Source organism: Anguilla rostrata, chromosome 8, assembly GCF_018555375.3.
Source record: "Anguilla rostrata isolate EN2019 chromosome 8, ASM1855537v3, whole genome shotgun sequence".
Taxonomy (NCBI): domain Eukaryota; kingdom Metazoa; phylum Chordata; class Actinopteri; order Anguilliformes; family Anguillidae; genus Anguilla; species Anguilla rostrata.
The window spans coordinates 30,407,692-30,551,870 of NC_057940.1; the positions used below are offsets into that span (position 1 = coordinate 30,407,692).

A 144,179-nucleotide genomic window follows, 5' to 3' on the forward strand; every position below is an offset into this window, starting at 1 on the left:
CTCCTAGTGGACAGCGTCGGCCCTGCATGCAGGCGGGGTAGCAGCTGAAGCTCATTCCAGTTAGCTCAGCTGCTACCCATTGCCTAATCATTGGGCCTCATAAAAAGGCCATGCTCCCAGGCCGAAGAGCTTTTTCCTCAGAACTGCTGTGTTTTGTGGCTTTTTTGTTGTGGACTTTCTACTTTGTTTGGACTGTGGCATTTTTGTTTCTTGGTTTCTCACTCATTACACAAGAGTATTTTTGCTATTTTTGTTCTGGTTTAATAAACAGCAATCAGCCAATTAATATATATTTTTTGCATTGCTTCTGGTCATCGCCTTCCCCCATATATACAGCATATGCAGCAGGGTAGAAGACACTGTGTCCATTCTTCATTTTAACTGACAGCATACTCCATAGTTCATTCACACCTGGACTGTGGGATTGTGCCCCACACCACATCAGGGACCTGAACCTGTGACCACCTTCCCATACAAGGCTTTGAGGATGTGCCTCTGTATCCGCTCTGTGATGGGTTGGAAACAGCTGTGCAGGGATTGGTTTCTGTGAGGAAGACATTCACACAGCCACTGGAAACCAGGTGGGACGGCAGAAAGGATGTATGGGGTGGAGGGGAGTGGCAATGGAGGTGGTATACACAAGTAGGGTCACTTTAGGCCCCACTGGGGTTTCAGGCAGGTCAATGAAGGACAAACAATCCCTGAATAGGGCAGTAAGGTCACAAGGTAAAACAACTAAACTGCAAAGCCATAAAGTGACACACTGCTGTGGTGTAAATGGCGTCAAAATCACTGCTGCAGCGTAAATGGTTTAAATTTGCTTGGGAACAAGCCTGGGCAAAGTGTAAACAGCTTGAACTGAGTACAGAAAGGAGATATTTGAGGTTTATATCATGTCATTCTTAACAGTTGACTTGTTGACGGTTGACATGGAAGCAGGTGTGTTGATCTTGTAGGTTTTGTACAGTTTTGCCCCCAGCACCAAAGAACATGTTGAAAGGTGACCGTATGACAGATTTATCTCAAGTGGTTTTTACAGGTTTACTTCCATTTGATTTTCCTAGTGTGAAATGAATTTAATCACATTAGCAACTTTTTCTGTCTTAGAACTAATTAAATAATAAAAAATTATAAAATATTAGCTTTCCTAAATGTAACCATATACTGAGACAAAGTGTATAGATTAGTATCCATTTATAAGTATTGGGATTGTTTTTTTTCCTGATTGTTAGGAATGTTGGTTTGTGCTTCCCATGCAAAAGCTTGTTTCTGTGTGTGGGGAATGCAAGTTTTTTTTATTCTTTCTTTTTCAGTGTGCACTGCATGCTTTTTTAAATTATGCATATTTATTCAGTACAAAGAAAGTCTTAGTTTTCGCCTCCTAAAAAATGGGTTTCTGTAAGTTTTACCATTTTTAGTCTATGAGCAGACCTGGGATTGTGCCTTATTTGCCATATTAGAAATGTTATGTCCTTGCCATTTCTGGCTTTTTATTTATTTTATTTTTTTCTCTCACTTTAATCTAACAACTGTTTGGGTTTCAGGTTTTGTCGTTGCCCCTGCTGTCAAGGAAATTGCCCTCTTGCTTGTTAGTTTTGAAACGGAAACCAATTATGGAAAAGATACACAAAACTACACAAAAAATCCCCTCTCTTTTCCCCTTCCCACTTGCTTTCTAAATCACCTTTTCCTTTGTTTTTTTTTGTTTGTTTTTTTTTAAGTAGGACAAGCTCTGTCAAAAAAGGGGTTAATTCCTCCAGTTTTATCGTTTCAACATAATAAACAGTAAAAGGACCCTTATCAGGCTTGTGCAGCCATTTTTGTGAACGATAGCCTGCTGGAAAAATTTATAGGTAGACAGGTTATTTTCTTAGCGAAACAATTGAGCATGACTCGGCGGTTATTGGTCATCAAGCCTCAACAGAACTTTCTGTTTACGGTGGGCCAGTTGAGAGCTGGGAGGGAGATGCATAGCACCGAAAGTAGAGATAATGGAAGCTGTCAATACACTGCACTCACTTTCTCTCCTGCTCCCTCCCCTTCTCTCCGTGCAATGAATATTATGTGATGTACGTACAATACAGCCCCTAGTTTATTTACCCCTTCTGTTTCTGTGTGTTTATTTTATTTCATCTGTAGAAATCTGTTTCCCCTCTGATCGCCCAGAACAAGTCCCGATTTGGAATCCACATGGAGAATGGAGACCGATACTGTATGCCACCTTCTGGAAACAATTACGATGTAATAATCTCCACATTCTTTCATCCCTCCATTTTGGCTGATTAAAATTGTGCTGGTACACAAAGCCACCAGCCCTCTCTCTTTTTTACCCCACTTAAAAAAAAAAATTTAGTAGTGGATTCATAGTTAGTGGTAACGCTGTAGTTATGGTCAAGACCATTTGACAGAATTATTCCATATTGCAGACAAGACCTACATTTTTAGGTTATAGTGAGTTGCCAAAACCATTAAAGGAGAGAAATTCTTTTTAAATTCTTTTTTTTATCTTTTTTTATCCCCCCCCCCCCCCCTTAACAAACTTATTACATATTTGGTGGCACTACTATGCATGAGACATTATTATAGTGTTATTTCAGGATTTTAAATACATTTTCTACATATGATGCTTTGATCATCAATATATTGTTGATAGGGAAGTAAATGTTAATTTTCAGCATAACCAATGTACAATGCCAAACCTTTTCCAACTTCACATTAAAGTACAGTCAAGTTTCTGTAGTCAATCATTTCCTGTCTTTTTTCTTCTTTTTTTCCAACGGAACCAGCCACCTGAAAGCCATGCATACCACTCATAGTTTGGAGCTGGGGATCTCATAGTGTATCCTTTTCTCTCTCAAGTCTGTTCTGGGATATATCTCAGCCCTTTCACAATTCCCTCCATTTCCCTTCAAGTTTTCCTACAAATTGTGTGCTTGCTTTTATTGTTTATTTTTTTCATTATGTGTTAAAATGTTATTTTTCTGTTCTCTCCTTTCTGTCTGCTTTGGTACTACAGGGAGGTGTAATCAGCCAAACAAAAGTTAAATTTATCTTTGTCTCCTTATCTAAATTGGACAATATACCCTGGAGAAAGTGCTATTTACTTTTTTTTATTGATTTGGTCAATGTAATAATTACCTCCAAAACAGGGGCAGAAGTACAACATGGTTCAGAGAGGCCAAGAGATCAGGCCAGAGCTTCACTCTCTCCCTGCTCAGTCATGCCAGTGACACCCTTGGCAGGTCCCCCATGCTTGCAGAAAGGAATTTGTTCTCTGAAATTTTATATCAATTTCACTAGCTGCCCAGAGTTTACCATGCGTCCCCCTCCCCTACATCCCCCGCCCAAACAACGCCCCCTGTACACATGCCAGACATTCCTGTGTAAGGTTGCAGCAGACTAGAGAAAAGAGATGTGCTAGATCACCTGAATAAAGCAGTCTATTGAAGGCCAAACAGAGAGAGGAGAACTGCAGAGAGAGAGAGAGCAGAGCTCAGTGAGAAACACCTGTCCTCAAATGACCCTTGACCTCCAAGCTCTACCCCTCTTTCATTCAACCAGACATTGCAGATGGCTTATGCTACATCTATTCACAATCCAAGGTGCCAGTCACAATACTGCCCAGAAAACTTACTTCTGCTGAACAGACGATCCCATGGGAGAAAGTGAAGTGTGTGTGAGAGAGTGAGGACAGAGTGAGAGTGAGAACAAGATGCTCATCCACCTCACTCCTGCAGAAAGGGAGGCAGTTAACATACGAGCGTGAAGATTTGACAGAATGTGTGAATCGCTACAGTGGGCTTTAGCATTTTGGACTGAGAGTGCCTCTAGTGGCCTGGCAGAATTTGGGAACACTTTCATCTCTCCCTTTCTGGGGCTGGGACAGTCCCTTTTTACACTGTTCCAACAGTGGCACATGTACAAAGCACAAGGGCTCTTTATCCCAGTTCTGCTGTTGCCATGGGGACAGGGTGGGGTGCCACATGCTGCAGGTGTCCCAGCCTATTTTCAGCATTCTACACGTATGAAGAAAAAATAAATAAGTTGGGTGTAATGCAGTGACAAACTGTCAGTTTATAAGCTGCTGTTGTTTATTTATATATTTGCTCACGTTGCCGTTATAAGTCGGCGGACATGGAACCAGACGTTTTCGAAGGCGTGTGAAAAACCTGTTTCACCCAATTAAAAAAAAAGTTGGAATAAGAGTGGATGTGTGGAAGAAAAAGGTGGCAGGGTCTAGAGAGCCTCGCCCCCTGGAGACAAATGGCCTTTGAAAGAGACCTATTGGAACACCCTTCCTGTGCTGACAACGTACTTCATTTCGTTGAAAACCACGGAAACACTCTGGTTCTGCCCAGATTGTCAACGGGAGGCATGATTCATGAGCAACACCCTGGAACCCTGTTGATGACATAATCAGCCCTGGCGACACTCCTCCACCCTTAATGTTGTAAATGAATGAATGAATTTAGTACATTCGAAAACACACTATAGCTGGTAAAGGAATGTTTGTTTTTCCTTCCATAGGTGAATTTCAATTCATAATTCATCAATCCATGATGATTGTAGCTAACTTAAAGAAATAAACAATATGTAGACAGTCTATGTACAAACCCTAGATAATAGTCTATCAAACTCACACAGATAAATCCTCCCTTATTTGAACTATAATTAGGTTTATTTTGTGCTCTGCTGCCCCCCCTCCCCCCCAAGAGAAAGTAACGACCAAATTGTGTACCATTGGGAGTTTCAGTGTCTTAAAATATATTTAAATTTGATTAAACTACATGACCTATTACGTGAGGTGTGAGCTATAAAGGTTCTTTTTATTCAGAAGTAGGGTTACCAATGGCCTAAATGTTTTAAGTTTTATAAATGCAGATAATTGCATGCATTAATTTTGGAGTACAAAACATGTTTTTCTCTTCTTTCTAATGAAGTCCACCAAGGACCAGGCATCTTTGTAATAAACTGCTTTTAAATACATAACAGTTTAAATTTATTTTTGCCTCTTGCTATTGGATTTTTATATATTTTTATATTTATCATCATAAAATGGAATAAATCAACACTACAGGATTGCACATATACATGGATACCAAGTCCATGTTGCTACCATCACTATGCCCGAGTGTCATGCCTATGAAAAAATGCACAGAACTATGCCATTATATGCTTTACCACATTGTCCTTTAAATCTGGGTCTGTTTTGCTTTTCCTTTACCTTTAAATTATGTTCATATCAACTGGCAATCTCTGTGATGCTGGTCTGAAGGAGAAGAGTGCCAGGTCAGATTAAAATGGTAGAAGAAACATACATTTAAAAATCCCTTTAAATGCTAACCTGATGATGTTTTTTTCAAAGACCTAGGCCCATGGCAAAAAGTAGTCTTTACTGAGACACACCTTCACAATGGAACAGTCCACTTTGGCATGAAACAGATGAAAAGTTTAGTTTGACGCTAGTTTTTAATCACAGTAAATCGATGACAGCCTTTTTATTTTTCTGAATAAATGGGTCTGGATTTCAGAAACAAAAAAGCAAAATGGTTTGTTAAAAGGAATGGGAGAGATGATGGGGACATACTAAACTATTGAACATGATTGGATTAAACAAGTCCCTCCCCCAACTCCACTCTTTGCCCGTAAGAAACCAATCATAATTTCAAATAGTTTTGTTTTCCATTCCCCCTCCCTCTCTGTTCAAAATCTAACTGGCAATTAATCAGATCTACAAATCTGCCAGGTTTGCATCCCTATAGATCTGGTCGTGCTAGTAGGGCTTTTCTTTCTTTGGTCTGAGACAAGGCTATTTTATGGTCTAATAGCTGACCACAGGGGCACATAAACATTGCTGCAGTCCCTCTCAGTAAGATTGCCCCAATACGCACACTAAAATTAGTCAGATAAGACGATATTAGCTTGAGTTAGAGCCATGTGTATGGACTAGATTGAAAACCAGACTGCACTAGGGCTTCCATACACAGTAGGCTACTTTGCTTAGCATTGAACTTCCAGACTTATTTGGTTGAATGTGTGGTAAATTGTGCATGAAGGTGGGGGTTGGTGGTGGTGGTGCAGCTCTCAACTTGGTCTATTTTTAGGATGAGGGTTAGGGACTGTACAGTATATCAGATTTTAAGATTGCATCCCCCTCCCCCTCCTGCACAGCTCATTACCCAAAGTAGTGACAGTATTTAATGACTCGATAAAGGCTTTCGATTCCAAATGTCTCCCTCTTTGTTTGAGTCCTTGACAATGATAATGTACAGGGAATTTAGGAAGCATCGTGGCAGCCTTTTACACTGGCATTTGCAGGTTGCTGATGTCAGGTAATGTCAGCAGTATGTGAAGGGCATGAGATTTCATGAACATGTGACCTGGGAAACATTTGACCTGTACTTCAGTCCTTATCTTCAAGGCCTCACTGTAGGGACAGCAGAAATGAGTAGTAAACAGTCAAAGGAACACAACCAATTATACAACTGATGACTGACAGAAGGGTTTGCTGATGTGCATATCAACATCACATTTTTCCTTTTAACACTGAGGTGACCTATATAGGGGTTTGAGGACTTTTAGTACAAGTTCTGCAGTGATACAGACCAGAGTGGTATCTGTTGTCACCTGTATATCTCATGCAACTGTAAAATGAAAATGCTATAAAACCATGGATCACACATTCTGCAGTGATAAAAACTGGTAGAATTCAGATAACTGTAATATAAACAGAGATTCGGATTACCTTGAGGAGATGGCCATCTGCATTATTCCTAGAAGTAAGGATTAGGAAAGAGCAAATAACTCAAACTACTGAGGTATCTCATTGGACCACAATTGACTCCCCCTGATGTAGTACAAAAAGAAAGTAGAATGTGGAATTCCAGCCCTTAGTACAAAGAGATGTGCCATTGTGTGTGTGTGTGTGTGTGTGTGTATGCATGTGCACTGAACATATTATTGAAAATGCCAGATGAGGAATTCTCAGGAAAAGTTAAATCTGCAAGATATTAGCCAACAGTCTTCATGTTTTTCAGGCTCCAGGTTTCTAGGAAAGATTTGTGTGTGTCGTTGTTGTTGTTGTTGTTGTTGTTGTAGGGTGTTGGGAGGTGGGGGCAATCGGGGGTGCAAACAAGAGAAACTTTTAGTAGCCTCCCTTGCTCCCCACCCCAAGCTCCACGCCTCCTCCTACCTAATTCACCATTCCTGGATACACTCGGCTTTTGTTATAAGGGAACCTAAGAAACAATCCTGTCTTGGAACTCATTCAAAAAAGGAGAGCAAGTGAGAGAGGGAGCGGGTGAAAGTGGGGGGGATTAGACCTCAGAGGTGTTTGGCCCCCTGTAAAACCCCCTGTAAAAGAGCCTCTCTCCCACTGGATACCACACATTTGCAGCTCAGCCAAGCTCAGCACCCTGTCTCTCAGACTTTCTCTCTCTCCCTCTCTCTCCCTCTTGCTCTCTGTTTCCCTCTCCCTCTCTCTCCCTCCTACTTTCTGCCTGTGAGTGAGAGAGCTGAGGGATTCAGAAGGTGCGTCTCAAATCTACTTGTAGTCCGCTTGAAGACAGCACTAAAGAACTTATCCCTGCTCAGCAAGAAAAAAAAGAAAAAGCACATGGACTACATTTTAATCCGAGACAAACACAAACAAGCAATGAGCCTTAGTCAGCCCTGAAAAAGAATTAGAACTTTACTTTTCCTTATCCAGATATTGTTTTATTTCTTCTAAATTACAAGGCATTTTTCCTTCTTCTCTGACTGTTTAATTTCTGGAGACATGAAAATCTGAAGGGGAGGAAACAGCGTGGAAGAAACCTGCCTGACAATAATATATATTTCTCCATATATATATATAATATATATATATATATATATATATTATTACATTCATCCTCATTCTGCAGGAGAAGGTAAGAAGTCTGTCAGACTCCTTTTCATTCCTCGCAATGTTCTTTTATTCGTATTCATGCCATTTATATTTTTCCTAATATCACATGTTGCTCTAAGCCAGCAAATACAAGCCAAAGGCAACAGAGACGGGGAAGGAAAAAACAGACGCATTTATATCTCGGTCATGAGACCTGCATAATTCTTGCTGGCATGGTCATTCTAGGTAGGGAATAATTCTTTGGAGATTAAAAACAAAATGCAGCCATTTTGCAGCACTGTTTCTGTCAATCTTTTGTTTTATTTCTTTGAACCGACTGCGGTTCTGTTTCTCGGTCCGTTTGCATCTCGGAGTCTGGTTTGGGGCTTAGCCCCTCGGCTTGTCTCTCCAAGTGGATTCTCTGTCAGCAGAAAGATGGTATTGATTATGCGGCGACGGGTTTGATGCTGCTTTCTGTGCTGGATTCATCGTTTGTTTTATTTTTACGTATAAAGTTCAATTTTAGCAGGTTCTCCGTCTTGCAATGTGGCAAATTCAGCTTGTTCAGGGGCCAACCGAGGTTTGCTTTTAGCTTACGGATCGGGTACAGAGGAGGAAGACACAGAGCTCTTTTGGAGGATAAGGACAAGTGAATTCCTCAGGATAGTTACATAACTCCAGTTACCTATTAGGCAAGTGGGGGATCGCATCTCTAGATCTTTCGGCTGCAGCCAAAACTCTCCTGTCTCTCTCCCCTGAGAGAGCTGTGTTTTAAGCATCCAGCAGGTGCAATCGTCTCTCTATCGTTTGCGAAAAACACATGGTTACTCTTAAGATATCACATCAGGACCTTTTGTCCTCAAGTGCGCTGTCTTCAGAACACAGGGACAATAATACTGCCCCCTTTGCCTGTCCCCTCACCCATTCCTGCAGTTTCAGTTTTTTTTTCTGTTTTTCTGTCTGTGCACAGTCGGGCACATCCATGTATTTATGGCTTTGTCACGAAATGTCATTTCAGAATGTAGCAAGGAGCTAAGAAGCAATAAGTCTCCATGTCAGTGGCGCCTCACACGTGGAGTCACATTTGTTTACTGGGAAAAGGGGAAACATCTGACTGACTGGAAGGACACCGAGAACTTGTTCACTTTGGCCCCCTTTCCCCCCTTCTACAGGCTAGTCATCTACATCCCGTCTCCACAACTGGAGTAACCTACACCCCCCCCACGCACACGAGTGCACATATACACACACAAGCCCCACTCCCACCCAAAGCTAGGCAATGTTGTTGTTCCCTTCATTTTCATATTCCAAGTGGTAAACTAACAATTTTCACCTCATATTGTGTTCCTGAAAGGCAGGATAGGCTTTGCATCGGACAGAGATTTTTTGTGTGGATAACAGCATTCTTGAATACGAGGGTCGCGGAGCAGAATTCAATAATACATTTTTTCTTGTCTGGCCTGAGCGGCAGCCCTCGGCTTCCACAGTCATGAAACAGAGCTCGCCAGGGAAAGAGTAGACTTTCAAAAACATTTGGCACCTGGACACAATTGCTTTGCGGGTAGGGTTTGCGCAAGAATGATCTTGTGTATGGATTTTCACTATGACCTCATTATGCAAGTACCTGAAAATGATTCCGATAATCTAAGATACGCACACACACAGAGGCCAGGGGGAAAACGGTGAGCGCCAAAGAGAGTCAACTCCTCACACGTCTGGGAGGGACACACACAATGTTTGGAAGGGGTCCAGGACACGGGGCGGGATTCTCATGTCGCCACTTAGCTACTTGCCTTAATATCAGCGGAGGGAAAACTGCTGCTGGGAATGTCTGAGACGTCTCTCTCTCTCTCTCTCTCTCTCTCTCTCTCTCTCTCTCTCTCTCTCTCTCCCTCAGCCTCTGTCTCTCTTTGCCTCTCCCTCTGCCGCCCTTTCTCTCCCTCGCTCTCACAGCCCCCCCTCTCTCTCTCTCTCTCTCTCTTTCTCTCAGCCTCTCTCGCTCTCGCTCACAACTCATATCTACTAATTTAGGAAGTCCTGTCACCCAATTATACCCTCTCAAACACACACACTCACACACACTTGCATGCACTCGCCAACCGTTCAAGCTGCGCGCAGAGCCTGCTTCTCTGGCGAGGGGAGATGATAATTGCAAGACCATGCCGTAACCGTCGTTGCTCGCCTCTTCAATGTGTCGTTACCGCGCAGCCTGTTTTTATGGCGCTGGTTGGCCCAGTCCTGCCGCTTCACTTTTTATTGTGTTCTGCTCTGGGCTCCCGGCCGCCGGGGCGACGCTGTTCCCATCCCGACGCAGATCACAGCCCACGTGTGCGCACTCTGGTCATGCCTACTGAGAAACCCCAGAACACCGTGGCTGTTGATTTTGGGAGTGGATTTTCTACCACAGAATCTGGGTTAAAAGCCATAAAGTGCTAGAAAACAGGATTTTTTTTTCTTTTGCCAAGGAGAGAAACCAAGTTTTTGGGCCTGAAGCATGTTGACGTTTGGTCAGACGTGCACACTTGTTAGTGTATCTATTTACTTCAGAGAAGCTGAGATACTGATGTAATGATATCAGACCAGGTCTGTTTACAATAATTCCCTTCTAAAAATTCTAAGACAAAATCTATGATGCTCAATCAGTCAGAGGTCGGACATTTAGAGGTATATCCTCTTTCAGACATTTTAGGAGATAACTGGTGACTTTTCCTGTTGATGAAGGACCCTGCCATCTTCCTCTATGATATCTTCAGTGGTTACAAATCCTGTTGCCATGGGCAACACTCATGTAATCCACAGAAAAATACCATGCACCTAAAACCTTCACTGTAATCTGAAAGAATATTATCACACCAAGCAATGTATCATTCTCTTTCCCATAACTCAATTGTTGCCACAGGTGTACCTGAAAATATGTTCCATTTGTTTGTCTGGCATAGGAGTTTACTTGCTGGGGATAACAGGTCTTAGACAGATGTAGCTTTTTATGGAAATTGCACAATCATTGCACACCTGTCAAACCCCAAGAATGTTTTCACAGGTATTTCTGTCTAAATAAGACATTGCTGTAGTTAAGGTTGTAGGGAACATGCAGCCCTTACATCATGACAGTGGGACTGGACTCCACTGGACTGCTCAGGCATCACCACTTCAGTCCACCAGGGGTCAGAGTTTCAAATGTTGTTAGGTAGCTTAGTTGTCTTTTAAGGCCACACAACAGGCATTGAGTTGCAAGCAGGGTTTAACGTTGAATTGTGGTGATGCATATTGTCAAGTTCAGTTTCACCCCCCACAAATGCTTATTTACTTAATTTCCTCGTTTACTTAATGATTTTTACAAATCATTCTTATCATTTCTGAGGGCAGTTTTCCTCTCATAAAAATGATAGTGAGCCTATACATCTGCGTGTGTGTGTGTATGTGTATGTGTGTGTGTGTGTGTGTGTGTGTGTGTGTGTGTGTGGGAAAGTGTGTGTGTGTGTGTGTGCATTTGTATGTGGATTATTACACTGGTGTGTGTGCCGGTGTCAAGGTGTGTGCACGTGTGTGGGGTGTTTGTCTGTGTTTTCCCTCATAATCTTTTTCAAATAGTGCCTGTACTCGCTAACTGTGGATCTGTTGTTCCTCCGCCTTTTGGTAGCCTACATAATTCTTACATTTGGTGTGTGGCTGAAACAGGAAATGAACAAGAATGCCACTCATTCCCAAGGAAAAGCAAACGCCCCAACTGGCTTACCTTCCAGGAACAGACGCCCTGATCCATAACGCTTTGTTCCTGTTTTTTTTTTTTCATGCAGAGGAAAAATAAATCCAGGAACTTGGTGCTATGAGGCAAAAACATTCAGCGCTGTTGTGCCTGGCCGTCCATCTTGGCTCACACCCACTGTCTGTACCGGCTCTAGCAGCCTTTGGAAAAATAATGCCACAAAATACTTTAGTTGTGTCTATCGGAAACAGCGCATTGGCCCGTGCCGTCATCGCAATCAGCACGCTGCGTTGTTGATGTTGCCGATTAGAATGCGTGTGCCGCACAAAGTTCAGAGAGGGAACATGTTGCCAGGTCTGAATGGCAGCCTGCCCTGCCACATTACAGTCTGGGATGTGCACATTTCTCCACATGGTGACCAGTCCGTGACCAAGAGCTTAGCCCTGTTGAGAAACACGAATGGTGGCTGTGTGAATGGGTGTGGGTTTGTGGGCATGTGTGTGTGGGAGGAGGGGGGAGGGGTTAAGTGTTTGCATGGGTTTGTGTTTGCCTTTTGAATTGGTAGATGTTTGTGTTTGTGTGGCTTTGTTAAGAAGCTCCAGTATTTTGGGTGGTAGAAGGAACCAAGCCAATCTAAAATTACACCACAAACTGACTTCTGTTCTTTTACTGGTCTTAGCAGAGGGGAGGGAAAGAGGAGGGACAGTGAGTATGGTGTCTAAACTAATTGATTGAGCATCTGTCTGGCTGGGCAAATGACCACCTCCATGTTGTTGTTCATCATTACGTCACTAGAGGCACAAGAGGGCAGACATTTTATTTTCACAACCAATGGGAGCTGTGCCTGCTCACAGCTATTTTCCCATACCACCCCCTATATAGTAGCATGTCTGCAGACTGCGGCCAGGCACCTGTGGGAGGAGACAGAAGGGTTTAGGCGGCCAGCACCCGGATGCTCTACAGAGAGATGAAAGGCAGGTGGGTGTGCCTGGCAGAGTGGGCAGGTGTGCTGGACTCCGCTCAGCTGCTTACCACGACCAATGAGGACCAGGTGTTCTTCTGAACGCACACGTGCACACGCACATGCGCGGACCTTTGACCAGGCACACGCACGGACACGTGCGTGCCAGGGTCTGGCCCAGAAACGTTGAGTAAAAATAGCCTTTGAATCCGCAAAGTCACATGGCCCCCGTCAGGGCCGATATCAGGAACATCAAGAGCCGCTTTCTCTCTCTCCAAACACATGTGACCCGGTCGTCTGTGTCTCGTTACGCCGCCGCACACATCTGCCCGTCTCCTCCTTTTTTCTCGCTCTCTCCCCACTCCCTTTCTCATTTTCTTCTTTTTTTTTCAATTTTCCTCCTTCGGCATCTGCAATCTCATTTCGCACATTCTATTCTTTACGCTTCCCATCTCCATGCTCCCTTTCTCTTTCTCTTTCTCCCTCTCTTTCTTCACAGGCATGATTGGATGCCGAAATGTTTTTCAGTTTTTTGGCAGCAGAGACTGAGGGAGGGAGAAACAGAGAGAGAGAGAGGAAGAGAGAGAGAGTTGGGGGGAGAGAAGGAGAGAGAGAGAGAATGGGGAACTTGGCAGCCGACCCTTATTATTTTTCCTTTCGCTCACCATCGAACCTGTCAGCAGCCACTCTATCATCTCCGGAGCTTTTAAACGCCTTGGCCACTGTAATCAAAGCACCTTATCAGCTGTGCACTTCCTGGAGATGGGGAGGGGGGCAGGTGGGGCAGGTGGTGTGCTGGCTCTCGTGTGTCACATCCTGCAGGTGGCAATGTAGAGGACCTGGTTGGATGAGACTGACTGAAACGCAACCTGTTCCACCTCCATATTATTTTCTGGTACCAAATCTCACTTGTGTGTTGTCTCACTGAAATTGCAGTTGGAAACCCACTGGAACAGCTGAAGCTGAATGGTTAGGTATACCAGGTAAACAGTCACAGCCTTACTTATTTACAACTGCCTCCTTCTCGCTGTTGCAGACATAAACAGGAACATGTACCATGTCTATGTTCAGTTCTATGCACCTGCATGCACAATCTTTCCTTTTAACACAAACAGGGAAGCGTGCTCAGAAACCACAGACTCTTATGAATGAACATAAGCACTTGTAGACTCAGAAACACACAAATACAAATACAATAACATGTACATGCGCATACACTGAATACTTATGTTTTTATTGGACATCCAAAAGCAATGAACACTTCACAAACCACATCTGACTCAAACCATATGCAAATAAAGTTTTACTCTGAGAGTACAACAACCCAGACTGAGTCTTGAGTAAGTAAATGTTCTGAAAATGCAAGTAAAATATCACAGTTGAACTATCATACTCAGATTCAAACTCAAAAAATGTTTTTCCCTGAACATAGATGTTCTAGAATTTGTCCAGTTTCTTTTGTGTCCTTCAAATATTATCTGTGTCACAAGGAACAATGCAGGACTGGTCATACTGTTATGCAGTTATTAAAAATTGACTTGTGGATTGTTCTTCAGGGTAATTTTATCAGGAATGTTAGCAGTGTCCAATGAATCTGTCATTTCAAAAGGTTATTAACACAAGTCCTTCATGATTTTTTATTTCACATAAACACAAGTTTGATGATCTTTTTTTCTTATAAAAGATCTCACAGCCAAATGGGAATCTAAGTGGAATGTTCCCCAGTGTTCTTGAAACATTCCGTATTAGCTGGGTAAACACTCCATGTGTCCAACCAAAGCCATTCTACTGGGTTTTGGGCCAATGCTGGCCTTTTAACTGGCTCAACACAATTGCTCCATATTGTGAAGACCTAAAGAGGAGTTGAAAATAGCAAACCAAGGAGTGGGAAGTATGTCAGCAAGTGCTGGCCTTTACGATTAAGTGGAGGTTCATTTGGCTTGAGTAGAGTATGAATACAAACCTGATCCCAAAAGAAATGAGGCTGTCTTGGGAATAGGAAAAAGGCCAGTGCAATGGCCAAAGGAGATGCACATACACAGTGCACAATGTAATTGCATGGGACGTTGAGGATTCTTCAGGAGAAAGGGAGCATCCAAAGCTTTAATCTGGGATGTGATAGAGCGTATCTGCTGGTATGGATTTTACAGGATTAGGGAAAATCTTTGTGTGCTCAATTTTTGGGATGGGGGGAAGGGGTATTGTTGTTGGAGAGAACAAGAGAACAATGCAGCACAATGGCGACATGTTATAATGAAACCTTAAAAGCAGATGGAGACACTTAGTGTTCCTTTTGCTCTACCTGTACAACAGAAAGTCAAACAAAAGACCCCATTTAATGGGGGGGTGGGGATGTTTTGGGGTCTGTGATTTGCCAATTGCCTCTGCCTCCCTTCACTACCTCTGGAAGTGAATTCAAGCTTAAGATCCAATACTGGATCAAAACCTTGAACACTGCCAGGTCCTGCTGGGGTCAAGTCTATTTCATGCAGTATTTCCTCCCAACAACAGAAATTTTAAAGGCGCTCTAGTACAAAGTGAGCTGCCTGTAGAACGTCGTACACAGGTCACAGGGGATGATTGGAAACATAAAATATTTATTGATTTATTTCATTTTCTGAATGTCCCTCATATTGCTTGTGCACAGCAGTGTGTATACACTCTAACAGGCAAGAGGGAAAATGAAAAAAGAGCATCTACTGCACCAGAGGGGCACTCAAATGCCCATGGGGGCACCCTAGTAGCACAACAGACCATCACTTTTTTCATTTGAAGGGGCATCATAATGGGACACTTGCATGCTTAATTTTTGCCCTATAAGGTGCCCTAGAGGTACCACTTTGGTCCCTCTAGGGTAAAGAAAACACACTTTGTTTTTGCCCCAAGTTCCTTGTGAAGCATAGCAATGTCCTAGGATTATAATAACTAGCCTATGCCATGCAAGTGCTTGACGATGTGGAACAGGTTTTCCTGATTGAAATTCCCTGTAGTTTGTGCTTTGCTTTTGAATGTGGGGTGCTAGCATTTGGATCCGACTTCCACAACAGACATACAGATCATTTTAGTTTCAATTCGTGAATAAGCCGATGGCATTCACTGTACACCCTTCTGTTTCCAAAATTTGTTGGATACAGTAATGTTTTCTTACTCTGATTTTGCAAAAACTTTTGGTAATTTTTTTTGACAATTGCAAATTTGTCTTCCTTGGAACTCTCTGTGATCTGTGCCTGGGGAAAAGGGTGCAGTTAAAAAGATTTGTTTGTGTTTTTTGGATCACGGACCCCTTTCACGCAAAATCAGATGCATTTTCCGTTATCCAATGTATTGTAAAAATGCATCCGATTCGGTGTGCAAAGGCCTTTAAGCCTCATGTTTTCCCTCCCCTCCCTCCAGACGTATCCTGAATTGATTTTTCCAACTGCCCTCTTGTCCCGTGAGTCAGCTTTGTTTTGTCTGAAGTGTTTTGTAATGTTTTCAATAGAAGAGATGACCCAGTGCACAGGGTTAAGTCTCAGAAGGAGGTTTAATCCCATCTGCTGCAGGGAAAAGGGGTTCACAAGGAGATGCAGTGTATGGAAGTGGTTTCAAGGCTTTCCACCTGTGCTTCCTGTTTCTGGTGCAGCCTGAAATATGAATGACCCGAATCCGAATATTCTTTTTATTAAAGGCCTGTTATCCGTCCCAAATCTGGAACATAGAGTGCAGTAAACAGAGCTGTTCTGAGTTTTAGTCAATGCAGTTATCCAGCTAAGTCTGCTTTAATTTCCAGTAATTCAGCTTTGTGATACAGTCCCCAGGACATGGGTCAAGGCTTGGAACTGTGCAATGGTCTGTTTATAGGTTTGGTTTGGATAGTGTCCATCCCTTTATGTGTTTGTGTGTGTGTGTGTGTGTGTGTTTGCTTGTATGAATTTCCTATAATAATAATAATAATAATAATTATTATTATTATTATTATTATTTTCACATGAAACTGACATGTTATATTGTTCTCAGAAAAGAAGAATATTTAAAAAATAAATAAATTCACAGATTGCAGTTTAATTATCTGGACAAATCCTCTAGCCCAATGTGAACCTTTCTATTCACTTTGAGCATCATGTACATCACTTGTATGCTATAATATGTAACAAACATGTTACAGTGTGTAATAAGCCACAATGTGAAGTTTCTCATTACAGATATTAGTTGGGCTCAGCCTGTTGTTAAATGTGCCACAGTTGCCACCAGAAGCACAGAGCATCCTATAATCCAGAAAAGCAAATAAATACACTTGATTGACTGGTGGTGAAATTTCACCCAGAATACATGAGAATTGGGCAGAATTGGGTTTGGTCTTTGAGCTTTATATCTTAGTAGCTTTTAAATATTTATAACAGGTTTTTTTTATACGGATAAAATCAATCCATAATTACCCATTTGCAACATTCTGGAAATAATTATTGATGTTAGTTTAGTTTTTTGTATTTTAGATCTTCTCGGTAGATGCTGGTACATTCCGAGGCTTTAATCACCTGCACACAAATAAACTGGGCCTTTGTGAAATAAAACCATTATGGTTTGTTGTGACTCCTGAGCTCACATTAATACAAAACAATCAATTTTTGAATAAATTAAAGCATATGTACTTCAACGGATGAAAAGACCCTGAGAACGAAAAGGAGAAAATCCACTGCGTCGACCTATACCTGAACCATAATCTGGTTCGGGGTTCTGTATGTTTGCCTGTGTATTGAGCAATGCGTGTTTCGCAACATTTGGTTGATGGGCATAATGCACAAAATGAGGGCCCTGGGGCCATTTTTACTAATTGTGTCCATTTCCTGTAATCAGGCAGAACAAAGAGATTGATGGTCTTTCCATCTCCGTGTTTTGCTTTTACAGCTCCTTCCCAGCCAAAATAGGTGTAAGTGCGACAGAAAGGCATGTGAGGGTCTAACAGTTTCCCAATTCTGGGTTAAAAATGTGGGCGGCTCCGTCCATCAGTGATCCACATAATGTATGTGGTGTGAAAGGGGAGACAGAGACAGGGGGCCCCGCTTTCGTCTGGTTTTTCACGGCGTTGCAAGTTAGGGTTGCAAAAGCACTGTGGTGACATGCCCTTCTTCAGACCAGTGAAGTCAAAATGCATATGGCAGAATGACACACCCAATGCTTTTCCTGTCACATGATTCCTACACGTTAAAGTACTGGCACAGATCCACGGTGCCCTTTTCCATGACAGCTGACAGTAACAACTACATTTTATGTAATGATATGGAAAGAGTAGCAAAATGGCTTTCCCAGACATTAGTGCACACACAAAAATGTATTTATTTATTTATTTTGCAATCTTGGGTATAATCCCCACTTCATAAGTTTAATATCTAATTCTCTAATTTGCACGAAGCTACTGCATTCATATATGCTACAATCTTTTAGCTCATAGATTCTGAATGATTCAACCTCCAATACTTCAGTACCTTTTCTTCACCTCAACCACATGAATTAAGGATAAAGCTCTCTACACGTATGTTTACAAAACCCCTAGCACATTTAGTTTGAACATGGTTCGTAACAATTGTTACATATCATGCACACCAGAAAAATGTTTATTTGAAAGTTTTGACTGTTCAATGAACCGGTTGAAATAACAGGAAATTGGAAAGCTCTGTATATCCAATCAGCTATAATCCCGAATAGGCAAAAGGAGGTAATTAATTAGATTTCCCTTCATTCTGATTGGCTGAAAAACTGTCAGGAGCCCTACAAAAGAGGAAAGATGCCAAGGACAACAGGCATTAATTAGTATGAGTTTCAAGTCCATTACCAAAGTCTTTCATGTGGTTTACAGATGTAACATACTTCCCTCCTTTCCCTTTCTGTCCTTTGAAACAACTAATAATTATATTGTTTTGTTTTCTGTGGCCTTAATGCAAACCAGAGTGTTGAGGTAGAGTGATTTTCAACATGCCAATTTTTTAACAGAGTGTTTAATGCATAACCAAGGAGGCTGAGACTTCCTTCCAACGAGAGAGAGAGAGATACTTTTCTTTTTGCCTATGTGGTGGTAATTGTCAACATATTCTTCTGTGAGCACCACTGCTGCTGCACTAATTTGGGCCAGCATGTGGTTGCTTTGATTCAGCCAAGGTTTGAAATGGTGTCAGAAAGATCCGTTCCGAGTTGTCCTTGTTAGCTTGTTTGAGGAGCTTGCAATTTTATTGAGGAACCGCCTTTTTACATCCCTTGTTTCCTGTAATTAATTTCTTCTGTTTGAAACATTCCTTGTGCTTCTCATATGCTATGGTTGAGGCACAGTTGCAGTCTGTTCTTGAATGAGGTAATCTTCCTCCTGGTCCATCTTTTATTACTGCCATCCAGTATCTGGAATGTGTATGAGCTGGGTAGCCGGTGCTGTCATTTGCGTGTGTTTTCGGAAACCCCGCTATCACATGTTGGAAAGCTCCCAGACTTCCACAAAAACTAGACACTATAATGGGGCAAAATTCAAACAATCCTCGTATCTTAAACTCTTGTAAAAAAAAGAAAAAAAAAAAAGAAGGCAATGCGTGCCAGGTAATCACAGAATGCTGTTTTCGTGCCATGCCTTTTTTTTGCTTTGGAAGGAACGGGGGGACAGTGGGAGGGGGAAATTGCATTCCCGAAACAGAATATGCGAGAGGTAAATGCCGGTGCTTTGATCACATTCCAGCTGCAGATCCAAACAACAACAGCATGATCCGGTCCTTCAACCGAAATTGTGTGCGTCTACCCAGTCATCGCTGTCTACTGAGGCCTTCTCCTGAGCTCTTAACCATATGGACTATAGTATGCAAAAGTTATCTGAGGATAAGTATTAAGCCTAAGACACTGATAGGAAGGAGGGGCTAAACAATAAGTTGTTTTAAAAGAGCAAATAAAGCATGCAGTGTTACAAGCTAAAAATCTATTATTTTCCTTGTTAATTTGATGCAATTTGTCCCAAAGACTTCTCTCCCCTCAGAATTTCTCTTTTTCAGTTTTTCCCTTTGATGGAAAAATGTAGACATTCAAATAGAGATCTAATCAGTTCAGCCTTATCCTTCGCCCCAGCAACTTTCTTTGAGAGGCTGAACTGGGACAGCTCCTTGCCTCAGCCCAGATTTACTACACCCTCTGTGGTACTACATTGGCCACAATGGGTCTTGTGTAGCAGTGTCCACCTTGCTTTGGGCATGGTGTTTGATCCTGGGCTGGCTGAATTTGATCCCACCAATATATTATTTTAATATTGTTAAATTGATGACAAATCCAAACTGAGTGTGCCTGAGGTTCAAAGTGACCTGTAACATGATTCCCTACTGCTCCCTACAGGAGCACAAAGGTGTGATTGTTCCCCCCTCCTGTTCCCTAACTGAAACACTGCCTCTTTCAACCTAGTGGCCTACTTGCCACCCACCCGCCTCCCCCTCTCTCCCTTCTCCTGCACCTCTAATTCCCCCCAACCATCTCACATTTTTTCTATTGTTTTATAACTTGAAAAGTTAAATGAATTGGGTGAATTTAGAGGATTCAAAGACTTACAGATTCTCCCAAGTCAATACTCACCCTCTGAACCTTTCAGCGGTATGTGTCAGAATGCACTAAGGCCCTCTTCCCTGGAGGGGGGATTGTATAATCATTACACCAGGTGTTGTGCGAGTTGTGTCTGAGTGTTGGCCTGCCGTTGTTCCCCTGCTCCCTCCTGGTGCTTCCAGGGGCGTGTGTGGCCATTTTCTTGTCAGGGAGAGAAAGTGATGACTGTTTAATTGTGGTTTGAAGTTCATACCTGCTGCTCGGCACAGCATGGTGGTCCTCAGGTTCGGCCTTTTGGAGGGCAGCATGTAAAGCAGAAGTAACATCGTTATATCAGAAGGACAGAATACATTATCCATTGAAAAATGTCCTGTATGCCAGTAAATCTGAAAGGACTTTGATGTGAGGAATAGGAATTTTGCATTTGCTGCCATATAGATCGTAATTCTCACTCTTCAAAATCAGAATGACAGTGTAGAAGAGGTCTGTCTTCGATTATAATTGGTGGAGCATCCTCTGTTGAGGGTCATATAGAAATTACCACATGCTGACCACATGTGTTGCTGTTAATCAGCCTGCATTCCAATGTGACTCAGTACGTATCAACTCCATAGGATTCAATACTGTGCAGACAGTGCCAAGCGTATTGGCATCCATCCTCCCACGGCCAGTTAACTCACATAAAATGGTAGCATATACCAGATGAACAGAAATAAGCAGCTGAAATGCATTTGGGCTAAATTGCATTACAAGCACTGCTGTTCCCAGAACCTCTGTGTAATGGTCACCTGACACCAAAGATGGAAAAAAAGAAAACTCTGACAGGTATTTATGAAATCCAGATGTTATTAGAGTCAATCTGTGCAGATTTCTGAAGTTGGTAGCAATCAGGTTTGTGACTTGTGGATGTTCACTGATCACCACAGTGGAGGTCAAGACGACGCATTGCAGGGAACAACAATGTAAATCTGAGAGTGCTTTGAGAATAAATAATAAAGGAATAAATAAATAAGTATGGGAAATGTGGCACCTGTTGGGTGCCAGATAACATAAAGAAGTTGCCATACTTTGAGAAGCTGTCACATTATTTTTTCCACGTATTAAAAATGTGTTTGCCAGAAGAAACAGGGAAGCATTTTGTTTTCAGCTGGGGGATATACTGTATGTCAGGAGCTGGAACTGAGGCCAGCGATGCTTACAGCCTGTAAGGACACAGCGTCCCCACAGGCGGGTGCAAAAGCATGTGTTGAGACACGCTTAGGGAAGAGATGCACTGGCAGTTTCACGATATGCACATAATTGCTGTGTGTGATATAGAGGTGGCAAAAGGCTACAGGTTTGAATTATAGCTGAAGCACTGGGTTCAGTAAATTATTGCGCTGTAGAAAAGGATATTGGGGTGCATTAAACACACACACATAAACACACACACACACACACACACATACACAAACGCACATGCAGACATGCTGAGGTTGCTGAAAATGAGTGGCTTGATTGAACTGACCTCAGTCCAGACACTGTGCAGATTGCAGATTTCTGTCACAGGACCTGCAGGCGAAAGCCAGGTGGCCCCTCTCTCACAGGGCTATTGTGGGAAATAAAGTCACAACCCATTAGTTGAAAACTGACAGACGTCATCCGTGCTGCCAGTGACCTCAGATACACTGCTGTTCACTCTGTCCAGCCCCCGCCCCTCCAGAGCTGTCTCGGAATGTTTCTGTAATTGCTTTCAGTCTGTTTGTCTACCGAAAAGCAGCAGTGTGTCACAATACACCATTTTGTTCTCCGTCAAATCTGAGAAGCAATTGTCAACAGTGATGGTAATGCATCTATTTTCTTGCCGTTTAGATCCGTCTCCTCATTCATGGAGTGATTTGTCAGTTGAGATCCAATCACCACCATGCTCATGAGGTCTGTGCACATTCTGATCTATAATAGCAACTTCAGTAAGCAACATCCATTCCTTATGATTGGAACAGTTACTCTTAAGTGACTGAAAAGGAAACTGCAAATGGTGCTGTTGTATGCCCTTTAAAAGGATAACAAGTAAAATAACTTCTGAATAAACTGAGTAAAATACGAGGGAGACACAGTGGGAGGCTAACAAGGACATTGGCAACCTACATGGAAATGTGTGTGCAGCACACAAGCACGCATAGTCATACACGCACACACACACACATCATGCACATGCACACACACGCAGTCATTCAGACAGCAGTTTAAAGGCCGTTTATGTAATTCCAATAAAAACCACAGTCTCCCTATTACAGAGATTGAGACAGCGAAATAAATAAGTTGGGGGAGTTTGGAGGGGGCGTGTAAAGAGAGAGCTCTTTGGAAAGCAGGGGGAAAAGTAAAAGTCAGACATTGTTTGTTTTCTTGTCTCTCCTTTGTATCTCACTCCCTCGTTTTTCTTGGGGTTCTGAGCAGCGTTGTCTCGGTCCAAGATTTAGTGTGTGTGGGAAGGGTGCTAAGAGTTCATGGTTCCACTGTTCCTAACTATAATAATTTCAGTTAATATTCTCCCTGGGGACCATAAATATGTGTTGATATGTTCCTAATGGTCTGTGGACTTGTTTCTATGTTTTTGTTCCAGGGGCAGTAAGGGTGCATTCTGCAGAAAGGTCTACTAATGGAGTCCATAATCACTGGTGAACACTCATTATCTATCTGATTCATCTTAACCTGACAGCCACACTATCCACCCTGCCTGTCTGTTAAGCAGCATTATGTTACCAAGCCTCCTAGAGAGACATGAGTCTGGATAAAATTAGAAATTTGTCTGCAATGCAGAATCATTCCCTTCATAGCCAAGACTGTCCATCTGCAAGTTGAACAGTCTTGCCTGAGTTACTGAAACCAGAATTTTAGAATGCTGTAATACCATCATCATTAGCAATCCATGGAGATGAATTAATCAGCTGTACTGGTATACTTATCATTGCTTCACTAAACGGTTGTATCCACATATCCTAAGGGTTGCTAAGTCAGACTTAAGTTAGTTTATGTAGCTTATAGTTCCAGACAGGATGACTTTGAACCTGAAGGATTTACATTTCAGAGATCCATTGGGTTAGAGCTATAGACCTCCTGTCTGGACCACAGAGTTTATTGCCGTTCGGGATTACAGTCTCAGCAAGATGGATGGCCAAGATCTACCTCCTTGGCTTGGAGGCAGGAGAATAGGCGTGTGCATGCGCTGGGGGTGGGGCCAAGGGGGAGGGCATGTCCGCCGCTCCACTGAACCCACTCAGCCTTTTCTAAAGAGCGGCGAAGAATGGGGGCGGCCCTCCGATTCGCCCCTCAATGTTCCCTGGTGCCCGTCCAAATGTCTCCCCTTGTTCCACCATCTCCATCGTGGTCGCAGTCATTTTATTATAATTCCACGTCTCTGCCTTAAGTGAAGTTCCTCCAAGGGGGGCGCGGGTCTGCGTCCAGCTGGCACCTGGCGTGAGCGCTGGCACTTTCCTTCACCCACCCTCTGAAGCAGACAGAGGAAGCTATTGTCATCCGGATTCGGCGGGGGTTACAGCGTCCTGCTGCCACGTCGTCAGAAGGCGCACAGCGGATGCTGCGGCACCCGAGTGCCATAACATAGCGACTAACCGGGCTAGCTAAGAGGCACGGCGTAGACCTAATTGTCAAGGCAGAAGTGGGTGTTGTTTAGCTGCAAATCCCATTAAAATAAAAGAAAGCCTTTCTTGAGTTATTGCATTAAAACAGTCGTTGCTTAACCAGTTTGGACAAGGAACTGTATACATTATATCAGCAATGTAAGTTGAATCCTGACTATGCCAGTAACTGGCTTGTAACCTTGCAGGGTGATGCAACTTGCTGTAAACTGGCCAGGGCATTTCGGTCTCATTGAGTCAAAATGATGCCTGCAGGTTGCTTGAATGAGCTGCATATGAAATGTACTCCTCTGTCAAAAACACTGTGGAGCTCAACTCCACAGTGAGTGAGTGAGAAGAGACAGAATGTGCTTCAGAGGAGCACATGCTCTACTCAAAAGATTAAAGATGAGGCAGTAACCAGACAGGCATATCATGATCCATATTTTAAGGGTAAAAATTGATTAAAAATGCATGAGTGGCAACAGCACAAGGAGAAATTTTTGGAAAGGGATACAATATGCGTCTTATGGAAGGGGATGGGAAAGTGCTCCATGAAAAATGCCGGTCTATGAATACTGGTTCCTTTACTTTCAAATCTAATTAAATGCGGTCTATTCCAAACCATAATGAATCCGAGTATTCCGCATAAAAAAGCAAGTGCTTTTACAGCAGTGGTGAATGATATGAGAAGCGGAAAGAAATGTATGGCCAAAATGAATGTGTAGAAATGTCAGTTCCATTATAAGATTGTTTATTGATTGCCCCATTTCACTGCTAGATAATTATTATTTTGGTTCAGTGTCCTGTCAAGTGTCCTTCAGGTTTGAAGGGCTGGCAGTGCTTGTTTTACTTATGATGTGGTCTGAAAAGCCTCCAAGTGCCCGTTCAGTAGAAATCTGTTTGTTTCTGGGTACTGGCTGGGTTTTCTCAAGCTTGGGGCTGGGCAAGGTTTGGCTTGCATGTGGCGCTCCCTGCTTTTTGCTCTTTCTGAGTAACCATAGTTTTGTTGCTCCATTGGAGAACAACGGGTGCACTATTTGATGTGGCTTCGGTTCAAGTCCCATGCTCCCGTGCTTCGCTCATTGGAGGGGGCTGCGGAGAACTTGGTAACGCGGTCTAATCAACGAGCGTGCCAGGGTGTCAGTCAAGCTGCGGAAACCTGCGGCAGCACCGCTGGCACCACGCTATATTTGCATTGCGACCATGTTCCGCTTAATCCTGCAGAAAGCCCGAAGGTAAAAGTAGGTCTTTTGTAATTATTCTTCCACCTTTTACAGAGCTGGCAGGGAGATACAGGCACTCGCTGGGCCAAAGGAAGGGAGGCAGCTCCGTTAGAGCAGGGTGGTACAGGAACAGTGCACTCTGAGATATTATTCCCAGGGGTGTCCAGTCTTCTGAGGGAAAGCCCATTGAGGGTGCAAGCTTTTTCATGGCGGCACTTAAACACCTGAATAAACTATTCAAAGTCTTGAATGATGATGACGACTGGTTAATTTGTTGAATGAGCTGTTTTAGCGCTTGGCTAGAATGAAAGCCTGATGCATCTCAGATAAGATTGGACAGCCCTGGTTCAAAATGTCAGGCTTCTGATATCAAGTGGTATCATAGTAACAGAGAATATGCAGTAAAAAATACAGTAGAAACTTTATGTGACATTTGATTTAAACACCTGTATAAATATTGCCATGTCCATTTAAGGGGTAGCAATGCTCATACCAAGAGGCTGGCGTATTGTTTGGCACTAGGCACAAATTTCCAATAAACACAAGATTTTAAAGAACAAGGTAATTGCTCTTTCAGAACTTATCCCTGGCCAGCTCACCAAACACCCCCACACCCCACCCAACACGCCCCCACACCCCTGTCGTGCCACTTTTGTTGTTATTCTGTCCAGACGAGACAGATGTGAGGGAGATACGATCTCGTGTTCATTTGGGTTTTTCTTTTCTCCCCTCTAGAGAAAATATGGACTTTCTGAAGCTGTGCTCTCCAGACATACAGACAAGTTCACAACATTACTGGCTCTGTGTCATGTCTTTCCTGCACATAATATTTCAGAAGCCCATTGCTCTTCTCCAGACTCTTAAACTCAACCCAGAGGGAATATATTTTTTACATGTAAGATGATGCTAAAACAGGCTTAGGATAGTAGGATTTCTGCAGCAGTTTTCTTTATAAATCTACTGTTCTACATTTTGGTTTGAGGTCTGACAAAGTTTGACCAATTTATTTATTTTATCCACTCTTTTTTCAAGAGAATGGGTGCAAAGTCTACAAGTCTACACTATCTTGTGATTAGACATGGTTTTTCCATTAACATTCAGTTCATTCTCTATGGCACCCTATCTTTTGGGATATGAATTTGAAATTGAATATTCTTTATTATATCATTGTGCATTGTTAAGGGAGTTTGTTTTATTTAAAACTAATCTCATGATATCATGTTAGCATCTAAAACAGACCACTGGCTTAACCTCGAATCTGGTCTAAATTTCAGAGCCTTTGTGTAGTGAAGTTTAATGCAACGCTCGTTGCGATGGTTTTTATTTATTGTTGGCATATTGTTGGCGTTTCCATGCAAGTCATACCAGGTCCCTTAGAAATTTAATTTTTGGTCATGTAATGAAGATGAAAAGCTTCCATGAAATCATTAAAGGTCCATTCAGTGAAATTGCCATTGCCCAGACATGGTCCACCCATTGCACCCTAATTACATTAAATGAAAATAATGATGATCGTAATCGTGCTGATGGTGATTGACCCACCAGACCGGCACAATTTTATGTGTGTTTCCCCTAGACAGAGTTGGCTGTGTCTCCCCACTCACAAGCTGACTTCATTTAGACATGTATATATATATATAAACTGAGACCACAGTTGGAATTAGAGTTGAAACTTTCTCTTTCCAATCACTTATTTTACCTCCTTGCATCATTGCACCATTTGCTTCCTTAGCTCCACCAGTTGTAGGACGTGAGGAAAGGACACAAGGACGGAGGAATCGAGCAAATGTATATTAAGCGAATGAAACATACATGTTCAGTCAAGCCTAAATTTGTAGCCACATCAATTACAGACTTGGCAGATGAGGAGAGGTGGAGCATTACATGCGTTCCAAAAAAATACTTCTGCAAAGGATGCACTTGTGTTTCCTCCCTCAAGCATCCTTCGGGAGCCTCCTAGATCCTTGCACCAAGCTCCTTCATGGAGAATTTAACGATGGGCTGGAATGTCCTTAAAGATGGCTGACCTCAAACAATTTCTGGGCCAGTCGAGGACCGAGGATCGAATAGATTGACTGAAGGGCGGATAAAGTAAGCAATTGGGAAGAGCCCTTAATCTCAGTTGCAGTTCGATTGATGATCCTTATATGAACCATGACAGCACCCTCTGCAGGAAGTGATAGCATGGTGTGTAGCAACAAATGTTTCCAACTCTTATAGATGTTTGCTTGTATCATAAAGGTGAGGTGCTTCATATCAAATGACATTAACTACTCTTATTATTGTAATTTTTTTCCAGAGCTTCTCTAAATAAAAAGCTTGGTATTGGTTACCACTTACAGCTGCAACTTGCCAATATTAAAAGCCGCCTGAGTAAAAGTGCTTCAGTTCCCAAATCTAAATGAACTTAAACATTTTCAGGCTTGGCTCTTTTGTTATCTATGGAAACTTCGGATTAGAAAGCTTTAAATGGCTGCCTGTATAAAATAAAAAAACTGAATAGAAACCAATTAAACCAAAATAAGAATGGACACAGACAGACAGACTTAAAATGACACAAAAAAATTCTGAATCAAGCTTCAGCATCCACCGGCTAGATTTGACCCTGTGACCTCTAGAAGTGTATTATAATTGGTCACATTTCCCGGGTCACCACATGTCACAGTGTGCCTGGTGGGAAATGAAGGCGTGTGATGGTCTAGTGCCCTTGACTGACAAGTGTTAGGGTCACCAGTGTCTTCTGACAGATGTGAGATGATAAAGCTAACCAAGAAACAGAGGCCTGGGAGCTGAAATGCATTCAAATAATCACAATGATGGAAATTAGACACCTTTCAGCTACAGAAGTGCATAAAGTGGTATAAAGAGAGAGTCTACATCTTCAATACGCTGTTTATTTAGGAAAACATGTACCCTCAAATTTTAGCTTTTTGCACATGCAATTGCAAATGCATCTGGCATCATTCAGAAACTATCAAGGGACTGTGAAATATCACATTATTTGGCTAAGGGCTATCTAGAACTGGTATTCACTATTTTTAGAGTTACACCCATATTAATCACTGTTACAGATCTCTAGAAAAAAATGATAGGTGATTCAAATACTAATGGTCTTCTTGTTTGGTTTGATTTTCTTATGTAATCGATCTGTGAAGCATGTCTCTTATTTTCACAACAAAAACGCAATGAAAAGAAAAACTTTCAAGACGTTCCCGGCTTTTTTCATTGAACAGGGCGCCAGGGCCGACCAACATCTATGCACCTGGCAAGCAATATCCTAGAGAAATTTCAACAGGCCAGTCTGGAATTCACAGAAGGAGTTATAAATCAAAGAAAGAATTTTGAAACAAGGGGCGGGCTGGTAGGGGGGGGATTCAAGACGTTCAAGGAGTTGGGAGAAGTACTTAAGTCTGGAGATCAAAAAAATTTTTCCAAGTCTCAGCCGGCAATTGTTGAGGGGCTTAGATTTCCTGAATGGGTCTGTGCAGTATCGTCATCGGTCTTTTGATGAACTCCCAGCTCTCCCATTCAGAGGCTTGGGGGGGAAGGGGAAAGGCCCATATGTTGGCATGCGTTACACTTCCAGTACAGTTATCCTCCATTACTCTGTCAAGAGTCTGCAAAAGAGTAAATCTTCATTATTGGACTGCCAACTGTCATGGAGCAGTGAAACGGCCATGCCGTAACGTCTTCCACTTACTCAGACCACAGAGAATGTGCATGTCGAATGGTCCTGCAATGGGTTTCCCCATCTTCCCAGTAGAAGTCAGAGACCGTGGGTTTCTTTGGTGTGTGGAATTAGCCTCTGGAGAATTGTAACCTTCTTCTTTGAAATGGGAGCTGGTATTCTACTTTCTGTCACTGACAAGTTGTGAGATGACAGTTGAATAATGAACACAGCCATGTGTCTAAAGACTCAGGGTTAGCCGCCTGATAGGTATTCCCTGGGTTGTGCTGCAGGTTTGAGTGATCAGGTCATACAGTAGTGTTTGTTTTAGACTCTCCTATGACACAATGTATCTGGGCGGGTGGCATGTATGGCAGTCACGGATGAGAGACCTACCGTCTCGCGTCATTCTCCCTCCTGGTTTGCCTCAAGCCAACACCTATTTCATTAATACCGCCTACTCAATAAATCAAGTGAGCATGAGGCTTGCCATTTTTCTCTGCCAACGGGCCACCTCATTAAAATAAGATAGATTTTTAATACCCCCAGAAGGTAGCCTGCCCTGGAGATGTCATGTGGAAGGAATGACGCCAGCAAAAGGGATTTTTTTCAGAGTTAATCAACAACAACAACTGTAGAAAAAAGTTTTTTTTAATTATTATTTCAATTTTTTTTTCAGTTAATATTCTGAGGTTAGAATATGTGCCACACCAATAGAAAATGAAATGGGCCCTGTACAAAATCTCTCTGTAGAATATTGGCCCAGCATTTTACAAAAAATATTCCTTTCATGTCTTTGCGGTTGTGTTTAAATCCCAGGCATTAATTTACTGTGGTAAAATTTCTGTATGAGTTCTGTATGCTTTCTTTTTGGGGGCTTGTTAGAAACTTTTTGCTATGACAGCAATACCTGCTCCTTGCCCCCTTTGTCTCCACTAAAATGTCTTCCAAATCCTGGTGAAGTAGTTGCTCCAGTTGATAATTGGGCCCATCGATCAAAGACAAGAAGGCTCCTAATTTACAGTTTATCTGGGCCACTGTCCAAGTAACTCAACCTTCCAGGGCCAATGAAGCATTTATTCTGCTGAAGGTTCCTGGGTGCAGGGGGGTATGAGGCTATTAATGACAGAAAATGCTGACATCTTCTGACAGCAGGGGTGCTGGGACTGCATAAGACGGGGTTTGGATTTTGTTGTGGAGATGGGATGGAAGAAACAGAAGAAAGTTGGTTCCAGTCTCAAGAGTGACATACAGGTACTCTGCAGTAGAGTCTGAACCTGTGACTGTATCCTGCTCACCTTACAAGACTCTGTGGTCATTTTCATCAGAACAGAAATGCACCTATTCCCACCTTCTTTGACCAGAAACACTATCAGCACAGAGTGCTCCAAGGAAACCTCTGTATTGTCTAATTATCATCAGTAGAAGAAGGGGCCCCAAGAACAAAAGGAATCAAATGTTGATTAGTTTTAGCTGATTATAAATTCCAGGAGCGCAACGGGAGGTGCCTGTTGGTGGCTGATTTCACTTTTTGTTGGGGCTTTTGCAGCAGTTTACATAATAGGCCGTGTGGAAATGGGCGCAATTATCTCAGCGTGGTTTTTTGACCATGCTTAAATTCAGACAGCATAGAATCTGATAGAACCCCAGGTATATTTAAGAGCCTATTACCCATAAAATAGCTTTAATTTCTTTGTGTTTATGAAAAGGTCCCACTTGCACAATGAAAAATTCAGTTTCATTCATTAACTGTTGCTCTGTATCTGGTACTTTAACAATGCTCCCACCTCCCATATAAACAAGGGGGAAAAAACCTGAATGGTGAATGTTTCATTCAAAAAAATGCCAAATGTATACGAGTGTTCAGTAGTCACATTTGTATGGCAAACATAATATCGACAGTGAACTAAATGGTACCTATGCAGTGTTGATGACGGTAACCAGTTGTGTCAAATGACACAAACAGCATGTAAAAACAGGGGTCTTCAACCCTTGTCCCAGCTGATATGACGTCTTTTGTTTTCACCTTAAAATCAGAAAAGATTTCAGAGGTGAGTTAACTGCTTTAAAAGGTTATTTAAGTGTTAAGTACCAACAGAGATTAAAGATTAGCACACCATATGAGAGAGAGAGAGAGAGAGAGAGAGAGAGAGAAATGCAGTGTGCCATAAAGCTGGGCTGTGCCGAGATTTATGCCCCATATCCCCAGCGGCCCACTTCTGTCTTGTCTCTTCCACACTTGCAGCTCAATCTTCCCTGACCACCCTCCCTCCAGACAATGATAAGAACCTCCTCTAACCACATGGAGCCAATAGAAAAATACCCCATTGTCCATGAGCTCAGTCATATACTGTACAGACGTGAAGCATCTAGTCCAAAGCAAGGAGTGCTAACACTCTGATTGCTGATAATTGTGCTGCTGCCATGGTTCAGCTACAATGCACAACCTCCTGTTCAGCAGTGTGTTTGCTTTTGCTACTGAAATGTGTAGGGTTTGATTATTCACTTGAGGACAGGGGCTCTTGGCAAAGGAAACATTTCCTTCTTGTTCTTGGGAGGGTTTTTGCACAGATGAATAAGGCGCTGTTTTAAGAATGGAACTTATGATGGCCATTGCTGTGTCCAAAATTATTACAGTTGGCAGTTTTCACATACAATGCAGGTACAGTTGTGTGTGTGTGTATGTGTGTGTGTATAACAGATCAGATCTGAAACCATAGCTCCCTGCTGTCTGCATGACACAACATGATATACAGTTAACTAGCTGAGCTAAGGACCAAAGGTCCACAGCCAAGGGAACTAATCACACTCTTATTCAAACTCTAAAGGTTATATCTGCTTCTCTATAGGTATTCACATGCTCACTGATGTGCTTGAACTCTATGTGTGTGTGTGTGCTTGAGAGAGTTGTGCTGCTTCCATCCCGGTAGTGTTTTAGCATCTACAGCCTGGACTAAGTTTGAGGCTTGTTGATGAAGCACATCCACCACAGTATGGTCCACCAGACAGGAAAGGACATGGTTAAAGGGCTCCAATGACAATGCTGCTGATGTCTGTCTTCTCTCAGACGGACAATTAACTGCATTGTGCAGGCATTAAGAGTTCTCTGGATGGTTTGTTATATGTCTTTCCCAGAAGACTGTTAGGCTATTGATGCAAACCCACCTCAACACCAGTTCCCGGGCTGGTTGCCCTTTAGCTCATCTTCATTTAGATGGTACCACTGAAGCTTACTTCCTGTGTTATATACAAGCTAACATCCCTTTGATTACTTTGCAAAACTTGGAGAGACATAATCCGTTAGCACACAGACACAAGCAGAAAAACACACACGTGTGCACTCACGCATTCATGCACTCACTCACAGTTTTCCATTCCCCCTCACGCCACCGTGTCCAGGCTGTCGGCAGAAGTTAATCACCCTCGCTCTGTCCTGTCAAAGGGTTCCCTCGCACAGTGAAACACCGGGGATCTCAGAGAGCTCAAAGTGGGCAGAACCCCTCCCCGTGCTGTTTACATTAGGGCTTTACGGCCTTTTTAGTGCCGGGTGAGGGTGAGGCTACCGGTTTTATTTTACAGGTCTTGAGTCAGAGTGGCGACAAAACGCAGCAGCGTGTGTGTGCACGATGGGAGTCGCTCTAGGAAGCTTGTGAGGCGTGCGCAGGAAAGCTCAACACAACTCATGTACCACGAGCCAACCCTGAAGTGGAGTGTGTAAAATCCCTCATGCCCTGCGCCACTGAGTCTGTCTCCAAGGCCAGTCAAATTTATGGAGGACTCTTGCATTAATCACGGTGGCTTGATAAATGCAAGCCACCATTGGAGATTGATTTGCTCTACCGGGTGAAGCAAAGTTTAAATTTAGGCTCTAATTTGATCCAAAGTCCAAGGCCATGGGTTTAATAAGTGCTGCACTCATCAGGCGTGGAGGAGGGTGGGGGCATGTGGACTCCGCCTGCAAACTGCCTGTTTTGACCTCTTGGGAACTATTATGGATGTGAAATGTGTGAACACAACTTTCTTATTATGTAAGAAACAACAATCAATCAGAAACTCTCTGTGAGCTGAAATCTTGAATTCAAAGGAAGATGAATATGAAAGGTCCAGAATTAAGAACAGATTTTCGGTTTGTTCTGGACCAAGACAAGAGACTTAGAAAGCAAGATATTTCTGTGGGTGAAAAATCTCCATCTCAGAAACTCTGATGTCTGATTGTAGGACAGAGGCCCCAGCAGAAGGCCAGACACCCTAAAATCAAATTTGGGTGACTGGAAAAGAATTTAGAACAGTTACACAAACTCCTGTACAATTAACACAAAAAAAGAAGCAAAAAGAAATAACTTTTCTCAGGCAAACAGCAAAGATCTCCCCCAACGGCAACTATTTAGCATGAAATCCATCACTGCAGACATCACAGGCCTTCCAGTGGGCTCTGAGAGCGCGGAGGCGACGGGGGAGCTGAGGCCGCGGCAGCGACGTGTCGGCGCGCCTCCTCTCTGTTGAAAAGTGGCCCTCTCAGTTTGGTGCCATAGTTCACAGCACATTCATCGTAGGGGCACAGGGGGAGAGATTTCTCCGACAGGCAGATGACCTACTGAACCCCGTTCAGGCCCCGGCATGGATCTGCTGGCACAGAAAGGTCAGCAGAGCAACAGTGAGGCCTAGCGTGTATGCATTCGGGTAGATCTGATGGGGGCCAACAGTAGAGTTGAGGTACGGAGGGAGACGTAATTAGATTATGTGTGGTTGCGACTGTGTGAAAACGGTGCCTGTTCGGTGTGCAGTTCAGAATTTAGGATCGCTTTCTCATCTGCCGTCTAGCTACTGGGCTGCTTACCTCAATTTGCAGTGCATGAGTAATATACAGAGAACTGGAGGAACTGAATGAAACACAACAAGTAGGGTTAGATGCCCTGGGCTGGCCCTGCAGCCACAGGCAAGCTATGTTTGTACTTCCTTGTATACTGTAAATCAACACAAATACTGTACCATTGACCACACATGGTTTAGCTCACCATATCACCTGTTCCAGTGTGCAGAACTGTTTTTCTCACTCTCTGCTGCAGGCCATGCTGGCCTCACGTCTAAAACGAAGGCGGTAAACTGGGGGGTTCATTTCACCTCTCGGAACAGGGCGGCATCTCTTCTCATCTCGTCTCATCTCGTTCAGGGGATTTGACCAAGATTTCCTGGCCCTTATTAAAATATAATCCAGGCTCTCCCTCTGTTTTCCACCAGACGGGCTTGCACTTGCAGCCAGCTTGGCTGACGGGAGATTGAGGAGGGATTACCGCGCGTCTCAGCCCACCCGCGGCCGGGGAGAGAGAGCGGTGAGTGGCGTACCGCACATCAGAAAGGGCTGCCCAGGAAGGCTGCCTCGAGACCGTCTCATCGCAGCCTGTTGCTCATGAAGTGCATTATCTCAGAGTATGGAACCCTGGATAAATTCAGCCCCGGAATATGACCTCAGAAAGCTATTGTCGGCCGCATGCGGGTCAGGATTTCCAAGCCTTTGACTAGTGGGATTAGGACCACTGCTGGTGCCCTTTAAAGGGGCAAAGATTTACGTTCATAAATTACCTGAATCCAGAAAGCCATACTCCCTGTACAAATAGTGATTTTCTTATGCAAGCAATGCATGAGTTCCACCTATTGCAGATCATTATCATGAATGTGTTTCATCTTTAAATATTTCAGAGCTGAGACTGAAATCCTTGGAAGACTAGGAAAACCGATTCAACTGATATAAATACCTGAAAATCACAGTTCAAATGGTGTGAGGACAGCAGTGTAAATTGACACTATTAATTATCCATCACATGATATAACAAAATTTCCACTTTCATGCACACCATTTTGTTATATTGATACATGCTAGTTGGAAAATGGCCAGTGACTGCACTCAGTGATAGTGGGAGTTGTGTGTTTTCACATTGAAGTCACAATACATAAATTCTGTGTAGGATGTTTTAAAGTGTGCCCCTTATCAGACCCCCAAAGGAAAACAGACTGTGTTTACTGTGTTGACAGCATAGTTTGTGTGTTTGATGGTGTGGTAGGGTGCACACTCACTAAAGAACTACATTCAAAACTGTTTATGAGTCAGCAGCCAGCTACAAAGGTTAACCTGGTGTGATAAGCTTACAGAAATAATGCAAGCAGGATCATTGCTGCACTGTCTTGTTATGATTGTGTCTTTATTTGATGACTTGGGGTTTTTCTTTCATCGTTGGATATCTAAGGGGAAACATGCATCATATGCGTATAGCCGTTCCACTACACATTTATGAACACACATTATTGACTCTTACTGTTGCACACCAACCAGTTGTAAGGTCCTAACATAACATACACAACTCAGGATATCTGCACCCTGTAGTCACTAGACTGTACTAGTGTCGTAGCAAGGTACACAATTGTATTTATGTAGGCTACACACACCAGAGACACGTCCACACCTACCAAAATAGATGACGATTCGTATAGAGCCACACTACTGGTGGATCATTTGTAGTCTCCTTCTATGTAGAACTGTTAGCACAGAGGAAAGGTTAAAACATTACTTTGGAGTCAGATAACTGAGACATCATTAAATCAAACCTGTTCCAGTAGCACCAGCTAAGACGCATTTCATCACCACTCAGATACTTCCACTGGTTAGTGTATCTGAGGGGATTCTTACATCTGGGTTTCAGATTCCAACACAGAGATACACAGCATATAACTATTTTGAAGAGGTTTTGGCAAATATCGCTGACTGTTGCTGTTTATCCAGAGGCCAGAGCTGCAGTGTAGTGGGTAGTGCAGTGTGACGTAGCACTCTGAGTTTCTCCTGGAGATGACGTGGCTGTTTAAGTTACAGTCTGTCAACCCGGGCTTTGAGTGGAGGAAAACTCCTATACGTTCATCAATCTATTCCGAGACACAAAACATCAATCAGGAGACCTTACTGTCTACCTGTCAACAACCTGTCCAACCGCTGGCCCACACCCCTCTCTCAGTGCAGTCCACCCATAAAACCACCTCCACATCCTTCCATCCCGTCATCATTTTCCTTACCTTGTGGTAAAAAAGGAGTGCTCTGTCCCTCTTGCCAGACACATACCTCTGAGCAGAGAAAACATGCAGGGAAAGGTCTCACGACGTCAGGTTCTGGCAGCTCACAATAAAAGTATTCACACCAGTAATGCACTGCATGGAGAAAAAGGCAGAGAGAGACGGAGTAGGGAGAAAGAGAAAGGGGGAAAGCGAGGGAGAGGGAGAGAGAGCGGTGCCGACGCTGCCAGAGCCTGAGACTTGAGAACGGTGCATGAGGAGAGAGAGAGGAGGTAAGAGAAAAAGCAGAACTCTGTGAACAAGGGAGGGAGAAGGAGAGATGGATCAGGTTGTGTCTGCGGCTTTGGGGGAGATGGGTTACAGAGGAATCATGGTGGGAGCAACAGTACACCAGCGTTTAAGAACAGAGTTTTCTAGGCACCAATGAATTTTGATTTGAAGTTCCATAGGTACAAACACATTTGTATGGGTCCTGTTTTTAAAGTTTCTCAAATCTGCATTTTCCAGAGACAATAGCTATCATTGCCAAGGGGACTGAAGTGGGATATAGAGGATTCCACAGAGGGCCCACAATCAGAGGGTTATTAGTTTATATCCCATTTTGGATACCGCTCTTTTCTCCAGGTTATGCTTGAGGACGGAGTGTAGCACAGTGGGTAAGGAACTGGACTTGTAACCGAAAGGTCGCAGGTTCGATTCCCGGATAGGACACTGCCATTGTACCCTTGAGCAAGGTACTTAACCGAAATTGCTTCAGTATATATCCAGCTGTATAAATGGATACAATGTAAAATGCTATGTAAAAAAGTTGTATAAGTCGCTCTGGATAAGAGCGTCTGCTAAATGCCTGTAATGTAATGTAATGTAATGTCTTAGCTTGGAAAAATGGTCAATAACTGTTAGTAGCTTCAGCGAGCGTGTAGTTCTCCACAGCAAGCTTTGGATGAAAGCACCTGTTGAGTCCTGATGTAATGTAATATTCTGCTGTTTGGAAAGGTGATGTCTACATTACCGCACACACACACGCACACACACACAAACACAGCTGTGGAATCACAGAAAGCAGTTTAATCTTTCACCATCACCCACGTTAAGCATCTCTCGTAATTACATAAATTTGCAATATTGAATTTACAAACACTAGCAGTCCCGGTGCATAATGTATAGCGCTCTCCGCTGGCCAATTATCTGATTTGCGTTTGCAGATGTGGTGAGCTGAGGAATGAGACTCTGGGACTGCCAAGACGGGCTGAGAGGGAATTCAGAAGGCAGGTTTATGACTGTCTGTTTCCCAGGTCCACATTGAGGTCTCCTGGGAGACCGGTAGGGGAAGAAAGCATGGCATAGGGGATGGTGACTCCGCTAAATTCAATTGACAATAGTAGCAAGAGAAAATCCAAGTGGCAACAGAAGGTTTCATATAACAGCTAAGACAGTGGATCCTTTCGCCCAATGATGCATCTCTCAAGCTGGCCGCTCGTCAGCATTCGGCTTTGTGTTTTGATGGTCGGTGATTACGTGGGAAGGGAGGCCGACATCTTGCACATCTGTTACTGTCCAAGTGACGCCGCCAACCCCCTCCGGTTTCGCTACCTGCAAACGTCAGCTGGCGCGCAAGCTCGACTGTCCCACGTCTGGTTCTACACTTACCAATGTGCTCCAATGAGGTCATTTAATCCCTCTGCTCCTCTTGGGCCATTAAGAAAACATTGCATTTTCTCCATCTATGAGTTCCTAATATTTCTCTTCCTTTATTCTCCTTTGGTGCATTTTTTAAAAGGAGCGTGCTTCCTTCACTCTCCAACCGTTGTTGGTTTCCATTGCTGAGGTTGCATGTGGAATCATGTTTATTTGTTTGGTTTTTAAAAAATGGAAACTGCATCTAGCCTTCTTCTCCTCTTTCTGTTTGTGTGGTGGATTTTTTTTTTTCATTGTGAACAATCATAAATTGAGCTTCTTGCTTGTGGTAAATTTAGGAACAAGCCACGCCTGCTTCCTTTCTCCAGCTTGTCAATTCTGTTGTTGATCTGAAGCGAAGTTTGGTCTCAAAGTCATTGATATTATTGAAATAAAATAGTGCTTTGTACAGCTTCAGCTTCTGCCAGCTGCCTGGAGACACATAGTGCTGACCACAGCACATCCCATCTGGCCAGGCGAACACCGCCAGCCGCACACAGCCATCCACATAATTGCTGAGAATAAATGATTGGGGTTAGCATTGCTGAAAGATGGATGGAAACAAAATGTCCACTTCTCATCCTGGCATCGCTATTCAAGTCAGCTTGGTCTTTATTCCAGTTCCTATTAGTACCCCTGCGGTCAAGAGCACATGTGTGCGTCTCCTGAGTGTCCAGGCAGTGGACTACTATTGGGGACGGGGAGTGTTATTGGTGGTTAAGTGTGCCCTGCCAATTGGACAATGGAAGATGTTTCTTAAATGAGGATGTATGTTACGGAATGTATGGAATGGTTACGGTGGCCATTTTGGAAAAGGGGATTCTGGGATGTGAGTAATTCAGTCTGGTGGAGAGGGATGGGCTTGAATCTATGTCTCCACACAAGGAAACGTTACAATAACACTTGACCCACAGGGCTGAGGTGCTGCGGCCTGATCACGTCCACTATGCGTCGAGAAGAATGAGGTCGACCGTTGCTTCTGATTGGAAAAGGAAGTCAAATGTCACCCTGTAACTTACATTACACTGCATGTTCTGTTCTACATCACTACCTGGGTGATACCTGATCTTACCAGCTCAGGTATTCCATCTAGCTGGTGCGTGGTGAGAACAGATATCACCCAAACTTAGCTAGTGTATAACACATAACATTGTCAGAACATTTATGTAAACCATGAAGCAGTGCTCTCATACCTCTCACAATGATTTCCAATTAATTTGACAAGCATTTTTTTTCTTCTTAAAACGACCTCATATAATACCCCCCCCCCCACACACACACACACACACACACACACACACACCTGGAACAGGGGTTTGGAAAATTTAAGGAGAGGGGAGCGGTCAAAGTGGAAAGTGTAAACAGCTTGCGTCATGACCCGGCAGGCAGCCGACAGCATTAAACGGATAATTTATTACTTATGATTCTGTTTAATGTGGGGCTGAGGGGGGGGGGCAGAGAATAGGCCACCTTTGTAGACCTTCAGCGGACAAACATTCTCAGGGAAGAGAGTCAGCAAAACCCTTGGCTTAGCCTTCCGCAGAGGGGCTGTAGTAGCAGGTGATATGTCAAACCCTTCCGATGAAACGCTGACCCGGAGTAGAGTTACGCTGTGCCTTCGGTACCTTACTCCTAAAACGTGTGGCCGAACATCCTGCGGTTTTACCGTGTTTATTTACCCTAGGCGGTCGTGTTCAAAGAGTTCGCGGACGGTTCGCGGAATATGAGTAACGCGTGCGGAGAGAGGGGCGAGGAGGGAGCTGTGACTGAAACGCCACTCAGTTATAGACTTATAGTCTTACCTCATGCAGAAAAAAGGTGATTCTGAAAATAAAGCCTCATATGCGTTTCCCCCCATCGCCTAGACTCAACAAGCAGCATGTCCATCACAGGAGCAGGTGCTGGGGGCTTTTTTGGGAAACACAGCCAGACACACTCATGCACACGCACGCACCTGCAGAAGCCTGAACACACACACATATCAGCACGTATTACACTACATTCATTTATCACTTGCACTTATTCACAAAATGAACCGCACCTAAGCAAATAAATTAACTGTTAAATAAGAGCAGCAGTATAACAGAAAAGGATAACCCACAAATACACACAAACACACACACCAGCAAAAAGACAACCACAAATGGTCACATTACATACACCAAAGTACATTATAACTTCCATTTCCCATTGCCTCATCTCCTCCTTATAGTCACTCTGTTTCACCCTTTCCATCATCACGGGCGTGATTCCGGTGATGGTGGTTGGGGGTTGAGAGCCGTAAGCCAAGTGCTCACACCCCGGAATGGAAATATCACAGACTATGTGTGTGGTGAAGAGGATGGGATGCTGGGGAAGTAGAAAAGTGCTCCTTGTTTCAGTTAATGTGGAAACATTTAATAATGCTGTGGGGGGCCAGTGTTCTCCATGCAGTTTATAAGCACGCTTTAAGGAATATCTGCGGCCTTCTGTTTGTTTTTCTACGCCCCCTGTGTGAACACTGCAGTCCAGTTCCAGGGGGCGGGGTGGTCAAAATGCTCAATCATTTCCTCGGCTCACCGGCGGGGAGTAGGCCGCGACACGGCCACAGCTAAGAGAAAAAATCACACTTTTTTATCATCCCCACTTACGGATACATGCCTTACAAGATCCAGAGGTTTGCGGTCTTCCAGTTACCACTTTGTTTGCGTGGTTTCACAAGTCTGTCTCTCTCTTGGCTCCCTTTCTTTTCATTTTTTTTTCTGTCTTTTGGACCATATTTTTAATTAAAGAAAAAAAGCAGTCATCCATCATCTAGTACATAGCAAAGATTTTGCTGTTTTGTCTGTCTGGTCATGCATTTTTTATACTGAGACTGTTAAGATTATTTAGTTTCATAAGATGGGTAGAGATGAAATGATGAAAATCTGTTTCTAGTTTCTCTGTCTCTTTCTCATTCTCTCTCTCTCTTCCTGTGATATTTTTTTTGGTTTGAAGGCCACCTAAATTTGGCAAAGGCCATAATGTTTGCAGTTTCTTGCTCAATAGAATGACTAATGCATGACATTTTATTCATTTTTTGGAAGCAGGCTGTAATTTATATGGATATGCATGTTTCAGTACATGTGGGTATTGACTCATTTGTGTTTCTGTGTATGATTGTGTGTGTGTGTGTGCTTGTGTTTCCGTGTGTGTGCGCATATGCATGTGTTTGTGTGTGTGTGGTTATTTGGCCATTTCTTTATTTGCTTTACTGTATTTTTTTCTTTTTTATCTGCTAGTCATTCTGTGTATACATGTGTGTGTGGTTATGCGTGTCCCTTTGTCTGCCCTTCTGAGCGTGCCCACATGTGACTGCGTGCATGTGCATATGCGTGTGTGCGGTTTTCCAGACATACTGCGTGAGACGATAACTGCTACTTTATGTCTTCCATGCAAAGCTGAATAGAAGCCCTTGGTAAACAGATTGTGTTGGGCATGTGGAATGGGAGAAATGTCTGCCTCTGATCATGCCGAGAGCACAGACGCCTGCTCGATGGTGGTTACATGTTTCTCCACAAAACCACAACGCCCCCCCCCCTCAGGAATGGTTAACTCTGGTCTGAACAGGAGCCAATCAGCACTGAGCTACTGACTGATTGCTTTTTTCTCTGCTTGGCCGCATGGTTTTCGTCTCACTTTTTGCTTTTTTTCGTGGTCTGCCCCATGATTGTGTTGTTTCTGGACCGGGGGGGCAGAGGAAGGGTGCAGAGATTTTACATGAGATGCAAACTCGGTTGGATGTGAACATTTTATTCAAGCGCTATCTCATACTCCACTCAGATTCCTGGTATACATCTCACCCAAGCTTTCCCTGTCCAACATCCTTACATGGAGTGAATGATTTGGTCAGGGGAGCGAAAGTAAGAGGGGCGGAGAGAAAACACAGGAAGCGGTTATACGGCGAAAGCTGCACCGGACCGGGCTTCGTTCCTGAGCCCGGCTGCACCAACAACACTTACTCCAGCAATAACAATAATAAAGATGAAAATAATTTGAGAGGGGGAAAAGCTGGCGAACTGCAGAGCCAGCACAGGCAGACAGCCGGACCGCAGCCCCGCGTGAGGGAGGGGTGGAGGGGGGGGGCAGCTGGAGACTGCAGTGGGAGTGTCCTTTTCCATATCTGCTTGCTCTGTCATTCCTGTGCAGGACACACCACTGGGACTGGGGAAATGAAGCTTATTGGTCGGAGTTGGAGGCCGGAGCTGACTTTGCCCGGGTTATCACTCGTGCATGTGGCTGGGAGAGCAGGGCTGGACCAGGGGCTGCTTTATCCGGTGCCCCTCAGATCACACACAAACCAGCTAGTGATGCCCATGTCGATGGTAGCTGGAAAATGCACACAGCATCTATATCTGTGTCCTTCTGACTTATAGTCTTGATTCATGTAGTGGTGTAGCAGAGGTATTGTGCACATCTTTCAATATACTCTCCTAACTCACAGAAGTGCTCAGCATGGCAAATCATGTTCTTCTGGGTCCTTGAACTTCAGCTTTAGTTCATTTGGTCCTGGAGGGCACCTCTGGTTTTCCTATTCAAAAAGATCTCAGCTGATTCAATTATAATCATGTTCCCCTACAACATCAATGATAAAATCAATCATTGCAACTTTATTTCACTCAAATCTCAAAGGGAGGGAATCATGAGTATCACCTCCAGGGACTTGAAATAAATGTGTTGTGCGGTTAAAGCAGAGTGTTGTATGCTGTGTATACTGCTCTGAAGCCAGCCTTTGATTGAAATTTTATGTGAGTGATCCAAGCAAATTCCTGGGACCCATATTTATAGCGATGGCATTCCAAGGGGTGAGGACAGCTGACTAACCCATTGGTTCAGGTTGGAAGTGGAAGAGACAGATTCTGCTGGCATCAACACTTTCTGCTTCCGCCCTCCCTTCCCCCAATACATCTCTCAGTTCCTGCTCCTCATTAGAAGATGTGTAGGGCAATCACTTTGGGAGCTCCTTCCAAAACCAGTGTTTCAGCCGTGCACCTGATCAGGGCTGTGTAAATATCTAGTGCGAACAACATGAGGATGAAATTATCATTCCTTTCTGGAGTAAATGAAAGCAAACAGGCCCAGCTGTCACACAGAATGACAGGTTAAACAAACTGGGGAGCCAAGAACATGCAGCACCACCTCGGTTTGGCACCCCAGTCCTGTGCTGGGTGGGTTTAATTACAGAGGCTCCCATGTCTGCCAGTTGTGGAGGACAGCCCCTCTACCTATCGTTTTAAGAGCCTCGGTTTGTACTGGAGTGTGTGTGTGTGTGTGTGTGTGTGCGCATGTTTGTTCCTCTGTGTGTGTGGGTTCCATATACTATCACTAATTGAGTTACAATAATGGCACTTGCTGGTCTTTCCTCTGTTACAAGGAGCTGGACACCTTGTTTAGGCCACATCAGGGTGATCCTCTCTGCTGAATGTGCACATGTGTATGGTTGACATGAAGCTCACGAGATCTGGCTGCTTAGACGTGCACCACTGAAGTCTCGCGCTCACAGGCGGACTGAGGCAAGCGCACATTTCATTAGCAGATCTCCTGCAGGGAACGCAGCATGCGCTCTGCGGTGTCATTGGATATTACCTCTTTGTCTAAGTGCTTTTATATCTGAGAAACTGTCAGATTTGTCAGTTAGCCTGCAGCAGCAGTTATTAGCTGTGATATTTTATCATGAAACCATTTGGCCAACACATTTGTATTATTTTGTTTTCATTTTTGAGACATTTCCAGTTCCACGAAGGTGCTGCTGCTACAGTTTATGATGAATACTTTTAAAGCATTCCAAGACTAATTTTTCTGAATATAAATAATAATCAAAAAACAATAATATTGTAATCTGTCTGTTTTCAAGTCTAATATAAATTAAGCCCTCAGGGGCAAAGTTATCAGTAATATTCAAGTTGAAACCAAAGAATGAGAGAAGTTTAAACAACTAAAATACCAGCACCACAATGTTTTATAACTAACCAGATATTTTATCATCGTCATGGGGATGATCATTTATTTGGTTTTCAAGCAAATAAATCAAAACACATTCCATGACTTCCCTGGCCCAAATCACTGAGAATTTTAGGTTTTAAAATTTTTGAGATTACCAACTTTTGATAAAAATGTTTCAAGTTGGATTGCCCTTTGTCTTTGACACTCCAGCAATGGTCCAGTTGAAGACGACGATGGCATCATTTGGAAAAGAATATAACATTTTATAGGCGCTAGTATACGTTTTATGCCAGTTTCTGTAAATAATGAGGAAAATGATATATCACTGTCTAATCCTTTTTTATATTTTTATTTTTATATCCTGTTATATCATTTTGTCTGACATACACTGTACAATTCCCTTACCAACTATGGAAAGAATATTCTCTGATGAGGACAATAAATTTTAAACAAATGAAACAAATGCAAAATCCCATGTGCACACATGTTTTAGCCTATATTTCACATGTTAAATTTACGTGAATCAGAGCTACAGGCTGTTTCCACTTCATTCGTTCATATTGATGACCTTCCCTTCCTCCCTGCCCATCCCCTTTTCCTCGACCAAGCCAGGACTGCAGGCTGTCACTCCGGGAGGCCGATGACCATGCTGCTGCTGGAGCTGTGCATGTTGCTGCTCCTGGGGGGGCGTGTCCTGGGAGGAGGTTACCCCCCCATGCCTCAGATGAAGTACATTCAGCCAATGATGAAGGGGCCTGTGGGCCCCCCCTTCAGAGAAGGCAAAGGCCAGTACTTCGGTGAGTTCGCCAATCGTCCCCGCCTACCCTGTTCTTCCACTTCAAACATGTCCCCATTGCGATGAGTAGCCACATACTAACGTAATCATGACAGTGGCTGCACTCAGAGATCTGACAAAAGGTAACCAATGGCATGGCCTATTCTAACTGCTGAGTTCACAGTCAATCGAAGCAGGTTAAGTGGATCGCTCGAGCAGCATCCTTTGTGAGATTTACCCATAATCCTCTAGTTCAGAGCTACTGACTGAATTGCAGACAGGAGGAACCCCAGGGGTATCAGCCGGACAATGAACAATGAGAGGAGTGAAAAATGGGTTGCTATTCCCTGTCTCTTGCTCAGGACAGATTTATTGTGAGCATTGTGAATGTGTCAGAGAAAGCAGGAGAAGAAGGAGCAGGAGGAGGAAGAGGGTGGATCGGTGCTCACCCTCCACAGGGGCCATACATCATAGCCCCACATATTCAGTGCTCAGAGCTGGCCGGTGGACAAGTCTGCTTATTGGCGATGGGACAGCGGGGTCGAGATGAAGCCAAATCAGTGATGAGAAAGCCAGCGAGGACGAGGCAATGAGAGAGCATTCCTACACACAGGAGCTCGTGCGTGTGTGTTTTCTCCTGAAACAAAAGGACAGTAGAGAAAATAACTTTTTTTTTAAACTTATCGGTCAGGTTGTTGCTTTTCCTTCATCATTACCTCAAATTTGTCCGTCGCGCGCTTGATTTCTCCGTTGTGTGTTTGATTCAGTCACCGGAATGAGACCCTGGTTGATATGGAGCCAGAGCTAGCTTATCTGAAATCACCTCACCTACAGTTGATGAACTGAATGTGCCTGCATACTGGATATAATGGCTCTGCTATGGCAGAAAGGATCTGAGCAGAGCTCTCATTGGCCCTGCCATCTCATATTAACTGTTTGACTGGGAACAGCTGTTGCTTTGGCTAATTACGCCCAGATTTTGCACTGACAGCAAAGACAGACCTCCTTCTGTTTGCATCAGCCTTGCACGGATGAATCATACACATCAAGGAAGTTGTGCTTCACTAAATATGTTAATTCTCAAGGTGCAAATCTCAAAACAATTATGTTCATGAAGGAACGAGAAATCCCTCAGACTCGCTGGAGATTTAAATCCCTCCTACACTGGAACAGACAGTTCATATATTTTCACTGCCTCACTTTTTGTGTAACTGCCTTTAGATATACTGTATCTCCCAGCCTGCCAGCACCACTCAGTAAAATAATGAATGTCAAACATTACTTTGACCTTCATATGACAGCCTTGTGCCGATTGATAAATGCAAGGCTAAATCCAACACTAGCTTGCAGGCTGTACTCACACAGTAAATTTTACAGGGTCCAGAGTTGTGTTTATTTAACCCCTTCACACGGATGCTAGATTGGGCCAATCCTTGCCCATTTAAGGGGTGCCCCATTAAAAGCTGTATAACTCCAGGTGTGAGCATCACAGAGACTTCATAAATGGATTAAATGAAGCAGGACATTAGTACCATTTACAATACTAACTACTAGATTAATTTATTTTAATAATTTCATTAAAAGTATTGCTAAAAAATGCAATTATTTTAGCAAAAATGCAAAAATGAAGTTTTTCTTTTTTAGTTTGTAATGAAATACTGAGATATCCATACATTAAACAGGTAAAGTTATACATGTTCTGGATCATAAACTTGGGGTCTAAGATATTTAGGGGTCAAAACATATCCAGAATCTTTCCAAAAAAGAATATGCTTTTAGTCTATTATAAAGCATATACATTTGCCCCTTATAATGGTTTAAGATTAAACATTAATATCACATTGAAAAGCATTGTGACACACTGTGGTACTCATACCTAAATGTGAAATCATTCACTCTTGTATGCTTTTTCTCTACTATGTAATGTGTTGTTGCATGGGGATGGGACAACATTAATATTATATTCCACCATCAGAGATGTTTTGCCAATGGTCCCGCTTCACGTCAAATGGGTGCATGAAACATAAATATGACTGAGCCACCAACGAACAATTACCACAATGGAAATGCCATTAGAAAATAGTGCTAACCTATTCAATAACATATCAAAATAGCCAAAATATTTTTTAGTAGTTATTCTTACATATCAATGAATCAAGGATGGAATCTTATCGGTGTTCATCAGCATCCTCCTCCTCCAGAGAATCAATGCTGTGGCTTTACTCTTCTGACTTACTCCAAAAAAAGCTAGGCCTATCAGCGACATAAGCCTTAGCCATACTCAGAAGCTTTCAAGAATAATAATATTTTCCAAATGATGGAAAACAACAATTAGGTGCATGTCGTTTACTGCCTATCGCAGAGGCTGACTGTGTAGCACAGCGATGATGAGACAAAACTTTCCCGTGAGACCATTTTGACCTAAAGCTAAATTATAATATTGGCTAGGTGACAAGTGATGGCGAACCATCATAAAGCTATCTGGCATTCAAATCCGGTTTCAGATGGTCTTAGAAAGAAGCTATGTCTACACTGTATGACCACAAAATTTAAAAAAGCAAGACATGGCTAGGGAGATGAATTTGATTGAGTTATGATTTCCTGCAATCTTCTTAAATAATGTAATGACATAAATAACCAAAATTAGTGCTAATTGTATGGTATAAAAATGAGAAGGAACTATTTTTCCCAATAGAATCATTGTTTTCATAGAATTAAGGACCAGAGGTTTTTGCTTAAAGTAATAATCTTGAAGATTTTCATTAAAATAAATGTCTGTTAAGTCACTATCTATCACCGAATTAGGTAACACAATGGTGATTGAGCCTATTATTATATTAATTTATATTATTATTATTATTATTATTATTTATGATTAAAGAACTGGGTGTCTGTGGCGACATTCCCGGGAAAAAATCACAAGCGGCGCATAGTTAGTGACGCGTTTTCCATCACCCATTAGTGGTTGATCCGCCAGAGAGGGTAAACGGAGCTAATGCAACAGGCTCGCTCTTCAACTCACTTGTGTGTGAGTGGCGTACTGTTAATTCCGCCGTCTGCTAGCGTTACAATAACAGAGAAGGGGGGGGGGGGGGGGGTTATGGAACCCAAAAAGGTTTTTGTGTAACATGAGAGGTCATATTATTTGTTTATGTAGATTTCGTATTACATTTGATGACAATATAACGTTACTAAATTACATAGCCAAGCTATTTTCACAGCTAACGCTAGCTACCTGACCATGTCAAGAAAGGCAACATAAGTTTAAGTTGCGCACAGTAGCCGTCTCCCATATCAGGTAACGTTGCGTTAGCTAGCTAGCTAATGTAATTAACACAATCTAATGTCAGCTGACAATTAGAAAAAACGAATGCAATGCTACCATGTTGCAATGTAGCGAACTAAAGGCCAGTTCAGATCAATGATTCGCAACGAGATTGGATGCAACTTGCAAAATTCCAAGACGTCTGATTGTAAACGTTCTAACTGCACTTGGCGATTTGACAAGGTGGGTCTTTTGAAACCCCAGGAAACGGCTTCAGGCGCTCTGCAGATAACCAGTTCACACCGCTGCAATTTTCTCTGCAACATTCTAAAACCGTTTTGTCTCGTTGCGAATCATTGATCTGAACTGGCCTTAACGTTACTGTTATTTACATTGCCATCAAGTTCATCAATATATTATAATGATCGGAAAAAAGCCGTCTTTACACAGAGCATTTACCCCAGGGTATAGGTGGAGCAGAGCCGGTCTGATTTCAGTGTAAAGATGTCAAGCCAGAGAAAACTAAATTAAAAATACGGCAGTATGGATTCGCGTTGTTATTATTTTATTACGCTTCTTCATATGTTCCTTCAACCTTGATGCGCTTTTTTGATGAAATCTCCTTTGTTTTTGTTTTATTCTTCTTGTTATGATTGCTAATTTAACACCCAGTTCAGCTTTATTCTTGAACAGTTTAGCTAGCAAAACCAGAAACACCAGGGGTAACATTTTGCAAGGCAGGGTTTCAAAAATATCACACAACAATCATTCACGAGAACGACAGTGTTTATTGTGCACGAGATACATAATTGCACGAGCCACAGCGAATCCCGCGGATTCGTCTCTGTAGTGTAACGATGTTCATACCGGGAAAAAGGTGGATAAAGAACATCTGTGGAAATTGATCATCACTAATTCTACCCCAGGTCTGCTACAGCATTTTAACCCGGCTCGGCAGTGTAAAGACAGCTTAAGTTAGCCTAATGTTAGACAATGAATGAGTATGTACATAACGTTACTGTTATAACAACCATTTTTTATTCAGTAACTAGTAAGTATTATAGTTGGCGTGGCCCAGGTGCCAACTGACTGATGTCACACAGGCGACACTGGTTGGATCCGGTTGGATCTCTGGGAAGTGAGGTCCAAAAACACACCTGCAATTACTGCTTTTCGCCATTGGTACCGCCGAAGAGAACAAAACGGAAATCTTTGAGATTGTAACTTTATTTATTTATTTATTTATTGTGCAAATAAACTACCAAACAGAGTTTTGCATAACAACAGTCTAAATAGAACTATCAATGACAGTTTTGCTTGAAAACAGTAAAACAATACGCCTAAAGTGCCGCTGAAATATATTTAAATTTCAGCTGATTAAGTTGATAAAAATCAATAAATATAAAAGTAACTATATATAGTTATTGTTGTATAAGTGAGACAGAAATACATAAAAGGTCACCTTTACAGTGATACAGTGATTCAGTGTAGCTGCAGCTGTTCCAGTAAGTGTTATACCATCAACGTCAGGAGAGAGTCCGTTATAAAATTTTATACAACTATGTATTAGGGAGAGTCAGTTAACTTACTAGTGGTAACTTGCCTCATTGTTGGCAACCGCTGTATAAGGTAATTAGTTGTGCAACAAGTGGGATAATCCGCTCCGAGGTGGTCAGCTATGTAAGGAATAAACTATGACAGGCTGTCCTGTTATTGGAAAATAATGTATGATGGGAGTAGTAATGCGGCTGAAGTGAAGCCATGGTCGCTTAACCACCCCAGAAGTACACTATTTTCCAATAACGGGACAGCTGGGAGGGGTTTATTCCACTTTACATTACATTACATTACATTCATTTAGCAGACGCTTTTATCCAAAGCGACGTACAAAAGTGCATTTTCATGATCGTAGACAACTGCTGAACACGGGTTCAGTAAGGTACAATTACTTATTTTGTAAAGCTATTTCTAGCCGAGAACAAAGAACACTATCCTGGTCTAACATCTGCAAAGCCGAACTAGGCAGAAGAATAAGCTAGAGTATTAGGACAAATACAATTTACCAAGAAGTGCAGGGATGGGGCAACATGTAACAAGTGACAACTTATACAACGGGTTACCAACAATGAATATATATAGTTACTTTTATTTTTATTTTTTTTAATCGACTTTATCAGCATTCAGGCCCAGAACTATCTATTTAATAAGAAATCATAAAGCACCTCACCAGATTATATCTCTGGTGCTGTACTAGGCTCTTCTTAAACTGGCTCCTAGGATGTTTACTGAAAAGGAATGATTTAACACAGAGGAAAATGTTGAAATTTATTTGGTAGTGCTTGCAATACTTGACTCTTTTCTAACATTCACTAAAAATAATGATTGGATTACTGCCGCACAGAAATATTCAGTCACTTTTCTTATTTATAATTTGTTGCTAAGGATAATTGTAAAGGCCATGTCATTACATGAATTATGGAATTTGTTTTACGGTTCAAGTAGTCTACATTAACTGTAGTTGGGAGCTGCATGTTTACAAATGACCCATGTCACTGTATTCATCCTCAACATTCATGCAAACTTTTACAACAAACTTGAACATCATTTGCTTCATCTCTGATTCAGACTCAGGCACACTCATGGGTCCTGACGCTTGCTCAACTGCACTGTTGCTGCGGCAACACCGACAAAGGTTCACAAAGCGTTGTATTGCCACTAAATATTTAACAAATCATGCATTACCCATGTGTTTCTCTGCATTAGCAATTGTTTTAATGTGTTGTATCCTCAACACCATCCACTTTGCATCATAGGAAAAAGGAAATGTCAATGGCCAAATGTGTTTCACATTAGTGCATGATCACATTCAGCTACATGGGAGATGTTGCCTGATTTACCATGAAAGAGGTTCAGACACTTTGTACAAAATAAATGTGTACTCACTGGCAACACGTCACCAGTATCCTTTCTGTGGTGGTTATTTACTAGACAATAAGTCAAATACATGAAAAACATATAGACTATTACAAGCAATATTAGGCAACCAAAATCACACTGATTATATTTGATTAGCATCCCAAGCTTTCAAATGTATGCCAGGCGGAGTATACAGACAAGCAGATCCATTCAATAAAGCAAGACTCAACAAAAATGAGTTGTTAAATGTGATGTAAAACTACAGGAAGACCTATGGACAAAAGCAAACACTATCTTGGCAGAATAGCCTACAAGTTAGAAGGCCAGGAGGATGACAGGCTGGAATTAAAAAAATACAACTTTAACATCTTGAATTGGCAGACCTGCCAACCTGCATGCATTTTGTGTGCCAACTACGCAATTCTTGGTCAAAATACGCAGGTAGGAAATGCCAGCTGAAACTACACAAAAATGAATAAATTAAAAAATGTATATATTATTGTAATTTAATTACGGAAAACAACCAATTAATACAAAACAATACCGTACATGTATTCGGTATTTAAACTACATCCCTCGGATTGAAGCAGATGCTACGACCTTGTGCTTGTGGTTCTGTAACCCCTCCCCGACCCACTCAACATCCACTGATACGCAGCGGTACTTTATTATCCACCGAGGCTGAGGTAAAATGGGAAGTGGGGAGTAATAATCAAGCATAAAATGTGACCGTAATGTTAACATATAAAACGGTAAAGCATGTTTGGTAACTTTACGAGATGATGCATTTCAAGGGGTATATCCTAATGAGATAAATTTGTGTATATAGTTAGCAGTCACTGACTAGCAGTCAAGTTTGCAATTCACTTATGGTTATCAGTTTGTATAAGCACACATATCATATAATGAAATATTAATCATGAAAAGATGTTTTAAGCAGGTGTACCCCTAGAAGCTTTACCCAGTGCTGCAAGTGATATTTTAGAATCAGGTCAAATTATACAATTTTGCCTGATAACTTTAACAGTCAAAACTAGAATTATGAAGAAAGGCTTGTGTGTGTGTGCAAAGCGAAGTGGTGTGAAAGCATGTGAACTAAGCGTTACACTGACTATTGTGGTACTCAAAATATTTTCCTAAGGATGGCAGGTCTGAATTGAAGGTCTAAACTAATAGTTACTCAAGATCAACATTCTCAACATCAGAGTCAAGCCAGTGTTTCAGTATGGCGAAGAGAGCTGGAAACAGTCTGAGGACACATACAGGAAACCGGGATCCTTTCACACAGATGTCCAGGAACCGTTATCCAGATGCAGTGACAGGAAATATCAAACAGAGGAACCTGGGAGATGAGCAGACCACAGAGATGTCATGACAGACACTGAGAAAAGTGAAATGGACGTGGTTTTTTCTAATTTGTTGAGAAAAGAAAGTCTATACCACCAGAGAGACACAAGCCAGGGGAAAGTAAGAGAGCAAGGCCAAAAATCCCCTGGCACAGAGTGATAGAGGCCGAATCCATGCTGGCAAAGATTGGCCTTTGAAGTAAGCCAGAACAAAATAGTACAGTGCTGATTTGTGGCAAGCTTTTGTTGAAGGAACATGGCTCCCAAGGTACAAAGAGGAACACAAGGTGTGACGGCACACAAAATTACAGCTGGAAGACTGCTTTGAGATTTGCTTGATGAAAGCATTGTTGCCCAGAGTTTCTATGGTGAACCGTGGAAATGACAAATAACCAGGATTTCAGACTACACATGAAAGCGATGGATTTAAGAAAGGGTCAATGCATCTCTTTCTAAGTGCTTCCCCCTCCCCCATTTACTCCCAAGATTGGAATGTGCAATCGTATGCAGCTGATCTCGTGCTGCAAGTGCCGCAGCCAATGTGGGAGAGTGCAAGTAATCACTCACATAGCCTGCAAGCCGAGCTTGCACAGACATGAGTCGGAGGTAGAAACTTCACATGCAGTCTGTGGGGACTGTGGGTGCTTGGTTGGCCAGCAGGGGTCATTAGAGAGCGATGAGACACAGATCTAATATCGATACTACTGCCATTATGCGTGGCTCTGAAGGGCTACCAGCCACAGTCAGCACTGGGGATTTTATCCCTGATTGTGAGTACCATCCATGCACTCCAACAGTGCTTTAACAGGAGCCTCCCAGCAGCCCGATCAATGCATCGCCAAAATGAAAACAGAAAAAATAATAATAATAAACAGAAAAAAGCTAGCAGGTTTGATTTCATGTAAACGGTTCTTTTTTCCCATTTTTTCTTGTGGAACAATGAACACCCCGTTTTCTTTTCACGTCTCTCCAGGACTGCTGCTAAAGCCTCTGTTCAGACAACTTTGGGGATCTCAGCTTGTTTTTCTTAACATATGGGAGCTGTTAGCTAGTTTTATACATGCTGGTCAGTGTATGTGTGTGTGCATGTATATATATAATTTTTTTGACAGCTGTTGAATTACCAGTCAGCTGAGTCTTTTTTTACCCAAACTCTCAAATTCAGTGTAAGTGCCTAAGAAGATAGGTATACTTGGTGTAAGTGCCTAAGAAGATAGGTATACTTGGTTTCATTGTATGTATCATACATTGTCTATACAGCCTAGACATTGCCGTTTCAAGTCTAGACCATGTCATTTGTTAACTATGAAGGGCAATCAAAAGTCATGGGACCCAGATGGCTCTGACCTCCAAAAAGTTTGTCTAGCATTTTCGATAGAATTTTCAAAAACAATTGTCATTTTCTGTGGCATTCATAACTATTTTCATTCAGCAGTATATGAATTGATGTTAAACTAAAATTACCAGTGAGTGGTGTATCACAAGTTACATTTCCATGCCGTGATCCCCATCTACTGGACTAAATGCAACATTACATTTTTAGATGTTTTTATATGCAGTACTGAATGTTTCACAATGTATCTCTTAAACCTTATTGAAGGGAAAGAAAAACATTCTGTGTTAGAATGTAAGATTGTAAAATTCTGTGTTAATTTATTATTTTTACATTGAATTTACATCCAACTTTTAAAATGTGATGCATTTTCAGAGCAGTGAATGTGGTGACCATTTACCGTGCCACACACGGCACTGCCATAGTGTTTGCAGGTCAGCTCCCAGAATTCAGGTCACATTGACTGATGATTCTCATCTCACGGCTGATATTTCCCTGATGTGCTCAAAAATGCCCTGGGCCTCATGTGCTAATAGCAGTGGATCCAGAACTACCTGTGAAGGTACCTGAACCAGGAACCAAAGCTGAACAGGAAGCTAAGAGCTGAGTGTTGCATCCAGAGCAGGTTGATCTCTAGTGAGCCGCCCACTTCCTCCTGAGGTCCTGCCTGCATCATCACCCACTTGAGTAAAGAAGGTTCTCTGCTTCTCAGTCCTGTGGTCATTCTAATTATACCCCAGTTTAGTTGGTGAAATAATCCTTCCTTCTTCACCGCAGCTGCTCTGTAGTTACAATTTTGGAAAATAGTCATGTTGCACTGACCATTCTATGCTAGTAGTCGAGGTGAGGCCATGCTACCCCCAGTGAGCAGTAACATTTGCATTTGTTAGACAGGTGATTCAGTAGTGGGACCAACCCTTTTAATGATGAGGTAGGCCCTGCTGTCACACTAGCCCTTGGAAATCAAGACCATATTCAGGCCTCAACATAGCTGACATATGTTATATTAGGTTATGGGACACAAAGGAAATCAATGAGCTTGCTCTCATGCTTTTTTTTATTGTAGGAGTTATGCTTTATTTACAGGGATCATGGCAGACAGCCAAACAACACTTTTGGGACAGTACATAAAAAAAGACAGGACAGTATGATGACAAATAAAATATACATTGTTATGGTGATGTTGCTCAGTGATTGTCCTATAATAGAGCCAGTTTCCAACATGGATAGGAAAAGGAGGACTGTTCTTGGTATAACTCTTTATTTTGGGGCAAAAAAGGCAACAAAATAAATTTCTCATTTTCCATGTCCATGTTGTGTTGTTGGGTTGTGTCGTGTTACATCTAGTTTAAAATTCTGTCAAATATAACGGTGAAAAGTTAAATAATTTTAAACTTCAACAACAAATGCTGTCTGCTGTTGCCATCAATGGCTTGGTAATGGTGTTCTTCTCCTCTTGTCTGTCCCCACAATGTTAATGCATGGTTTCATAAATTCATTCATTGATTAATCATTCCTCACAAAATTCCTTTGGAAATTTAATCTTGTTATGGGATTGTTGTTTGCTAAATGTATTATTATATTTTTTTATCTGATGTGACATTTGTTAGGGCATCTCAAAGACATCGATCACATCATTTAACCCTAGCCATACAAAGCTAACAGTAATTTTGTTGTTCATAGGGTTCTACTTTTCCAGTTTCACTTTGACCTAGCCTTGCAATCTCAATCTGAGATCAGATGAGTAAATACTTGAATTATCTTACTGCCGTGAACACTTGTATTTCCTATTAAACATATGGCACATCACTACAATTAGGTTTTTTCAGTGGATAGAACTTCTGCCATACGACATGTCCAGGGGCATATTTAAGCCTTGCAGCCAGACATTTGTTATTGTTTATCAGGGGGATAAACTGAAGAACAGGGTGAGAATCCTAATCCTAGTAATGTGACGTGGTAATAGTAGCCTGGATTAACTGGAGTGAGGTTTGATCACAAGATCCAATCAATACCCTTGCATGAAACACCCAGAAGATATTTGCCTCCAAACAACTTATCCTCTCTGCATTTATATGTTACATTAAGTCATGCATTTGTTTCTGAACTTTTGTTACATCCATCAACAACCACAAAATAATATTCCATTTCCCTCTCAGAAAAAGGGCAATGTGTTAAATCAGCCCAGTTTTGGCTGAAGATGTCATGCACCTTGTACAGTATATCCATGAAGTGCATACTGCAATTCAGAACAGTGAAACTGAATCAGTGTTGATTCTACTAATTTTACTTAATCATCTGAGTAAAGGTTGTGAAAGCTATTCCATTTGTATAGCCTATTCATATCCACAGTTTTTGCAATACAGAAAGCAATACATTTCAGATAGCTTGGGTCAAAACTGGTTATGTGGCAGTGTTCTAGCAACATCATATTAAACTCCTTGCAAATAAAGTGAACAGTGGATATTTAACCTCTTTTTAACCATAGAACACAAATGGTCTTATAACCTTGAACAAAATGGTAATTTTTCGCTAATATATTAATTTGCCATTCAAATTGTCTATATAGATAGCATATATTTCAAACACGACAGATGAGGTCCAGGTTAATCCACCTGAATGAATCTCTTCTCCATTGGAATGCTACACAAACCTCAACATAGCCAGAGCTGAATTCCTGACATATGCCTGCATGACTGAGGAACATTGCACTTGTGCAATGAATGCACACGTGCAGGATTATCACATTCCAAGCATACTTTACCTTGTGGTTTAGAAACAAATCCTGTCCTAGACTCCACACTGACATACAAATTACATGTCCAGACATGTTTAAAATAATTTTAATTTTCAAACACTGCTTCACTGAAGAAATATCTCTGACATGTTAGAGTTGTAAACAAAATTTGCCCTTCTGATTTGAAGCATATTTTCTGGGAAATAAAAGATTGAAACCTGTGATCTTCTTTTCAGTGGTATGTTATATGTGTTCCAGCTGCATTGTGCTAGTCATATAATTAGATTAAATATGTGGTCAAAGCCCAGAGCAACAGATGTTTTTACAGACTGGCATACAGGCTCCAATTATTAAACCATTTGAAACATTGTCAATTATATTGCTCCCCATAAAAGGAAACCAGTGTTCTCCAGTTTGCGCTCCATAATTTCAAGTAGCAGTTCACACCGTGGTGCAAGAACCCTTTGTAAATTAGGGATAATTATTTTGATGAATAAGTAAAGGTCCCTGCCCAAAACACAGTGCCAGTTTCTTCTGACAAGCGTGTCTGGGAGCTGATAGTGCAAGCTGATGTAGGGTGTGGTAAAAGGGAAGGTACGCTGGTTTCCCATTCAAAAATTATTTGAAAATGTATTCTATTGTTTAGAAGTATAGTTTAAGTATAGCAATTGCTTCTATTCTTTCTTGAAAGGACAAGGACTTTGAACACAATGAAAAAACCTGGATCTGTCCAGAAGTGGATTGCACCCAGTTCTTTATAAGCATTTGTACTGCACATCTACTGGGCTAGGTTCCTGTGGTGACAGGCAACTCAGAAGATAGAACTTAGCTTTGGCAGCCTGCATACTGTATGTTGAGCTCCTAAGCAGATGTCATTGTTGTCATTATTCACATACCACTAAGGCTGAACATTGTCCTGCCGAGCTTAAAAAAGAAACTTCATTTTAAAAGAAACTTCATTTTGAAATGGGTGAGGTTGTGGTTAATTGATGATGTAATACGCTATGCTTCTCTGTTGCAGATGTTCCACCAATGATGGAGGTAAAAGGAGAGCCTGGCCCACAAGGAAAGCCGGGCCCCAGGGGCCCAGCAGGTCCCCCGGGCCTCCCAGGAAAACCAGGGCTTGGAAAACCAGGACTCAATGGTCAGCCAGGTCCCCAGGGGCCTCCAGGATTCTCTGGAATTGGGAAACCAGGTCTACCTGGTCTTCCCGGAAAACCAGGGCCAAAGGGTATGGTTGGGCCAAAGGGCGAGAATGGCCAAAGAGGGGAGCCTGGACTAAGGGGGTTACCTGGGCAACCTGGGCTCCCAGGCCCAGCTGGCCTGTCTCTGAATGGCAAGCCAGGGCTTCCTGGGGGAAGGGGCCCCCCAGGATTCCGAGGGGAGCCAGGACAGAAAGGAGGCCCAGGAGCACCTGGCGAGCGTGGGCTGAAGGGGGAGAATGGCAATGGCAAACCAGGTCCACCTGGTATCAGGGGCGCTCCTGGTCTTAGAGGGCTTCCTGGTGCTCCAGGCCTACAAGGTGTGGGGAAACCAGGTCTGAATGGGCTGCCTGGGCCAGCTGGGCCTAAAGGTGATCAAGGGGTTCCAGGATTACAAGGTGGATCAGGAGAGCCTGGGGCCCCAGGGCTACCGGGCCAGCCAGGGCCAAATGGATTTGGAAAACCTGGATTAGATGGTTTGCCTGGTGCCCCAGGTCCCCTGGGACCAAAGGGAGAGCCAGGATTGAGGGGTATGCCAGGGTTCCCAGGGAGTCCTGGCTATGGGAAGCCTGGATTTATTGGGCAGAAAGGAGACCGTGGCCCCTCAGGCTTGCCAGGAGGTCCTGGGGAAAAGGGGGAACAAGGAATGGAAGGACAGCCAGGTAAGGCAGGTCTGGATGGACTTCCAGGGCAACCAGGTATTCAGGGCCCCATGGGGCTCCCCGGAAAGCATGGGATGCCTGGTCTGAAGGGAGAAGGGGGTCCTAAAGGGCACCCAGGTCTTCCAGGGATCAGAGGAGATCAGGGTCCAAGTGGACTGCCAGGAAAGCCTGGAAACCCAGGTGAGAGGGGTCTTCCTGGTCCAAATGGGGCTTCAGGAAAACCAGGCCCTAAAGGGGAACCTGGCCATATTGGCCTGCCTGGGAACCCAGGCCTGTTTGGTCCAACAGGGCTAAAAGGAGAAGCAGGTTTCACTGGGGCTCCTGGGCCTCGGGGTCAGTCTGGAATTCCAGGCCTGCAAGGGGGCTCAGGTCCCATGGGGCCGCAGGGCATTCCTGGCCTCAAGGGGGAGCCTGGCCTGCCGGGGCTACCAGGGGTGGGAAGGAATGGTGAACAAGGGGTCCCAGGGCCACAGGGGCCTCCAGGAAAACCAGGTCCAGCAGGGCTTAATGGCATCGCTGGCCCCCCTGGCCCACCTGGACCCCCTGGCCCACCTGGCGCAATCATAAATGGTGATACCCAGGTGTCTGGGCCGCAGGAATCCAACCTTGGAGGGGAGTCCATTCAAAATGGGAAGAACGGGAAGCCACAGTTTGGGCGGGAACATCTCTCAGCATCTGTGGCTCCAGCTTTCACCGCCATCCTTACCACACCCTTCCCTCCATCAGGCATGCCGATCAAGTTCGACAGGACTCTGTACAATGGGCAGAATGCCTACAATCCCACCACTGGCATCTTCACTAGCCCTCTGTCTGGCGTCTACTATTTTGCCTACCATGTGCACGTAAAGGGAACCAGCCTGTGGGTGGCACTCTACAAGAACAATGTGCCCGCCACATACACCTATGATGAGTACAAGAAGGGCTACATGGACCAGGCATCAGGCAGTGCAGTGCTGGAGCTCAAAGAGAATGACAAGGTGTGGGTGCAGATGCCCTCTGACCAAGCAAATGGGCTCTACTCCACTGAATACATTCATTCCTCCTTCTCAGGGTTCCTGCTCTGCCCCACATAACGTCACCGTTCCAACACCCCGCCCCCCCACTTCCTCCCCCTCCCTATGCACCCAAACCAAACCTCCACTCCATCAGCAGCCATAAAATACATGCAACAACAAAAAGACTTGTGAATGAAAGATAGGAAGAAAAGTCAAAAGCAGAAGGATATTTCATACTGTGTCAGCATTTCTCTCCCTCTTTCAAATTTTTGTTTTGATTTTGTTTAATTATTGGTTTTAATTTTAGTCAATATTATTATTGTTATTATTATTTTTGTTGTTATAATTATTATTACAATTGTTGTTATTATTTTGCTGTTTTGGTATTATTGATGTTTTTGTTTTGTGGAATCAGACTATTAAGTACCTTACTTTGCAAGTGATCGCTATTAAATTTACCCCATATGACTGCACACCCTTCAATACATTTGACACCAAGAAAGCCACACAGCCACATGCTGGGCTTGAGAGATTTAATTGGCTGCAGTCACAGACTTCTGGCCTATCACAAGCCACTGCTTGTCTCTAAATCCATTCTACAATTATCCTTACTTGCTTTAATTAACTCCATATTTCACATTCAAAATGAGAACAATGCAGCTGGATCAAACAGAGCACAATTGGGGGTGTATCTTCTGAGATAAATCCATATATCTTTACATATAATCATTATTATTTGCCTACCAGTACTTTAAAAAGTTTGAGTATCCTTACTGGGTATCCAAGACTTTACATTTGGTGCTAATTGCCTGATTCCACAATAACTATATTGACAGCATTGTAATAATGCCGGAAGTTGATGGTTCTGAATACTGTATTGTACTTGATGCTGATGAATTCAACACATTTTCCTCGCTTTGCAACTATTACGACCACAAAACTAGCAACAGAGCCTACACCATTATCTGTACAATGTAATCAATCTGTTTTAGGACCCTGTTTCTAAAGTGTCACTGATAACACTATATTGTTAGGAATATACATATTAAAGGATCAGTAACACAAGTGAAGCATTAATAAATTAACAAACACGGGACAGTTCATGGATTGAAGGTGTGAGCTTCATGTATTTGGATCAAATGAATGAAGTGAGCAGAGCTTGACATGAACTTTTTGCCTCACCAGCCACTGTGGCCAGTGGTTTCTCAAAGTCAGTAGCCACTCAGCATTTTCACCAGCCAAAATCTTCCCTCCCCCAAAACGTAAAAACTATAGCTTAGGTAATTGGATAATGTATCTGCATGCATTTGTTCAGGCATAACATTTTACTTGAACAGGAACCATTACGGCTATCCAACCTTAGTAAACTCTGTGTGTGTGTGTGTGTGTGTGTGTGTGACTGAGTAGAAAAATCTATCCAAAAAATCTTAAAAGCTGTCTTCAACAAAGCATGCACTTCTAGATCATTTATTTGACAACATCTGTGTATTGCAGATCTTTGCCATGAATATTAACAAAGTGTCATTTCCAAGAATGATGAGTACATTGATCCACAATTTAAAATAATGTTGATAGAACAAGCACAAAATTACTTTATTACTTCCCAACAGATGAAGAGAACTGGCTATATCGGATGGTGATGAGCATTATGTGACGTTTGGTGAAACCCGGCTAGCTTTAGTTGAAAGGTGAAAGTTTCCTAGCTGACTTGGACATGGCCAGGCAATATCTAGGTAAAACCTGAGCTGAATTAAGCTAACCTAGTCCATTTATGTCTAAATATTTCTCAACCTAGACTTCCACCTCTCTAGAATTCCATCTAAATTTGGGCTTGTGCTCACTCGGAAACTAAAGAGACTTTGAACACATGGATGTACATCTGTCCAAGTGACAATTGTCTGTGGTTGAAGTTCATGCTCCTTTACCAAACCGTTGCTCTTTTCTGTATTTGGTGCTGCAATCATTGTCACTTCTGTGTTTCCCAATCATAACAGGAGAATCTGAATCCCTCTCCACTGGCGTGGAATGTCACTTTGAAACCGCAGTGAGCATAGGTGTAGCCTACACACATTTGAACATGCAGCGTTGTGTTTAGCTGTTGTTTGATTTCGGCTGAGTTTGTCTTCTCCCACTGAAGAAGCGAGAGCAAGGGGCGAAGTCGATGGCAAATGTGATGAGCTCAGTGTGCACAAAAGGTCACCTGCCAAAGTGGCTATTAAGAGGGAACACGTTAAACGCCTTTGCTAAATTCTACCCACATTTGGTGGATGGCGGGTGTTATTGTCAAGCCCTGAAAATGAGAGAAGCCATTTTGTCATCATCTGTGAACAGTAGCTTCCAAAGTTTTAGAAGGTCAAAGTGACACCTTTACAACCATTTAAACCATTATGGTTTATGGGTGATCAACCTCATGGATAACTCAATATCACAGATACACATATATCAAACCTGCAGATGGTACAATAAGATTAGCTTTATTTCACGACATACAGTAATTACTTGAAGTCAATTTCCTTACCCATTTGACAGTGGTCTTCAAAAATACATAGCCTAGATCCTCTTTTTTTCCAGGGGACCACACATTGAACATCATCCTGAGCGTGACGTGACCAAGATACAATAATTAACACAGTGACACAAATAACAAATGGTCATGTGGAAAAATTCAGGACACTTAAACCTTATAGCTTGGTACTAATAAGCATGACTGGTATTTATGAAGTCTAAAAGCAATCCATGTTCAGGAGGAGAAGCCCAGTCAAAATCATCTGATGCATTATATTGTATGCCTGAACAACTTATATCTTCTATTTAACTATCTTTGCTTGGAAGACTGGTATTATTGTGACACCCTACCAGTCCACATATGTATGACAAATCTGGCAAATCAGAAGCCTGAAGAATTTTTAAGAATCTTTAAGTGAAAATTAAGATTTTTGCATCAAACTTTGCATATTCACAGATTAGAGCTCATATGGGCAAATTATATATATGATGATATCAACACATTTTTCCAGCAGAAACGATACTGTTATCTTAAGGCTTCATAATGTTAAATCTTGAGTTTCTTTAGATGTGCATATCAGTAGGTTACAATTTTGGTGCACAAAACAGGAGTGCATGTTTGCTTTCTGAATAATGTATGTGAAATCATTAAGATATAACCTGAATACGGATGCACATCCTCAAACATTAAACATTAAACAATGTCTATTTTCCATTTACCACAGTTGTGAGTTGTGTAACAAAGAAAACAAATAATGATGGGTAATAAGAGAACCATGTGACCCTATCCTCACATAAACCAGCCTAGGGTTATCCACATGATGTTTGATCCATTGGCAGAAAAGGACACCTGTGAGATTATGAATGGTCTATGAATAACCAGGTCACAACTGTTTTTTTATGTATCTACAACCTCCCCTGACATAATCACGCACACACATACATACACACACACACACATATACAAACACAGACTCCCTCACACCCCATGCGTCAGCAAGCTTAATGATGAACTGTTCCACGATGGGGCAATCACACAGTAAATCCCATCAGAAGTTAATATTCAAACCCACTACTTCCTTTTACCTAAATTCCTAACTTTCCACTTGCCTGGACTGATTTGGCCCAGGTGTTGCCCAGTGGGATCACAATAAAGCATTACTGATATGAAGGATATCTCTTGTCTATTGAGGATATAGAATACGGTGCTAATGCATGGAGTGTCAGGTGGAATTGTAGATTTGCTTTTGGGAAACCAAATGATGTTTGTGTATGTAACAGAAAATAGGACTGCTACAGAAAGTCATGTCACCTCCTGTGTCAGGCTCAGAGGGTCTATTGCTTAATTGCAACTTGTTTGCGCTAGGACCAATGAACAGTTAGTGTGATGGTTAAAAGAACTTTCATTTTGCCTACTTTTGCAACAAAGATAGCAGAAGCTTTATAAAACAATATGACGCAAAAATAAACAAACAAACAAAAAAATAATGACGATATCATCCAGAAATTCAGGCACAAAGTAGGTTAATATATAAGCATTGTAAATTAGCAACATAAAGGCATTTGTTGAGTGAACTTAGGTTTTACGTTAATCATGCAAACAGTGTATAAAATCCCGCTTATTGCAGCCTAGCCTGTCTATTATAATTTGAATGGGAAACAGTGTGTACACAGATTGCATACTAGAGATTGTTGTGCTCCTTCAAAAAACATTTTGATATGCTGATATATATGCTTTCTAGTATTTCATGTGATTCTTTATAGTTACGTGTTCAGACATGGTTCTAAAGCTGGACAGGAAGTCTTATCTCCAGTCAGACGGCAACACAAAACAAACAAACAAGCAAATAATAAACAAACAAACAAACAAACCCAGTTGGTGTGATGAGGCTGAACCTTGATATATGATATGTTGTGATATATGTGGAGACAATACATGTCAGTTCCCCATATTGTCATCCCTGCTTGTTTAATTGTGGCCACTGTCTGTGCACTCTGCCTATCTAAGGCTAGTTCCTCTCTTTGAACTCAGCTTTTGCTAGACCTGGATACAGCAGGAATGCATACACATTTGAACTGACCATGAGCCAAGGACCTGGGTCTTCCATTATAGTGGGCTTGACAATCATGCTGTAGAATGTATGCCTATTTGAAAACAGTGCTCTCAAACCCTGTTCAGCATTCTGTTTGGAGGCCAGTTTATACAATCACAGACATGTGCCATGACCTTTCCTTCATGTGAAAGTCCTCCTGAGCGATCCTGTTTTTTGAGTTCAATTCAATTTCGAGTCGGCTTTTAGAAATTAATTTTTTTGTTTTTTTTTTAAATAATGAATGTACCATGAAATAATGACTTGAGAAATTCTTTTTCAATATTTTCTTTTTTAATTTTATTGAAATGTTAAACACTAACATAACAAAACTGCTTTAAACCTGGCTATTTTCAAAGGCTCCAATGTTGTGGCTGCATATTACAGAAAATCACTTCCATAAATTATCATCACTTTGGCCTTTAAAAATGTATGTGAAATTCAGGAGTGTATATTTCACTTTTTATTTGGTAACATCCCTTTTCGACACTATTGGCTCTGGAAGTAAAGAGAATTTGTTTTTGGCAGGTGAACATTACCATCCTACTGTTTTCAGTGTTCCTCGCGAACCACGTTAGAAAGTTAACTAGCAATGTCGACAAAATCATTAGACCAATTTCAAGGAAGATATAACATTCTATCGAGTAAATCCTACAGGTTTGTTAGAAGTGCTGTTATGAAATATGTGTGCGTTTTTGGTTAGAGTCACACAGTAGGTCTACATAGACCTCTTTGGTTCAGCTCAATGGATACTAGGCGCAATGGATTATGATCATTGTAGTTATTGTGTTGCTTATTTTCTGTGCAAGCTGCGTTGTGTAGCTGCCTTTTAAAAACCACAACTTAAAAAATTACTTAATTATTATTTGCTATGAAAATCGATTAATTATTTAAGCACCGAAAAAAACACAGAAATGTCATTAATCGCTCATCACTACCATAAAGTCACAACGTGCATTTTATTAAGAGACTTTCATTGACAGAACATGCATGTTCTAAGTATAAATACTGTGATATGTGATACAGACTTGCAATTAACCCAGGGGGAGTATGTGATTAGGTGTACTAACTATTCATTAACCAGACATTTACCACTTTATTGGAGAAGATCATGGATGGATACTCGTACTGTAATACTCCAGCAAAGGGGTCTAACCACAGTGAAACAACAGACATATCACTAATCCTCTTTTGACAATGAAATTACATTTTACGTTGGACAGACATTAGTATTATAAATGCAATTTTGCTACAATCAAGAAGGTTAATTTAAATAACATTAAAGTAATACACTATATTGCTGGTTACTTGTTAGATGCAGGAAAACAGCACAAAAAGTGCCATTTATAGCAAATATATCTGCCATGCCCTGATTGTATGAAACCAAATCTGCGGTGGTGACAAGTACTTCTCTTACAGGGAGAGCAGTTGCTGTCTGCCCAAATAAGTTTTTTTTTTTCTTTAATTTGAGCCATACTCGCACACAGTACTGTATTCTTAATTAAAGCATGATTAGTGATTATTTTCCAAATACTATCCCAGTATAATGAGATATATGATAATTGACTACGTAAATAAATACAAATAAAAATAAATAAAAAAACAACCCTAAGTGCCCTTGAAAGCACCTCGACACCAGCTTGGTTCATAAAATAACTTATGCCTTAAAGACAGTATTCTTATGTGATTATTGCACTCTCACTGGCTCCGTGCCCACAAACAACATACACGATTAACACAAAGTTTTGTAAATTATAATTGTTGTGAGTTTCCTAGACAATGCAAGGCTTGTTCTTGTTGTGTATGACACTTTTTACCTTTTTGTCTCCTATTTCTAAATATAACATGGCACATAGAATCTTCATGTTGCCATTTATTTGTGTTTGTATTTCTGTTGAGACCGAACGCATTGCATAATCGCATTGTTGCACACTATGCCGCGAGTGTGTAAGAGACAGTACAAAAAATATATAATAATAATAAAAATAAACCCTGGATGTCAGATACAATGTATTCTTTTTTCTTGACAACTGATATCTGTTCTTGCTTTTCAGGATGGGTTAAAAATGTGCTTCGGTTTTTAAGGGATATTATTTTTTTTTATAGTATTAAGATAAATGAAAGCGGCCATTCCCATTTGCACATGAAATTAATGAAGATATATTTATACATTTGTGATTCTAAGTTAACAGGAATATCCACACTGACCACCGGAGTCCGGAAAGTATAATTGGTATTTTACTGCAATGATGAGTACAGTGCATTTAGAATTAGTAAGCACTAGCGTTGCTTGTGAAGGATTACCATTGTGTACATTATTTTCCTATTTTTTGTGTAATGTACTATATATCATGCTATTTTTTCCTTTGTGAATGGCTATTACATGCACTGTATGTAATAGAATTTGGGTATAAATGCACTCTGATTGAAAATGTTTTGTCTGTTTATACTAAATCTACAGTTCCTGATTGTATTGATACATCAATAAATACTTTCTTGTATAACTGTGTCCAATCTTTATAATATTTATTTAAATAATTTTGAAGATCTAGTGGGTCTGTTGAAGGATGGCACAACATTGCACAAATTGCACAGTTGTGTCACACAGGTCCAGCTTGAATTTTAAAACTATATCACTGCTCTGTTACACACAGTAAAACAAAATATGCCTTCATGAAATGCAGGCAACATAAAATCATATAACATGATTATACGAGCAGAGTGCAGTCAATCACAACTGTGGTACTTCTTTGAGCTTAGTCTACACATTTAGTATGAAATCCACAAGCATTTTGTAAATGAGGCCCATGGTCTGGAGCACGCAAGGAGTACGATTTTCACTGTGCAAGTGCAAGGTTTATTATTTTGGTAGGCAGAAATTGTGACCACATGTGTGGAAAAAATGGTTTAACACTAAAATAGTAATGAAAATTACGATGACTTCCTGGCAACTGGTTTCCAGTAAGTTACTTTAAATTGATTTACTGTGTTAATACTGTGGTGTGAAATACAGTAACCATTACTTTGCTGTAAATACAAACACAGTATAACACTGTAATTGCTAATTGTAAAATACAAAGCTACTGTAAAATCTATGTAGCAAGCAATGAACCGTAAGACCTGGACACAGGTATCCTGGGTGAGAGTCAGCCACACTAACCACTATGCTGAAGATGAACTCACCTGTAGCAGAGCAATTAGGCAGCCCCACCAGCAGATCGCTGCACTGCTCCCTCTCATCCCCAGGGTGCTACTCACAGGGTGCCGTCCGTCATGAGGCACCGCCCTGCCCGTCGAAGGCTGACCTTCTCAATTCTACTTCGAGCAGCACTGTGGCGAGCGATGATCTGGCAAGGCACAAAATGATCTGGCAAATCAGTTCTCCCAGGTGAGAGGTGGCCACGCTAACCACTGCGTTAAAGATGAATTGACCTATAGTAAAGCGGCTAGGCAGCCCCACTAATGGATCGCTACATCGACAGTTAACTGCTGGATTGCTACCAATCAGTACCATTACTGTAAATTACTGTACATCAAAAAGTTGAAGTAGCCTACTGTTGTAAGTTCTGTTGGGGAGTCATTAATAGCTTTGCCAATCAAAGACCAAGTATTATCTGATGAACGATGCCACGTGGGGATTCAGGAGCGCTGCTTTCTTCTGGACTTTCTGTATGGTCTGATGGATGATGTGGACCTTCAAGGAACACTTTCTGCTGTTCCCAGGGTTGATCCGCACAACAAACCTGAAAATACAAGCAATAACTGAGCTCTGTTTGATGGATTTCATCTCTAAGACAAGAGCAATGTGCTCTGAACATGTGGATTGTTGGACCGAGCAGAGAAATGGGCTATGCCACACACAGACTAGAAAGTGGCATTGGGTATCGAGCTTTGATTTTTTTCAAAAATCACTGTCTATTATAAAGAACAATTTCAAGCAATGAAGACCCTCCCAACATCATCTAAATCTAATTAATTTTCATCTGGTACACAGGTACAACATCCCTAGTCTCAGCTAATGTGAACTTAACTTGTTGTAAACTCACTGCCAATGATGGGAGTCCATGCAGACTGACGGTTCTCTCCCTTAAAAGGATGAGTGTCAATCCACAAATCTGAAAAACATGAAAGCATTTGTAGAGTGTTTCACTTTGCTGTGACACTGAAAGGAACATCAAACAACTGTTATAAACTTGAGTGAAACATACAATCTCTTAAACTAGTCTAAATATCCACAGAAAATGTATGTATGGTGTGTTTGATAAAGAATATATAATTGAAAATGAATAAGTTTTATTCAGTAAAACTAATTTGAGCAGCCTGGGGCAATGCAAAAGGAACCTCTGTACATTCTTTTTCTTCTCACGATTCATCATTGAGCTCGTTGAAATTCTGCTATCTCAGCAGCTGAGACGAACCAGTGATGTCACAACCTAGCTTGTTCAAAGATGGCTGTGCACTTGTGCAAAAAAATCACATTTAGTTTATTTTTCTGGCAAATACTGGTCAATTTCTGATTTGAATACAGTGCCATGCCTTATCTAAGTTAAAAAAAACAAATGAATCAGAGCTACATTACTAGTGCTTCAGTTCCCCTTTAATGTTAGCTAATATCCAAGGTGCTCCAGCTAGCAACAGCATGTTGTGCTAATACTACAAAGGAGCAGTTTTGATGGCTTGCTTACCAAACATATTTAAAATGTAAGACAAATTCTGAAAATGATTAAAGCAGCTTAAAATAATGTAGCCTTTTTGTTTTTCATCGTTTTTCATCAGTTTCTCGATGTCAAAACATTTACTGTAAATGGTTTCAGAGAACAGCCTGTAGTACTGTATCCCATGCCATATACAAAAAAAGTTGCCCATTATGCACACAGTAAAAAAAAAAAAAAACAGATAAATAAATTCACAGTGTAATGATGCCCAATATACTGCAAAATACAGTGTCATTTACAAAAATTGCTTACAGTGTATAAACTAGCTCCCTGGAGGAGACACTGAAAAAAGGCAAATGAGTGAAGAATGGACAAAACCTTAATTAAATGGTCTAGGTATGAATATTGTTTTCATATAGACATAAATAAATAAATAAATAACACACAGAATGTGTATAAATGTCTACATAAGTGTCCACACACTTGGGTGATTTAGCATTTTCTTCTTCTTCTTCTTCATTTTCCTGCTGATTTCCTCACCACAAAAGCTCCAGTCCCACAATCGTTAATTCTCCCCATTGAATATGTAGTTACATCTGCCAATAACAACATCTGTTCAAGGCAGTCTCATGAAAATAGCCAATTGCAAGATACTCAGACACACAGGCAAAATGGACATATATACGGAAGTGCACAGGCGATGCTGTTTCAGCCAACAGAACACTTTTTTGAAACTTAGTGGTCACCATCTTTGTTTTTGTTTTTGTTTTTTTATCAATAATTGCCAAAAAGAAAATTGCTATTGCTCAAGCAATTCATTTTACAGCAGTATAATCTTTGTGGGAAACTCATTCATATTTCTGATTTCATTCTCTGTCATTGCAAACCCCACATAATAGCACAAGGACTACTTTTATAGAATGTGTTTATGAAATGGATTTAACTTTTCTGCATTAAAATGGTATTTAAATCCACTGGTGTAGTATTTTTGACAATGTTTCAATCTTACCTTTCCGAGCGCTAATCAATGTAAAATTGAACACCTTTGGGTAGCCACATTCTATGAGCTATCCCTGATCAGTTGAAAGACATGCCCCTTTAACTCTATAGGCTGATGCTCATTTTGTCTTCATCAGTGTTAATTCCAGACAGCTTTGGCTGAACATACCTTTTTAATCCTACAGGTTGATTACTGTGTTACTCCTTACCACTTACATATGTTTTCTATGCATATATGTTGCCTGTTATTCTTTCACACCTATTTTCTCCAATGAAGGTCTCTGATCAAAATGTCAGTAATAAAGTTTCTGTGTTGCAAGAAAGCAGTGTGTGCAGAAAATCTTTTCTAATATTCTTAGCTTTCATGCTCCAATTGTTAGCACCCCTGGTGTGCAGATACCACTTCTAAACAATGTAAAATAAAATGGTGTAATGTCAGTAACAACAACAACAACAACAACAACAACAATAATAATAATAATAATTAATTTCATTCATGGTGTTCTTTTCATACACCCAAAGCAGACTATTTCCACTATAAATTATAAATTAACTGGCTTTTCACACTTTCATGTGACACATAAACTTTGAATGATCGCATTCTTTTCAGATGGTAAGATAAATAAAAAAAAACACAGGGCCAAGTTACATTAAATAATTTAGGAAACATGGGGTAGCATTGCTTTGGAATAGAGCTTGCTTAATTTGTGTGAGCTACGATGATTTGTTGTAACTTGGCCTCATTTTGATATCAATACTTTTAACGGCAGATTTTGCTAGTTTTAATTAATTCACTGATAGACTCAATGACTCATATGCCTAAGCAACTTGCCATTTTTGTCTGATGAAAACGTGTTTTTGTTAAAATTACTACTTTCACTTCAGCGAGAAATGTGTTGATAATCTAGGCCTACTTTAAATATATTAATGAGAGACAAGCAAAAAACAACAAGATGATGATGATGATGATGATGATTATTATTATTATTATTATTGCCACTTTTTGTTCTTAAAAGGTTTGCGAAGTGTAGTGTAATTTCAATATTCCACACAAGAGGGGGTCAAATCCCAATGTGGAAGCATATGACAAAACCTTTTAACATTTAATAGGTTCGCTTGACTATCCATAATCACATTTTAGATGTCTACAAATGCAGTATTAATAATTACAATGTGACAACTCTGAATGATATTTCAAGATTTCTGCGTATATGTAAAAAATGGTTTAAAATTACGCCGCCATCCAAATCAACGCTGCGAAAGTAGATGTAATAACACAGCAAATAAATGATTTTTGGGATGTCATTATGGTTCCGGTGAGGTCCACTGTTTCGGAGATAGGTTTGCATAACAGAGACACAGTAATGTTTGCAGAATCATAATGCAAAGGTTAGTGAGTGACTATGGAAGTATACAGTACTGTATTTGAAGTTGTATAAAAGAAAAAGATATAAAATTGAAATATAACGTTATCATATCTGGAAGAGACAGATGAGTATTATTCTTTGCGAAATCTATAATACTCTGCAAACTGTCCCAATAGTTCTCTCCCAATAATCTACGGCATATCATCGCGCTTCCACGGACCATCTTGCGTGGCAGTGACGTGTTTGGCTGACGTATGACGCGTAGTCCCGGTGACTCCTCCCAATCGACTCGAGAATTTACAGTCGAGAGGAACAAAAAAGAGAGTAAACCGCGGTTATAGTACCATCCACTTTCTCCGGGATTGTCACGGGATTTCAATGTACTGCCTGCTGTTTGTAAGTAGTACAGTTTGCGAATATCGACTTTCATGTTCGTATCGAAACATTTAGGACCGTTTGTCAAAAAAATATATCGCAGCGAGCTAGTTTAAACAGTCTCTACAAAGAGAAGGTCGCTTGCTTCTGGCTTGTAATTTGGCTAATCCAGTTAGCTAACATTTGCTAGGACAGTGGCTAAGGCGAAGAGGTATAACGTTAGGAGAGGAGAGCAGTTAGCAGACGTTATCGAGCAATTCTACGGAAGGCGGCAGCCATTTGCCTCTTGCTACCGGCTAAGTTAACTGTTGGATAGTAGCTAGCTAGCCGGCCAGTCTAACCATATCCATATACTGCTAGTGTCAGAAACCTAACGTTAGCTAACGCCAGCATTCTTTTTTTAGATGTCACGTTTACAGTTGGATAGCTGACGTTACGTTAGCAGAATTATTTTTTTTTTCAAGTCGAGCATGCTGCCAAATGTGTTAGCCAGTGCTAGCAATTTAGAAAATAGGAACTCGCTATCGCTACAGCGTGGATACAGTGGGCCGGGAAACTCGGAGTTAGCTAGATAGCTACCTGTTAGCGAATCAAATTTTTATTTAGCTCTTAGATGTGATTACTGTAACGTTGTCTGGTCAGAATTTGCTAATCGGAAATTAGTTGTCAATCTTTAGCTAGCACGCTAACATTCCGTCATATTCTTATAACCATCTGCAATTCCGTGCGGACATTTAAGTAAACGTTAACTAAACTGTTTCCTGGTTAAGGATGTTAAAACCCGAACCAGTTTGGCTAAATACTAAAGCAGTTATATATTTACAAGAGTTTGGGATCCCATGGCTTTGATTTAGATAGCACTGGCTAGCACAACGTCAATACGCAATCTATCGATTCCCAAATTCACGTTCCCAATAGATTAAAACAAATTGTGCGGCCTGAGGTTGTTGGTTGCTGGCAAGGTAACGTTACGTTAATGCCAAATGTATCCATGGCACATAACTATAGCTATGGCTGCTTAGAGAATGATTTGGTTGGTGGTAGCCGCCCCGCTAATGGGAGAGCCAGAAATGTGTTAGCAAGATAACGCTGTAGCGATGTAATGCTAAATTGCTAGCTAGTTCTTATTGGGAAGCAAGCCATGTCGTTACATTCAGGGAACGGCACAATGGCTTCACCCCGTATGACTGACAACTGACGATGGCATATGTAAATTTAAGCCGTTTGTCGGAACACGGTTGTTGATTAACTATTTAATTTCGTGTAACCGGCGAATTAACGGTTAAGTGGGTGCATTAACGTTTGCTTGATCCAGCGGCTTGAGTGCGAGATCAATTGGCCGACGTTGGCTGGCTAAAGATCGGCCTAGCTCTGGGAAGGAAATTGTATCACCAGAATTTGTTCATGAAATAATTGTCAATCTGGCAATTGTATGACCAAGTATAAATGGATTTGTCAAGGGACTGTGTAACGTGTAGTTGCCATATGTGCAGTTTTCCTTTGTAAACTAACGGAAAGTGAAAATGTGTATCTAAGACGGTATACAAAAATACGGGAAGCGTGCGGGAAACGAGGAAAACTGACCTCTGCTCAAGCCCTAACCCTACCCTTTGTAATTGGTGTTTCACCAAGCCACTTATCCAGGGCAATTTGGCTATTTTCTGATCTGGGGGAGCTAGCAATACTTCGTGAAACATGGGAGAGCCACAACGTTCACCACCACATTATAACTACAGGGGATAGGAAACTCCCACCTTTTAAATTTGACTCTGATTTGAATACAGCAGCGGTGCTGGGGTGGGGAGATGACACTCCACCGGGAGCAAGTCTAGCGAGCTCGAGTGGCTTATCGATATCTAGTTAGTTACCGCAATTCTTTCGCGTGTTGCCATATCTGGAAACTGTTCCTCCTTCCTGGATAGTAAGACTTGTTTTTCAGAAGGTCAGTACATTAGATTTGATTAAAACACTGCACATCCATTAGTACCATTTTCCAACATGTCTATTCACAGTGCTTTTGTAATGCTAACTGGTTTCCAAGGCGGCCCTATGCAGTTTTTGGGTCGTCTGCTGGATGCAGTGAGTATTGAGAGGCCAATAATGCAGTGATGGAAGTTCATGTAGGCAATAGGAAAGTGGAGGAAATCTAGTTATTTACTATTTCTAAACCAGTCTAACATTTCACATTAGTTTTCTTATGCTGTGCTTAAAGCAGGCAACATAGTTGCTTTAGATGCTTTGTTTAGTGATTATAATGCAAAACCAATTGATGATATGCTGTATTGATGTCTAATATGAGGTAACTGTAAACTAGTGGTAAATGTGTACTCAAGCAGTATGCATTTTATAATCGTTCCAATTGTAGAACAAGGTTTTTGCACTTCTAATAGGCCATTTATAGCATGGATGCTAGAGTGAATGTTTAGTATAATGCTTGCTTATTGCTGTAGATGTTTCAAAGCATCAGCAGCACTAAACATTTTTAGTTGGCACAAGACAGTGTGCAAAATCTTTTCCTTACATCACTTGTCCCCTCTGCCATTGGCAGTTCAATTGTAGTTTGTCTGTGTATGATATATGTCCAACTTTTTTGGTATTGATTTATTAATTGTAGCTACTGAACAAATGTTTGAATGTGCAGCTTAATCAAGGTTTTTTTTTGTTGTTGTTCAAAATCCATTGTTCTGCCTGCAGACTTGGGGTCAGTTTGGCAGAAGTAACAGCATATATTTTGACTGTCATCTGTGACAGGGTTGCAGCTGTGTGCAGAGATCACAATTGCATACTGAAAGATGTTCAAATCATAACAATTGATATGTTCGCAATAAGTGTGCAACCTAGATTGCACATGCTTGCTTATGCAAAGGAATGCTATGCACTGGTTAACAATTTGTGGAAAATTTGGCTGGAATCTTAGTCGTGTTGTGTTCTGGTTTCTGTGAATGTTACTACTTGGCCAGCTAACTAAGCTTGCAAACTATGTGCGTGTTCTAGTAGCAGTTCAAAGTGGCCTTTTGTTTGAAGTCAGTAGCTTTAATTTCATTTGGTGTGTCAGTGTTTCGTGCAGTTAAGATGGAGATCCGAAAGACAGTGATATAGCCCCATTATGTCAAACTGCAACTAGGTAGCTCCATTTATTTTTCATAGTTTATGTTCTACTGGTTTGACACTGAGACGATGGAGCACAAAGGTCTGACAACAAAAATGGGCTATACATTTCTTTCTGGCTAAGGAAGCCCAGTATAGCCTATACTACAGTACTTTGTATGCTTAGCAAATAATGTCTTGTGCTTGTTCACAATCATTATTCACCACAAAGTCATTCGTGCTAAACCAAAATAAAGAGCAGAACTTTTAAATAAATAAGTCTTACAGCATTATGTATTTGTTTAGTTGAAGAGTTTTTAAAATGACCTTTGCATTGTAAGTATGGTGGGGGGCCTAGCATCTTGTCTGAAGCCCGTTAGTTAGCAATTTACTGTAAGCATGTTGGTATCTAGCACGTTTAGGGCTACATGCAAGAAACTACAGTTGTTTATGATTTTCTCTGAGGGCATTGGGGTAACATATTTAGTTATTTTAATAGATATTAGATTTCGGATTAGTTAAGTGTGATTTTTGTTTTAAATGCAAGGCACGTTTTATGCTTATAAAGTCTCTGAATTGGATCCAAGCATTGTTATTGGCATAACAATTCCTAAATATGCCCTTACTCTTGCTCTGGAAAGCTGTAACCAGGCGCTTGCTGCAGCTGAGCATAATAGCGTGTTGTATTTAAGTTGTTGTCTGTATATGCAAAGTAGTTCAGCAACAGCCACCTGAAAAATGACTATCGTGATTGGTTAATGCTACTTCCTGTTGATGCCCGCAGGGAACTCAAAAGTATAACCAGAATACGTCCTGTTTTTCTGTTGGTTGGTGCCAGCATACTGTGCGATTGCTGGAGCTTGTCTTAGTTTTCTAGGTATAGGTTGACATCATGACTCTCCTAACCTGTTTTTATTACGCACTCCTCCTGAAGTGGCCCTGGTGGTGTGTGAAATGCATGACTCTAAGGGCAAGGGGGGGGGGGTGACACCGGGTTTTGCACGAAGCTAATATACTTTGGTTCCATTCACAGTTCCAAATCTCATGAATGATTACAAAACTTTTAGTGCTCCAGAGAGCACAATTTATGACCGCACTCCCAGAAGAAGGGGCAGATAATGCTGCTTAGCTGGACATTTGTTAGAAGACGGCATGGGGGCAAGCTGGCCTCGCTTCTGTAATTTGTTAGCTGGGTAGGTGTTTATTTTAGGTGGATATATAGTCTGGTAATTTTCTATATACTCAATATCTGTTATAATCAACCTTCAGGTCATCTTTGTGGAGTAAATATTGTAGAAGGGAATGTGCATGCTCAGTACTTCACGTTCTGAACGCTGCATTATAATGTTATTTCGATGCTCCTTTTCATTATTCAGTCAAATTGTTGTCTGAAGTCTTTTGTTTTTTGCTGCTAAACGAGTCCTTAATCTTCTGTCACTGCGAGTATCTGACTGCTTCCCAGAAAGTTGTTTGGCCTATAATTCCTTTCATACAGGTTTCAGGAATTGGCCTATATGCTCATTTGCATAGAATGTTTTACAGTGCATGCCTGTCATGTTTTCTTTTCAAATAAGCCCTGTACGTTCCCCTAGGCTGTGACAGACCCAGCCCCTTTTTGCGGTCACCGCTGTTCTCATTGTAAATCTACCTGGAGCCGTCCTCCTGGGTAACTGTAGGTTAATGAAACGCAAGCGTACTCTAGGTAGAAAGGTCCTTGCCATGTGAGCCGTTAAAAGTTCTTTAGTTAGTGTGAAGGACATTTTATTTCTGGGGCGTGATTATACATCAACAGTTAACTTCCGTCCAACATTTTTGACAGCCTACATACCCTAGTGAATGTTATTTCATGGTAAGCTTTTAGTTTTGTATTCAAACTGGGGCAACTTGCATAGTTGCGGGGCAAGCAAATGTCACAACATGGTATAAATATTACTTTGTACTCAGTGTTCGGCTTGTGCACGCTTGTGCAATACATAATTTCCAGGTCCAATTATGGTGACACAGTAACAGACGTATACTATTATATTTGCACTTTTTCCAGCTTGGTTTCTATTTCATGTTACTGAGTGTTGTTATGCACTTTTTGCTGCTGCAGTAGTTAGTGTATCTTTTCAATCAAGGTAGTCTTCTAAAGTTGAAATAGCATCTGCTGAATAAGTGTTGAATGGATAATGACACCGAAAAGATAGGGTGCTCAGTGTGCTCATGCCTCTTCTTAATTGCCTCTGGTTGTCCGCGCAGTTTGCTTGGGCTTCTGGACTTGGCTGCCCTGCTGTCCGCGCTGAATGTGCGGAGCGCATGTAGGGCACCATTGTCAGGATATTCTCTGCCTGTGCTCAGGGCTGTGGGCCAGGGGCCCACGCCATCAAAGCCTGAAAAGGCTGGAAGCCCCCGCCCATACCACGTGCCAACCTGCCCTTCCAGAGGCTCCTCTCCCCACACAGCAGTTCAGCCTTCTCGCTTCGGTTTACCATTTACAGCAAGCCTGGCAAAACGCATTTATAACTGCCTTACGGTCCGATGCTATTTGGGATCGAACGGCATTGATGTGGCTGCTGACAGCCTTTATTCTGTTCCTCTCAGCGCCTGAGCGTAGCCCGTAGGCCATCATGGTGCCGCAGCCTGTAGGCTAGCAGGCCGTATATCTCTCTTCCCACCCTGCCATGCTGTGCAAACACCGGGCGGGAGCGGGCCCCAGGGCGGCTCCCCCTTTCCCACCGCCTGTTAAATATTTAAAGGGAAGCCGTCGTTCCCTCAGCTTGGCAAGAAAAGAGGCTCTCTAGGATTCCTGTGGCCCAGCGGCGCCGTCTCGCACGGCCTCGCGCGATCTCGCGCGGGTGCTGGGCGGAGCACACCTGCCGTGCCCGTGTTTCTTTCCTGGTATTGGAGAGCCCCCGGGAGTCTTCTCACCCGCCCGCCCCCGGGCCTGCCCGTTCATGTGGCGTAAGAGCTGCGTGTGAGCGAGTGAGTCAGTGCGTGCGTGTCCGCGGGCGAAGCCGGATCGAAGTGCACGCGTTCCAGGCTAACACGTAGGAGCGATGTTTATCAGGTGTGCCTGGGGCATTCCTGATGACTCACGAAGCAAAGTGGCTCTGTGGGACGGAACATTCCGGAACACTGTAAGAAAGGGGCGAGCCGTGCTTGGGCAGCTGACCCGGCAGGCCAATAACAGCGGAAGGTCAGCATGCCCTTGCATACAGGTTATTAGCTGGGTCGCTTCAGTGCAGTCCGTCACTGCAGTATTGACCTGATGCACTGTCACTGCCACTCGCTAAGTGCTTTACAGCAGTGCACTTCATTGTTAGAGGAAAAATTACATATTTATCACTTTTTAAAATGTATTTCAAGTTAATCTTACATATTGTTACAAAGTGGAGAATGAGTTTAGATTTCTATTTGTGATTTTTTAAATTTATTTTAAATTTTATTTATTTATTTTTAATTAAGGTGCAGGCCATATTCCTGACCATAGGAGGTACCCCATTATCTTGCTTGTCCGGTTATGGGTGTGGTGCATTTTCCTCATGTACAACACTGCTTGATAATTGGTCTGTCACCTCAGGAGCTTAGACCAGTTGGTAGAACGTGTGCATTACATGCGATGAGATGCCCCATATTGTTGAAAGAAGGTCATAGTAGCTTAGAAGGCTGGTTGCCATTGGTGACTAGTGCCTCGGCGACATGCAGCTGGTGACCGCTTGGAAATATGCTGCGTATTCCCTGTCTCTTGGCATTGGGCAAGCTGCAGTGTCCAGCACCTAGAAGAGGGCCTGACCTGCTCGATGGAGCTGATAGATTTGCAATGGGAGATTAAATGTCATTAAATGGCTTTACCACCTGGAGACATTGCCTAGTCCTATTTGTCTGTCAAAAAAGGCCCTTCTCAAATGCTCTGAGACACAACTTTATACCTCTCTCTTGTAGGTTTAAGAAGTGTCTTTTTTTGGATGTATATACAAGTATTGGAAAGAAGGATGTGGCATTTTGTTTTTCAAATGAGCTTGACCTGTAGTACACAGTTATAAGGGTGAAGTTGACACGCGGCTTAGATGCTAACAGTTACATGTCCTCTCTTTAGTACAATGCAGCAGAAAAATAAAATGGGCTAATTCAATAGTGTATGTGTACCTTAAGCAATCTTTCTCTTTCTCTGGCTATCTCGCTTTCACTCTAAACGTTTGATTTGGTGGTGAGTCACCACATTTCAGACTGAAGCTTGGCAGTGCTCTGTAGCACCTGCTCCACTCCCCTCCCGTCCTCTGCTGGGGCCTCCCCTCCCCTCCTCTGCTGGGGCCTCCCTGCTTGGAAACGAGAGACAAGCCCCCACATGTTCAGGAGTGTTTACTCGCTCCACATCCTGTCTTTACACTCATACGCTGCTCCTCTCTGCGTGTCCTCCCTGGAGTTCACTCAGTTACTCAGCGCTGCTCCTCTCTGCACCTCCTCCCTGCTGCTCCTCTCTGCCTGTCCTCCCTGGAGTTCATTCAGTTACTAAGCGCTGCTCCTCTCTGCACCTCCTCCCTGCTGCTCCTCTCTGCATGTCCTCCCTGGAGTTCACTCAGTTACTCAGCGCTGCTCCTCTCTACGCCTCCTCCCTGCTGCTCCTCTCTGCCTGTCCTCCCTGGAGTTCACTCAGTTACTCAGCGCTGCTCTTCTCTGCACCTCCTCCCTGCTGCTCCTTTCTGCATGTCCTCCCTGCTGCTCCTCTCTGCCTGTCCTCCCTGGAGTTCATTCAGTTACTCAGCGCTGCTCCTCTCTGCACCTCCTCCCTGCTGCTCCTCTCTGCATGTCCTCCCTGCTGCTCCTCTCTGCCTGTCCTCCCTGGAGTTCATTCAGTTACTCAGCGCTGCTCCTCTCTGCATGTCCTCCCTGGAGTTCACTCAGTTACTCAGCGCTGCTCCTCTCTACGCCTCCTCCCTGCTGCTCCTCTCTGCCTGTCCTCCCTGGAGTTCACTCAGTTACTCAGCGCTGCTCCTCTCTACGCCTCCTCCCTGCTGCTCCTCTCTGCACGTCCTCCCTGCTGCTCCTCTCTGCCTGTCCTCCCTGGAGTTCACTCAGTTACTCAGCGCTGCTTCTCTCTGCGCCTCCTCCCTGCTGCTTCTCTCTGTGTGTCCTCCCTGGAGTTCACAGCGCTGCTTAAAACAGAAGGTTATTTCCGGAACTAAAACGGACCTCTTTTAGTTCTGAGCGATGACTAGCTTCTAAACAACAAGCCAGCAGACACTAACGCACTGGGCTATGTGTTAAGTGTCTCTTCACTTCCTCGCACACACACACACACACACACACACCTGTTCATCACCAGCTCAGCCCGGTGATTTTATGGGTTTGACTTGTAAATGAGTGGCTTCATTGTGCTTCAAGAAGGGGAGGGAAATTGATTTCAATTGCAAACTTTGATGTTCTTAAAAACCAGTTTTTGGACCTGTGACTCTATTATTCACTGTGCAGAGCTAGATACAGGTAGGTGCACATATCTATTGAAGACATGCTGCTGTTACCTTGGTTTGAAGACCAGAAAATGGTTATGTCCTAGTTAAAAGGAACAATGTGATTTAACAGGTTTACAAGTTGAACATGGGGCGGGGGAAACAATAAAATGTCTTGGCTTAAGCAAATGGTGACTGGTTTGTACTCAGAAGCCCCTTTAAAGTCGGACAAAAAATGCTGGGAATATAACAACTTTCTAAGCGCTTTGAAGTTGAAGTGATTGCATGTGATGTCATTCCATCTGTGTCGTGCGCAATTGTTGGCGTGAGGTCACTCTGCTAAAGGGAACTGGCTCAACTGACGCTGAACTGGTGATTGATGCAGCAGTGCTAACAGAGAAGAATGTGTAACCAGCTGAGTGAATTGTGTGATTCATCCTGTTATGGTTGTCCAACTGTTGACAGCACCTGAAACATGATAAAAACAAAACAAAACCTTTTCTCTTTATCAAGGGCCTTTGATCTCCACTGCATGTTAATCTGTCACGACGCTCAGGACTGACTGTGCTCGAAGCAGATAGCTTAAAGAGGAACAAGTTAGTGAGCTGGGGGGGGGGGGGCATTGGCCAACAACACCTTTTTCACAGCTGAATGAACAGTTCTTATTGTAGTATAATATATATATATATATATATATATACTTATGTGTATGTATATGTGTATATATATATATATATTATATATATATATATATACATATGCGTATGTATATGTGTGTATATATATATATATATATATATATATATATATATATATATATATATATATATATATATATAAATACAAATAAAATTAAGCAGTGTCTAAAAGTCCTGCAAGTTACCTGGTTAAGGGGACACCATTGCAGGGGGCTTTTGGAATGCAGAGGAACTGGCCCTCAGTGCTGTAGGTGTGTTTTTAGGTGCGTTCTCTTGTAACAGGGTTTATTTTTAGCCTTCAGTGGAAAATACCTGCAATGCCTTCAGTCTCTGTTGCTCTGTTGTCTCGTGCCGGGGAGTCTTAGTGGAGGCGTGCGGGTGCGTCTCGGGTGGGCCGGTCATGGGGAAGCGCTTGGGTGCAGGTGTGAAAGGCTGTGAGACGGGGACCCCCAGGAACGCTTGCTGAATAAGAGCGTTAGTTTCCTGGCATGGGGGCAGGGTGTGGTTATCACCCTTTTCAGCACCTGTACCCACAACAGACTGGAAGGTGAAGCGGAACTCGCGCTTGAAGCCTGTTCCGAGCCGTAAGTTATTTCCCTTGCGTCGGACACGTTGTTCCTGAAACCTCCGTTGCTGTCTATTTCCTCCTGAAGGGGTGGGGGTGGGGCTCTCTCCCCTCCCCTCCCCTCCTCTCCACTGTAAACTAGCCCACACCTGACTCAGATTTAAAATAAGTTCAGTGCTGTTAGTGACTGAAATAAAAGCCGTATATTCTGAGGTGGGGGGGTTTGCGTTGGGTAATTGTGCTGTTCATGGAAAGGCCTACAGCAGCTGCTCCCTGGCTGGGAATGAAGCCCAGATCTGAGCAGTGGTGTACCGGACGGATCGCTCTTCCGATCCCCTGCACTCTGTGTCCTTCTATGAGAGATGTGAAACGGAACAGAAGCGGGCTGCATGCGCATTTCTGCCTGTTGAATTTTATGCCGTACATGTGTAGGTTAAAACGGTTTAGCAGCGTGAAGCTCACTTTAAGGGGCAGCCACCTAGGCTATGCAGTAAGGGTTCAGCTTATTTGGGGAGGGAGTGCTGGGCGTGTGTCTGCTTTGGGAGTAGGGCCTGGGAACACTCGGGGGGTCCTGTTCTTTGGTGTAACCGAGTTGTGACCATGACAGCAGCGGCTTTTGGGGTTGTCGCAGCTCGGCCCCTGTGAAGGGAGCGAATGTCGAGGCCTGAATTTCATTGGCTGTAGTTGCTTACGCACAAGCCGCAGCTGGTCTTTCATTGGCCAGGCCCTGCCTTGCTGCTGGGCGTAAGCCTACCACACAACCGGGTATGAGAGGGGTCCTTCAGAGTCTCGGAAGATCCCGAGTGGAGCGATGGCCTCTGCGAGTTGGGCTGAGCGATGTGCGGCTCTGGATGAAGCGACCGTGTGCGGGCACTGGGGCAAAGCTCTGCGTTTTCTCACACCCAAGGGCTTCCTCTTCGCTCTCCAGCGAACGCAGGACTAATCCGCTGCGATCAATTGGCGCTCATTTTCACGAAGCGCACCGAAGGGTGTCGGCGTAATTACCGCCCTGACCCGCTCGGGCGGCCTGTGACGCTTGTGACACGTATGCAAACCTGGGGGGGAAATATGGATGAGTCAAATGTGATCTCGGCTACGAAAAGAAACAGCAAAGCGTCCCCGCGGGGAGCCCGTGGGGACCCCGCGGGGACGCTTTGCTGTTTCTTTTCGTAGCCGATGGATCCTTTTGTGCGAGCGCCAGATCGGAAAGCCTGGCAGCGAGAAACGGCGAGGCGGAAGGGTTCCCGGGCCCCCCCGCGGCGCACCGCACCGCACCGCTAGCGCCTCTCAGTCTCTGCGCGGCGGATCAGCGCGCTCCACGGGGAGCCGGGGCCTGTTTGATCCAGCCTGCTCCGGTGTGGGGGAGAGAGGGAGGGAGAGGGGGGAGGCGGGCTGCAAGCTGGCAGGGCTTTTATCTCCCCCGCGCGGCGCTCGCTGTTCCGCAGGCCGAGGGCCGCTCTAATCGCTGGCAGGTCGACGCTGCCCACCCAGGGGGAGCGCGCTCAGTGGCGCTTCGACACGCTACACGCTTCCCCTCCGCTCGCGCCCAGCGGGGACACGGCAGCCTCTGGCCCCGCCCGCCAGGACCTCCTCAGCGCCTCACGGCCCCATACGCTGAGACGAGGCCTAGTTCTGTGCTATTTTTTACTCTGAATGATTATGGGAAATGTAGTGTTTACTAAGTTTTTAGTTATTTTAGAAAGTAATATTCTTTTGTAAGCTATTAGCTGTTATGAATTGGATTGTTTCCCCCCTTGTCAGAGCTCTACTTCTTTAGCATTCTGTTGCAGTAAAACGGTCTTACTGCTCTTGCGCTACATGTTATTGTGTACATAAGGTTGTAAATGGATTCATATTTGCAAGGCTATGAAATCCTGCACTGAATACCACATCGGCTCAGAAAATGGGATTGCTACCAGTAGCTCTGCCGTGAGCAGCTGATGCCATCGTTTCCGTATATTGACTCAAATTTAATTTCATCCTCTGTAAACTTTGGATTTATTGTATTGTCTTTTTTTGTGGGTCTGCTTGTATTTATTATTTTCATGAAAACAACTGTGGCATCTCAATCGGACTGAAGCTAGACTTGACTTGGCAATAAAAGTCATGTTAGGGATTTAAATGGATTGCGAGCTTGTATTGCATTTATTAGCCAATGGAAAGCCTTGCTAGTTCTGAAATGTTTAGGGTTATCCAAGGAGAGGGTCTTCCTCTATGAACGCTGTGTACATATGAATCCTCTTTTATTTACATTATCGAGTACACTTTGCTCTAATCCATCCCTCTCCCAAATCTCATTTTTGATCGATTGGAATTTCCCCTCCTTTTCCCTTTAAATAATTAAATGTGAAATTTTATATTTCCATTTCTGGTTTCTGCTGAATATTGAGATTTATTGTTTTGGTATCTTGACTGGATTTGTAAGCAGAGAGACTTCCTGTGTCTTGTGTTATTGATGGTGGGGTCTTGAGTGCAAAGCAGTTCAGAATCTCCTCTGATCTTTTGGCCAGTGTTACAGTGCTGTGCCCTGTTTTCTAACTGCTTGTGCTTCGATGATCTTCAGAAGATAAGTCTGCTGAAAACATTGAGCAGGATTTCCATTCGACAAGTAAATCTAGCCTAAATTATGCGCCGCCTACGGGCTCCCATAGGTTGCATTGAAACTGTTTGATATGCATTCCTGTTCAGGGAGGAGTCATCGCCGCCAGCAGATGTGTGACTGCCCCCCCCCCCCCCCCGTGTTCTGTACGTCCTGACCGCGCGGCTTGTTTTCACGTGAACGACGCTACCCCGCTTGTTCGCCGCGGAAACGCAGCCGTTTAATCGCCTGCTAGGGCCGGCCAATCGCAGGCGAGCCGCGAGGCCTCTTTCGACTCTTAAAGGTGGAACACGTGAGAGAGAAATGGGTCACGGAGCAGGCTGGGCGAACTTCAGCGGCGGGCCAGTAGCAACCTTTAGCCCAGTTTGTCTCGAGGCAGAGCCCGATTGATCTCCTTCCCTCCGTGTCTGCGAAAGTGGGCCAGGCTCCGTCTCAGAAGCCCCGGCGGATGCGGTCGGGTGCGCTCCGTGAGTCACCCGGAAAGCGGAGCAGAAGGTGTAAGTGTGCGGTGCGACGACAGAGCCGCCGGATTGCACAAGTCTGACTCAGCTTCCGCCAGTACAGTGCTGGCTTTGCCAGTAAGTGGAGCGCAGCTGGTGACAGGTACATGCCTGCGACAGTGTTACTGGGTCAATCCGAGCCTAGTGTGTCAATAACAGGGAGATTTTCTCCAAGACTGGGAATGACCTACATTGTTTGAAAAGAGAGAGCGAAAAACTTCCTTGAGGAAAATTACTGAGGAGAAATTAGGGATAGTGCCTTGTTTAACTTGTTTAAGCGGAGTGCTGTCCTTTTCCATACGTGTGATCTGTTCGCTTTCTTCCGTTCACATTTCACTTGGAAAAACGGCTCGCAAGGAATTTGTCAGAAGTTTCATAAGATTGAAAACTCCTGAAACATCCTGTCAGAATCATAAATTGTGCAACATTTGCAGGACACTGCCGTTGTACCCTTGAGCAAGGTACTTAAGCTGCATTGCTTCTGTATACATCCAGCTGTATAAATGGATGTGATGTAAATGCTATGTAAAGAGTTGTGCAAGTCACTCTGGATAAGAGCTTCTGCTAAATGACATAATGTAATGCAATGACTGCGCGTCTGCTTTGTTCTGAGAGACTGTTCAGTGCTGTCAGCGTCTGGCTGGGGAGCGTGCCCGCGGCTTTGCGGCTGAGCCGCGCCTCGGAGTGCAAACGCTCGCCTGGCCTTCTGGGTCCTTCCGTTGGCCCCGCTTCTCCCTTTCTCTGCAGTTTCACTTCATCACCGTTTTTGCATTAGTTCCCATCATGGGGGAAGAAACCTGCTCTTCCTTCTGCCTCCTGCTGGTTTGGGAGGGCTATCGCACAAGCGATGTGTCCTAGGCTGTGCATTTAAAATATATCCTCCGTGCTATTTTCCAGCGGTACTGCAGAAGTGCATAACAGGCACGCTGTAAAAAGGCCCCGCCTCTTCCTCTGATTTACGGGACCCAAAGATGGCTCTGCCTCTTCCTCTCTATGGGACCTCCTAAAAATACTTGGTTTACTTCCTGAAAAGTGTGCTCCTGAATACATTCGGCAAAGCCCTGGAACTAGGTATATCATTCAGGGATTTTAAGTACACTGCATTTAGAGAAAATCTCACCTACTTAACTTTCTCTTCCAGTATACTCAACTTGTATACTTAATAGTAGGCAAGTAGGTTGTTTTCCCACTCTGCAGAACAGTTCACGTTCCTTCATCCTTTCCTTTCCTTTCGGGCTGTCTCTTCCAGGTGGGCCTCTATTGATCCACACCGAGTTTCTGTCGCTGCGGGTTTGTCCCTCACAGCTGGGACTGAATAAGGGAACGGCGGGGAGTCGGAAAGGAGAAATGAGGAAAAGAGCGTTTTCAGTGGGGCCAGGTGTGAGGTCTGTTTGCAACAGCGCGGAGATTATGAGAGAGAATTCTCCAGTCCCCGCGGAGTCGGGTCAGCTTTTTATTTCCCGTGAGGAGCGGGGCAGAGTTGGGGAGGGGAGCTCTCTCCGCTGCATCGTGGCTCGCTTTTTGTACTTGGGATCAGTCCGCCAGTAATTAGGCCTGTCGTGAGATCTGGGCCTTGATGTGCATGTTTCCTCTGCCCTTGCCCTCTGAAGGAGTGCCATGTGCTTGGCGGAGGACCGGGCGGGTGCGAGGTGCGGTCTGGAGAACAGCGTGGGACTGTGAAAGAGCCGCTGACATTTGAAGCCGTGCCCTCCCCATAATTCCCCGAGACTGTACTGGACGGAAGTTGCGGCTCGGACTTCACACGCCATAACCAACCCCCCCACCCCACTGGCTCCGACTACAGACGGAGAGAACACGGTTTCAGCCGCATCCAGCACCTCTCAACCTGCTGCAAACGGACCCCCTTTGACACTTTAAACATTTCGGATTTATCCTTCTCTTTGTGGCCCCGCCTCCCCTGGCCTCGGTGGGCCTCCCAGCTCTGTTTCGGGAGGTGGCCCCGGAGCGCTGGAATCCGTATGAGAGGGGGCAGCGTGGGCGAGAGAAGTGGAGGCTCTCGGCCTTTGAGGTCACATTTCCATTCGACGCCAGCCCCCCCCTCCCCCCCTTAAAGACGGCCGGGCTCTCTTTCTGATCTCGCTCCCAAAGAAAGAGAACTCTGTGGCCTTCTCTCGGCTTCAACAGCGCGCGCTTTGTCCTGCACATTTGAGTGACATTTTAGCAAGTGATACTTTTTCATTTTCCACAAACCCCGCGCAACGGTTTTGATTTATTACTGCAACATTTATTGTTGTTGCATAAGAGGTGAATGGGAAAAAGACAAGGCTCACTTAAACTTGATACTGCGATTTGAGTCTGTGAAAAGGAATATTGCAGTTTAGATGTGTGATGGTTGAGATGTGTGAAAGCACCCTGTTGTTGTTCTCAGAACCTGTGACTTTCTGATCTGACGATTCTCAGCTCGATGTGCATCCTCACTCATGTCCTGCAGAGTGCCATTACGGTTGCTGGTGGTTAGCAGTGTGGCTTCGCAGGTACCGCCCACTGTGTCCTTTTATTTCAGTTTTCAATGTTCTCGTGCAGGGACTTGCAGCTTCGGTCCTATGTTTCACAGCTTGGACACACAGCAACTGACTCTTCAAATTTGAGAGTGAATCGGGTTAATCGACGGTGACACCTGTAGTCTTCCTGTTTAGTGTGTAGTTGAAAGCGAAGCCCCGACGCACTGTGACCAGCCTTCATTTTCTCTTCGAGGTTCAGGAAATGTTCTCTGTTTGTGTTCCTGAATTAATTTCTAACCTGTCCTCTCTCTCTGCCCTCCACAGTGTTTCGGTGTTGAATTAGGCCGCACATTTATGGCGTTTGCGAACGTCAGCGGAGACTTCTGCCAGGCACAGCACCTCGCCCCTGCAGACAAGTGAATCATCCGGGCCCCTCCAGTGGACTACGCTACCCAGAAGCCCCCCTGAAAACCAGCACACTGGGACCAAAGCTGCTCTTTCCCACTGCCTCCTGGGTTCACGTGTAGTCCTTGGCTAGAACTTTCCTGTCCCAGTGCAGGGAAATTAAAAGCAAACTCAGTCACCTGCCTTCTTCCAGTTTCCTAGCTCATCAGCCACTCGGAACACCTCTCCTGAATGGGGTAATCTGCTGCAATTACTTGGATGACTGAAGGATAGATTCCCTTGTTTTTTTCTTTTTTTAATCCCTGGAGCATTCTGGACTAGATACCCTCCCCTCCCCCAGTCTTGTATGGTTTGTTTTTTTGTTTTTTTACCCCTCCTGTAGTAAAGACGTGTTGCCTTCCCCTCTCCTTTTTTAAATATTTTTTTTTTTAAACCAAATTGTACTAGAACGTCCTTGCTGACTTCTGAGCCAAAGTCTCCTTTTTATTTTTTTAAAGAAGTAAGTTTATTTTATTATAATTGTTTTAAAGACCTCTCGCCAAAATGAACCGCCCAGCAGCCGTGGAGATCGTCTATGAGTGCATGAGGTTTCTCATCACCCACAACCCCACCAACGCGACTCTCAACAAGTTTACTGAGGTAGGCCCTCCACCTTACTTTCACTTATTTATACACACATGCTTGGACATGGCTAAACCGCTCTACATCTAGCAGGTTCTGGGAAATGTAGCATGTCAATTTTGTTCAGTTTTGCATAGTTTAGTGACTAAATGATTGTTTAATGTAATTCAAAGTTAAAAATACCGCAATCACTAGCATTGCCACTTTTAACAAGCTGTGTGAGCGTTAGCCCGTAGTTTCCACCCCCTCCAGTTTTATTGCATGTCAAGGTCTCTTGTCAGAGGTTCTCTGTAGAAATTAGCAAAAATGTGTCCTTTCGATGCAGATTTGAAAGCTGTGGGCGTTGCTTCAGCTCTTCAGTTGATGAGAATATAGGAACATTTAAGCCACTTAGTTCCATCCTGTTCTCATTTTTTTTTTCTTGGTTCCGTAATGGCTGCATTTAACTGTACTCTTTCATGTTTTTCTGTTATAATATATCAAATGAAAAGTTGCTGTCAGCGTAGCTGCCAGGCGTAATGACGGCACGATGTGTACAGACCTGTGCTGTAGTTGCGTGTGACTGTTTGAACAGTCGCGCCGCTGTGCTAGCGCTTGGATTAAGGCCCTTGCGTGTGTCTGTCTGTCTCTCAGGAGCTGAAGAAGTTTGAGGTCCACACACTGGTGCGGGTGTGCGAAGCCACCTACGACAAGGCGCCAGTGGAGAAGGAAGGGATCCAGGTCCTGGTAAGAACCCTCGTCCTCTCTCTCACCCCTCCCTCATTTCTGGGAAAAATGGCCCAGAGCATTTTGGTCGAGCCCCAGGGCCCTGCATCAGATGGGGGAAATTAACCAAGTCACTGTGTTCTGTTAGCGCCTAGTATCCAAGCCTGTTAATGAAAGGTCTGTTTTCTCAGTGTAAAGCTGCACATGATTGCTTCTGTTTAGTAGCATGTCCTTAGCGTCATGTGGAACCAGCTTGTTGTGCAGAATTACGTTTGGCATGCTTGTCCTCTTCAGTAAAATCTAAAGCTTGTCAGAATATGAGAGCTGTAGAGCTCAGCAAACGGCTCTCCACTGATAGGTCAGAGAGTGCTTTCATTTGCATAGCGCTTCAGTAACTGTGGGTTTTAGCACCGCTGGATTCGGGCGCCGCCGCTTCGCTCTCGGTGAGCCAGTGTTGACGACGGCGGCTCTCTGGTCCCGTTGTCTGTAGCGTCTGACTGGCGGTAGGTTCTCTGGCAGTCGGCTCTCTCGGCGCAAAGCCGCGCGCACTCTGACCGGAGCCGGTGGCCTGAGCCGACCCAGCCCCGCCCCCGCGCGGCGCCCGGGCGGCGTGTCCTCGGCTGGCTCCCTCCTGGCTCGCGCGCCGGCGGCCGAAGCGCGGGGAGGAGATTTGGGCCCAGATAATGTGCACAGCCCCGCGTCTGTGCAGCGCGCCAGCCTCCCGCACAGCTGGCCGGCCTCGCGGCCAGGAGAGCTTTAATCTCCCACTCCCGAGGACGATTTGGGAGTTTACCGCCCCCTTAGCCTCCTCCGCATGCACACATATACACACACACACACACACACACCCATACACGCACACGCACACACACACACACACGCACACATGTGGCTACCTCCCACACCCTAGACCCTCCTCAGGCCCTTCCTTCCCCTCTACGAGCCAGTAACATTGAGCCCTGTTATTCTCCGCCCCCCTTGGGCTGCCGGTGCCTCTGCCGGTGTTATATTTATCCTGGGGTGGGGCTCAGGACTGCACAGAAAGCGCTCTGCAGAGAACCACCTCGTGAGTGCGAGCAGCTTACCGTACACCCGCATCGACCATATACATTTACTGACTGCCCCCGGCTGATAGCCTTATCTGGTGCACACCAGTACTTTTCCTTTGAATCCTAAGGCTTTTTTTTAAAACCTCTCTCTGCTCGTACAGGAGTAAGTCAGAGGTATATCTGTGTATGGGTTTAATGTGTGAGATCAGGCACTTGCCCTTGGTCTGTTTGGTGACGGGCGTGCTGGTGTAATAATATGTCACACGGCGCTGGTTAATGAGGCGAGGCCTGGCTAAGTTATGAGCCCGGGAGATCTGGCAGCCTCTGTCTGGAGCGGCAGACCTTTGTCCCGTTTGGTCGGTCTGTCTCCGTGGCAGCAGACAGGCAGTCCGCGCAATGGGTCAGAATTAACATACCCCGCAGCGGGAGGAAGGGGGTGGGGGTGAGGGGGCGTCTGAGCCCCAGAACTGGGAGGAACTAAACCGTGGGCAGATCTGCTAGCCTTCCCCCCTCTGTGTACACACCGGCTGCGCGGTGAAGGCGCCTGCTAAACGCGTCTGTAATTACGGCAATCTCAGAAATGGCCAGAGCAGCCAGACGCACTGGGAGACGGAGCGCCGCAGAGAGCACCGCCGAACTGCGGCTCTTTGTTCACCGGGGAGCCGGTGAGGGGCGGCGGTGCGCCGACCTGCCCAGAATCGCGCGAGCGGTCTCCCGGTGACCTTTCCTCTGTCGCGTCCACGCCCTCGCCCAGGTTACCGTACAGTATGTACCCACTCAAGCTGCGAAGTAGCACTTTTTCACCAGTTTGTGCAATGTATGTTTAGTCTTGTACCATGGTACTTTCAAGATTGGATTGTGTCCCTCTGTAGGTTCAAGGAGTGGGCAGCAGGGATAAGCAAGAAAAGCTACTAATAAGGGGAATGAGCAGGAGAAGTGTTGTGTAACTAGGATAAATCTGTATACTGCTACCAGGTATATGTGTTGTGGGCCCCTTTCAGCCTGGCAGCTCTCTTTAGTGCTCTATTAGTTAGCTGTAGGAACACATTTGTGTAGGGTTGCTGAAATGCTGAGGAGACGTTAAGAAGCTTTTGTAGTCGGGCCGTCATTATTGACTGTTTTGGTAATTGAGTATTCTGTCGATTATACTGACAATTAAACGAGTTAATCGCATAAAGAAAAACCCGAGGGAATACTTTATTGTTAATGCTCACTAACTTGCAGTTTAACAGTGTCGTTTTCACACAGTGCTTTTGAACAAAGCTATTGCTCAACAGTCCTCAAGTCTTTAGCTCCCCTTGTTCTTTTTAAATTGTACCTTTTTGTACAATTTGACTTTTAGCCTCTTGTCTACTGTCTTTTACATTCTCAGCCTCATTAACAAAATATTTTTACAGAAAATGAATGGCTTTTTAGAAGAATAAAATACATTATATTATTATACAATAAATAGGCCTTCAATAAAAACATGAAGGTTCTTGAGGTAGACCTGGCTGTATTCATGTGAAGTAATCACTAATTATCGGAAGCAATAATCCCCGGTGCTGAGAGCAAGTGCTCTTGATGTGGCAGGAACACCCAGGAAGGACTTAGCTAGTTTGGGGAATGCTGGGTAGCGAGCTTCATTTTGCTTTCACCATGATAGAGGGCTCTTTCATGGGAATGGGATGTTCCCTGAAATGCATTAGCACCTCGTTCTTAACAAGTTGCTTGTGTGACTGCTCCTCATTCTCTTCTCCTTCATCACTGGTGCTGGAGGTTGAGCCGGAGGCAGTTGAAGGGATGTCTGCCTTCTGGAGGCAGTGATTTATCTTGAGGTGCGGGTCCGACAGTAGCCTGTGTGCTTCGCTCAGATTTTGTTATTCTGGCTTCAAGTACAAGTTTTTGTACTGTCATCTGGACCTTCAGTGTTTGCTCAGCGGCTAAGAGCTTGAGGTTTCTAAATCTGGGATCCGGAGCAGCAGCGATGAGGATCGTTTTTGGTGCCAGTTCACGACAGAAATCTGTCACTCCCTCCCGTATCAGTTCCATAGTATCAGCTTGGAACCCCGTGAGTGGGGTAGTTTCAACAGTTGCATTCCGCTCTGACCTCAGAAGTCCCTGTACCAGCGCAGGTACAAGCACAGATGGTTACATATTCTTCTCCACTCATGAAGACTGTAGCACATTCGCAAGTGCTTTGTTCTGTTCCTCACTGATGGCCCATTGTTCAGGCTTGAGGTCCAGATAGTGCTGGCCCCTCTGAGTCACAGTGGGATCTGACATCACAGCTGTTACTGGCCACCTCTCCTCCAGCCTTCTGCTCAGCATGTGATAAGTACTGCTTCAGCAAGTACTCACAGCCTGCACCAGCATGTGCTGAGCTATGCCCATTTGGCGCTGCTTGGCTTTGCGCTTGGTACGGGCCTGTTCGCTTTAAGATCAGTTCTCTACATGGATCCTAAAAGCCCCTATGTAGGCTACCTGCTGATGGCCTGATTCTTTAGAGAATGGTTGACTACCAGCTGCAAGGTATGGCCTACACAGTGGACTGATGCCCATACATGTTTCTCTTCCAGAATCCTAACTGCTGCAACAACGAAAGGTCATTGTAGGTATTCCTTTCACATTTCACTTGGCCTACATTGGTAGTTCGCTAATGCTAGCCGGCCATCGCAAACGGGAAACTTGCATCTCGATATCAGAGACAACTTTTGTGAATGGATGTTTTTCTTTAGATGTTGGCGCATTCGTGTTTTGCTCTTGTGGAAAGAACGCTCTGCTTACAGTGGCGGCAGACAACTATTTTGTGTCGCTTTTGGCGTGAAAGCCCAGCCTTTAGAAATTTTATGGGGGCCGACCTCAGAACTCTGCCTGCGCCGCCATGTTGAAATGAACGTCCAGCAGATTAATGAAATGGAAATGGAAGCTTTGATGCAAAAAAAATTCTAGGATTCTTGTTGTTATTGATTAATTTGAGTTAATCAATGAATCATGACAGCCCTACTTTGTAGACATCAGCTGTTTGGGCAGATGTAAGAGATACATTCTGCTGGAGAGATTTGGCTCTGTGTTCCCACCTCTTCCCTCTCTCTCTCCGTCTCACTTGCTCTGTTGCTCTCTATCTTGCTTTCTGTCTCTCTCTCTCGCTGTCTCTTGCTCTCTTTCGTTTCTCTCTCTCTCTCTCTCTCTATCTCTCTATCTCTTATCTAGGTCTCTTGCGCATATTTCCTTTGTTGTCTGAAGTGTGTGCAGCCACGCGTATGTGCCTGCTGCTTGCTATCTGTCCACTGCTAGCAGAAGGGGGTATTTGGGCAGCTGTTAAAGTGGTAAAGGCTTTAATCTCCCTGCATTAGACCAGTGCTATGGATGGTCTGGGCTGGGATTTAAAGACGGCAAGCAACTTTTGAAGATATAGATTTAAAAAGATGAGGTCATTTGTATTATCCTGGAAGCATTGGTGACCGCCCAGCAGGGATTGATTCTAAATTGATATAGGGGAGCTAATGGGCTTCACTGGCCTGGAGGAGAATTTGGAGTAACCCCTAGTGTTGAAATGTAGATCTTACATCAAATGCATTTTCATACTGTAGCTGTTAAGCCTATACCCTCTCAGATTTCACCATTCAGGTTTCTGCTTAGAGTCATATACGGGAGTAAAGACGAGTACAACCAAAATTCAGTTTCCTTTCAGGCAGCGGTACATAGAGACTGCAAGTAGATATAGCCAGTATTGTTAGCCATTGTCCTCCTGTGCAGAAAGCTTATTGCGCAGTATTTTGTCAGCAATAGTACCACCCTACTATACACAGACAGCATGCTTATAGCAGATGGGAGCGATCATTTTTCTCTCCTGTCTAGGAGGTGGTCTCAAGCTGGTTAGCTGTCTTGCATACTGATGCGATCTCAGATTTTTTTTCCCCTGCAGCCAAATATGCAAGACGCATGGGTAAGATGCCCATGTAGCATAATGAGCATCTAGCTTTCCCAAACCTCAGGTCGCGGTATGGAGTAGCGGTTGGCGCTCAGAACTGCGAACATGGGATCTGGGGGGCTCTATTTAAAATGGCAGTGAGATATGAGGCTTTAGGGGGTGCCATTTTCCCCAGCCTGCGTCCTCAGTCGCACTGTGTTGGGTGTACCACCCTGTAACCCTTCTGCAGCCTGGACTTACCATCCTGCTTTTAAAATAAGCAGGACGACTTGGGTGTGATAAAATCAGCACGTATAATGCAGATGACATAGCATTGCCTTTCCTGGCTAGAGTACCTGTTAACGGCCTCCTTTTTTCCCTTCTCTCTCTCCGTAGGACTGGCCCTTCGATGACGGCGCCCCTCCTCCCACGCAGATTGTCGACGATTGGCTGAACTTGCTCAAGACCAAGTTCCGAGAGGAGCCGGGCTGCTGCATCGCGGTGCACTGCGTCGCAGGATTGGGCCGGTGAGCGCGCCCGCCGAGGAGCCCCGCCCGCACCTGCGGCCCTCTCGCGGGTCCCACCATGAGCCAGGGCCCGTTTAGGTTCAGATTCTCAGCCCCGCCCAGAGCGCCACGCGTGAGCTTTAACAACCGAGCTGCTCCTGCACGCACCACACTAAGGACGCTTCGCTTCCGTAGAGCCATTTCTGCCGATTTCTCTTGACATATGCGGGAGTTCTCCTGGTAGCTGCGCCTTACTCTCCTTAAAGTGCGTCTGTGCTGTGTTTCATGTGGAAGGTCATTGCTGTAGCCAGTGTAAACGGCCTTTCCAGCATCTTTTTCAGTTTGTTGTAAAACCAGACTTTCGCCTGCATCCGTCTGTTATTGTGTGTTCCATTTAACCTGTGTATGCATTCTGCACTAGAAGGCAAGTCAGGTAGGCTCGGTGTTTGCATCTGTTTAGCAACAGCGTCCTGCACACAAATACACGCACACGTACGTATATGTACCTGTATAGCCAATTTCAGACTACACTTAAATATACAACAAAGGGGCCCCAATGTTGTAATGTCAGAGTATGTCTTAGACTCATGAAGTGCTTGGTGTCACTGTTCATATAACACCTTTCGCACAGATTGTAAAATGTATTTGTCAGTCTGTTTACGCTAGAATCTCTAAACGGTTATCCAGGGATACAAAATAAGAGCCTTTCTCCAGATTGATAGACCGTCTGTAATGGCTGAAACAGAGCGCTTCCTCGGTATCTGGGCCCAGACGCATTATTGTATATCCCAGAGCAATTTCACGCCGCGGCTGCGGCTGAGACCACGGGGAGGTGTTGGGAAAGCGCGACGCCGCCCGCGCTCTGTACCGCGCTCGGCTGCCTGAGCCGCCTAATCACCGGTGTCCTCCGGGCAGACTAAACGACGGCGCTGCTTGTCCCCCTCCGGGACGCGCGCCATGGCAACCCAGACCGAACAAATGCTGCTCTTTCTGTCTGCCGACAAACAAAGCCTGCACTTTTAAGAGTCCTGTGTTCTCTGAGGGATTCCTTGAATTCACGTTCGGGGGAAGAATATTGTTAAGAAAACGAACAGTACGGCCGTGAAGTGTTCACTTTCTCTTGAACATTAAGACAAAGCGTTTTATTGTTCTGTCTTACCCGTGTAGATTAGAGTCAGGGTAAGAACTGAGCACTGTGAACACGCAGGGGTGGAACTGGGCGGGAGCCAGCCGGGGCTCAGCGCGGGCTTCTACGAAAGGCCGATATCACAGTGCACCACTCTCGCGGATCAGAGCACTCCTCTGTCCTCACACGTCCCCAAATCCTAGCAAGCCCCTGGCTTTCATGTGACGTAACTGGCTCTGATCCTACTGATTCTGTATTGTGATTTCATTGTGAGAAAGACTGCCACACAACACAACAGAAGATATTAATCAAGGGGTTGTGAATAACTAATTATTGTAGGTCAGAATGGAAACTGAGACTTACACGATGTGATTCTAAACTTCAGATGCACCCCCCTTCCATGGGTTATACACCCAGGGATTCTGAATGAAATTAACAGTCCATTCTGCTTGTGTAATGAAGCTGTAATCAACTTCACCAGGAAGGAAATGGTATGCTAACATACAACTGTAGTGGACTTTCACTCGACAGTTAACATTTCATGGGGTAACAATTACATGTATGCTAATGGTCCATGGAGGAGGGATGGGGTAACATTTGCTTTAGAGGCAGAGACAGTTTTCCAAAAACTTCAAAGGCAGTTTTGTCTTTTCATTGTTTTCTAGTCTTTCTTGCTGGCCCTTTCTCAGTCTCTCAGTGTTTATTGGTTAGTGAATGTTTTATTACCCCACCTCTACTACTTCCTTCTCCTGGTTATTGCCACTCTATTTTTGCCACAAACACCAAACTACTCCATTGAGGAAAGAATTACTGGCAATGCACAGCACAATGTTGAAATGGAGTGCAAAGCACTTGTCGCCAGAAACTATTTACTCCCCGTTCAGTTGCAGTTGAGCCTCTAGCTTAATCCACCATGTCGGAAAAGGCTCAGTATGTTTGCTGTTTCACATTTATTTTCTCCCTGCTCTCTCCATTAGTGTGGCCATTTTTTTATGTATGGCCAGTGCACTTTGAGAAAGGTATTTGTGGGAAAGTGACATAGATTTCACCTTCTCCGGGCAGTTGTGAAATTCAGGAAATCGGTGCTGCAGGGGAGTACTTGACTGTTGTTTATTTTTCCCCACCGTGTCTAATAATTACCATCACAAACACCTCGCCTGGTTGACTTCAGTTTACCTTCGCCCTTCTCATTTGCACTCACACGTGGGCACAGTGCTTATCTCTCTCCATCTCTCTCTCTCTTTCTTTTTCTCTCTCTCTCTCTCTCTCTCTCTCTCAGAGCACCTGTTCTGGTGGCATTAGCCTTAATTGAAAGCGGGATGAAGTATGAGGATGCCGTGCAGTTTATACGACAGTAAGTACCAGCATGTTCCTTGTCCTTTTGAAGTCCAGAGCATTTCACACATTGTACAAATTGCATAGGCATACGATTTCCCCCTTCTAAATGAGTCATCATTTTGCTGTGTAATTTCAGCACGTTCCTTTTAACGCTACTTGAAGTAAAGCACATGGCCCATGTGCAGGCGTTGGCATGTGTTTGTGCACTGCCTCACCCAGGTCACAGAGAATCTGTAATGTCACACTGTCGTTGACCATCTGGGTCAAACTCACATCGGTGCCTGTTGGAACATAAGGCTGTTTTCCACAGCTTATTTTTGCTGATGCGGTCTCCAGTATTTATTTACTCATTGATGTATCTGTTTTTCAGGAAGAGACGTGGAGCCTTCAACTCCAAACAGCTACTTTACCTCGAAAAATACCGACCCAAGATGCGTCTCAGATTCAAAGACACCAACGGTCACAACTGCTGCATTCAGTAGGGTGTGTTACTCAGCAACTTGGGGAGGGAAAGAAAATGCAATGAATTATGATTATAATTATGATAATGAGCCACGATTATGGGGTGTGAGGGGGGAGGTCTTTGTGGATTCACCAGCTGAAATGTGGTCAAAGCACACAGCAGGCCCACCTCCAGGTTACCAGTGTCCAACCATGAGTGAACGTTTTAACACAAGTCCCGCTTTGTTACCAGTGTCCAATCATGGGATAGATTTTTTTAAATGCATAAACAAGTTGAACAATGATAAAAAAACATCTAGAAATGTGTAATATCCTCATTGTTTGTAGTGAACTTTTTTTTTCCCTTTCTTTTTGTATTATTACTGGTTCAGTGTCTCCTAGGCGATGAATTGTATACCCTTGTATGAACCCTGAGGCACACAGAATATGCATGCCTGCATATTTGATGGGAGCTGGGAAACTGGGTTTGGGAACATTGTGTGTCTGAGTGGGCGTGGCGTTCAGTGTTCGGGGGGGCTGGGATATACTCGCACAAAACAAAATCTCTCAAAGGTTCTACTTAAATGCAGTAATATCATTTTTTCCACCTTTTTTGGAGTCACTTTTAAGGCTGGGTAAGGGTGGGTGTTTGACAGATATGTACAGCACACAGTATCTGCAGGGATTTGGGGTTCATCTGTTTTGGCCCTTTTCGTTTGTCTTTGGTGTTCTGGTTCTCTTGGGAGTGCAATATAAAGTCCACATTCAAAAGCCCCTCCTTTGTGACCGTCCTACACACTTCCTGTTTCCCACAGGAAGTCACTTGACATTTGTTTTAGGTACTCACTACTCACAGCCACCCCTCACTTCCTGGGTTTACGATAGGACTTTTTTTTTTTTGTCGCCATGCTATTTTATTTTATTTTTGATGAATTGCCCTGTAACTGAACTGTCAATCCTGTAGTCCTACTGGGTGGGATGGAGAGGGGTGGTAACAGAAACAAACAAAAAAAATAAATAAATAAATTGTGGTTGGATCTATTTTTTATTTTTGCCCTTTGGACATCTCTCCTTTTTGCTTTAAAAATAAATAAATAAACTATTTCTGCTTTTAAAAATTTCCTTGGATTCAAAATGTAGATTTTGTACTGTATGTTGTGTGGTACAATACAGCTCTCTTCATTTGAAATTCTGGAAATCACATGGCCAAAAGTTAAATGCACTAGCTTTTAAAAGTAGAATTAGCACTTCAGTATCACACAGAACGTCTGTTCCTCATATTCCAGCCAATAGGGTTTAGGAATCGTTGGGCTGTCAGACCTACAGCTGGGAGGCTTCTGCTTCCATTTGTGTTTTTATTAGTGTGCATAACATGCATTTTCAGCTTGGAATGTGTGTTCACTCACCACACCAGATTTCTAAAGTTTCTGAAGAGGCCAAGGCCATGTTTATTAGCTAAGCAAACGGGTTCGTCCAGGTCAACATCTATATCTTTCATTTTATGTGAACCATATGTGCTCACTGAATCTTGTTTTGGGGCGATACATATTTAATTTGAAAATTGATATTATCTCCAAGTGCAGCCATGTTCATGCGCAAACCCCATTGCCAATTTGGGAGTGTGTAAATGTCTGCGGTTCATCTCCAAAACACATGGTGTCACCGACTGCTGCTTTTCACACTGCAGACTGTAGGCCAAGCTCGCACTGAGCAGAGTTGGAGGAAGACCTTTCTTACACTGGTTTTGCATGCAGTCCACGGGCACCCAATCGACCAGCAGGGATTGGTAGATAGCAAGCTGTGGCCCCCTAACCGGAGCCTAGGTGACGCAATCGCTAATTGCGTGTTGCCCTATGGAGCTACTGGCCAGAGTCAGCACTGGCACAGTCCAGATTCAATCTGAGACCAGATGGGCTTATCCATGTGCCAGAGCATGTAGTACCTTGACCAAATGACAGTTTCAGTATTTTTAAATGAAAATGGCACTACGCAGCCTGCAACCTGGTTACATTACAGTTTTGAAACTCACTGCAGCATAGTATTTGCTGATGTTTCATCTTCGCAATTAAGGGGCACCTAACTGCCACAACAACCTGTTGGTTCTTTTGATTGACGTGAGTGGTCTCATAACCAACATATTTTTATTTCAGTTATTCAGTTATCACTGATAAGTTAACTCATTTCCTCCACAAAAATGTCATCTGGGCACCTCATTTTTAATGTGAATGTTTATTAGTTTATGAATAATATGAACCAATGTGTAAGGCAGCATTTTACATGAAAAGGACAGGGACAGAGCTGTGATGAAAACAGATGTGCTTATTTTCACCAGGGTAACTGATTCTGTTTATCTCTCCATCCCATCTGAATGTTTTCCCACTCAAGTTTAATGGATTTTCGGAACCACCCAATGCCATTAACGTTGCTGGATACTGCTTATTGCTCCGCCTGTAATTTGTCCAAAAATTTTGTTTACTGAGAAGAGGACAGCTTTGCCATCACAAAAGCGTCAGCCATTCTGTGTTCCATGGTAAAGTTTTATCTGCATCGGTGAGCAATGTCTGGAGCCAAATATCAAGGAACAGTGGCCTCATCTTAGACTCAAAAATTGAGGGAGCACTGATGCTCCCTGTACTCTAATAATCCATCACCAAATTTTGTTGAAAGAAAATAAACTTTATAGAATTAACTTCTGGCCTTTGTTTATATTCGACTATAGATTCATCAGGTGGTTTTTAATTGCTTTTAAAATTTCATCCCTTGTTCCTAGCTAATCTTGACTAATTTTCCTGAATGCGTGAATCCACCAAGAAATATCGCCCATCCTCTTGACCACATTCATTATTTAAGGAATAAACCACTACAAGCTCTGCTTTGTCTGGCTTATTCCTTAAATACAATAAATGTGAGCTGTAATTTTAACATTTATCAGAAGCTCAATCTCCTGCTGCATAAAGCATTCGCCATGTGTTCAGTATGTGTAAACAGGATTTATCTGAACACAGACTTCAAAATGAAGTATAAAGGAAAAAGGAAAGCTGAGACACGTCCCTCTCGCTGAATGGCCATTATTCCAGTGTGCAGGATGACATTCTTCGCTTAGCTCACTGTCGTAATCATGCTGTGGGCGCCTCATTTTAACCGCTGCTGGAATATGAATAACCAACAGCAAATAATATAACCAAACTGAACATAAGAGACGATTACAGATGATCTGGAAATGCAGACACGGTTTGCCGTAATAAAGGATTTTGTAGCCGGAAGCGTGCCGTTTATAAATCTGCAAAGTAACTGGGTCATGAAATTTGTCTTTACTAAAATATTTTCGACAGGTGACATGGTCGAGTCCCTGAATAAATATTCTAGCCTTTAAATGGAATCGGGTTGGCAATTGAGCGCTGTTGTCGCGACAGCGGCCTACGGAGGGTTCAGGCGCACAACGCTTCCTCCTCACCGCTAAAGTTCAGCGTCGAGTTGAACTGAGTTGAACTTGCCACACGTGCTGAGTGGGGTTCGTCTTAAAAAGGAGAAGGAGCATCCCCTTGTGGTTGATTTTCCGCACGACTCCGCGTTCATTTCTTTTCCTTTTCCATGGTACCACGTCACTCCTTTCGCCTAGTCGGCCTAGACTGTAGGCCTACCTCATTCCAGTGTTACACAGACGCTTAGGACTGATACACTACAGATGCACAACGATGCCTGAATGTTTGTAAGTAATAAATACATTTGAAATGTTAGTGAACACTTTCATTGCCAATGTTCATCATGTGTCTTCTTAGGTATTATCTTACCAGTTATATTTGACCATATAACTCAGAATGCCTACTGTATCTGCATCACAGTGAAAGTTTAGGATGATACATGGAAACACAAATATATCTATGTATATGAAAAAGGCAGTAAAAAGAATCAGTCATACTGGTGTTACATTCAGGCATTCATTCATTCATGCATTCACGCATTCATTCATTTGCCATGGAGCTTGTTTTTCCCTTCGGGCCTGCCAGCTGTGGGCACTGGCAGGGGAACAGTGGCTGGACTCTCTCACCAACACCAAATTGGCTCCTTTTGTGAAAAATGAACGGTGTGCCACCTGGTGCTGCTTAAAGTAAATAAACACTAATGTGAATGAATTGCAAATATTTGCGCATCTTGGCTACAAACGAGTCGCCACATTGGTGTGATGAGCTGTTCCCGGTTTCTTGCGCTCTGGAAAGATATGTCCACTGGCATCGCTCTACGTATTAACACTTAATCAGAAGCATATGTCTGGAGTATTTGTTTATTTTTAAAGTACTCTGGATCAGTAAAGTTAACAGATTATGTGAGCAGCAGGTGGTAATTGGTGGAAACTGCCGCAACTTATGTTTGCACTTTCCAAAGATACATGTTACACGTGCAGTGTTGGATTTGATCAAGAGCATTGGGTTTCATAGGGATTTGGGTTGGGATGCTGGCTTCCTAATATTGTATTTTTAATTATCTTATATTTTTTTATTATATTTTCTGATGGGTCTTTATGGTTGTAGTTTGTGGATTCAGATACTATATGAATATGTGACTCCTTATTAACATCTCATCAATTAGGGCATTATATGAAGTGATTTTCTGCTATACACCACTCTCCAGCCAGGTCCCTCACCAACACCTTCCCCACCCTGCCCCCGTGCGCACTGGTGACGCCACCCTGAGAGCATACGAACTTGCCCCTATTATACCACCATATAAGAGCTAAACGGCCCTGCTTATACTGTTGCTTCCATGGCTAGAGGTTAGTGGTCGACACTGGGCATTGCCTGGCTTATTTGGCTTTCCATGATCCACGGTGTTGATGGGTTAGGTCAGGGCTCTGTGAGCCAATCTTCCACACGTCGAGAAAATCATTTATATGACCTTGTGTGCCTGGGAATTGTACCTGAACAGAAACATTCCAAATATTGAGGAAGCACGATTGCCTGAATCCATGTAAGCTTAACATAATATTCTTATTGGAACTAAGGCTAGGCAACCATGAAAAACACCCCAGACCAAGGGGTGCCCAGATACTTTTGGCCATATAGTGCAGCCTTTCCCAACCTTGGGGTCGCCTGATATGCAAATGACGTCGCAAGAAAATAGGTGAAAATATCTGAAGATTATTTTATTTTATTTATTTTAAAAAAAAATAAATGTTAAGATAATTTAAATCAAGTTTGTGTTTAAAATGTTTAATTTTAATTAGAAAACATAAAAAACGTGTTAAAAATAAATTGCTTGAATTACCGGTATGCTACATGAACCTTGAACTTCACGTAAGTTAACGCGAACTGTCATTCAGCGCATAGTGAGCCTTCCTGTGCAGCCCGGGAAGCAAAATAACAAAATTGACCGATTTGTTAATCGAGCTGCGCATCATCAAGCGAACCTGATACTGAACATATACCTTCAAAACGCTCTCGAAAATATAATGAATCATTTATTCAACATGGATTTACGAGCGTCATCCAAACAAACTTAAAAGACACTTTGAGATAACACACAAAGAACACGTGCAAGACAAAAATCATATTTCGAAAGAAATGTGATGAGCTGAACAGGCAGCGGATGCACTTTAGAAAGGTTCCATTCGCAAGCACTTATTTTGGATTTAGTGCTCTTGTTTGCATGAAATCAAAGTACCGGTCCAGGCTACGTGACAGATGAGATGAGATGCGCGCTCTCGACGCGCAAGCATCTCATTAGACATGGTGAGTTCAAATGAACGATCAGTGGCAACGTATTTTGCTTTACTGGGCTCTTAGCAGTGATTGTATACCAAAATGTAACTGTCTGTCAAATGTAACTCTTTAAAACTTTTTTAAATATTAAAAATAGTATCCAATAGCAAAGAAATGTCAATATTTTAAATGGCTGGGGTCGCGGAAATTTCAGAACTAAAATTGGGGTCCTGAGTCAAAAAAGGTTGGGAACCCCCGATATAGTGTATATTATCTTCTCACAAGTGTGTGTGTGATGCATGTGTGTGCATGCGTATTGTATGAGACAAAAGGTAAGTTTTTTTAGCCATTGTATCATTGCTGCTGTTGCATGCCACAGTGCTGAATAAAAGCATGCACTGTCCAGAAATTGCTGATCTGATGAAGGTGTTCATGCATAGACATTTTAGTATCTATACATTTCAAAACTATGGGTGGTTTGTCATCTCAGGCACTTGTTAGGTCACCTCTTTTACAGATGTATTGCATATGTGTGGACTAATGCGCATGCACTATTAATGTTTAGCTGTGTGTGAATTATGTATTCACTTACTGTTTAAGACTTTTAGTGGCTTCCAGCTAACCTTTGCCTTTTTTTTCTTTCTGAAAAGCCATTTTCTCTCTCCCTTTTACTTTTTAAAGGGAACGATGTTTCAACGGGATCACACAGTTCACTACATCTCATATACCCATATCAGCCATTAAATCATGCTCCTGGCCCAATGTGCTCTATAAAGAGAGCATCATCGATATAAAAGCAGTAAACAAAAATAAATAAATAAATATATAAAATAAAAATTACGCAACACTGCCAGTGCAATGCCAAATTCACTAAATGGCAACATCAGTAAAAATATCAGTAAAACGAGTCAAACAACCCCGTAATACCAGTGCAAGAAAGACAATACTATAAAATTGATAAACAGAATCTTGGAGATAAAAAAAGGAGATTTAAAAATTATATTAAATAGAAATCTAGACATTTATTGCAACAGACAGCCAGATACTAACTTAAATCAGTTAATTAACTCCATGTTATTACGATTTGTCCATTTATTAATATGATATTAAGTTCAAGAGATAAAGACTAGCCCAGTTTTCCCAGAAAGAATATACATGTTATACTCCCTCGGCTGTGTACTTGAGGGGCATTTATGAATTTAAAGAAGGGAAATACTACATCAATGAGTATAAAAATTTTAACATATGAACTTCGAGAATTTAAATAGACTCACTTCTGGAAATGAATAGTAACCTAGTTTCTCAATAAATCTTTTTGCGTGACACTGCCAATATAACAGTAGGTGGCAGCCTTTGCCTTGTTCCAGTTGAACTGGAAGTAGCGGAATGCCAGACTTCACCCCATCAAATGCCCTCTCAGGATCTAGCAAGGAAACTGCCTTTTTTATGCTACAACTGTTTGCAGTACCGAAGGCTTCTAATATTTGTATAATGTGCCTGTGACAAACACGCCTGCCACAGGCCACCGAAGTGGCTTTTCTTTGGGGCCCTCCAGCACAGAGACACAGGGAGAAGATGTTCAAACAGTCCACATTTATTCCACGAGGGTTTGGCAAGATGGTATAGCCAAATGAGCAGATGTTAAAACAGTCATGACCGAAACTGCCTGGTGTGGGTGGGGATGGCAGATTTAACCTGTGCGCAGTGATTACCTCACTACGCACAGGTGCAGCCACTCCTGTTCCTGGGTCCAATTAGCCTGGCCAATTATCTAATTCTTCACCAATTATCCAATTGGCCAGGTCTAATTAGCTTGACCCAGGGCAGGTGTGGCTGCTTAAACCAGCCATCCCCACACCACATACCCCCAACGCCAAACTGAGGCCAGGGAGAATCACTGGCCGAAGCCTACCCCTCCCCCCACCCCTGCACTCCCAACAAAGCAAAAGACAAATAAAATAAACTCTAAACACGCAAAAAAAAAAAAAAAGTCAGGGTGGGTGGCCCCGGAACAGTCCAGTACATGCTGTGCCCCTCCTGACAAGGCAGCCCTTCTTCCTCCTCCCTCCCGGAGCACGGGAAGTCCTGGGCTGCTCTGCTGGCTGGTGGGGGCGTCACCGGCTTGGGCTGTTCCAGGGGCTGTGGTGAGGTGGCTGGGCTGGTGGGCTGGTGGGCTGGCCTTCTTGTGGCGCTGGGGACCAGGAACCCTCGTGGCTGTGGTGGCCGCCAGTCGGCTCTGCTGGCAGGCGGCTGCAGGCTTATCCCCTCATGGGCTCCGGGCAAACCAACCAGGCCAAAACAAAGAACTAAAAACCAACCAAAACGGACGAGAAAGGAAGCAAAACGGCGCGGCCACCGCTCGTGCGCCGCCCGTGGCTGACCCGCCTTCCCGGCCAAGTCCAGCTCACGGCGCGACCACCTCTCGTGCACCGCCCGTCGCTGACCTGCCTTCTCGGCCAGGTGCAGCTCCTCAGCGTCCCAGCTGAGGATTGCCTCCTTCCCCTCCCTGGTCATCTTCAGCTCCCCATTTTTGGCCCGGAGGATCCGCCCGAAGCCCTGTCGGGAACACCTCAGCCGCCCCTCCTCCAGTGTGCTTCCTGGCTGGCCCTCCTGTGCCTCTTTGCTGTGCCGGAGGAGCCCCACGTTGGGCGCCACTGTGACAAACACGCCTGCCACAGGCCACCGAAGTGGCTTTTCTTTGGGGCCCTCCAGCACAGAGACACAGGGAGAAGATGTTCAAACAGTCCACATTTATTCCACGAGGGTTTGGCAAGATGGTATAGCCAAATGAGCAGATGTTAAAACAGTCATGACCGAAACTGCCTGGTGTGGGTGGGGATGGCAGATTTAACCTGTGCGCAGTGATTACCTCACTACGCACAGGTGCAGCCACTCCTGTTCCTGGGTCCAATTAGCCTGGCCAATTATCTAATTCTTCACCAATTATCCAATTGGCCAGGTCTAATTAGCTTGACCCAGGGCAGGTGTGGCTGCTTAAACCAGCCATCCCCACACCACAGTGCCTTTATCAGCATTTGTGTAGGAGGGTCTATTTCTATCCAGATTGAGAGCAGATAAAGGTTTGTAAGAACATTCTTCTACAGATTTGCTTTTTGTTCAAAGAAGAGAGATGTTGGCCTGTTCAATAAGTGGGAATCTGAAGTTCATACCACACAAAAGAATCCTCTAATGTGTACAATAATGGTGCAATAATGAAATCACCACATTTTTCATGAAAGCCCAGCGGCCTTTCCATTTTAACAGTTCTAATCACTTCTAGAACTTTCTGTTTTTGTTTCCTTACATCGTGTGACTTTATCTGCACCCGACAATTTGGGTAGATAAATCTTGGCTATATATGTAGTTGGAACTACAGAGAGAACAATAAAAGTCTCTGATAGTATTTATATATCTTGTGGTCTTGTCTGGTTAATGTGAGCCATTCATTAGTGAAGTAATTAAATTAGAGGAAGAGCCATTTATCACTAATCCTGCAAGTAGGTGGCCTGGCTTACTAACTCATTTATATAACATGTGCCTGGTGAAAAATATTAGACCTTGCTTCCTCAGAAATAAGCTGATCTAAATCTGCCTTTAGAATTGTCTTGTAGTTTTGTGTAGCCTGTAATTCCTTTAATAATTGTTTGGATGGGGTTTTTCATCTCTGTTTTGAGATCATGCATTTTTAATTTCCCTCCAAGTTTGCTTTTTCTTAGCTGCAACACATAAAGCTTTTCTTGAAGAATCACTACTTTACCTGCCTACCACAGGATTGAGGGATATGTGTTAGGGTATTATTGGATTCAAATAGATTTTGAGTAGTACCTCGAAACGTACCACTGATTTTTATCTGAAGTATAACCTAAGATCTTTACAGCCTGACATATGAATTATTGAGGTCAGTTCTTCTCACAGCATTTCCCAACATGTTCAAGTCAATGCAGTGAAGTGTAACCCAATGTTCTTACATTGTTGAGGCACAAAAGAAAAACAAATACCAAAGGAAAACTGTTTTTTAGAGCACATTCATTACATCCTGCTGTATAAATGGGTAACCAGGAAAATGGCAGTTGAATATCCGCTCCATGGATGAGACATGTCTGCTAGGCAAATGATTACAGGCTGAAATGGAATGAGCATGATGACTAAGCTGGCTGCACAAAGTCCCAGTTAAAGAGTAATGGAAAATGAATGCAAACAGGGTTTGCGATGGGTCATTTGCAAAGCCATTTCCTTATCTTATTATGTTCTTCTGGCAGGATGATGGGTGCTAAGGCCTTTCAGTTAGTAGTACACAGTCTTCACTTTGGTTTAATATATACCATTCAAACATCTGGTGTGTCCTCAACTTCACAGCTATGAATATGTATCAAGTTTAAGTAATTGATTCCATGAAAGGGCACATTCATATCTAATGAACTGCTGGACCAGATGCAAGTATTCACTCATAGGATTGTAAATCAATTTTTGAAAATCTGAGATAATTGGATATTATATGATAGAAAATAAATGCTAAAAATAATTAGTCAATGATTAAGCATCAAGGTCTGTGTGTTTGTGCGTATCTATGTGTGTTTGTGTGACCATAAACCAATTGCACTGAAGTGAATGGTGTGCTGTGCAAAATGTCTATATGGTCCGTTCAGGTGAACATTGTGTAGGAGAGGAAAGACTAAATCAAAAGGGATAAGGGATTGCACAGTCATGAGTCATGTTTTAATGGTGATGATAATGTTGATGCTTTTTCGTGCCAATACTTTGCTCATAAGCCAGACACAACATATGGGTAAATGGTATGGAAAACATGCCAGCTACATTTTTACCACACATATAAAAATAGATAATGTTGTGTATATTGTTGTTTGTCGCGAATGTTTATGTCATGTTTGATCACATCCATATTTATTGCAGTCAATATAACTTTAGAGGATATGTTGATGTGTTGTCCTGTACCAGACTGCTGGCATATGTTGTTACAACTTGAGTCGTATATTACGTCTCATTCACTGAGGTAATTGCTTAGCAATTACATTTTAATTTCCACAAAACGTAATTATGTTTTGTCTCTGTTTCCCCATAGAAGATTATGTGACCATCCAGTGACACACCAGCAATGTGTTTAGTGAATGTGATCAGGAAACCTGTCACCAGGGTATATCTCCTCTCTGGTGCCATGTTGGACAGTTAGGGCCATGGTTTAACACCTGCAGCCAATGCCTCGCCTTTACACTCATGTGCACAATGAGTCACAGTTTCAGGTAGGGGGACCTCAAAAATTGTGCCGTAATTGTGCAGGGATGGGGCTGCCTGGGGTGGTTGGGCCCAATGTGAGATCTCTTTATGGGGCCCAAAATCCCTGGTCACAGGCCTTCTATATGTGTGATACTGTACTAACAGTTACAGTTCACATAGCAGATTCAAGGACACAATAGCTACATCTGTAATTACAGTTTAATTACACTGGTATAGGTGTGACAAAGATATATAAGCCAGGTTTATTATTTGAATGCGTTTTTAAAAATCTAGGCTATATGTGAGGAAACATGTGGAATGGTATGTAGAATATTGTAGAACATGTTGCATATTATCTCTCTCTATATATATATATATATATATATATGTCTTAATCATGTACTCATTTTACAAATGTTCCTATTCTGTTCTGATGTCTCCTAGTGACTAACTGTTGTGTCTAAATTCCGAATGATGAAAAGTTGTTTTCCAGTTTTACCACCAGAGGCCAGTATAGGCTTTAAAAAGAAAAAGCTCTTTATATCCACTTTTGTTCGCAAAAGATTGCAAAACAGTCATGTCCACCATGACACAGTATATGTATGCCAGTTTAATAAGAGTTGTCTTATTGTGGAATTGGGATAACTAGGTATTTGCTCACAAGCAGAAATCTGCATGTGAGAGGGAAAAATCAATTTGGGATGAGTCACCTCGCTAGAAATTTTGTGTCTGACGATAATCAGGAAAAGGACACCATGGTTGCTGTAGCAGCTGATGCTTTTTTTCTTCTTCTTTTGCTGACTGGACTGTAGTGCACATACCACTGTGCCTTTGGGGGTAAGATAAATCGATGATGCAAGAATCTACCATGGTGAGATGCACCTTACACACACACACACATATATATATATATGTAAGCACTTATGAGGAAAGTGCTTCATGCAAGTGTGATTGCTTCCTCAAAATGAGAAATAATAATAACATGAAAATATTTAATATATAATTTGCATTAACAATCAGTGTTGGAATTAACATATGTTAAACACATACATTTATTTAGCTGTTTTGATGAATTAGTTCCCTTTAATATAGTCCTGATATGTTAATACAGACTCCTAAGGCGATGAAAGCATATTCATTTGTGAGCTTTTTGGAGTGGAACTGTAATTTACAAAGTGGAATTTAACATCTTTAAAGCCCCCCCTCCCCCCCCCCCCCCCTGCTGTCAGACATATTATTTTCCATTTTCCATACTGATTACATTTCGCAAGTGTAGACGTGTGATTCGCCATTGCTGTATAGCATTCATTTGCTTCCATTTTGAAATATTTGATAAAGCAGTATACTGTAAGGCAATGTGATACACAATCTACCCCAACCTATTGTGTGCATGGCTATGCATAGCAAGAGAATACATTGGACTGGGTCCACAGTAGATGTAAATCCCATTTTATATCGCACCACTGAACCAGTGGAGAAAGCCAAAAGAATGATATGCAGCCAGGAAAGAGCAATCAGGTAAGGTTTAACTATGCCCCATGACAGGAACTGCATTAGAGGACCCAGCTGACAAATTGCAGCACGGATTTTGCGATAGAACTTTTTCTTCACTCGTGAGAAAGTAATGAGATTGTTTGGCTGCATGCCTAAGTAAATGACTGATGCCAGAGCTAACACAGCAGGGTGAAAATGATAAAAAGTCACTTTGTCCCTGTCATTATAGGAGCTGAATCACTGGCCATTTGAAGTAGTGAGACAGATGAGCATGTGTTAGCCAATCAGATTTCTGGGACCTGAAGAAATGTTCTCCTTCAGCCATTTTGTTAAGCTGGGCCCACAACAAAGCAAGCTAGGCAAATTCACTGTACCATGTTTAGAAAGCACTGCAATTTGTTATTTTTTATTTTATTTTATTTTTTTACACCAAAAATAAACCTGAATACTGAAATGCAACTAGTACCCTTTCATTATTAATTGGCTTTCACTTTCATTATATTCCCATATGAAGGCCAAAAATAAGTCTGAACCATGTCACTTCAACAGACTGCATAGTAGGTTCCTAATGCTGCTTAGTTGTCTTTCAAAACTTTATGTGTGGAAAATCATGTTAATATCAGCCATCACTGGCACCAACCAGCATGAGTACAATGTAGGCTAATTTTGTTATTTATTTATTTTGCCTGGCCAAAAGGTGGCAGTAGCATTATTTGATAATGGAACTGGTTTACTGCAGTTCTCAAAAAAAAAAAAGTCAGTCTTAGCATAAAGGTAGTAGTTTATTATTATTTTTAAAAGTTTTTTGTTACAAGCTGGCACGGGCATACAGTGCCGTGAAAAATTGTTTGCCCCCTTTCTGATTTCCTCTATTATTACATATTTTTCACACTGAATGGTTTCAGATCTTTAGACAAAATGTAACATTAGACAAGGGACATTTATTTAATGAAAAGAAAAATCATTTTGAAAAAAAACATGAAAAAAAGTCATGTTCGACTCAGACCGGATCTTCATAAATATATTTAACTCAAATTTAACTTTAGGCTACGTGATGGCACGTGGCATCGACTGACACAGCTGTTTGGTTCGAACAGAAATTAGAGGGGAACCAGAGAATAATATACAGTCTTGAGATAGATTTTCACCGATATAGGTAGGCCACGATAAACATATAAATGTAATCAAAAAATAAAATAAAGACTGTTTTCGTCATTTCACATGGAATTGCCTTACTTCGTGTTAATTTTTTAGTTTTTACCCCAACCTCGGGAGAAAATGTAACATTTCTCTCTCGGTACTTTCAGCCAGATTGCTGGTGAATGGAATGTCCCAGAAATTTTGTTGTGGTGTGTAATCATAGCCAAGGAATGTAGGTTGTCTGTATTAAAAAAATGATCAATCTATATCTCGTAATATTATCAGAATTGAGCCAAAATACAAAAACCATTATTTCCCCATTGTCTCCTATTCTTTAGATGATCTGATAAGAAGAACGAGGGTTAGTTACATAAGGTTACATAATACTGCATTAACTTGAAATACACTAGTCTTATTTGTCACCTTTAATGGCAGAATTCACATACTGCCAAACTTTTCTAAGGTAAAAGCTTCCCTCCACTGTAAGAATAATAATGCAAGTTGGCTCAAATTGACATTTTCTTGCAGGGGAGTTGTAGAAATCAGGAGTTTGGTTATTTAGTTATACATACAACGTTGTACATTAATACATGTCATCCAAACAGCTGTGCTGCAGCAGTGTGTCTCCTTAATTATCAAGCAACCTCCCCCCCTCTTCTTCTGAGTGAAAAACAGTATTGTCCTCTGAAATGCTTCTACCTATAAATTGCCTTTGGATATTATCCTGTATAATGTATATAGCAATGCTTGCTCTCTTTCTCTCTCTCTCTGTCTTCTGGTGGGCACATTTCCAAATATAAGGTAAATATATAAAAATAAGAATAAGAAGCTTAAGAATGGATCACACACCTGCATTCACAATTTTTCTCTCAATGAAATATAGAATTCAATTACCACACATTAAATCATTAGCTGCACAAGATAAAATACAGTTCGGCAGGAATCGGCTGGCCATCTTTGATCTTTTAAGTAATTTTTTTCTTGCAGTATTGTTTGCAGCTAGTGAAGCAAAGCAGCCACACACCCACAGACCGTTAAAATGCTTTGCATCTTTGTGTTAATGTTGAAAATGTTCTCATTCACCCCTTGTTGCCCTTGTAATTTGCATAGGCAAGATGGCACAAAGCAGGTGTGCAGTAGCACTACATTTTAGAGATTTTTTTTTTCAGTTTCAGTCATGTGTCTCAGCAGCTAATTGAGTAACTGTCTCTTTAAAAGTAGCACACTTTTCAGAGAGTGTAACCTGATGACAATACAATACTTTTACATTTCTGTGTGATAAGCAGCTTTGTTAAGGAACAATGTTCTTAATTAGCTCATTTGTTCTCAATCTGGTGTAATTTAAACATGTTGACTGCATGGCCAGCCTTCCCTGTCTCTGCTTTACTGCAACGGAAAGTTGCAGTGTCTTTCCCAGCTGGATTCAGTGTACAAACTGCTGCACAAGCTCCATTTTATGAGCTAAAATTGTATCTTGCAGCATAAACCCAATGGCTTATTTACAGACAAAGTGCAATGGTAACAGTTCAATATCCTCTGCAACAGACAGGGACAGCTGCCTTGAAGCCTGAGCTCAAAAAGCTGACCACAAACCTGAAAGACTTCAATTCCATAATAGGTTCCAAGTGTTTTTGAAACCATTGTTTCATTTGAATATCTTGGAAAAATATGTGATTGAACAATAACAAGACAAAATAAGTTGTGTTTTTCAAGTAAGCTCCTGAAATAACCCTCATCTCCCTTTCTTACTGGTTGGATTTTATTTGGTGCCACCCAGAAAGCATTCACGTTTTAGAACAAAATAAATAACTAAATAAATAACTTTTGTGGTGACCCCAAAAAATGTCTATATGCTAATTATATCTTGCTCTTCTTCTTACAAAATCCCACAGTTGCAACCCCTCATGAAGATGTCCTCAACCTCAAAGCTCAATTTAGCAATGTGAGTACTTTTGCAATAATTTCTCAAAGTCAGAACTGTTTCCTTCAAATGGATTTAAATTTAACCTTTCAAATGGGGAACACATGGAATAACATTTGCGAATGCACTGCCGATCTCAGTTAGAGGCACCAAGTTTACACTGCTACAAAAAATTTAGATGTATGCACCTGTTGACCATTATCTTCACCTGCCAAATGTCTTCAGTAAAATATAGTACCATCTCAACTTGGGACCTCTACCGATAGCCTTTTTCAGGTTTCACTGGGAAAATAATAAATAATAAGAATCACAAAAATTACATCACTACTTTCGAGCAAACATACTACAATACATAATAACACGGTGAGCTCAAAATCTTATCTAACACTCTAGGGTAGATATTGAGCAAAAGGACTGTATAGACATCTCAATCAGGTACCTGTCATATTTCTGTAAATCAATAAAGAGTCATAACTGTTTCTAAAATGTTGCAATATCCGTGACCTTAAGAGCATTGTGGAAAATCAATAACTTTAACTGCAATCTGATGATACAAACTCACACTTTCCTCTTGTCAAAACCTTTTTCTCCCTTCTTTCAAAAAAAAAACTATTTTTGAACCTTATAAAATTGTATCGTGGACCAATCAAATTTGTTCCATTTCCTCCATGAAAAACTCTGATCTCAACACCTAAGCAGTTAATACTATTTTCAGACAACACAAAATGTCCACATCTCAAGCAATGATACATTCACATACATGCCTGCAGGAATGTATGCAGGTACACAGTAAAATGTGTAGTGTTAATTCAACTCAAATGGTGTTAATTCAGCTCTTCACAAATAACATTAGGTCCCACCCCTGGAATGTGGACATTTTACTGTGTGTGTACGAAAGCGCACATGTAACATGCCCAGCCACATTGCACACACTGTTCTTTCCATTGATCTGTTGAACAATGGCAGGCACATTTAAGTCATTCTTTAGTCATTGCTCTACTCCTTCTGACTGGCCCCTTCATCCATCTTCCATAAAACATTTTCTTTCTACAGTCTCTGAGTTGCAAATGCAGCCAATCTATTTAACCCGAAAACCTGGTGGTTAGCCAAGTTTGGCAGACACTAAAAGGAACACAAATATTTATGCTTGCAGTGAAGAAAGGACAAATTAAAAATGTAAGGACAAATGGTGATTAAATTCGGGCACATTAATGAAGTATCACTCACAAAATGGATCAAATGGATAAAAAAAATTAACTGCATCATCTTGAAATATTGCTACAGATTAGATTCAAGGATGGTGCCCAATCCTGTGGTCCCTGTGGTGGACATGGCGATTGAGCCACACATCCAGGACATTTATCTGAGCTCTTTGATCGGAATATGGTGAGACAGGAGCCGCGTTTAAAAAGTTTAGCAGGGAGAGCAAGCCTCCACTTAACTCCGCTGTGTGTCTTTATAACAGTGCCTGCTCATCCGCTCTTTGAAATCCTGCAAGACGCCAGGGACGTTCCCAACTTGAAAAAAAAGGCAGTGTCTAAAGATGAAGGCTCATTCCGACATTAAATATAAATTAAAGGACCTTTAAAAATAACTATGGATGCCATGAATATCAGTGCCCATCTTTTTATTTATTTATTTTTAATCACGGCTGCTTTAAGAATTGATTTAAGCACTTATTCAAATCAGTTCATATAAATGTGTGTTCGTCAGTTTGACTAAAGCAGAGCGAGCCACACATTTGACTGATAATCCTTTTATATATATATATATATATATATATATATAAAAGCAATTATCTAGTCACCCAGTTGAAAAATAGAAGAACCCCCCCAAAAAAAAAAGAAAGAACATTTCTTCAGTTGTTACATTTCTTTTTCTACAGTTAGGCTGCGAGTGTGTGTTGGTTGATTGCTGATCACAATTGCTTTTCATGCCTCAATACGTGCATTGCTAATGCAGTCAGTTGAAGAGGGGAGGGGAAGGTGGATTGCAATCAGAGCAGAATGGAAGTCACATGAAATCCAAATAACAGGCAACTGCCCACCTGGTGATATTCAGTGGTGGAGGTGAGGTTTGTGAAGGGAGCCTTGAACTGCAGCTATTTAGAACTTGTATGCGTGGACTGGCCGTGGTTCTGCTGTTCCACACCGCACTTATTCCCTTCTTCACTTCCCCCAAGCTGAAAGTTCTCAGCAGGGAAGAGAATAAAATATAGACTTCATGCCAATATGGTTTATTGTTTTTTTTTTGTTTTTTTTCTTCCAGTAGCCATGCTGGATTTAGTGCTGTAGGATGTGCATCCCACAGACATTTACTGCCTATCATATCAAGCACAACAACCATGGAACCATGCACCATTAGAGCAGAACTTCTCTGTGACGCTATTATGCAATTTATCATTCTTTGCCTTTCTTCACATCCACATTCGGCATGACTGTGGCAATCCATAAGATGGACAAACAATCAATGGCCCTTTATTGTCTCTGGGGGGCAATTTTGATGTAGCCCAGTTTAAAACAGACACTTGAATACACAAGATACAACAACAGCTGTGGAGAAATGCATACAATCAAAACTATGGTAGTTTAAGATTCCATATAACTATCGCTGTTTAAATATACAATTATCACAGCATGTGTAAAATAAATAAATAAATAAACAGCTGGAGAACAAATCACTGTTCTGGAGAGCCTTCCACAAATGCTAGACAAGGGCCAGAGGCGAGCTCTGCTCCACAACTCCCCTTTTTGATCTCATTGATCTGGTCTTGTTATGGTTTTTTCAAGGTCAGGTGTGTACTCTTGGGTTTATATGACATGCTGACCAGGTCATCTGAAAATAATAAAGACAGTGAAGACTTGGAGGCACAACACAGCTGTGATGCCTTTTTACAACTTCACAGTGTGGGGCTTTCATGGACAAGCATAGCCATTCGCCCTCATGTTACTGTAATGTCTCCTCCACCAACATCATGTCAAGATAGACTTTTTGCTAAGACAGCTTTACTAAGCAATCCTGACTCTTTTCCCCCATCATTAAAGCGCTTAACATAGGAACCAGCTAATCCTTACATTTATGCATGAGCTGAGAGGCCCTCAACCGGAGACAGTGAACTCTCTGACAACCTTATTTGAAATAAAAGGTGTGGAAGTGTCAGTGAGTCAGACAAGTGGCGAGGCGCTTTGAGCATCGGTGACTCTTACTATCTTTGACTTCTTTGTGTGGGAGCTTGACATCTGAAAGTGAAACCACCATTGTCAATGAAGGGAAGAGCCTCCATGTGTCTCTGCTGTTGCTCAACAAGCCATGACATTCAGGTGACTCAAACCCCAATTTTCTGGGGTGTGTCTGTGTTAAGGGTTAGGGGACTCCTGTTCTGCTTGAACTGATTTTTATTGGTTCTTACCATTTTCATTCCCACTGAGTAGTTTTATGAGTTCAAATGAACTTATGTTTAAAGCCATAGAGAAGAACAGTGTGACTTTGTTTTGAATTCAAAATGATATGCAATATTATTTACTTTACACAGTGCCTGTGTGTTAATTATGAATACTAATATTAAGATGTATCAACTAGATAGAAGTAAGGAAAATTATTTTATAATTTAATGGTGCGATTGCATTTTATGGTGAAATTAGAAGCCCGCCCACGCAGGTAACAGTTTGATCTGCATGCAAATATTCCAGAATAGTCATTTCCCATAATTTGTTTTTTTTTAGCCTAGGTGTGTACACATTACAGGATTACGCAGCACAGTGTATGTGCTTGGCAGGCATCTCACTGCGTTTAAAAAGCAAACACACAATTGTTTGCTTTTTAAATAATTCCCTGGCCCTTATATTTACAACAGAAGAAATTTACTCAAAGTAGCTCTCTCAAGAGAGCTTCAGAATTTTTGTTTTGTGACCCTCAGGTCCACAGAGGTCAGCACAACAGCACACTGCTACCAATGCATTTATTATTTAAATGATTTTGTGGATTAAATGCAATGATCTTTCTGTGGCAGCACCCTACAGACATGATGGAAAAATAAGGTTTCATGGCATCGTGCAACCTATCCATCTGTTACTTGCACATTGATACATATTCAGAATGGGTTGCTTTTCAATAATTAGAAGGCAGTTTCTGGCGCATTGAAAAAAGGGTGAGACTACAATGCATGCAAGTAATGAATCAAATACCTTGTTTTACTGCATGCTCATAAGTAATCCACTTCTTCCTCTTCCCCTTTCTATGTCACATAGCAACTGAGCAGTCCCACAGTAGTGAGGCCTAACACACGCATCATAACATACTACTGGTGACATTGTTTACTGCCACGAGAAAATACTTGGGTCCACAGCAGGGCCAGGGTTACAATGCCATGTCTCCGCCAGTGAAGTTGTTTGTGAAGTCTCATTCCCCCATCACTGATCCAGGCTTGTCTCAATGGAACAGATTAAAAGTTTACCAAGTGCTGCCAAGGACCAGCCGTATTTACTGCACAGTCTATTCCAGTCATTGTAAGATAACCTCGCAACCATCTCTCTTGGCGAGTGACAATTTAATTCCACATCTCTCAGGGGCACTAAGCTCAGTTTATGAAATATATTCCCCGGCAAGCCAAGAGCTTCAGACTCAATGAGTGGATCTATGTGAAGACTAAATGCAACATTGCTGTGAGCACTGAACTACCAGAAGATAATGAATAAAGCAAATTAGGTTAGATTTCTTTGATGGCATATTTTCTTGTGGTATCATTGTTGAAACATGCTTTTTTCTATTCTAAATGTAAAATTGTGTCGTAAATATCATGCACAGAGCTTTATTCATAAATCGGTCATGTAACTTATGCAATGTTGTGAAAACTGTGACCTCAGAAAAGAAGGGATACAAATATTTAAAATATTTATTTCTCAAGCTCTCCGTTCGACATGTTCATCAGTGTGAACCACAGAAGGAATAAGATCGCTTGGCAGAGTCCAGAGGAGCTGAAATTACATGTTAAAAGCAGTTTTGGTCTGAATGGTGTGACTATTGTTTGTAAAAAAAAAAATATCAATGAATGAGAGAATTGTGGGTAGAAGCAGAGCCTTCTTTGACATGCCAAAGAATAATAATGTGAAATTGTTTTGGAGGGGCCCCCAAAAGAGAGCATTGCTATATACATTGTACAAGATAAAGAGTTACAATTAAAATTAATTTGCAGTTTTATAAACATTAATTTGTATTTTAATTATTCTTATTTTAATTAGACCTCATGAAAAGTAAAATGTACATTTGCATAATGACCTGTATGTGCATCCCTTGTGGACTCCAATATCAAACTTTAACATATGGCTTTTATGATTTAATCCTGCAGAATTGGGCCAACTTCAGTTTTAAGACATATGTGTCCGTAATTATATGTTGCCCCAGGGCATGGAAATATAGAAATAAAGATATTGTTTATTTTACAAATATGACAACCTGTTTTTAAGCTCCGTTAATGAATCTCCACTCCTGATGTAGTTCCTGTCCCTCTCAGCAGGTGGTTCTTCAATCGCAGAGCAAGTTGAAATTGGGGGTTGCCACAGTATCCAAAGGTACAATTCATCTCAAAAAGAAAACGCATTCACCGGTGCAAATGTGCATTCCTGATATGTTTGTTCTATTTAGTTTTCCATTCTTCCAAGTCCAGTTAATCCCTAAAGATGATGGTATTTAACTGTTTCTAGGTTACATAACACACTGCTAGGTATCAAGAGCCATCCTCCATAACATACAGTTACAGTAGGTATACAAAGTCTGGAACAAGGTTCTTTCAGTTTTTATTTACAATGGAAGCTGCAGGAATGAGTCAGCAGAGTGGCTTGTAACTTCAAAACCATTAGATACATTTGCCCATCAACAGTCAAATTTTTGCCAGGTCCCTCAACTTGGCTTTCATGTTATTCATCAGCAGATGTACATTGTGCAAACGTGTTCCTGAAAATTCTCATCTTCACAAAGACACCATCTTGTACTATGTCTGCATTAAAGTCCCCTGGCTTTGGTTGAAACAGAGGTCCTGTTGTGACCTCCTTATGGACTGTTCTACCAGCCATTAGCTTGTATTTCCACACACCATGACATGCCAGGAGTAGGAACTATTTTGAACCAAGGGAGATGCATTTGTTGGACTTTTTTGCTGTTGGCAAATCTGTGACAATCTGTGTTTCAAAATAATTAACATCTAAATCACTCACCTATTTTGTTGTCAAAGTCTGTACACTCAAGCATCTTATCAAATATCAAATATTTAATGTTTACTTATATATTATTTGGCCAATTTAATAAGAAAACATTTAGTATTTAGAGGTGATTGCCATCAGCCGATGATGGACCTATGTTTCAATTAGGCATCCTCTCCCAGCCTTTGGTCAGGAGTCTACTGTGGAACATGAGACATCGCCAGCAACACAGGATTCTTGAGGGGAAAAAAAGGTAAGACAGTATATTCCTAGCTTTAAAATTGCAATGTAATTATTTGGCCATCATTAACATGAAGAATTTTATTTCATTGCGATATATTTGTTCTGTTATGGAACATACTCATTTTGATTTTTCAGTGTGAAAATGAAAGAAAGGCCAATTTAGCTATTGCACATTTTTAATACCTTTTCTTATTTTCTTACCTGTACTTATAAAATGCATTCTTGTAGTCTGTCTCATAGCAAAAATAAGTATGTCTGCAAGCAACAATTTAGGAGAGTAAGCACTGCCAGAAGAAGAATTAATAGCATCACCAAATAAGTGGAAGAGAGGAAACACATTTTAGGACAATTCCAATATTCTTTTAATTGACAGTACTTACCCGACTGACACAGTTTCATTCCCATTTTAGATTTTGTGAGAATTTACACAGGCCTCTCATTTTAAAACTCCATCTAAATAACTGGGAAGGTTGGTGCATGAAACAATATGGCTGCTATTAGCAAATTTATTTGAAAATTATGCTAATTGCATAAAACTGATTATAGGACAGGCATAGTATTTATCCATTCAAATAAAAATTAACTCATAATAAAGAGTAGATATCGTAATGTGCTTAAATATCATCCTGGCATTTTGATTTTCATCTATAGTTGAACTGCAGCAAATGCTAGAATACCAAATCCTCAAGGTGCTGTGGGTGTCCAGCAGTGCCACTGGTACTGTGTGGTGATGCCAACAGAGCATATAGTGGCACCATCTGCATCTTTTCTTACTATTTGGCACTCGTACAGAATGCATTGGTATTCTGTGGGGTGAAATTACACATAGCTCCTGCTTAGAATTGTTTGGAAGGTATAGTAATATCAATGTCATGGTAAAATTGGAACTATCTTCTCGTAATGAAACTGTTTACTATTGTATATTACTGCTGTATATTCATTCACAAGCATAAATTATTCTCTGGACCTGAACCTGAATGGAAAATAAGTTTTAATACTTTTCTCATGAATCTGTCATTCCTCAACTAATGCAACAAGTGCTGAGACGACAGTTTTTATGCTAATGACATCAGAGGAGCACCAGGAAAGCCATTTTCCCCGAGAGCAGCTTTCATCAGATAAGCAGTAGAACTGCATGCCAGGAGAATACTCTCAAGCATATGGATGTATTTCAAAGCTAATTTATGCAAAAAAAAGTGGTTTCTCTGTTGATCTCGGTTGCCATTGTGAGGGGTAACAGTTGAAAAGATTAACAAAAACGGTTGAAAAAATAGAAAAAAAGAATGGAAGGCCATGGAATGACATTAATGAGTTAATGTTTTCTGCCTGCTGGACTGGACAAATTTTAAGCAAACAGCATAACAGTGATTTCAGAGAACCCACATGTAAATATGAAAATTATCTATTTTTGAAATCATTCAGTAATTCAAGAATAATGCATGACTAATAGCTGTTTTCCCTCCATCACAGGGGCTCCTGTTCTTAATAGGTTGGCATTTAGCAGATTTCCTTAGTTTTGTTACAAGCAGTGGCACAACAGCGGGGAAACAAAATTAAAAACCCATGCCTCAGCCATTGGAAGTTTTAATTGGCGCCCTGGGGGAAGGCGCACTTTGCACTTGCAAATTTCTGTCTTAGTAGCAGGGAGGAGTCGTGGAACACCCATAGGGGACAGGAGAGGTTACGCTGACAAAAAGTTAAAGGGTTCCTGAAAGAACCAACTCTCCATGTCTGCAGGTTTATGTGGAAATTAAGAATTCCAAAGTGACAAAGAATGAACATCCTGAAAACTTCATTTTGCTTTAGTGTTTCTTTTTCTCCTATCGCCTTGGGCCCAAATGGCTTGACTTCAGCCCTCTGGAACTCTAGTGCTGCACATTTTAATATTGATGGTTCGGCCATATTGAGTTCCAGTCACCAATTGGAGAAACAGCTGGGACACTGTGCTGAACCTCAAAAGAATTGGCACCTGGAGTGAATAATTAAAGTGAGCTAAAATAGCAATGACAAAGGGAGTCACCTTGCAACAGGTAGACACTAAAAAGGGTAACTGCCATCACCCTTTCCTATTTTGTAATTTTTTCTTTTGCACCAATATTAAGTTTATTAATATAATAATAATTATAATAATGTTTACTGCATATTATTATTGCTAGCATTATTATTATTTTGTGGTAGCCCTCTCAATCAATGTGTAACTGTTGTTGCTTTGGTAGCCTATGCTAGAGAGAAAAAAAGAATATTTTTCTTGCTTGCTTGTTACTGTACAGTTGCGTATTTGTATAACACATTCCAGAAACAACTGCACAATTTACAATGAATGCCTGTCATTCACCCATTCATACACACACCAAGGCACAAACCAGCTCATTGGGAGCAATGGGCAGTTAGTTGTCTTGGTTAAAGAAACTTCAACACACTCAGATCAAACCGACAACCTTCCAGTTGCCAGATGACCGCTCTAGCTCCTGAGCTAACGTAACCACATGTATACAATACCCCCATTAAAAACACTTCCATTTAAAATATGACAAACACTTTCATTTATCTGTCAATCATGGCATAGGCAAAATGACATAATCCATGCCTGTATGTTCCTTTGAGCTAGAATGTATGTGTGTTTACATGCATGTATGTGTCTGCATGTCCCTCTCAAACATTTATATGCATTATTATTATTATCGGTTAGTCATAATAAACAAATACAAAAATAAATGATATCTGAACAAAAACGCGCTTTCATCATATAAAATAGCAAGTTACTTACACATACAAAGCACTGTCTATAAGTCATTCATTAAAACCGAAGCCTGCCATTAAAAGTATTGATATAAAAAAGTTACAACAACCAATATTGGCTATTTTAGCTCATAAAAATTAAACAAGCTGTATTCCAGTGCAATGCTACCCAGTGTTTCGTAAATTATTTAAAGAACTCTAACTTTTTCATCTCACCACCTGAAGAGAATGTGGTTATTCAAAGTGTATGTGGCACATGAAAGTGTCAAATGAGAGTTATTTATAGTGGAAATAATCTGCAATTTAGCTGGGCTACACATAAAAATATATTGAAATGACTACACTAAATGTTTGAACAATTGTGTGCATCCAGTGCTTGGGTGTATGAAAAGCACGAATCATGAATAATGCATTATTATTATTATTATTATTATTATTATTATTATTAATAATAATTTATATTTTACATTGTAGAAGAAATTATACTATGGTATGTGGCTAATATGTATTTGACCAAGAAGCATACAATACATTAATAGGAAAACATATGTCTGGATAGGTTTGTATAATTCAATATTCATTTAATAGGCCTAAATATTTATCATTCTTATGTGTATTTATCTATTCACCCCCCTTTCTGTAGTGTAAATTATTTTATGTTTTTTCTTTTTTCACAGTTATTTTTTAAGTCAGGGTAGGGTCAATTCCATTTGAAGGGATATTTCACCTTGATATAACATGAGTAATTTTGTGTTGCTTACCCCATCGCATGAATACTAGCAACATCAGCTGTTTCAGTTGACCATTAATGGCAGCACCGTTCCTCCTGGTTTTCTGGCTCCCAATTCACTCTCATTCATTTTGTTTAATTAATCATTTAAAACACAAACTATTTGCAGGTGTCCTCATTCTGACCTCTGCTGGTCAGTTATGGTTTCTGAGACAGGTTTGGGTGACATGGAGATGTTCTTGTTTTCTGTATCCAAACTGATTACTATACAGTGCAAAACATGCAAAATTGTTCAGTAACCTTGGAACAGACGTGCTACTGTGGGAAATCTCACTGTGCAGATGAATGTGAGTGTCAGCAAACGTTGTGTTTTAATTGTGATTTTCTCTTATTGACGTTTTGTACCCATTAAAGATGCTACAGCTTGATTCTGCGCAGCATTCTGGGCTTGTGCTTAATGTCACAGCTATGAAACAGAGATTGATGGAGCCCCAGAAAAATAAGTTATCGCCTGTCATAGGCACAAGACAGCTGCTGTGCTGCTCGCTGTTAGTGTTTCCTCTGTAATTGAAGTGTTGTGCTCCACGAGGGTGTCAGGGAAGGTATTCATCTAAATGAGTCTGGCTCCTGGCAGCTGTCATCAACCCCACTAAAGTGTGAATAGAGCTACAAGGCATTACGTACTGAATGGGAAATATAAAAGAGTCTTTTTTCAAAATATTAACATACTATATATATATATATATATATATATATATATATATGAGTGGGTAAATTAGGGACACAATGTTTATTGCAGGCAGGTGTGGTTCCAATGTAAATAAAGCAGTTTATATCCCAGCATGATCAGGGTCATGTACAAAAATTCTGTGCAGGGCTGGTTGCCTATAATTATGCCATAGTGAGATGATGAAACTTCAGACTTTGAAAGTGGGGTCTTTCTGTCTGACAGGAGCCTCTATGATGAAGATAGCTCAACTTGCTGCTGTTTCACAGAGCGCTATGCCTAAGCATGCAACTCTGAGTAGATGCATCTCAGGGGTATTGTCATTTCTTATTTAGAAATCATTAAGATCATGTTCATTGTCTGTTGTACAGCTGCCTTCTGAATATTTGTGTAATTTGTAATAATGTTATTTATTTATTTATTTACTTACTTAATTATTTAGTATTCCACTTTTTTATGCTATGCCTAACCACACTCCCTGGCTTTGGTTCTGTCCATGATATACCATTTGTTCTCCTTTCAGACTGCTTTAATAGAAAGTGCAGACCAGGATTCCAATATATTACACAGCAAACATTAAGAAAATGCAATATACCTGCTAATATGCAGCCTCGGAACAGTGAGGACCATTCCAAAATTGGGGTCAGCCACTGGGTTCTGTAAACCCAGATCTGAGTTCCAGGATGAGTGAAAATGAGCTCAAAATGCTAAATTAAGCGACAGGACAAAGAACATTTTGTGAACCAGGGAAGAAGACCATTGACCATGCGACATATATATATATATATTTTTTTTATTTTTTTTAATTTTTTTCTTGTGGAATGAGTGGCACTTATTGCTTGCATGTGACACAAATCTCCAAACTGCACCCTTTCATACAGGGTGTGAGGAACACTGTGCCCCCTCATCCTAAAACACCATCCATCCTTACTACAGATCCATAAAAATCCTTTTTTTTTTTTTTTACTGTGGTTGAAATGTTTCAAAATCAAATCAGGTGGAAAGGCATTACTTTTCTGTCAACATCTATGATTTTTGACAGCATCGTGATTGTGATTTATAACAGTGATGGCAAAAAAACAGCCACCATTACCTATTTGTTCCAGTTTTTCTTTTCTTTTTTCAGATAATAAGACAAAATGAGGTGTGGGGGAATGCAAAGGCCTTCGTAGAATATAATTCACAGTCAGATGTCCAAGGTAGAATATGTGCAGCATATTGTTTTTGTTAAGATATTATTATAATAGTGAAATAAGAAAAAGAATATCTGTGATCTTGGCTTTGGAACCAGTCTTGAATGTTATATTTGACACATAGTATCTTTAAATAAACGATTCCCAATACACAAGGAAGTCTACATCATTCAAAAATGCCTTGGTTTAACTTTGAGCCCTAAGGTGATTTAGATGTTTTTTCACAACCCATAATTTCTGACATATTAAATTGGTTTATGTAATAGATAATCCCTTGTGCAACCCCTCACATGTCCAGCCTAGGTATGATATGGATTAGTTGGTAGGTGCTATTATTCAGTTCAGACAATAAATAAACATGATTAACAAAAATACATTATAAAATAAAAATAAACATCATTTATATATTTCTTATGATAAAACAAAACAAAATAAATAACTTTGTCAATAAGTATTCACACAACTGCATAGAATTCATAGTATTCATATCATTCATAAACTGTTAGGCTACAAGATACTGAAGCAGCTGACAAAGAGCCTACAAAAGCTTAAGAACTGTAGGTTCTGCCTTTAAAACAATGGTTATAATACAATGGCTGTAATAGTAAATATAGTAGTAGAATATGTAGATAGTGACATGGAAATAAACATCCTCATCTCCAGAAAGTGCATCCTCTTCATTATTAGAATGAAGTACGGTTTGACATGCCTCTTCTACTGACAACATTTTTTTTTTTTGGAGGTCTGTTTCTGTATTTAAGTATTACACCTTCAGTGCAGCTTTTTGTCAGTGCACTGTGTGTGTTTTCAGTACTAAGGCTGGTGATGAAACTCCTGGTAGTGAAATTTAACAAAATGTAGCCGTGCTTTTCAAAGGCAACCTCTGTTTTACTGTACTGTAGGTCAAAAGACAAAAACAATCCTATGTTCCGAAATAACAGCTAATCAATGGAAATTATCCCCTTCTGTGTCACTTCCTTTTTTTAAACACAAGCCTGAAAATGACATATCCAAAATGAAATGGTTACTCTTCTTGAACCCTTTTTACAAAAAGCATAATTGCGGTCCCTTCTCCAAGGTAACCCTTGGGAGTTTGTTTTCCAAGAGTCTGAATTATTCTAAATGTTTCTGAAATAAAGTAGCAGAAGCTCAAACACAGTGGAAGTGGAGGTTTTTTCTCACCTAAAATATGATTTTTTTTTGTGAGTGTGAGTGTGTCTGGTGGGTTTAGAAACACTGTTTCACAGATAGTTCAAATTTGATTACAATAACACCAAAAATGAGCATTCTGGATTGTTTTTTTTTCTAAGCTATATCTTGGCAAGGTTACAAAAAGGCCATTTTGAGACTCCAAAAGGACACTTGGTAACAAATAACATTATGGAAGTTTAGAGGTGTAAAATACTATATATTGTATACTACATGCTAGTCAAAGACATTTGTGGAAATTAGTACACTTTCCCCCTGCCTGTCACCCTCTCCATCCCCCTCCCTCTCCCTCTCCCTCTCTGCCCCCTCCTTGCTCTCCCCTTGCCACCTCTGCTAGCAACAGATATGGAAGACTGTAGAAAATAACTACATTAACTAGCTAGTTTACTAATCCATTGATTGAGGCCCATTAAGTTTTTGTGAAATACTCATCCCCATCAACATGTGAAACATGTCCCACAATTTCACGCGCCACCATTATTATTCAAAATCAGGCCTACTTCTTATTTATAAGTAGACTGAAATAATAATACATTTATTTTGTGGTTTATTTACACAAGAGAAACAATATGTGCCCTTTCATGCAAGCCTAACAAACTATACACCAATAAAAAATAATTTCATTGGCTGTGTACTGGGCAGAACTTACACTGTCCAGCTTGAGTAATTGCCGGCACACGGTGGGTCCCATCAGCTATACTGTGGGACTGCTTGCCCAGTACTCATCAGAGAAGCTTGTAGGTGGACTCATCATGTTTCAAAGAGTCTGTCTGAGCCAGAAATAATAACATTTTAAGTACAAAATAATTTTGGTGTGTTAATAACAGCGAAATGGACAACAATGATAATTCCTCAGGAGATTTATTGATAAGAAATAAACAATGAACATCGACGCTTCTCCAAATTAGCATATTTTTTGGACTAAAAATTACTGTGTATTTTTTCGCTGGATCCTTGCCATGATAAAACAACACTTTTCATTGATTGATGTCATCTGCGGATTTCCAAGACACACAGAAGGTGAGGACCCCAAGCTTGTTTTGCCATGCCACATGTTACAAAATAAGGAACTGTTGTCACTAAAACATTGGCAGCATAAAATAGTGCATGGAGATATAACCGTGAGTTTTAACACTTTCAAACGGCACATTGTGTGACCAGACTGATTGAAAATTTCACCATAAAAAACTGATGGGATGCAAATAAACCCACTCCGGCCCGCATACGACCCAGTGTGACTTAAGGGTTTAAAGGAAAAGCTTTATGATGCCAATTGGTGTCACTCCAGGTTCAAGGTGTGTCACATAGTTTTTTTGTACACTTCTGCATTTTTAAGCAATTATATGTCACTCTGGACACCCTGTGGGCAAACCGGTACAATACCAATGATTTGATTGGAAGACTTTATTAGTTTATAAGTTAGTGAAATTTTATATTCTGTGAAGTATATGTGTACATACTATAAGACAATTGCTTGCTCTGTATTAAAGTAAAAGTGTGATTCTAGAGTTATTCAATATGTATTTTTTTTATTTTCCTGGCATAAAATCAGGGAAAATCTGGAGACTTCAACATGCCTACAAAGCATTTCTACTTTGAAAAGGTTTAGGATGGCAGACGGCAAGGCTTCAAACTGGTTCTTCATAATGATGTTCTCAGAATTATTCCTGAGAAATGTCTTTCCCCCAACACAATATAGTAATGGGGTTGCGTGCACTCACACAACCCCATATCCCTGGCTATAATCAAATTTCCATATTTCTCCTCTGCAATGTCAACCTCAATTACAGTTAAATCTTTCAGCATAGCCCATAGCACTGAGCACTGTGCATTAGTCCCAATGTTTATTCTGTAATTTTTATTCCTCATTTGCTTGTAAATGCTGTGAAAAGTTGTGTGGATGAGGCATTGCTTATCTTCTTTCCAAATGGAAGTGAACCCATCAGCCCATACAACACCACACGTTTTGGCAGTGTACCACCCTCTACACCCCACCCCCCACCCCCAACCCCACCACAACCACCACCACCCTGCATTCTGGTGGGGGGAGGGGGGGGACTGTTAATACAGAAGGCAGATGCCTTGCACTTAAATTAAATCTGTTTTTGTGTACTGAAGTCCTGCCTGCAGAATTTTGATTCTGCCCCGGTTTCAAAGCGTTCAGCAGGAGGGGTGGGGGTTAGCGGCGCTCCACCAGTCAGGACCAGGTTGGAAAGCTCAGACAATGTTATCCAGGGCTGGGGGTTTATGGCTATAGCCCGTTCCGTTTACGTGTGCGTAAAGCGAGAGTAAAACGCTCACTTTCTGAGTGGAGCAGTTGTGCTTTCCTGACAGGTAAATCAGCATATCGGCTTTCTTCTTGCTCCTCCGCACATCCTTGGCCTTAGCAGTGATTAAAGATGCACTCTCACAAAGGAACAATTAGTTCCCCATGGATAAGAGCACTGTAAAATAACAGTGAGAAGCATTATGTGAATCTGTACGTGTGCATCTGTGTGGGAGGTGTATGGGTGGGTGTGTTTGTGAATGTGGGTGTTTTTTGGGGCGTGTGCAGCAATCAAATCTATGAAAATTCTGTTGTTGTTGTTGTTTGTGTGTGTGTGTGTGTTTGTTGTGTGTATGTGCATGTACATGTGTGCGTTTGGATGCGTTTGATATCATGTTAATATTTAAATAAATAGAATGTGTGATATTATGTGGACTTGTAGGGTTAGGGCAGATTCAGAGGTGCTTACTAATTGTCTCACAACAATTTATAAATCATAATATAATTCTAAAGAGATTTTCAATAACATAGTTTGCATATACAGTATTCTGTAATGGTGATGAAATGGAGTTCATCACAGCTGCTGCATTTTAAATGTCAATTGAAGTACAAATTTTGTATATTTTGTCACACTGAAAGGTTTAAGACTTTTTGAGAAAATTAAACATTTAAAAAAGGGAACCTTAGTAAACGCAAAACACACAATTGTTTCATTTATTTAATGAAAAAGTTATCTAACACCGATATCCCCCATGTGAAAGAGTAATTGCCTCCTTAAATTTACTAACTGGTTGCACCACCTATGGGTTCCAACTCCATATTAATGCCAATAGTTTTGTAATGAGATGTTCAACAAGCACATAAAGGTGTGATGTCCAGGTGTCCACATACTTTTGGAAATGCTGTGTACTGTATGTGGAAGGCCCAGTGGTGACTCAAAATATGTTAAAAAAACAAAACGCTGTTTCAAAATTCCTTAGCATAACTGTCCATAAAAATGATACATGTACAGGAAATTATAATAAATAAATACCATTTTCAGTTGCTCAGTAATTACTTGTAAGTGACCGCATGGCCAATTACAGTATAGCTGTCAGAGAAAAGAGTACTGAAATTTGGCATACCCACACACAAAAATAAGAAAGATAAAGTTGGCAATGTGGAAAACAATCGCCATGAGTTAGCAGATATAAAATTCATTAAACATGAAGAGGAACGGCAATGTATTTGGCAGTAGAAAAAGACAATAAACATCCCTCTTTGTGTGATTGCCTGCCTTAGGTCTAATATAGCACTGCTACCATTGTGCGTGGAGTAAATATAATAAGAATCACATTGGCTTTTGGAACAGCGTTATTATCATGTGAAAATTCAACACTAATAGAATCAAATGTAATCAAATATAGAGTTACTTTGTTACACACAGTAATGTAAAATGATTCAGCGCAGTTATTAGATGTGGCTGTTTCTCGATGGGTGAAAATTATTGTTCAATGTAATTTTCAACTATCAAGATCAATGGATTTTGAACATGGTTTTCTGATGCTATTCGTATTATAACATTTATAGTTTCCTTCCTTGAACTTGAAGAGGGAACACACAGTCTATAGTAACATCAATATTCTCTCCTTTATATTGAGAGTCTGATCATTTTTAAATGCTGAATTTTTTTTCAATTATGATTTTTATTTAAATTTGGTAACCACAAATCAAACAAACATTGTTATGAAGAACTTTCCTTTAATTGGGAGTCAAAATTATTTATTTAGATTTATATTTTTAGTGAACCCACTGCTGTGACATTTCATTCCACAGTGCAAGCACATCCATGAATGGTTCCTTTGTAGCATCTGTGTATCTAAACTGCAGAAAAAGCCTTTGAAGGGCATATACAGAAAGGGAAGCTGCACTGCTTTCAGAGAGCATTCTGGAGTGTGCAGTGGGGACTACCCCATCTTTTAATGCTTAATTATGTCTGTTGGGGATTAACAAAACATATAAAAAGCACACGTGCATGCATGCACGCACACACACACACACACGCACATACATACACACATGCGCACACGGACACACACACACACACACACACACAAATAAATCTAAACCAATTGTGTACAGAAATACTGAAGGGAAAATGTTACCTTGGCAACAAAACGTGTCTTATTTAAGTATGTATGGTAATTGTGCCTCAGGAGAAAATAAAATAGATTTAGACTTATCACAGCCATGTTTAATTAGATTGAGGGCTCCATCTCGCAAATTCTGATTTATAACAATATGACCCTCTTGAATAATTGATAATTGGACATGGTGAAACAATTCATCTTCTGTTATAATTCACTGATGGTATCAGCAGCTGTCTGATGTTGCAATTCCATGACTAGTGCATTATATGATTGTTTCACATAATTCAGACTTGACTTTATCGTCCTTCAGATAGGGCGTTTGGTGAATGGCTCCCCAACTAAATGCACAGAAATGAAGAACTATGCACACCAACAACAATGCAGAACTTCCAGAAAAAAAGTCCAGAAATGTGCGGACATACAGTTTTTAGATTGCACAGCCAGTCTCTTTTTAGGAGTTGGATAGGCACTGTAATAAAGTGTGAAGGAACACAAACTCTCCTACACTGGAAACACTGATGTTTTCGGCATTGCACAGGAGTTTATTTCAAAGCAGGAGTGGAAAAGGTGCTTGGCACTTGCTTGAAGTTGCTACCTTTGTGTATAATGTCACCATTTTTGAGTTCTGACAAGTTAGACACGGGAAGGCTGATTGCAAGGAGAATTGTAATGACTAGTGACAGACAACATGAATAAATAAAAACCATTGCAAAACATTAAAAGTGGGTCTGTTACGCGACACAAGAGCAGAAGGAATGGTCTTATATTTACAGAGATTTGATGTGCTGTGGTATGTGTCATACATTAAATTACATTGCCTCTGTACCTCAGTAGGATACTGCCCAACATATTTTCTCCAGAGGTCAGCATGAGGAAGAATACTTATGTTGATGGACTTAAAACATCAGGCAAACCAGCCGCTGTCATCCTCCTTTTTTGGAGATTGAATTATTACCAGCTGGAGCATGGAAATGTTTCCTCTTTGACTCCGAGAAATTCCTGCGTCGTTCAGAGGTGTAACTCCTGCTCAGCACGATCTTTCAGTCACCGCAGCCACTTCCCATAGGCAATAAATGTGATATCCTGTCAGAGCACGGTGAAGGATATCTCCGGAATATTCCCTTGCCGTCGCTTGACATTTCTCACCCAGCCCCCTCTCGCTTCTCCTGTCTGCGGGGCAGGTAGTGGAAATGCACATAAATAGCTCAATTGGATTAACCTGTCGGCCGTGTTGCAATCTGCGGTGGGAGGAGAGGTCAGGGTGGCCTATTCTGCGGCTCCCTGAAGTAGAGATGGGATATGTTGCATCGTCGGCCCTCTCCAACCAGAGCATCAGCCCGTTTGAACAAAGAAATGATGTTTGAGAAGGGAGATATGGGGAAGAGGACCTCATCTGCGGTCTAAACTCAAACACAAACATGCTCCTTGACCCGAGTTGCTTGCATAAGCGCTCGACTGTGTGTGGCTACATATGTCGAAATTGAATTTGCACAGACATAATGGGCAGAAGAACTGTAAACTTTCAAGACATCACATTGTACTAGTTTAACCATTGGTTCCAGCTATGGGGCAAAATGTAATCTCATTTATCTGATTATTACAAGATTAGTATTAAGCTCTCAAAATGATGGATCAGCCAAAGGGGGAAAAAAAAACTGGTTCAGACTGTTTTTCTGCTGTGAGGGCAAGCTCTTAGTGCAGATGACTTCTTTGATCCTTTTTAACAATAAAGTATTGGGACTTTACAAGCTTCCTGTTATTGTGTAGGGTGAGAGTGGCTTTCATTCATCTGAACACCTACAGTGTCAGGATATTTACCTCCTTTTCCTTTTGCTGCGTGCGTGCGTGCGTGGTGCAGCTTATTGTTTGTTGTGTTGGATTGAGTTTAAGGTAAAGGGTGGCACTGGAGATCTACAGTCTGATGACTCATTCCAAACCCATGCTATTTTAGGTGTCCGAAGATAAAAACCGCACTCCTGTGAATTATGCAGAAGCACGCTGTTACTTCCGCTTCATTTTTTTTGTCCAATCATGCTGTCCAACGGAAAATACCTTGCACATCAATTTATGTTCAGTCAAGAGGTATCAGTATGCTGCCTCTTGCAGCTGAAAAATTACATACTGTAGGTATTACCTTGACATTTCATATCAATGCATTGCATGAGAGCGACCATCTTTCATGCAGTCTTTATTGATCCTATGTGTTTTTGGTAAGAGGTGTTTTATCGGCAGAAGCATGGTGGAGAAGTTAATTAACGAGAATCATAACAAGGACATTTCAGGATCAGGTCCCGTGTGGGCCATTGGTGCTGTGCCCTTGATGAAGGCACTTACTGTACACTCAACTGCTTCATAGCACATCTCAATGAATCATATGTTCAATTATACGCAAGAAGCAGTACACAGTATAATGCCATTAGAATTACAACCTGTAAGCTGTGCTATTTACACAGTTTTTTTTTTTTTTTTTAAAGACATACTGCAGCCTTACAGGAGCTGAGATGGGCATCTCTTATGTTCTGATGCACTGTGCTGTTTGCTTGTGAACTCCCGCACTCACGCATCATGAGTTCAGTTTCCCCATCAGCAAGATTTTCATGGTGAATTATAATGATATTTACAATTGTTAGCAGCTTCATTAGGGTGGGCACGGTGGCATAGTGGTTAGCACTGTTGCCTCGCGAAAAGGAGATTCTGAGTTCAAATCTGGGTCCGGGTCTGACCGGATCCTCTCTGCGTGGAGTTTGCATGTTCTCCCCGTGTTCGCGTGGGTTTACTCCGGGCACTCCGGTTTCCTCCCACACTCAAACACATGCATGTTAGGTGCACTCCTGCAGTTGCCCTTGACCAAAGGCACTGGCCTCAGAACTGGAGTTGGTCCCCAGGCGCAGCACAGAGAGGCAGCTGCCCACTGCTCCTAAGTAACTAGGATGGGTCGAATGGAGAGGACAAATTACCCCACGGGGTTCAATAAAAGTGTATCTTATCTATCTTATCATGCTAAATGTTGTTAATAAACCTAGTATGTGTCTTACGTAACAAGTGCTTATTTTTCTCAATACATATGCCTCAGTGAGGGAAGGGGGAGGCGCATCAGTTTTGTAGGTTTTTTTTAACTTTTATCTTTTATTGCAGTTGTGAAGTAACTACTACCATCCTAGCCAATACTACTATTCATTAGGATTTACTTATTGTATAGTGCGCAATATCTTGAAGTGACACTGGAAGTTTATTCTTGATTTATACTTTGTCACCATTTGATTGCAGTGTAGTATATAAAACGTGATGGGTGAATAGCTGATTTCAATATGTAACTATTTATTCTTCTCCTGGGTGTGGTGCAATGTCATGTGTGTTGTGGAAGTTATGATCACAGTCTAGGCTAACATCCATTTCACTACTTGCTATTAATGCGATCCCAGTAAATTTCATCTGGTCAAATGGGTAAAGGGAAATCTTCCCCGCTGGCCATTTATACCTCTGTAATATGATGGTGTAAGTCACTCATGCTCTACTGATTGCATATGTCCACCATGTTCTTGTCCCCTTTTTTATTAATTCTTGTCATCGTTTTTAGTAGAAGATGAAATACAAGTATTTTATTTTATTACCTTTACACCTTCCCTCTGTTTCTTCCATTTAGTTGGGGTGTACTTGTGTGGGCTTTTTTGTTTACAAGTGTTTAGTAGGGTTATCCTGTCCCTTTCTAGTGGGAGTGGCAAAGTCAAATTTTCTCCATCTGTAGATGGGTCCACACACATATGGAAAATGTATTCATTTGAAAGTGCTTTTAGGGAACTAAACTTGTAAGCACTAGGGTGAAATTTTTAATCTTTATTCCTGCGATTGTGCCTGACCTGAATTTCTCTGGATGTTAGAAGTTAATGTCACTCTGGATAAAATCATCTTCAAAGCATATAATCATAATGTGACATTTGCTCTGTGCAGTGAACTTTAAGTCAAATCATGTGAAAATTTAAAAATCTGTTTTTGTATTTTTCTATTCTTGTTGGTTACTCTGGGTTGAATGGATCATCTCTGGCCGCTGGTCCCCTGCCCATATGGACTATGAGGTCAGTGCTCCTGTATCCACGATAAGGCTTAAGAGAAGAAAAGCATTCCCATCCTAGAGTAGAAAGAAAGACAAGCCTATCTGGCCTTTGCTCAACCAATGTTTCATAGACAACTGAGAATAAACCTGTGTTGTGTGAAGTCCACTAGAACCTTGGAAGCTAGAGTTGGGTTATTTATGACTTCCCATTCTTAACACACATATTACCAAGTATGCAAGGATAGCAGCCTTAATGTAATTTATTAATCTCCTAAATTTTGTGAACGACCAAGAGCTACTGAAAAATTAGTCAGGAACAAATAAATTGGTCGTCTACAACTTGAGAAATGTGTTTGTAGTAAACTTGGCAGATATCGCAAATAGTGCATGAAAAAGGTGGTGATGGAACAAAGCAGTAATAAATGGTTATAAATTAATTAAGCTGTTATTCATTCATGAAAATTGTATTAATTAAACAATGTATTAATGTGAACTCTAAAATAAAATGTTCATAAAATTGCATGTGCATTCAGCAACCTTAACAGCAATTGGTGTGCAGAATTGTTTTGTCCTGGAGCTGGTGAACTGGTAAAGAGCTTTAGTTAATAAAAATTCTAAAATTCATGACAAGCTGAACATGTACCCAACAGTGGACATCCACATTTTGTTGTTTTTGACATTATATTTATCTGTCTTTGCCACCTCAGAATGAGCATTGTTAACTGTAGAATGAAATCCAGCAGGCAGAGATCGGAAATGTCTTTGTGTTCTCTGCAATGTTCAGAAGGTTATAATTTCAACTGAAATAGATCACCATGGCCATTTGGACCTATTGATATCAAATATATGAGTGTTGAGAGTGTCCTTGGTGTGTTTTGAGGTAGAATAGAAAAATAGCTTGGCCTTTTTTCTTCATTGCTTGATTTATTTCTGTGCATACATCCAAATATCTAGCTGTGCTCTTAAATGACATACTGTCCTTCAGCAGGATATGAAGGGTCACAGATGAATGGTAGCCTAAATGTATTTCTGCTGAGAAACTTACATTGTTTAATTTAACAGAGGTTTGGAATACAAGTTCTATCAATGTTCATTATGGCTATTTGAATTCAAATTTTATTCATATTCCACATGGGCTGCAGTATTAACAAAACATTGTGTGCAGTACTGCTTGGTCATGACATAAAGCACATAATGGGAGAGGTAGAGGAAAGGTGCAGATATAAATAAAAAGAGCTTGAAATGAACAGAAAAAAACAAGTACTCTGATTCATCAATATAGTATTCTATATTTGAGCTGGGTATTTTGCCCACAGTACATGACAAACTGAGCCCTGGGAGCCTTGCAGAGTTTGGCTGTCCTGCCCAGGCATACTCCAGCAGCGTGTTCCTCTGATTTAAAACATGTCTTCCAAGAGATGCGGATCTCAGAGCGAAATGCAGTCTCCCTTACCTGGAGTTATCTTAGACAAGAGGCTTCAAATTTTTGCTAACACAAGTCGGCAAGGGAATCGGGAATTTTCTATTTCTGGGGCCTGTCTTGAAAAGCCTCAGTCATGGAGATTGAGGAAATAATTCTGAATAGATTTGACAAAATAATTTGAAAAAGATTTTTAAGAAAAAATAAAAATACTGACTGGTTCAAATTCAAGAAGCAGAACAAATATGAAATTTTCATTAGGGGTTCATCCATGCATATATTTGATGCTGTTAAAATGTCAGTTCAGCCATGCACACTGTATTCAGAAACTGTTGCTTTGGATGCCATTTTAATACATAACTTTAATAGATGACTAAAATGAAAGCTAATTTCTGCAAATGAAACCTTGTTTCCCTTACCTGGTACCATTATCATAATCTTTAGCACCATCATCATTATTGATATTTTTGCAGTCATCACAATGCTTATAACCATCTCCATCGCTACCGTCTTCTTCATCCTCATCACCACCTTCAAGATCATGATCATCATCGTCATTACCATCATAATCATTGCTGCCTGCTCCCATACGTCTGCATTATCCCTGGTTCCCATTAGGCCCTAAGTGACAACCCATGCATGTGTGCTGCCTTTCTGCAGTGTCAAAACCAACATTACTCCACTTCACTCTGACGCCCGGGCCCTCTTTTATTGTGGCGCATTTGATTACTTGGGTTCATTTAGTGCAGAGGGTTTGTTTTTGCTTCACCAAGGACTTTGATGATTGAGGAGACAGCTGTTCCCCTGATGAGAGCCTTTGAAGAACAAGGGGAGACAGAGAAATAAATGAATTAATACCACAGGCACGAACAGGAAAAAAAGAGCTTTTGTAGTCTACATAGCACACAACAGGTACGTGAAGTGAAAGGCTGCTTTCAAAAAAAAATAAAATAAAAAAATTTCGCATCATTCAGGCCCTGTTACTGTGAAACCTTAGTCAGATTTTCCCCGTCTGCAGAATGGGTCGTGACACTGCTAACCTATTTTGATCCTCTATGAATATGTATTCAAAGGTTTTTGAAGAAAAAAGGTTTTGAGAAGAAAAAAAACAAAAACTTTTGTGTATCGATGGTGCAATAGGTGAAGTTTTGAAATATTGTAATTTTTTACTGTTTCAGTTCAATACAGAACAAGAGCTGTTTGAAAAAGGGCTTTACTGCGTTGTGCTGTTTGAAGTAATTATATTGGGTGGGGTGTGGTGGTGGGTGCAATATTAGCGAAAACAGGAAAAATGTATCGGTGCACAGTATCTAAACCAAATTTGAGGGAACTGCCTTGGTAATATCTAGGCTTACTAAAATACATGTGTAGCCAGGGAAATTAAAATTTTGAATTAGAATTTTTAGCATAATTTTATATACATTTATTTTCATGTAATTATACAAATATGCAACACGTTGCATTGCAATATCACCATTGGCTCACCCTTTCTCACCTATGCAGGTATAAGCTGCATGCCGGATGTGGATGATGCCGCACACCAATTTGGGGGGGGGGGGGGGAGGGGGGGTGGGATTTGTTTTAATCAAGCGGTACCTAATCCTGGAACGGGCTGCAGTCAGACCCCACTGGATTATCTGTGCCATTTGGGTCTGTGTCTGTGTGTGAGTGAGTGTGATGGATGCTGCCCTTCTTTACCACTAGAAGAAGGACACTGGTAAACACTGCTGTCAATCTTACGTTTTTGTGCTCTTTGTGTCTCAGTCATTTGCCTGTAAATTGTGTGAACCAAAGATGTCAAGCTCAAATCCTCGAGTTCTGCAGTGTTTGCATGTTTTTGAGGTTTTGTTTTGTAAAGCAATGGGTTTAGACCTTGGAAACAAGGTTTGTGGACTCTTTAGCCAACCAATGACTTAGTCTATACGAGCAAGCTGGTTTGTGTGGTTTGGCAACAAAGTGTATAAATTGTCTGAAATATCTGGTGCACAGTATGCCACAGCTTGTTGTCCTTTTAAATGAACGATAGAAAAAGTAACCCAAGTACCTTCAGTTATAAATCATAAGCTGAACCTGCATTTTTTAAACACACAACAACCCCTCTTCTTGTTCAAGAGCTTTTGACATGCTATTTTTCTTCTCTCCTTTGTGTGTGTCTCTCTTTAATTCAGCTGTAGATAAACAGGAAAGATAAATACTAGTAGTTACATATCTTCAGTCAAACAATAAATAATTAAGCTGTTGAGAGAAGTAGAGGAGAGGGGAGGGAGAGAGTGTGAAAGGAAGCAAGGGTGAAGAGGGAGCGGGGGAACTGTACAGAGGAGGAGAATATGTTTCCAGAAGGGAAAGAGAAAGAAAACTTTCACAGATTTGCAATGAAGGCTTTCTTTACTGTGTTTCTGCAATGGCGCCCTGACCACTGTGGCTAAGTGTCTCAGTCAGCCTTATAAAATAGTCCTCTGTCATCTCCTAATTATCTCATACATCATTTGAAGCATCTGGAAGACATGTAGTGGGTAAATACAAAAGGTTCCAACCTGAGCAAAAGAAAAGTGTTCATCTGCTCTCTGTTGAAGAAATAAATTTATTTTACTGTCAGAATAAATATGGCATTTAAAAAAAAAAAATACCTACGTCAAACTTACAAGGAAAATTGAGAAATAGAATATTTGTGAAGCTGTGATGTATGATTACACTAGGGACACTAGTCTTCCATTAAATAAATGAGTTAATTGATGGTTAATTGTCCATTACACAAGCTCAAGGGAGACACTCTCCTTTATGAGAATCCAATAATGACCACTGAATGAGGGTCAGTTGGAGGTACATTCTGGGAGAGAGCCACCATGGAATGTTTCATCATGCTACTCTCGAAAGACAAACTGCACAACATTAGCTGATTAATGGAGAATGAAGAGTGCTGTATAATGGTGGCCGTATTTTTTTCTTGACACAGTTATTTTGGCTGTATGGTGTTCTAAAAGGGTTATATTGCTCATACCTCTCCCAGCTAAACAGTTTACTTGAAGAACGTCTAACCCCATATTTCAAAGAAGACATTAAACCAAGGTCCTGACTCGCAGTGGACATTAAAGATCAGCGGTAATTATTGAAAAGATTATGGGGCTTCACCCTGGTGCTCTGGCCAAATTTTCAATTATACTATCTCAGTCCGACCGCTTAATGATCCCATATTCAACTGGCAAATTAATTCTTGCATTTAAACAGCAATTTGTTGGGTTCAATAAGCAAAATGTTCGATAATGTATCACACAGGTGCCTATTGGTCAGCTGTACCTCAACCTCTAATTACGGACTTCACCTCTTGGCAGCACTGTTGCAAAACAGTTCACCTGTTGAACCCAATGCTGACGTGAACCTAGTGACATAAAGCTAGTCACTGTGAGTTTTACGTATTGGTAGGTGATGAGAGTCTCAAGTTTAAACTCAGTGCTGTCCGAAATGCCTCTGATTAATTATTATTATCGTTATTATTATTATTACTGTTCATATTTTACAAGACACTTATAAAGTGCAGGTAACATATTAAGGTTACAAACAACAAGCCCCCCCCCCAACCTCCCATTCCAAAAACAAACAAAAAAAGATTTTCTTTTAAATCATTTTTCATATTCTGTGAATAGGTTTAATGAGTGATGTGGAGACTAACTGGATATGTTCAACTGTCAACTGTTACTTATACATTTATGAAACTTCTCATTATGTAAAATATTTTGTTTTCATGAATATCGGCTGAATCTTGAAAATGCGCTGTCCATCCCCACAGAAAAATCACTGTGACGTTCCATTCATCTTTCTTTTTGGACAGCATGGCATTCAGTACAGGAAAATTGCAGAATGTCATCTTCAAATTTGTTAAAGCCTATTGAAGCCATCATCAGTTAGTATCTTTTTGTGTCTTTTTTGTTGTTTTCTGTCATTACTCAATTATGTTTTAAATGTTTTATGATAGAATCCTTTTGAATTTAGTAAAATGTGAACTATAACAGTACACCAGTAAACCTATATGGTTTATAGAATACTCAGCGTTACCACCAACACATTTCTTTTTATGTCACTGAATACTTTCATTGATGAATGACTTGGCAAGTTGACAGTATATTTGTTTTTCAGGCTTTTCAACTAAAAACCCTTTCCAGGCAAAATTGCCCTCCTCTCCTGATCCTTACAAAAAATTTCTACTACATCTATTTTGGCAGGATAATTCTATTTTTGCCTAATACAAAGTAAACACCTTGTTTTCTGAAACCTCAAAGAAGATGCACAGTCATGCTCCAGCTATGTGTTGAAAGTTTGAATAAATCTCTTTGGTTCTCGTGAGATTATGGTTTGTAGGGATATATTCTCATATTTCCAGCCAGTCTGGAAGAAGGTCCACAATTACACATCCATAAGGGCTGAGCTGCAGTAATGAACTGAAAAGTAATGAACAGAAAATAAGCAAAGTTAGAGATGATTAGTATATACAAAGCGGCTATCACACAAGTGACAAGTGACAGATGAGGCCTATCCATTAATTAAGTGTATAACATCCTGGCCTACGTAGGGCCATGTATTCACTGGCAAATCTCAGTGGAAGTAGTTCATCCGCAAAAAGAGGTAGAAATGCATACTTTGGCGACATGCATGTCTGTGGAATAATTAAAATCACAAGGTGAAACAGGTGAGCACCCCCCGCCAACACACACACACACAATAATGTGGAATCTCCATGCCAGAATAACCAAGAAATCAAAAAGCAATCACCTATTCACAATCGATTGAATCATCATGAAAAGTGTTTAGCACTGCCTAGGGAGTAAAAATTGATACGATCATAAAATCAGCCCACTTCTTGAAGGAGGATGTAAATGAATGATCACTAGTCTTCTTTTTCTCCTTCTGTTTCTTTCTGTTGTTTTCTTGCCTCTATTTATTCAGAAGTTCATTAATCTAACATATCAATGGGATCTTATACAAAGGTAAGCACACAATGTTCATGTTTCTATTTGCTATTGGCATGTGCATGAAAAATATCAGTAATATTCCCATTTCTCATTTCTGCAATGGGGAATATCGCTTTTGCCAATTCCTTGATCTGGTAATTAAATGGAAGGAGACAAGTACATAAAACAAGAAGAACTGGATTGGGGTTGTGGGAATAGCAGGAGTTGGTAGAATTGGGAATATGCTTGTGCGAGTTTTTCATGTGTCTATATGTGTGCGGACGTACATTAGCTCTCAGGCAATTTGGTCGTGTCTCTGGGACCTCTGAGAGTCACGCCCGCCAGCTGGAAGATAAATAATGAGTAATGAAATCTTCCTGCCCCAGCCTTGCTGCAGCCAGATCCAGTCAGCGGCTAACAGTGACTCCAAGGGCCCACTCCTGAAAAAGGAGCCTTTAATTAAATTAAGCGTGAGGTGGCCGAGTGATTTGTGTGCCACCTCGCCTCTCCAGCCATACACAGCCTGAGCGCAAGGGAGCCAGACACAGGGTACAAATGGACCAGCCTGGCTGCCTACTCTTTCTTTTTCCTTTGTTCTTAGACCCGCGCCGCCTGGCTTTCCACCACCTGTGAATTTTGCTCGTCTCGTCGACACCCCCTCCACCCCCCCCCAACCCCCCCCCCAAAAAAAGAAAGAAACATTTCCTATCCCCTCCAGTGCTGTCTCTCCTGGGCTAATTTGTGCTTTCCATTGTCAATGCCTTGTGTTCCTGCCCTTTATGAAGACATTAACATACCTTTGATTCTTTTCTTTCCACCTCCACTCCATTATGCATGCGCCTTCATTTTCCCCCATTATCTTAGTCCTAGTCAGCAATTAGCAAGGTTCGTATAAGTATTACTCCTGATAAAATTATTTTTTAAGAGACACTTTGAAATGCAGATGAAGGACAGTGCAGTTGCTGCAGGGGAGGAGGGACCTTGATCGCACGGGTTTGTTTTATTAATAATTTTTTTTTGCCAGGTGACATATCCAGATGACAGAAGGTGGAGCCGAACGCTAGCTGGGGAAATGGCACACACCAGGTAAACAGGGCCCCCGCCCCAGATCAGGCTTATTAGCACCGATCCATTGTCTTTGCTCAGGGCCTGCTTGCTTCATCTGCCATTCTTTTCTTTCAGCTTCCTGTTTGCGTAATGTAATTATTTACCGCTCATTAATTTTCAAAGGAAATTGCTTCTGTCAAAGTTTTCATAATGCAATTGTCAGTTTTGTGTGGGGGTAAAAAATGAAAACGAAGAAGAAGAAGAAAAAAAAAAAAAGCTCCTCAAATAGCAATAAACGGAGGACGCAATTACGGCTGCTCCTCGGCCCTTTGCGCTGATATGGAAGCAGCGTGATGGGGGATCATTACTCAAGCTACCACGAGGGACAGGGGGGCGCGGCGCCCACGGGGGAGGGGCTGCGATCAGGCCTATGGAATGATGGATTTAAATGCCTATACAATTGAATTGGGAGGGAGGGGGAGAGGCGGGGTCATGGGCAGATTAACCAGGTCTCTGGGGCTTACCTGAACTAAAATAGGACACTCTCATTTCCAGTCCTCCAAGCCTGCTGGGTTGCTGGGGTGTGGAGGGTGGCAGGTTGAGGGAGGGGTGGGGGAGTGTAAATTGCGAAGGTTATTCTGCAGTTGAAGGTGGCATTAGTCTGACAATCAAAATATAATGCATGACTCCCTCAGCATTCATCCTACTTTAATCATTGTAAGCTCATTAATTAAGCCACAAGGAGCTTGATGGCATTTTTTATTTATTTATTTTTCTCACCACTGACATAAATCTGAACACGTTGAGCCTTCTGCGTGAACAATAGTCCTGCTGATCTCTGAGTACTTATTAATTACCCAGCAAATGAATCACTCCTGGTCAATTGCTTTAATCCCCACGGTGACTGGGGGTCCCGTAAACTGTTGGCCCTTCCATTCTGGCTCTGCACCGATTTTAAAGGAGGATTTTTAAAGGCCTGTCGAGTATGGGAAACCATACAAATATCAGATTCACAGATTTAGCCAAATATTTTACTCTCTCATAGTCATGCATAAGGAAAAAGGTAACATATGTAGCTCATAAAGCTTTTATATCGAATAAAATAGTGGGGAGAGAGAGAGAGAAATCATAACTCCATCAAAATTATGGTAAGCTTTTTGTTCTCTGTACATTTTCCCAGCTGTACCCCTTTCAGTAAGCAGTGAACAAACACACACATAAAACTGTATCTTTGTGCCAGTGCCGCATGATTAATTGTCCCCTATTCACAGAGTTTAAAGCTGAGCCAAAACACACAGAACTTCTATCACACAGCCTCCTCAGTGATCCTGCCATCTTTACTGTCCTTACCTCAGGCTCGGCAACACCTGATGCTGCGATTGTGGTGATCGCATCCTCCCCCATATCTTTGAACTGAACCCCTCATGTGTTCAAACAACATTTGCACTTCCTCACCTGTCCAATTACCTCTGTATTGCATTCACATGTACCGCTGTAGTGCATTCTGCAGTGGAAACAGATGCATATTATTAGGCAAAATCCTGTTGGACCCTGTGCTCAACCAATGGTCTCACGAGAGACCTCCATATACAGAGTAAGCATTATTTCCATCGTCTTACATTACATTATATTTATTTGGCAGACGCTTTTATCCAAAGCAACGTACAAAAAGTGCATTTCATGGTCATAGACAACTAATAAACACAGGTTCAATAAGATACAATACTTATTTTGTACAGCTATTTCTAGCCAAGAACACAGTTTAATTCACACAGTGAACACTATTCTGACCTAACCTCTGCAAAGCCAACTAGGCAGAAGAATAAGCTACAGTATTAGGACAAATACAAATTACCAAAAAGTCTGTACTTTAGTGTTAACTACAAGTTTACAGATGGTAGCAGGAGGTTCCAGAGGTGCCTGCATTAGCATCCTGGCTATAGCAATTCTCCCACACCCATGAATATTTCTAATGAGCCAGCAAATCAGAGCACTATGCTCTTCAGCAATGTAATAGGGAGAAATTCTAATGTCAACCATGTGTAAGTTAACATCTGGGTAAAGTATGGAGTTATCCATCTGCAGCATCATTCAATTTGACTTTAGAATTCTGACTTGAACACACAGTCTGATCTGAAAAGTGGGTGGCCTCTACATTGTGCAAGAACAACTAGCACCATACATATTGCCGGCAGAAGCTAAAGTTGTTAATATGCTATATAGTTGTTTGCATTGCACCTACAGATTCTACTATATAGAGAAATGTAAGAAGCAACAACAAGAAGACACAGCAGGAAGATATTATAAATCTGGACTGCTACACTCAGGTGAGAAGCTGCAGTTCAGCAGAACATTTATCTCAGTTGCTCTAGTAATGAAATCAAGCTGACTAAATAGGTTAGTGAGTACTATGTCAATTTGGCAACAGTGTCATTTATGCTGTGTGCCTTGTCATCTTGTATGCAAATGTACAACTGTAACTGAGTAGATTAATGCTTTCAAATAATAATAATAATAATAATAATAATAATACAAACCTATCCAGACAAATGGTGTCCCATTAATGTACTGTACGCTTCTGGGTCAAATAAATATTAGCCAAATAAGTACTATAGTATCATTTTTTCTACAATGTAAAATAATAATAATTGGTATTATTATTATTATTATTATTATTATTATTATTATTAAGAAGTAGAAGTTACTGAGATAGAGATGGTTCCCAGGAAGAGGACAGCTTTGGCATTTCTCTTTTTACCTATTGACAGATAAATTGCTTATAACAGATTGCAAGGTGTTAGAGTCATCTATTCCAGAATAGATGCACCAATAGGCTATCAATTAAAGAGACCTAATTTGTTCAGTTTCAGTGTTGTCAGTTTGGTGTCAATGCAGACCAGTACATGGTGATATGGCATTGTAATAATCTTTGTATCAGCACTACAAGGGAAGGGCAAATCATGAGGTGAAGACATGCTCTATAGTAAACCTATACAGTTTAATCAAACCATGTCATACATTGCAGTCTTGATTTAATTAGCTACTTGTTATTCTTTAAGATTTTCTGTTAATCTATTCACACCATGGGCTGATGGTCTCCGAATAAGTTTTAGGTGGTCGTGCCCCCAAAATGCCAGAAACAGTTTAGCAATGATTTTCCTTTGAAGTAGGACTGTTAAGTAATAGTAAAATGTAGTTCTCTATACTGTTGCTTCATTTAGAACTATCATTATTGCCACTAAGGTATACCCATGCAAGTCATGCGCTGTGAGAATTTCACAATACAATATTCCTCGAAATAGATTTAATTCCACAGGTTCCCTAATGACCTGACCAAAATGAGCTAAGTAGTGATAGTGTACAGTGCAGTGCAGTACTGTATCTATAATGAAGTATGTATGCATAGGCAGCAGACATCTGTGCTTTTCTTTCTCTCCAAATAGTGCATATGCATTACACATAGTGTAGCGATGTAGACAAACCTTTCAGAACTAAATTAATTGAATGAATGAATAAATAAATACATAAATAAATAAATAAATAAATAATTTTCACTGATAATAGTCTTGGCACAGAAGCTTGGCACGCTAGTGATGCGTATCTCCAGCTTATCTTTCTGGGTAATTTTCTTGTCTATCAAAGTGCGGCTGCTCTTTATCCCTTCCCTTTTTCTATCTCTCGCTCTCTCTCTCTCTTGCTCTCAGCTTCTCTGCAAATTGTTGCGTTTGGTTGATGACAACTGCCTGTCTCAGTAAGGTGATTTATCATTTCCACTTCCTAGTGGTGGCAAGGCCTCATTGAAATGAACCACCGACCAATCCTTCTGGTGCCATGGTGTACAGTTGTAATCAACAACAACAACGCATCAGGTCACAGGCAATTTACC

At 41.8% G+C, this 144,179-nt stretch overlaps 2 protein-coding genes across 5 annotated transcripts; both read left to right on the top strand.

Annotated features, from left to right (window-relative positions):
* Positions 1-7,365: 7,365 nt before the first annotated feature.
* Positions 7,366-65,604, top strand: col8a2 (collagen, type VIII, alpha 2). Of its 3 annotated transcripts, none has more exons than XM_064347648.1 (4): positions 7,366-7,910; positions 33,819-33,910; positions 43,883-44,071; positions 56,668-65,604. In XM_064347648.1, exons 3-4 carry the CDS (start codon positions 43,915-43,917, stop codon positions 58,581-58,583), a joined length of 2,073 nt encoding a protein of 690 aa, XP_064203718.1. In that variant the 5' UTR covers positions 7,366-7,910; positions 33,819-33,910; positions 43,883-43,914; the 3' UTR covers positions 58,584-65,604. The 3 variants fall into 3 exon arrangements, with proteins under 3 accessions (XP_064203718.1, XP_064203719.1, XP_064203720.1); XM_064347649.1 differs by having other exon boundaries at positions 43,887-44,071; XM_064347650.1 differs by lacking the exon at positions 33,819-33,910.
* Positions 65,605-70,356: 4,752 nt separating this feature from the next.
* On the top strand, positions 70,357-97,041 carry ptp4a2b (protein tyrosine phosphatase 4A2b). 2 transcript variants are annotated; one of them, XM_064347651.1, is made up of 7 exons: positions 70,357-70,517; positions 86,161-86,477; positions 86,772-86,880; positions 87,496-87,588; positions 92,905-93,035; positions 95,420-95,494; positions 95,849-97,041. In XM_064347651.1, the coding sequence occupies exons 2-7, from the start codon at positions 86,473-86,475 to the stop codon at positions 95,958-95,960; spliced, it is 525 nt and encodes a 174-aa protein (XP_064203721.1). In that variant the 5' UTR covers positions 70,357-70,517; positions 86,161-86,472; the 3' UTR covers positions 95,961-97,041. The 2 variants fall into 2 exon arrangements, with proteins under 2 accessions (XP_064203721.1, XP_064203722.1); XM_064347652.1 differs by lacking the exon at positions 70,357-70,517 and adding an exon at positions 72,420-72,438.
* Positions 97,042-144,179: the final 47,138 nt, after the last annotated feature.

Excerpts from the sequence above, each read along its gene's own strand:
- ptp4a2b (XM_064347651.1), top strand. Across the intron at positions 93,036-95,419 it reads TGCGTCGCAGGATTGGGCCG|AGCACCTGTTCTGGTGGCAT; the intron begins GTGAGCGCGCCC and ends TCTCTCTCTCAG. Across the intron at positions 95,495-95,848 it reads GCCGTGCAGTTTATACGACA|GAAGAGACGTGGAGCCTTCA; the intron begins GTAAGTACCAGC and ends TCTGTTTTTCAG.
- col8a2 (XM_064347648.1), top strand. The coding sequence starts at position 43,915 with ATGACCATGCTGCTGCTGGAGCTGTGCATGTTGCTGCTCCTGGGGGGG. Across the intron at positions 44,072-56,667 it reads AGGCAAAGGCCAGTACTTCG|ATGTTCCACCAATGATGGAG; the intron begins GTGAGTTCGCCA and ends TCTCTGTTGCAG.